Source organism: Tachypleus tridentatus, chromosome 1 (assembly GCF_004210375.1).
Source record: "Tachypleus tridentatus isolate NWPU-2018 chromosome 1, ASM421037v1, whole genome shotgun sequence".
Classification (NCBI taxonomy): Eukaryota; Metazoa; Arthropoda; class Merostomata; order Xiphosura; family Limulidae; genus Tachypleus; species Tachypleus tridentatus.
This window is the reverse complement of record NC_134825.1, coordinates 47,088,527-47,212,486: the sequence shown is the minus strand read 5'-3', so window position 1 is coordinate 47,212,486 and position 123,960 is coordinate 47,088,527. Positions and strand designations below refer to the sequence as shown.

The following is a 123,960-nucleotide window of genomic DNA, read 5'->3' as shown; positions in this document are numbered from 1 at the left end:
AAAATAAGCAGATTCAACTGTTTAAATGACAGTAAAAATAATCTTTATTTAAACACAACATTAAAATAGTGTGACAGCTGTGTAGACGATCGCCTTTACTAGATCATTACATAGTTTTTGGTCTCTTAACTTGAATTTCTATGGAACTAATAACAATGAAAGAAAAAACAGAATTAAACACAGAAAATATGCCTGTATTTCGAATATAACCTTGCTTTCTTCGTCTAGTAGATGGCGTCACTTCGTAACCTGTATTTCCTGGCAGCAGTGGTTAAATACCAATTGTAGTTGACATCAGAGTTCGGCCATAAAATATGTTCCAGTTTTAACCAGTTAAACCCGAGCTCAAAATACAGCATTGAAATAACCTTGCAGACAGAGGGCACTACCTCACAAGAGAATAAAGGGCCGAAGTGACTAGAACAAGGTAATATTGGGCATCCTTAACCACGTGTTTCCACCATGATAGTGTAGAAATCAAATATTCAATGATTTAGAACAGGGGTGTGCAACAGGCGGCCCGCGGGCCACAACCCGGCCCGCCAAGCCATTTAATGTGGCCCTAGTTGTTTTATCTAACCATGTGGCCTGATCTGTAATCCAACGCAAATGGAATATTTTTAAAAGCATCGATCCTACGGGATTCCCAGGCTTCGACTCGACAAACTTCTAAAATTATCTTTGCTCGAGAGGAGCAGGCCGAATTCGATTGGTCGGCCTCCTTAGGGCATGAATAGGCGACGTGCACTAGCACTATTGTCTACGACTCAACGTCATGTCCTGAACCTCGCCTTCGCCCGCTGGCGACAATTTTCCCTAACCTCTGCTGTCCGTCATTCATTATTGGTGAAAATTTTATTACCTTTTACAGTTATTACAAGAGATTGAAGGTAACTTGATTATTATTTAGCATATTGTTGTGACTTTACTGAATTTATTAAAATTTTTGCTTTCAGATGCATCTGATTCTATGTACAGTGTGACCTCGTTATTCGCGGGGTTACGTTCTTTACCCTCCGCGAATAGCGAAAACCGCGAATATTGGACGCAGTTTTAAAACGTATATGTATGCTATTATATACTATATGAAATGCTTCCCAAACACTAATGATACTTATACTCATTGATGCAGTAATAATGTAGCAATATTGCATACTGTTATGTATTTCACTAAATTGTACCGTGCGTTACCGGGCTGTGCTTTGCCGTTTGCGTTGTTGGGGAAGCTGAGGCAGTCAGCCAATAGCAGTTCAATCTTGTTTGGTGAAGACGACAATTGATAAAACGGCTTGATTGAGTAAATACAACAGAAATCTCCTCGAAAAGCCCTTTCAGTCTCTGTGACCTACAAAAACGCAGTTCGCGCATAACCCGCGAATATGCGGGGCCGCGAATAGGCGAGGTCACACTGTATTTTGCTATTCTCAATTAATTTAAGTACCGGAAGGCTATGATCGGGATGCCAATTTAGAAACATGTGTTTCTGTCCATAAGAGGTTCCATGTGTAAATAAATTCTATGTTTTTTCTACTTTGCTATTTTCGTGAGAATAATTTTTGTTTTGATTTCAGGGCTAGTAAAATGTCAGCAGTTAAGAAACGAAAAATTGATGATGAGGGAAGGTTATTCAACAGTGAATGGTGCACAAAATATCTTGTTGTCCCACATAATCAAGGTGTTGTCTGCCTCGTCTGTCAAACTACAATTGCAGTCATGAAAGAGTACAATATTAAGCGACATTACGCAACTAAGCACTCCTCCCAGTTTGATGAAATTGTTGGTCAGGCACGAAAGGACAAAATTGAACATTTAAAAACATCCATTGAAAAGCAACAAGGTGTTTTACCACTTTCAAGAAAAATTCAGAACTGGTGACAAAACTGAGTTTTAAGCTTTGTGAATGTATGGCAGAAAAGGGAAAGCCTTTCAGTGATGGAGAATTTATTAAAATTGTTTAACAATATTCACAGAATATGCATGTCCAGAGAAAAATATTTGGTGGAGCAAACTAGCCTTTCCGCTTTACTGTCTCACGCAGGACAAAAGATCTTTCAGAGGACATCAAAGAAACTTTGAAGAGAGATTGAATTCGTGTGAAGCTTTCAGTCTGGCTTTGGATGAAAGCACTGATATCAATGACACATCCCAACTTGTCATTTTCATCAGAGCTATTACTGCAGGCTTTGATGTTTTCGAAGAGTTTTTAGATATGGCAAGCCTTTCCTCCACAACCACAGGACAGGATATTTGTGAACAAGTGCTTAAGGTTGTAGAAAAGTTTGAACTGAATCCTTATAAATTATGTGATGTTACAACAGATGGTGCTCCTTCCATGACAGGTAGGACAAATGGATTCACCAAGAAATTTCTAACTGCAATTGGAGCACAAGACGTAGTTGTAAGCCATTGCATTATTCACCAAGAGAGCTTGTGCACCAAAGTTCTGGATTTTGCAGAAGTCATGAAAAATGTCGTCCAATGCGTAAATTATATTCGAACACGAGGATATTTTTTTTTATATATTGAATTTTTGTTCCAAGAAAGTACCAGAGGTACGAGAATTACAGTACTTACGAAATTAATTAGCATACAAGTGAAATTCTTGTGTTATAAGCATTTATTGTGAATTTAGGCCTATTAATGAGTGTTAGTTAAGAAATTTGTGGAATTGTTAATCAAAGAAATATAACGCTTTTGTTATCATTAAATGGATTAAAGTTTGCATGACTTTTACAGAACGACCCAAAATTACCAGTCGAATAATAAAAACCATTAAAAAAATACAATGTTAAACAAAGATAGGTTCCACTATAACAAAGCATATTTCGGAACTCAAAAGTATTATTTTTTTCCTTATTCTTTTTTATTTTTTGAAAGGGGAAACTTTTCAAATTTTGTAAGAGTATTAATATTGTATATTTTAATTGACATTTCCAGATAAGATAATATTTGTAACTTACTAAGTTACCATTTTCCTTGCGATTCATGTGAACTTCAGCCTCGTAATTGTAATGGTAATTTTACGTTTTTAGGTTACCTTGACAAATCCGCGAATATAAATAAAGATTTGGAAATTATAGAAACGTGTAAAGATAAAATTATCCTTATCATAGCAGGAACGTGTTTTAACTATAACTTATGTGTATTATTGTTGTAGATACACCGCATAGCGATATCTGTTTCTTCAGTGCTTCTTACAATAGAATAAAACAAAATAAATTACCTATTATTGTTTTGAATTTCGCGCAAAGCTAATTTAGCAGTGTAAGACTAGAGGGAAGGCAACTAGTCATCACCACCCACCGCCAACTCTTGGGGTACTTCTTTACCAACGAAAAGTGGGATTGACTGTCACATTATAACACCCCCACGGCTAAAAGGGGGCGAGCATGTTTGGTGCGACGGAGATTTAAACCCACCACCCTCAGATTAGGAGTCGAACGCCTTAATCCACCTGACCATACCGGGCTATCTATCATTACTTGGGAAAGTACATGAATTAGTAATTGCCTGTGTCGTGTCTTTTCGAAATTGTGCTCATATGAAAACTTCTTTACTGGCTTTGATTGCTTAAAACCTAAAGATGAATAAGTACTATAAATGTTCATTTTATGAAAGTATGCTTCATAAGAGTTGTTAATAATGTATTTAGAAGTCTGCTTGACCTTCAACCTCAAATATTATTCACGTGATCATGTTTTATTCTACGTAATTTTAAGTTAAAAAGTATTTAAGTGCATGTTACAGATTCCAATTTTAGTTTCAGCCATTCAAACGTGAAAATTATTTGAGGTTCCAGGCCGACAGTTCCATACTGCGAAAGTGGATTTACTACCATTATTATTCAAAACTGTATATTCTTTACAAAGACTGTACAGATGTTAGGAAACTAAGAAGCACTATATAAAATTATATAAAATCGCAAAATAGAAAAAATGGTTAAAAGGATTCTGAACTTTAAAAGTTAATTACTGCAGCTGGAGAGTGAATAAAACAAAATCTATCTTCAAAAGTCTGTGTGCTATCCTGCAATCTGTAATAGTCAACACATTTAACGTGGGTACTTTTAACCACAATATGCCATTAAACAGATCTCCCATTAGGCCAGCTGTAAGTCTACTGTAAAATGTGGGTCTCGATTCCTCGTGGTAAGCACAGCGCAGAGAGTCTATTGTGTAACTTTGTGCTAGATACCACAAAGCAACAACTAATAAAAGGACTCTGACTTTAACAAGCTAATTGAAATAGCTCAGGACTTCTGAAAGTCCTGATACAGACTGCTCTTAATAGCAAATGATATGAAATCCAAGACTTGCTCTAGGCTCAATGTAGAAATTTGATACTTTAATACAGAGGTTTGGAAGATGTGGATGTACTTTTATATCCTTCCCCACCTATAAAAACAACTTCTAAAGACAAAAAAGCACCACGTTTAGGACTAAAATTTCATACGTATGAGCGCCATTGCTGAAAACTTGAAGAAAAAAAAGATCAACTCAAACAGCCTAATCACTCTACAGTTAACAAACTTGGTGTGTGAAAATAATTTGTTTATATGATTATCGCGATACAACCTGCACGTGTAAGAAATGTGGTCTCATATTTACACAGTTTTAATATGACTTTTCAACAAATAATTCTAGGAAAAATGTTATTTTTATTTTGCATAAAAATCATACAAGCCATTCTAAGAAAAGGTAATGTAAGATATGTTGTCGTCTAGTACACATGTGCTAACCTACGTTTGCTACACATTGTGACATTGAATAGCAGAAATAAATAATAATTTTCTATTTATGATTGTATTTTTCAAAATGTTTTAACTAACGTATTCACCAATAGTTCGTACACAGTGCAAGCGTGTTAAGGCGTGCGACCCGTAACCTGAGGGTCGCGGGTTCGAATCCCGGTCGCACCAAACATGCTCGCCCTTTCAGCCGTGTGGGCGTTATAATGTGACGGTCAATCCCACTATTCGTTGGTAAAGGAGTAGCCCAAGAGTTGGCGGTGGGTGGTGATGATTAGCTGCCTTCCCTCTAGTCTTACACTGCTAAATTAGGGACGGCTAGCACAGATATCCCTCGAGTAGCTTTGTGCGAAATTTAAAAACAAACAAACAATCGTACACAGTGTTTTGTATAAGTAATTTGCGCCTATTTCAGATATGTATATATAACTGTTTAGTGCATAGCGTGGAAGATAGAGAAGTGTGATCTTGAACAGGGTATAAGTTATCAAAAAAAAGTACCTACGTGGGTGAAGAGGACCTGCTTTTCAAAAATAAAACATATACTTATGAACATCAGAAAAAAGCTGCAAAGCATCTAAAATATGTTACGGTACTAGTACCGCCTTAAAATTAAGTCCGATACTTTAATACCGGTGAGTGCCAGCAAAATTTCACCCCTGATTTTCATTCATAGTAAAATATAGTATGGAACTACACAAGAGTTACCAGGAAGAAAAGTGCAATACAATAGCATATAATAATGGTTACCAATTCCGTTAAATAAGATAACGTTACTACCGATATTCTGCTTGTAGCCACTGTAGTGATATGTATGTGTGTGTTTTCTTATAACAAAGCCACAAGAGGCTATCTGCTATGTCCCCCGAGGAGAATCGAACTCCTGATGTTAGCGTTGTAAGTCTGAAGACTTACAGCGGGGTATCTGTCGTAATAAAGCTGACATAAAAAAAACGCCTCGTTTTCTTTTCTAACACATATTAAAACTAGCACTAACGGCAGCTCGCATATTTTAGTTTTTACAATAATACCGTTAGGATGATACAATTGTGACTGAAATAGGATAATTATGCAAATTGCGTGATGAGCGTTTAAAACGGTTTAGTTATAAAACACCTGTTGCTATGAAGACTTAAGACTAATGTAATGCAAAGCCAGGAAAAAAATATCATTTGGAAAAATATTTCATACCGAGATCCAAAGACTTTGGAATTCACTGGTTTGTAAAGAATCAGCTTTGTCCATAGAATTCTTTATCAAAGATCATAAAAAGTTCACTATTAACTATTCATAACTATATACTAAATTCTATGGTCTTAAGAACATAAACCTACTGTCCCATTTGGAATTTCCAACTACAATGGCATCTGGTTTCTTAACAAAAACAGCTTACTTATAGATTCCAACCTGTTTACTGGATTCCGAACATTTTTTACAATGTCTAGTTGACGAGAAGCTATTAACTGAATACAAAACGCAATTTCAATATTAGAAAGAACTATATATTTTTAAAATTCATATGTTTTTTTTTATCTGTTGTACATAGAAAAATTTTGTTTATTTTGTTCACAATGTTCCACCAAGTTTTTCTGGCATCATTAGTTGAAATACAAGAATTGTTAGTCTCAAACAGTTTCACACTTCTCAGAATATTCCACAAAGAATAAGCCTATGGATTTCCTTAACTTATTACTATGGACTTCTGGAACAGAACTGAATATTAACAACATGTAACCAAAAAAAAAAAAACACCTTTATTTCATTTATGAATCACGTTACCCACAACAAATGAAAATACTGAAATGAGAACATTTGTAGTACCACTTTCTCCTGTCGCAAAGAACAGGATCAGAACATTTCAGAACAAGAATGATTATTCTTGCATCTGTATTGTTTATTATTGTTAAATAAAACTTTTAAATTAATTGAAAATATAAAATTTGTAACGGAGGCATTTTGATTTCACAGCTCTGTTGTAATATACAAAAGAACAGATAGCTATCAACCCCTTCGCCCTAAATTTAGTGTGTGACTCATGCATCTGAGTTTATTTCTACGCTCATACCAAACCAGAATATTTGGTCAAATTAACAACTTTCTATCATGTGGTTTGTTGGCCGGCTAGATCAAAGTCAAACTCACCATTACATTGATTAATGAAAGCGGATTATACCATTCTGCTTCACTGAATAAATATTTCCTGGAAGAATATGCCCCATGACTACCAAGAAAGCGAAGGCCTACGGCGTTCCCAGAACATCTGCAGGCAGAAATTTTACTTTTCACAAAAGTCTCATTCAAACAGTTTACTGTCCTGAAGTAATAATATTCTATATTGTAGTGAGCTGTTGAAATTTAAGTCGCTTTCTGTAACTGTAACTGTTTATTTTATTTGATAATAAGAACCATAACACATTTTTATTGTACATCACCCGCATGCAGCAACGTGTGAGCATCATATTTTGGTACTGATGATTTATTTGTATAAATTTAATCATTAGTAATGCTCCGAAATGGGTCAGCATAGCTAAAGTTATTGGTTACAGTTGAAACTGTGTTATTCACTATTAGGAACAGTAATTAAAGTTTATTTGAAAATTGTTTTGGTTATTGTTTACTTAGAGATACATTTTATATTTAATTAAAAAGCCAAAATTTATTATTATTATTATTTTGTGACTTTGCATAAGGGAGTAAATCCATTTGAATGAAAATTACAGACATCTGACTAGTGCATCTTACTTGCTCCTGTATTATTTTGCGTCCTATGACAACAGCAAGGAGGTTAAATCCACTGGGTTTCTATTAATGGCTATCAAAGGAAGAACCTCTTAGCATGAATTTCTTACAGAACGCAGATAAAAGTGATAAACATTAATGAGAAATTTTACAGTGAGATTAAGATTTCAGTTCTTTATGAAGTCATAATTATGAGTGATTTTAATTTGAGATATAATGTTGAGGAAGTATTAGGGTTAATCCATGAGGGAGAACGATTTCTGGAGTTCTTCGAAATAGATGTTTTCGCCAATTGGTCAACGAACCTACTAGAAATAATGATCTTTTAGGTTTATTGTTAACTTTAAATATAGAATTGATTCAAAAGGTGAAACTGGGGAAGGCCTAGGTAGAAGTTGTCATTGTTGTATTTGGTTTGATGTTTTGCTGTATATGAAAATCAGGAATAATGATCTCATGATTCAAAATTTCAAAAAAGGAAATTTTGAAGAGGTGCAACAAGAATTATCTGTTGTGAACTGGGCAGCTGAGTTATTTGGAGATATTGAACAAATGTGGAAAAATTTTAAATACAAAATTTCAATGTCCAAAACAAATATATTCCTTACAGGAAGAAAAGTGTAGCTACAAGTATAAAACAAGATTGGCTGATAAAGGGTATGAGGGATAAACTTAAAGAAAAGCATCACAAATTTAATAAATTTAAATTAACAGATATTACAAAAAATGTAGAAGATTATAGAAGATTAAAAAGTTGGTCAAACAGGAAATTCAGTTATCCAAAGCGATATATATAAAAAATTGACTTAAAACATAAAAATTAACAATGAGGATTTTTTAAGTATATTAGAGGTAAACAAAATGATAGGATGAGGATAAGACCCTTGTGGGATAATAAAGGAAAGCTTATATTGGATGGTTAGGAAATGTCTAGGTTATTAAATTCTGCGTTTTCTTCAGTTCTTATCAATAAAGACTTAAGTAGTATTCCTCATCATTGGGAAGTTGTCCCAATAATTATAGGTCTATTTGCCTTACAATACTCTGTGTAAAAAGTTTTGGAACGTCTGATAAAAGATACTTTGCAAAGTCATTTAAAAAGAGTTTAAATTTTATCAGATAGTCAACATGGTTTCACTAAAGGAAAACCTTGCCCTACAAATCTTTTGTCACGCTTTGAAAATGTTAGTGCATATGTAGACGCGGGTATGATGTAGGTTTGATATGTCTGAATTTTCAGAAGGCATTTGACAAAATGTCACATACAAAAACTTCTAAAGACATTTATCTCTCTAGGTGTGAGGGATAAGTTAACTAATTGGACAGAAGAGAGACTTGATGGGAGAAAGCAAAAGGTTGTTATAAATGGAGTTCAGTCAAACTGGATTAATGTTACAAGTGGTGTACTACATACATGAATAAATAATCAATAAATTACTTATACTTGCTGTTAATGTCTTGGGTATTGCTGGCTGTGAAAAGAATAATGCTGGTTTACAAAATTTAGTGAAATGAGCAAATAGATAGCAGATGAGTTATCATTATGATAAATGCAAGATACTGCATGCGGGTTATCATAATTTCAATTATAAGTATACTTTAGAGTGGCCTTGATAGTGTTGGGAAAGAAAAGGATCTTGGTATAATTGTTGAATAGTCTCTTGAGCCATCCAAGCAGTGTGCTGTTGCTAGTGGTAGAGCAAATACGATTTTAGATTGTATCTACATAAATAATGAATAAAAGTATAAAGTGGTCTTAATTTCATTGTATAGATCATTGGTTAGGCCACATTTGGAATATTGTGTTTAGTATTGGGCTCCTTATCTCAAGAAAGACATTGAAGTGTTGGAAAGGATTCAGATGTGGATTACTAAAACGGTACTTAGGATGGATTGGTTGTTATACGAGGAGAGATTAATATCCTTAAATTGTTTTCTGTTAAGAAAAAAAAGTTAGAGGAGGAGATCTGATTAAGTGTTTACAATTATAAAAGGAATCGATAATGATGATGCATGAATATATTTTCCACTTAACAGCAAGAATAAAAGAACGAGGAAATACAAATATAGATTTAAACAAGGTAGCAGCCGTATTCAGCTAAGACTGTTTTACTTTCAAATGGTATGTTAGCGTATGGAATTGGTTGCCTTCGGATGTTGTGGAGGCAGTAAATTTGAGTGACTTTAAAACAAAATGTAATAGATATATGAATGATAAGTGCTGACCTTACTTTTCTTCAAATTTATTTGTTTGACAGTTTTAGTTTGGCTTAGAGATATAGACCAACAGGTCCCTCAACATTATATTATATCAAATGTATTTTAGAGAGATAATTTTATGGAAATGTGTACGTATTTTTTATAGCAAAGTCATATTGTGCTAGTTACTGTGTTCACCAATGTGAATCAAACCCCCGAATTTAACATTGTAAGTCCATAGACTTACCATTGTCCCACTTTTGAAAAGAACATTTTTAGTGATTTTTTGTAAGGAATAATGAAAGAATAAGAAATGCAAATTATTGATAAATAGCAATACCCTGTTTCTACAACAACATAATTCACACTTCTCAGAACAGCCTATCCATATTTGTAAATGAATAGATGAAACTAACTATAAACCATACAGCCTACGAGATGTTCAGTGATAGTATTTAAAGAACACAACGTCAATAACTAAATGAACAAAATAACAGTAATAATAATAAATGCGCTAATAAACTAATATGAAATGATATATCTGTAAAAATAGAAGATATTGCGTCTCTAATTATTTCTTCAGTATTACAATTGTTTAATTTCGTATTTAATTTCAGTTGCGTAAGCTTCTCGAAATTTTTATTATCCATCAATTCAGATCTTTTTTATTTCAATATATCTTTCACTGTTGAGAAAATGTGCTCTATAGCTGCTCTCGATAGAATGGCCTTATCGAAGTAAATGAAGTGCATTTCCTTATCTCAAAGCCACATTGAGATATCTGCTGTGTCGACCGAGCGGCTGAGTAAATGAAGACGGATTTAAAACCAAGGGAACAGAACTTGCTTTATTCTATATCTTTTGAAATGGATGATTCTTTGCTCAGGAAGAGTGCTATTTGATCGTTGCTAGTTTAAGACAAATTATTGTAGATTTTGTTATTTAAACACATAAAGAAATGTTCATCTCCTTCAATGATCGAACATGAGTAAAAATAATTTAAATCAATATTTACTAAACTTTTATCATTACTGCCCTCTATCTTCTTTGAAAGTTGATAAGTCATATTTTGTTTTATATTGAGAGTTTTAACTAATCCAAATCAGTTTAAACTGTAAGTGAAAAGAAGCTGTTGACAAAGGCAGCTTCAAAGCACTTCTCAGTTCCTGAAAAAAAATTAACAAGTGGCTTACATGTTTGTAGGGTTTGTACTACAAATATCTTTCAGTTTTGTCAAACATGTGATAAGTGATGGTAGAAACAGTCCTGTATAGATCTTAGTCTCACACTGAAATAAATCCAGTGTGTGTGAGCTACAGGTCTCAAGACGATTACGTATTCTTTGATGAAGTTTATATCGGACGTGTTAAAATCAGTGATGTCCAGCTCATCATGTTTATTGACTGTATCTTCCCTCTTCCTTATTATACTCTTCATACAAAAGAACAGGGATGGCTGATTTCACGATTAGATTCACTGTTAAAAAACATCGTCTTTTTTTACCGGATTCTATTTCATGACATTAGCTAGTGTACATGGTGAAGCAACATCGATATAAATGCTGCCTTGACAGAATGGTGAACGGAAATGACATCTGGTTGCTATAGGAAAGAAGTTCAATCATGACTCAACAAATTCACGACAGCAACTGCATCACCTAACACGTTTGATTGTTTTTCGTAAACAAAATGCAATGTAAATGTTATTATACACAATAAATTTATACGAAATACGATATTCAAAAAATTATATAATATTATTATGTATCATTTTATTAATACGAACAAATTAACACGCATGATAAATCACGATTTATACTAATCAATGTCTCGATTTGAATTTTGCGCAAATAACTGCACTAGCCGTCCTTCACTTAGCAGTGTAAAATGTTACTCTTCTATAAACGAATAGTAGGATTGACTGTAACATTATAATACCACGAATAAAAGGACGAGGATTCAAACCCGTGATCCTCAGATTGCGAATTGAGCGCCCTAACTACCTGGTCATGCAAGATTGTATGTTTGAGATTTTCTTAACTAATTATCCGACATGAAATATAATCTAGCTGGTTTACATCAGTATCTTGTATTATTATTTGAAACGTATTAACCAAGAAAATTTCCTACTGAAATTGTTGAGCTCAGGAATCTAAACTACATTTTCAATGCAATTAAATTACTAAGGATTTTAAATTTAGTATTAAATTAAACTGAATGTATAAATAATAAATATCGCATATAACAGTATTATACACAAATACAAAAAACGTTTTATATATGTTACGTAATACCATGTCTCAAATAACTAGCTAGTCATCGTTGTAGATCTAATGAACAGAATATGTCAACTAGTCTGAGGAAGCCTAATAAAGTCCGTAACACACACACACACACACACACACACACACACACACACACACACACATAATAACTCTATATATACAAACTATACAATTTACGAAGTGTAGCGAGTAGTGATATGCAAAGACGGAAAATGGAGCAACGCCACCCACAATTTCTATGAATTTTCAAATGACTGTCCATCAGTCGCCCGTAGAAGCATTGCTGCGCTAACCACAGTTCTGAATACAAACTGTGTACTGATATCGGTGATATTTAGCAGAACATAAATAATGTTCTACAACACATGATTATTTGAAGTTAAGCACAAACTGAAGAATAGACTGTCTGTGTTCTTTCCACTACAGGCATCGAAACCTAATTTCTAGCATTGTAAGTCCACAGACATATCGCTATGCTATTGGGAGGAAGGAAGGGTAAAGAGCATGTAAGAGAAACATGTTTTACCTCAACTTTGTGTTTTCATTCCTCTTATTAAATAAATACTTGCTGAAGACTAGCTAACACGGAGACGAATCACCAGTTTGCCTTAAAGTAATGGCCTTGTGAACCAATGTAAGTTTTAAAGCAAGAATTACCTACAATAAATCTAAAGTGTGAGTGTTTCTTTATGTTAACTGTATACTATACCCAAGCGTATATATTTTCACAAGTCTTACGTAATTGATTACTTGTATCTAGTTAAGAAATGCTAGCGTGATATATAAAGTATTTCACATGAGAATGAAATCAAATATTACAATCAGGACGGGAAACTTTGTAGGAAAAGAGGCGAGAATTCTGCTAAATTTTCTAGTACAACGTGGAGACAGATGTTAACGATGTCCTTGGAGCTTCTGAAGATAATATTGAAGTGTCTCGATAGTAAAATGTTCGTTATTGAACATTTAGAGCCATTTTAAATTTTACCGTATGTTGTGTTTGTTAACAGTCTAACTCTGCAAAACCCACCGTTGTAATTTGGAAGAAAGGTTAGCAGAGCAAACTTGGAAATCCTCCTGATAACTTCCCCCAGTGCTGCTACCATGCTCAGTTTATTACATTTATATTGTAATATATCATGCAACAGGAATAAGACCGACTTGTCGTTTGTTTTTAGCCAAGTATTTTATCCAAGAAGTATAGATGTAATGTGAGTCTGCTAGAAACCAACACAACATGGTCATGGTATGGGACGTGAGGAACATTAGAAGCATCTTCCCCTGCCATTATAGTAACCTACATCACTACATGTAATTTTTTTTTTTTTTTATATCAAATAAGTGTGTCAGAGACATTGTTTATTTTCTTTACTTGGATGCCTAAACAAATAAGTTGTTTTCTTTCACTCGCATGTAAAGTTTATACATGGATGTTGTGAGTTTAAATATTCTAAAAACTTCTTGGAATAATCAGTGTTCTTGCTAAAGTTCCAAATGATTACAAAAGCCATGTTTTTAATATTTATTATAAAACATTGTTTTTGACTTGATGAATAAATAATTGTCATTTTCCTTTACATCATAAATACCTTAATCAGATCCCCTTAACTTTTATTTTTTCAAGAAAAAACAATTTCAGATATCTTAATCTCTCCTCATATGATAACCCCTCCATCCAAGTCACCATTTTAGTAACCCTCCTCTGAATCATTTCCAATTACTCAACGTCCTCTGTTATGCAAGGAACCTAAGACTGAACACAATACTCCAATTGTGGCTTAACCAGTGACCTTATACCATGAAATCATACACTGTTTAAACTTGTATTCAATATTCCTGTTGCTTGGATGACTTAAGACACTGATCAACTATTACACCAAGATTCCTTTCTTTCATGACATCATTTAGGTCATGCTCACCAAAATTATACTTATATTTTAAATTGTGATAACCCACATTCATTATCTTGGATTTATTATAATTAAAACCTATCTGCTATTTATTTACTAACTCAATAAGTTATCTAAATCCTTTTATAAAGCAGCAGCATCTTCTTTAAAGCTAGCAATATCCAAAAGTTATATCATCAGCAAATGTGACTTACTGACTAATTGTTCATCTATGTCATTGATGCAAATAAAAAAAAACAAACAAAGGTTCTAAGACTAAGCCTTGAGGTACCTCAACACTTTGGTTCAAGGTAATTTTAGGGATTTACAAAATTTGATGTTCTGTGCCTGCATACTTCTGTCTAAAGAAATGTTTCATGAGAAACAACTGACACACTAACCAAACATCTTAATGGAATGAAACACAGTCTCTCATAGCCATAGTTCCTGCTTGTCTATTGCCATGCCAACTATGACATAAGCTAGCCTAACCACTAACTGAATATACATGGAGCCTCTAAGTTTTGTCAGTGTTTGTGTGAAACTGCTAGTCTGATTGCTACATCTGTCACTGAACCTTTCAGCAGCTGTAGAAGCCTAGGTAAGTTCTGACTTGGTGGGGATTGAATTCCAACTGAAAGTAATGACTGTTAGAATGAATTTTAAACAGAACAAGACAATGCAATATTTGAGTGACTGTTAAATTCAAATTAATTGTACAGTCATACTAAACTTGCACATAATAAACATGGATATATATATATACATATTCTGTAAATCAAACTTCTAAATCAGAAGTATTGTAAACTTTTGTGTACAGTATACTTTATTTTTGTTTCTGAAAAACAGAAGTCAATTATACTAACTCAGAAATTGTCACAAAATGTTTGAAAATTGTAAATATTCCCAACTGAACAACCAACAAAATTACCAACAAAACACAGATGTACCAATTTTCTTACTTGGTGTGGTGTAAACCAAACTTTTATTTCATTCATTGAAAACAATTACACAATCATAAGATGTTTACTTCAAAATAAACCAAACTTTTTTCTTCAATTAAACCAAGAACCCATTGTGTTTTACTTTCAATGCTGTCTAAACTAGTTACTGTATTCTTTACTATACACAAAAATTACAATATTCAAATAAATTATTCATTTGACTGAAAGCTGATGTTCTCTCTTTATATTGGAATTAAGGTATTTCACAGGATACTTAGATGATGTATAATACTTGTTCTGCCATATATCTATACAGAAAAACATCATAAATTGAGAAATCCTGTCTAAACATTATATGATTGGCCAGCAATGTGGCATGCAGTAGTCAATAGTAAACAACATTTCCTCTTATGGGTAACTACTAATACCTGTAATCACCTTCTGCCATTGTGCAGCTTTCTCCGAATCAGAAAACCCCAACTTATTTTGTACTTTGGGCCTAGTACAGCCTAATGGCCAAGGTGTTTGACTTACAATCTGAGGGGCACAGGCTCAAAACACTGTCACCAAACATGCTTACCCTTTCAACATGGAGGTATTATAAAGTAATAGTCAATTCCCTATTCATTATGTTAGCAGAAATTCATGCAACCTGGATCATAATTTATGCTTCAATTACAGTTTACATTCGTAGAAATGTAGGGCAAACATATTAAGCAATAGAAAAAAAAATTCAGAGTCAGGCTATATGTTAGAGTATATTGCCAACAAAAACGTACCCAGAAAATTCACTCAGACCAAATCTAACAGAACTTTTCCATCACGGCGTATCACGTCACTGTTCTAGCCATTTTTTGTGCTGTGTTAAAGTTTAATTCTCATATTGTATATCAGGAAAATTGGTACAGATCTGAAGTTGTGATTGGTTAGATGTTTGGAGCTTATTGGCGCAAAACAACTAGGTTATATGCGCCAAAAAACAGGTAAAAATTTAAAAATAGAAATGAAATGATTAAAATATGTAAAATTAAATCCTGTTAAAACAAAACAAAGGCTAATTTTCGAATTAAAAAGGCCAATGGCCCTTAAAAATGTTAAAACATAACTGAGGTGGATAGTTTAGCCATCGGCAATGGCACTGTCCAACGTCAAGGGTGAACACACAGCTAAAACATATCTAACATGCTTCCGTCGCCCACGGTTGTAACGATTGCAAGACAATATAGTGTGAGCTATTGTAACTTGAGTATCACACATACCACAAATTGATGCATCAGTACAGATAAAAGAAAACAATGAGTTAAAATCTGTGACCAACGCGTGATCTAATTAAGACAACTTCCTTCTTCCGATCTTTATGGAAGCAAGATGGTTAAAGACTAACAGAAGGTTTGATCTGGAAAAGCTTGTTATCACTTTGCTCACTTAAAATCGACTATCAACTGGCACGGAGCCAAACCTTGAATACAGGACCGTAGTCCATGTATAGGACAGGCAAGGGCATGATACCACCAGAGCAGACAGACTTAACTCCAGTGTCAACGAATTCGTTGCCGCAAATACCGACGTAGCCCGGTATCCAAAAACCTGGATAGAAGTGAATGATAAAAGAGAGATGGTCCAGTTGGTTTCGAATATTAATGAGAACAGGGTGAGAACTAACGTGAAGCGATTTCAAGTTCAGTAGAGAGCTAAGCGAGTCAGTATAATTAGTACAATTGGTGTACTGCATTGTTTCTACATGATGCAGGGCAAGAAAAATGGCGCACAATTCGGCAGTGAACACAGAAACTGTAGAGAAGATCTTGTATGTAACCATCAAACCAAACATACCTTGGCAGATCCCACAGAGTCACCTGATTTCGAACCATTTGTACAAATGGAAATGGAAAGATGATTTGAAAGATGTTCGGCAAACAGAATATGGTATTTACAATCGGAAGTATCAGCCTTCCTGTAATGACTCAAAAAAAGATCACAGGTGGTGATGGTAATAAGCTATAGTGAGATGGGTTCACAAGAGAGAACAGCAACGGTTGGATGCTGTTGTAAGGATCAAAGTTTTGAAGTATACAATAAAAATAGTAACAAATGACAGAGGTGTAGAGGACGTTCATGAGACTCAGTGTACAAACCATGTACTGGAGAAGTGTGGAAAGCCCCTGTGCAGAGTCAAAGCCCAGTTGATGAATGGGGTCTAACATCTTCAAGGCCGTGGTCCTGGCAGAGTCATAGATAAGAGACCCATAATCCAGTTTTGATTGAATGAGGACGCGATAGATCTTTAGCATAGAACATCGAAAGGATATGGAGGATGTTAAGAGCTCTTGTACATTTGACGGGTAGTTGTTTGAAGTATGGAATGAAAGGCAGCTTACGGTCAAATATCAGCTCCGAGAACTTTGCCTTAGAGACCACAGGATTCACAACTTCATCGAGACAAAGCTCAGGATTAGGGTGAATATTCCGTTAGCGGAAAAAGTGTATGCAAATAGTTTTAAAGAGAGAAAAGGTAAAGTTATTTGCTGTGGTCCATTTCAGTAAACGATTGAGGACAGATCGTAGCTGCCGTTCAATAAACCCCATGCCCACAACTGACACAAGATGTGGAAGTAGTTGACATAGAGTCTGTTTGCAATTGTAGGAAGAAGTTGTCTAGTGATGGCACTAATCTTTAAAATGAATAGTGTGACACTCAAGACACAGCTCTGAGGGACTCCAAGAGTCTATGGCGAAAATGTCAAACCCATAGAGACTTCAAATCGCTGGTCCATTAAAAATGTTTAATAAAAATGTGCAAATGGCAGCAAAAGTGAGATACTCCATAGGAGTGGAAGTATCACAAAATGTAGTATAATAAGTTATTGCTCAAAAAAGGCCTCCCTGATTGACGTTTAAAGTCGCGTCAGGTGGTCTATGGTCAAAAACTGCCATCGGATCCTACACTGGGTGGACGAGAAAAAGTTGTTTGATTCAAGGAACCAAACAAGACGAGTTTTGGCAATCTTCTCTAAGATTTTACAGAGACAGCTCGTCAAAGAAATTTAACGGTAGTTTGAAGGAATCTCCAGGTTATTTACAGGCTAAGAAAACGGGAGACCACTAGCCCGGCGCCAAGCATCGGGAAAAACATTCTCTTATCAAAACCAGTTAAAACAACCAAAAGAACAGCAAGAAAGGAAGAAAAGAGATGACACAGCTTCTCATAGTGAATATCATTTAATTCGACCGATGTATTTCCAAACCAATAAAGAGCCAGCTTGAGTTCTACAAGTGTAAGCGGGAGAATATAGTCATAGAGACAATCAGCCTGAAAGGAAAGAGGTGATTGCTCTGCCCGAATCTTGATGGGTAAGGAGGTAGAGGATAAAGCAGAAGTGTTAGGTGTATAAGAAAACCGGTGATGCTCTTAGCATCAGCAATTTCCTGGCCATCAGAGACCAAAATCAAGAAGGGGACAAAAATATACTGTCTACTGACCTTCCGAATCTTGGAACTGGTGGTAGAAGAGATGCCAGATGTGTACTTAATCCAATATTTCTTCTGGATTTGACGAGAATACCATGTAAAACACTTTGAGATGTTAGGAATACATTAAGCAGCAGCCTGAAAAATGTAGTCAGTCGTCAACCAATGGATTGCAGAAGAAGGCAGAATCTAGTTCTGAAAGAGAGCGAAAGAATGCCAGATGGTCTGGTTCAGATTCCATCGAGGCACGCGAGTCGAGTGGCATCGACTACAGCCAGTCTCTCTCAAAATAATAAGAAAATCACCACTGCCCCATGGATCACCGTCAATCATTCTAGAAAAGTAAGAGCAAAATGAAGGATAACAGATAGAAAGATCAATAGCAATAAAAAACTGACTAGGTGCATGAAAATAAGTATAAACACCAGTATTGAATGGAGAAAGGTTGTGATTGGAGAGCATGTGCTCCATGAAACAACCCCCCATCAATATCAGTACCATCTTAGAGGGAATTAAGTCCATTAAAATCCTCCAGAATTAAAACGGGAAACAGCAACTGTTCAATGAGAACATCAAAGTCTGATTGATTATACATCTCTCAGGAGACAGATAGAGAGAACAAACAGTGATGGTATGACCCAAGGAAACACGAATGACTACGGCCTCCAAGGGTATATCAAATGACAAAGATAGGGCAGGCACGTGATGATCGACCAGCAGTGCCACTATTCCATGCACTCGTTAATCATAAAACCTGTCATTTCTGCATAAAGAAAACTGTCAAAAGAGAATGCATTGGCAGGTTTCAGAAATATTTCCTGTACGGAAAGACGCACAGGATGAGAATAATCAATTCAGTCCTTAATTTCATCTATATTCGAAGGAAAACCTCGACAGTTCCACTGTATCAAAGTGGCCATTTTTAATTAGGTGGAGGAGAAATGGATGGAGAGCCCTTCTTTTTTAACAATATTTTACTTCTTTATTGCAAGGAGGTTTATTGATTTCTATGGATCCTGCCCTGGGACGTATGGATCTGTGGATGAAGATTCCAGCGGCTGAGGGCATGAACAAATAACCATTCTGTATCTCTGGTCCAGAGGAGAAGATGGATTCGAGAAAATGTTAAAGCCCGGAGCCAAAGAAAGTGAATCCATAGAGCCACAAAGATGGGAATAGACGTCGACTCTTTTAACCAAGAATTGCAAAAGACTCTTCAGATGCTTTGCAAATAACTGTGTTGGAGGCACGAAGAGATCTGTCTGCACTCCAACTGTAACAGTGGAATGGAGTGCAGCAGCATATGTCCAAGATAGAGTGAGAGACAACAACTTCCGAGTCTCTGGGTGAGAGGTATTGTTAACAGTTTTCCAACTTTGTACCTTTCTTCTTCACCCCTTAGGGCAAAAACAAAAGTAAGAGGAGTGTGAACTAATACAGCTAACCCAGCGTGGTTCGAGTTCACATTCGTAGGCGTTCTGATCTTTGCCATTACAAAAAGCACATGTTAAAGAACCATGACATGATGTCTTCGAGTGACCGAACCATTGACACTGGAAACATTTGAGAAGGTTGAGATTTTATGGTCATGCATTATAGTTAAGATTACCTGCGTTGATTGTAGGAGGACGTGGTGATGTAAAAGTCAAAATTAGAACATTAATAAGCAGCATAGTTCCGTCTTTGCAAGTGAAGATTCAGTGTACCATAGAAGTGCCTTGGCTGGAAAAACCAGAAAGGATTTCCAAATAGAAAATATTCTTCAAATCCATCTCAACAAAATTCCTCTAGAAACATTCAGAGTAGCATGGGGAGTAACCTCGAATTAAGAAGTTTAGTGTGTTGTGGTGAAGATGTTTACACCAAAATGTTCACAGAACATAACTTCCTTACTGATTTGAGGGAGCCAGAAAGCTCCTCTAATACCTTTCGAATAAAAATTGGAGACATCTATACTAAAGACTTCTCAGATAATGAATACAAAATAGGAAATCTAAGTAGAGAAACCGACTGTGATGGTGACTGTTGAAGAGAATCATTCATTCGTAGCCGTTTACCAATTATTGTTTTTCTCTATTTTATTTATTTATTTTTCTTCATGAGTAGGGGTATCCCAAATAAGATAAGAGTATTTCAGTGTCCACTGTTGCCACCCACCATGGAGCCCTAAGAGGGAACGCACTTTATTCCCAAACAGGGGCACTGCAGTAACACCATGGTTTCATTGAGCAATATATCCAAACACAATGACCACAAAACCTGTTAAGAAGGTTCAACACTGGTACTCGGTTGACTTTAGCCCAAGTAAAGCAGATGATTGATCCTGGAGAGGCCATCCTAAGACCACCAGTCTACAGGAATGCAAGGCCAAAGTAGTATGTTAGGATTGTACCCCTCAATCAACAGGATCATCTTCCCTCTTTCACAGTTTGCCATGCACGACAAACACTTGGATGGATAATCAGATCCCAGAGTAGAAAAACTGAAAGTACAAAACCTTATCTGAAAGATCTCCTCACCATGTACATGAATCCACCTCGAGAAGCTGAAGTTGTGATCTTGCATATTCAGGCAACATAAGGTTATACCTAAATCATGCAAGTTTTGGTTGTCTCTTAAAATAATTGTCAGTACTAATTGCAATCTGCACCTGAGTACTTAAAATAAGAACTGCAAAGTATTTTATATTCCTTTTTTAGCAAATTAATGACAGTCATGAAAAGTTTCAGTATTCTTAGGGTTAATCTAAAAATTATTGGGCTGCTAATTCTGAACGTCACACCAAATGTTGTTATTGAGTAGCTAATGTGAAGCATTTTGTATTTTTTAAAACTGCAAAGCTGATTCAAAAGTATGTGTCACAACTCCCTTTTAGCATTCAGATCTCGCATTTAATAGAACATCTGATTGATTTTACTCTCAACCTTAACAATTTTGAGTTTTTATTTGAATTTGCGTGTTGAAATTAAGTGTTCCCCTATTAGATCTTTTCCCCATGACTTGTCACAAACAGCAAAATAGATGTCCATATCATCTTCCTCTTTATCAGCTACATAGAAATAGGACTATTCCCTCAATATTCCCTGACCTACCAACTACCCCAACTTCTAATTTTTATTCCAACCTGTATGGCTTAGTGTGGTTTACTTGGTAGCGTGCTGGATTGTGGATCTGAGGTATATTGTTTATGTTTCTTTGCCATAAACACGCATTCTGCAGTTTCGGTTTATGAGTATATTATAAGAGAGATAATGAAGTCTACAGGCCCAGCCATTAAGGAGGTGCAGAGCACCTGTGCCACACATCCAAATCAAATGAGACCATGTTTACCTCCTTTCAATTGTCATTAACTCTCTCAACATGGGCTCAGCCAATTTGACCGACCATGTAACCTCTTTGTACTCATTTAATCTTTATAGTTTTGATATTGCTAATTTTTAAGAAAGTATGTATATCTTAAAATTTGGCAAACTTTCAGTAAACACTAAGTCTTTTACTTGCAAAATATCATATTTTAGTGAAGTATTTTAAAACTGAAAAACGATTTGTGTACAAATATATTGAGTATTTGTTTTTACTAGTCCACATTGCAAAGTGATTTTTATGCTAAGATTAAATATACGTTTTTCATCTCAAAAACTTTCAAATTTCAGTTTTATAATCTCAAAAACATCATTTTTATTTTCAGTGAATTTTTACTAGTTAAGAGTTCATTTTCCTGCAGAACAGTTTTTACACATCAATGTCCTTTAGATGTAGAAAATTCAACAGACCTACTGCCATATTTTGTTTCCAGTATTTGGACACCATTATTTGATTCACTTCAACAACTTCACTGCAATCTCTTATATAAACTGAAAGGTATTTACTCTTGAAACCTTTGCTTCTTGTTCTCTATCTCTATGTTGAGGTTCATGACAATATCATCCGGTTGTTGGTTTTCCATGTTCTGGAAGCTTTAAATCTGATGGTACATCAGTTGTCATGCCCAAACCAAATACTTCTGGTAAAGTGATCTTTAGATTTAATGGTGTCTCTGTGGACATATTTCTACTTTATTTCTACATCAAGCTTCCAGTTTTTTAGGTACAAGTCCCAAACTCCATTATCCTGGTGGTATACTCCTCTGAGTCAGGATTGGCCCATTCTTTCTTTGTATGCTTGTTCTCTAAAACACCTAATAAGAGTATTGTGTTTAATTCACATATTTATTGCCAGGTTTTCTTTACTTCTCTTTGATCAGCTCAGTTATAATTTTCATACTCACCTCTTCGTGATGTGCCTTTCTCTCTTCCATTTCAGACGTCTCTTTTGACATCAGTCTTGGAAGTCCATCTTTCATCTCAATGTCCCCAACTTTCATTTTTATGTGTTCCTTTAGCCAAATTTCTTATAAGCTGGGCAGGTATTTTCATACACAATGTTGACTTATTCCTTATCTTATTGGTCATCCACCTTTGTATTAATCTATGGAAGTGAATAATTCATTGACGAGGTCCATGTGTCACTCCCATCATTTAGAGTAACCACCTTTCCCCAATTTCACTTCCTTTCTCCTTGGCTTTTGAAAACAGTCTTTAACTTTATTTGACTGCCAATTACACCGTGGCTTTGTTAGGGGATTTTAACTTTTTATTCCTGCCACTTTCCTTTTCTCTGATATTTATGGATCTTTCCCATGCTTTTCTATTTAATCATCTTCCTCTTCCACTTTCTCTTTTGGACTGGAACATTTATTTCATTCTAAAGATTGTTACATATTTCCCATATGAAATTTGGGGACATTGCTTTACAATGTATTTTTTCTACCTTTCTTGCTTGAAGGAAATGTCATTCAGATATTTTTACACTGGATGACTTCTGCATTTTCTACATTGGGATTATTGATTTTTTTTCAGACTGCTTCAACCTTTCCAAGACTTAGGATGTACATTAATCACCCTCTCTTAAATTCTTTTATATTTTGTTCATCAAGATACTGATAACCTCCTTCGCACCAAACATGCTTGCCTTTTCAGCCGTGGAGGCGTTATAATGTGACGTTAAATCCCACTATTCGTTAGTAAAAGAGTTGACGGTGGGTGGTGATGACTAGCTGCCTTTCCTCTAGTCTTACACTGCTAAATTAGGGACTGCTAGGACAGATAGCTCTCGAGTAGCTTTGCACAAAATTCAAAAACAAACAAACCTTTCCCTCTAGTGGTACAGCACCATGTCTGTGAAGTTACAATGCTAAAAACCTGGGTTTAGATACCTATGATGGACAGAGCACAGATACACCTTGTAAACAGACAAACTTTCTTCTGAAATCTACACTGATTGAGGAATATCGATGTACTCTCACTACTCTCAAGTTTGAAATAACCTCAGAATGAGATTTTCTATTATAACGGTTTTCACAAAACTAATCCTTGATTGGTTTATTATTTTGTCTGTAGTATTTACAGGTGAAACTGTAATTACTTAGCAACTACATTAAAATTACCATTATTATGTATTACAATTTTAAACAGCCTAAAACTGAGTTAAATTGTAATTTAGATTCAGAAGATTAATAAAAGTTGATATATACCTAATTTATAACACTAGCCAACAAGTTTGGTACTCACTGTTCCTTTTTAATGCTAGTAATTTTAATAAATAAACAATAATACAATTTACAATAATAGTTATTACAAACTTACAAACAATATTGAGTCTTGTTTCTGATCTGGAACTTCCTTAGTGTCTCATCAAGTGTCCACGGTGGGCATGTTAATTTCAATTTGATGTATGTGCAGTTCATTTAACAGGGAGCTAGCCATCTCTATATTGTTCTTATTTCACCAGCTATGTGTCAACTTATTCTACCTCTGAAGTTATGTAATGTTTTTGTAAAAGTAGTAATGTCTGAGGGAATCCGCTAAAGTTAAATAGTTTGTATTGTTCGAAATTTATAAATATTCCTAGTCAAATACCTAAAATTCAAATTAGGTTTATAATATACCAGCTACATCAAACCAATAATATGTATATACTCTCTCTTAGTACGTCGCGTTGGTTACATTTATGAGCACAAGGACAGTTTCTAGAAATTTCAGCCTGCACAACAATATTGGTAAGACACTGGTGTTTACATACATACATATATTCTTATTCTTACATTCTATAATCTTCTACAAACAATTTAGTGAATTAGTAGGAATTTCGCAATACAAATTTTAACAGTATAAGTTATGTACATACCTAAAAAGAAAATTTAATTTAAACCTTAATATTAAATTAGATGTATAATAGTAAATTCGACACACTACAATAAAGATGGAATGATAGTATAAATTATTTAGACAAAATAAGTCAAACTTTACCACTGAAACACATTAGATATAGTTGTTGAAAAAGAAAGAATTAATTCAATTAATTACACAGTTATGTGGGGAAAATGTGTTGGAGGTTAGATGTCTTTATTCCATAAGCAAATTCAGTAATGTTGTTTGCCCATCCAACATTCCTAGCATCACACATCATGAATAAACTACATTGTTAATTAAAAACGTATTCTTACTTGCTTCCTTAATCCGGGAAAAAAACCCTTTGATAAATGTATGCATACACATTATCCCGACCATTTGAAACTACCTAAAGTGAGTACAAAAGCATACTTCCATAAAGAGTTTACACACTGGACTCTTTAGGTTTAACTATCATAGGAGTATAATACCCACCTCTAACCTTGAATTACTAAAAAATGACCAAATATGAAGCATGAGACACTTCAAAACACAAGAATAGCATGGTTCCTTTTATAATACAAAATTACAATGCGATTTTCTAGTGAATTTATTATTCAGAACGTACAAACCACTACATACGTAGTTATTTTAATTATAATATCTCCTATAACAAGTCCACAGGACAAACTTCCCAACTGGGGGGTCAGTACCCTGACATCTCCGAAAAAGTAATATCATATTATTGTTACACAAACAGGAGACGTTGTGCACAAATTTTCAGTACCTTGATTACTCAAAAAGGAAACAACATAAATTTGCTTTTAAGAATCAAAAACCGTAAACATGAATTTTTCATTGCAGCTAGCGTTTTACTTTTTTAACGCATATAACATAAAATAAATAATCAATAAGTTTTCACGATTCTTCTGATGAGCAAAAGCATTGATCATCTCTTCCATTTTGTTCTCCTTCACAAAATTTGTTATTTTTTGTTTAATATTCCAAATGGCGACATTAGACAGTCTTTCTTCTCCAATGGCAGAACGTAACTTTTGACTCGACGTAAAGCAGAGAATAATCTTCTAGCGTGGCTGGAACAGTACTGAATATTTGCGCTAACTGAGAATAAGTGAAAGGGGTTGAGAGATGTCATTCTTATAAATCCATTTTGACACTTTATTTCCCGAAGACAAATGGGGATTTTGTTTTTGTTGCTGGAGAAGATCAACCACAATCCTTCTTTCTAAAGATAACTGATTCTCATTCAGTCCATAAAGTCAAAAAGTAATGAGGCATCATCTGTAGCATTTTCTTTTCCTAGTTGCATTATGACGTAAGAAGAATATTTAGATCATTTTCATCGAAACGAGATTGAATTTGCTCTTTGAAAGCCTGAACCGTGGGAAAGAAAATGACGTCTCTTGCATAAGATTGTTTGTTTGTTTTTGAATGTTGCACAAAGCTACTCGAGGGCTATCTGTCTTAGCCGTCCATAATTTAGCAGTGTAAGACTAGAGGGAAGGCAGATAGTCATCACCACCCACCGCCAACTCTTGAGATACTCTTTTACCAATGAATAGTGGGATTAACCTCACTTTATAACCCCCCCACGGCTGAAAGGGCGAGCATGTTTGGCGCGAAGGGGATGCGAACCCGCGACCCTCAGATTACGATTCGCACGCCTTAACACGCTTGGCCATGCCGGGCCAGGTTGCATAAGAAGTTGGACTATTAAAATCTGCAGTAGCAGATGCAAATCCAACTTCTAAGGCACATTCTGTTGGTATTCGGCGACGACGAATGGTCAGTTCTTTGAAACTGATGTATTGTTCTTCTTTAATTATTTCTTTTATATCTTTCATCAAAATTCATGTCTTTGTCACATAGCTTCGAAAAATTTTCGTTTGTCTCTAGTGATTTAAGGTTGTTGAGTGTCGCACCATCAAATTTTCTCGCCAAGAAGACATCAATTTTTTTCTGATCGATAGTAAGTTGACAAAGATGAAGTTTCAGTTAAAGTTTTATTTTTCCAAGACTAAGGGAGTGAAGATGAATTCTAATTCACAGATAGAAACTAAAAGGTATTTACCCGTAGCCGAAGTGCTGGGATCATTTGAAATAATTTTAAGAAGGGTGAGAATTGTAGTTTCAATGCGTTTCTTCAAGGTTGCCGCTGCGGCATGTCTTAAGTACCAGAGACTATGAGACTAAAGTACAATGACTTTCTCTACGCGACTTTTTTGAATTTTCTGAAAAATTTGGTGTCATTTGGAACTTCCCTCGACAAAAGAATAAATTGATTGTATTGTTCCAAGAGTATTTCTCAGTGATTGAGGTTTTAGTTGGATTTTTTTTTGAACGGCAAGATTAAGTAAGTGACCAAAACATGGATATAACTTGATTTTGAAGCTATAATTTTGATTAAACTTTAAAGCCCGGCATATTCACATTTCATGTCAGTGGCGCTGACGTATCTTTGGCCAACTATCAAAGAAAGATTGAGACACTGTTGCACTAAACTTTCTGTAATCAATTCAAAAAGAGCTTGGGCTTTCGATGATTTCGCTAAGAAAACCCCTAAAAACTTTTCTTTAATGACACCCTCTGAAACCTAGCGAAAACAGAGAAAAAGTTGGTCGTCGCGACTGACATCCATGGTTCATCTGTGATGACGGAATAAAAACCACTGGATTTTACTTCATCGGTTATTAATTTTCTTACAGTCATTGCGACCAGATTCAAAATTTTATTTTGAATATTCCAACTCAACTACTGTTTATGTCGGCCAACAAACTCTGTGAACATTTCCTTAAACGATGGAAGATCCCTACTCCGCAGGTTTAAAAGTTCAAAAAAATTTCCTCGATTTACATCAGAAGAATCAAATACATTAAGATGATATTCAAGGTCACCCATAATGGCAATGTTTTGCTTAGCAAGAGAAACGAGTGTTTCTATCACTTTTGAATGATAAAGTCTGTTCAGTTGTACTTAATTTTTCATTTGTCTTTTGACTTGAACTAGTACAGAGTTCTGACTAATTTCTGTTGTTTTTCGACGGATCCATGCTATCATTGAATTTTAGTGGCTTACACTTTTAGCGTGTTTTTGCAATCTTTCTAGTTTTGAGCAGTTAACAAATGTGAATGTCTTTTATAGGATTTTGGAGCAAATTTCTCACAAGGGTAGCAAGTTACAGAACCAGAATCTTGATTGTAAGACACCCAACGGTATACCACTTAGCTTGAAATGATCGGCGAATCCCGTAGATAATCCGAGATGGGAATTCAAAAAGTTGTGGTTGTTACAGACCAGAAAATTCAAAACCACTAACTTTTTTTGCCGACTGCTTTTTCCTAATAGTTTCATTTTGATCATCTTCTAAATCGTCACTGGACGAATCAAAATTTACTGTGAGAGGTTCCACCTCTCATAATAGAGTTTCTTCCTGAAAATTGTGTGCCTCTTTCAAAACAGTACTTTCGACTTTTGTCAAAACTGGGTTACTTAAACTGATTTCTTGAGAGTTTGAATCAGTCTCTACTTCTACTGACTGTTCATTAGTTTTGATTTCCATCACGAGTAATGATGTAGATGGAGCGGAACATAAAGCATTTGATATCTTCTTTTGCGATTCTGATACGATTTCAGGTAACTTTGGACTTCTACTGGTCTTCAACATATCACTGTGGCAGCTTTTAATGTCTGTTTCTATAGTCATCGTTCATGACTTTTTCACATTCTAAACATTTGACTTTGTGACGATCACTTGCATGTCTTTTTTCCCAGCATCTATGTACTTATTAAGAAAAATAGCCCCCGCTTGTACAGCGGTTTGTCTACGGATTTACAACGCTAAAATCATGGGTTCGATACCCCTCGGTAGGCTCAGTTGATAGCCTGCTATAAGAAAACACAAAAACACACGCACATTAAGAAAAAGATCAAGAACAGAAAAACTGATTATTCCAAAAATAAGGGGACAAATCAATGAAATGATTTGTTTTTTATTTAATTTCGCGCACAGCTACTCGAGGGCTATCTGTGCTAGCTGTCCCTAATTTAGTAGTGTAAGGCTAGAGGGAAGTCAGGTAGTTATCACCACCCACCGCCAACTCTTGGGCTACTCTTTTACCAACGAATAGTAGGATTGATCGTAACATTATAACGCCCCACGAATGTTTAGGATGTTTAGTGCGAAGGGGATGCGAACCCACGACCCTCAAATTACAAGTCGCACGCTTTAACCCACCTAGCCATGCCGGGTCTCAATGAAATGAAAATGACTAGTGTAATCTTAAAAAATATTATTCTACATATTCATTATTCAAATTACCTCTCTCTAGCCACCCATTAGCCGAAAATTAATGTATTATATTATATTAAATAACTCCCAAAATTTAAATGCATTTTAGATCAAAATAAAAATTTAATAATACAATTAAGAACAAATATTTTTATCTAATTAAAATAGGAAAGTTAAAAATTATTTTTCTTCTAAAAAACTATCACAAAATAAATATTAATTATAAAAACAGAAAATTTTATCCTGTTTATATATTTTTATATATTTATCTTATGAATGTCAATGAGAAAAAACCAAAAAAATCAATTATTCTATGTATTCATTATTCAACCGTAACGAGAAAAAAATTGATACAAAATTACATTGGTCATTGCATCATCTCGTTTGTTCCACTGTTCAATTATTTACCGACATGCGTACGCTTGCGCTCCGACGGTAAGGAAATGGGTGAAGAAAAAAACAAAAGTCAAATCTAAATTTTTATATTCTTACGGTGATTCTTCTGTCACTCTATCCGGTCCATATTTCTTTCCTATTCCTTTTTTTCTTTTTCCGTTTGTAATTTTCTTTCCTTCTCTCCTTCCCCCTTTTCTTTTCCTTTTTTTCTTCAATCTCCCTCCGAGAGTGTATGGTTTTTTTCCGAAGTGAACTCCTCCTGGCGTCATGCCCTTTAACCTTCTGCCTAAAAACTAAAACCCAGTTTTTATATATCAAATATCACTACACTAAATTGCAATTTGTAGTACTACAAGTAAGTCTAATAGTAATAGCACCAATGGTGCAATTAAAATCGTCTAAATTATTCAAATTAATGTAAATAGAAAACATTCACCCTAGTGAATTTCACACAAAAATCAATGGTGTCCTCGTGTTTTTGAATGTACGTACATATACTTAAAAACGACAACATTTTGTCACGTCTCTGACTTCGCCAGAACGGGTGAAATACAAAATTACGTTCAGAACAAGAACAGCCTCAAGTTACAAAGTCTTGTAGGTTATTGTAAACGAAATATTAGCTGATAATATAATTACTTCAATGAATTAAATAAACACAGAAGGTTTCCGTAATTAACAGCAAATAAATAAAATCGTCAATAACTTACAAAACTGAAGCCCTGCACATCCCTAGGTACTTCGAAACCAAATAAGAGAGTTACAACTTTACATGATTAGCATTGCAGTCTAGTAAATAAAACTTGGTCCACTCGTTATTTGTGGGTCGCGGGTTCGAATCCTGGTCGTACCAAACATGCACGTTCTTTCAGCATTGGGGGCGTTATAATGCGACAATCAATCCCAAAAAATAGCCCAAGAGTTGGCGGTGGGTGGTGATGACTAACTGCCTTCACTCTAGTCTTACACTGCTAAATTAGGGACGGCTAGCGCAGATAGCCCTCGTGTAGTTTTGCGCGAAATTCAAAAACAAACAAACAAAACTTGGTTCGTTCTAGCTGTAGTAAAAAGTACTAAAATAATTTAAACTAAGGCTTGTTTTCATTAAAGTTTTACATTATATTACGTGATTGTCTGACTTGAAAAGTACATGAAACTACCTGAAATCTTATTTATTAACGGGACATATTAATGACATATAATGATTAGACTTTGATATTTCATTCTACTTCCAGGTATTCTCGTTCTTCAACTTTAATGTGCACTCTGAAAACTTGTGAGAAAATCGTAACAAGTTTGAAAAAACTTTGGACTTTATTTTTTCTTATCCATAATGATGAACATAGGCATATATTATTAAGATGTTATAAAGCAATTCCAAACGAAATTTAGCGTTTCACAGAAACTTATTGGGAATCCTAAACAAATACATTATTATTCGCCTTCTAACTCACTAATCTAATTTCAATTATTGCTCATTTTGAGTGTTTTCATAACTTCCTTTTTTTAATGATTGTTTTGACTCAAATATTTAAAACCAATCAACATTGATGGCTTCCCAAGTTCGAAGGCTTATTAAAAGCGAAAATACAGATTTCGATACCCGCTGATAACCACTATGTAGCTTTCCGCTTAGAAACAAACAAACCAATAACATTCTGATATACAGATAGTTTAACGTCTGTCGTGAACTAACACCTTGATTTTAGTGTCTGAATTCGGCGATGTGATTCTTTAGTGCATAAAATAAAAATATATATTAAATACTTGAGTGTTGTGTATGCAAAACATGAAATGTAAATACGCTGTGTGAAATGTTTATAGTTTATCCTATTTATAGACCCTTCGTAAGTACCAGAACTCGTCAGCTAAAGTAATTTCTGATGCTTCACACATTTTCGGTGTCACATTTAAGTATTATTTGTTTGACTGATGCACCATTAGATGGCAGTAGCACTTTCAACAAGCATGCTTTTATATTAGAAGGTTCCTGATTTGCTCCTGAAGAAGAAAGATCCAACCTTTGGAAAGCGCTTGAGTTATAGGATTTTTATTTATTTCTACATTAAAAGGCAACATAGTCTTAAGCTGGGAGTGTTTGATTACATGTTTAAGGCCGAAACATTTGTATTTTCAAATTAAGAGTTTTTGCTGAAAATCCATTTCTTAGTTGAGGCGGTTTGAGAAAAATGCCAAATATTGTTTATTACGTATCATACTTTCAACAAAAGTGTAAAAACTAATTTTTATATCATAGTTTCATTACACATGCATCTACCCACAAATATCGTACACTAAAATAACTAAGTATATTAACCTGATGAAACCACATACATAAAATACAATGTGGTTACAATGATTACAGGAGCACTTATACAAAAATTGGAAAGGGTAGGATATATATCCTACCCTTTCCAATATATATATATATACGCACACACATAGTGAATTATCTTCAACGTGTGGAATAAACAAAAACACAATTTTTTACTATAAACGCAGATTTTTCATCAATTATAACATATTCTTTTGAATCGGAAAACAGCTTTCAGACATGAAATTAAAAGAGCTCTAACTTCTAGATTAAGCCTTACTTATGGCAACTTCATTCATTATTTTCTACATGGAATTGTACGTAAACCTTGGAATACTGTAATTTCGAAGACAATAATAAAAATATGATTATTAAAATCACTTTGGAGGTTTTGAAGTATTAATTCGCAAATATTTCATGAGAATAATAATTAATATTAAAATAATTAGTTATAAATGGGATTAGTATTTAAGTTTTGGTGACATTTGATCCAGGTTTCCACAGTAATATAGGAGATATGTTACCAGTTGGTAAAGATTTTTTTATTCTCTAATTTGTAAGTCAGGAAATTTATAAGATCAAGGATAATTTATGTTAGCAATTAATATTAATTTACAAAAAAACAACATGATTTTGAAGATTAAACAAACTGCAAATAAAATATTTTATCCATTTTATAAATTTGGATTTTGCTGGTTAATATACCAGTCTGCACATCTAAGGGACAAAGTTTTTAACTGTAATGTTGCGGATAACACTTTGTAATTTCGACGAGAACCAATTATAAGAGTGACAATGAATCCCATTATTCAGCTCAGTTAATCGTACAAAGCAGTATATACTACAAAATTAGAAACGGTTTACACGAAAACTTTGCATTTCTGATTTAGCTAATTAAGTTGGAGACTCCAATTTTTCATTTTGTTTGTTTTTTTCTATATTTTAGTATTCGCAAGACATTAAGGAAGTTATTATCCCATTAAGTAATCAAATACTCGAAGTCTGACATTTTCAAGCACAAACATAACCTGAAAGAGCTTTTGTGAATTTTTTAATTGCTGCATCATAACATTAGATGAATTAATTAAAAGTATCTTATTTTCCTTGGGGTTATTAATTGTTTTGAGTAGGCGAATAATTTTTTTTACAATTAAAAACTGAGCCTATTTTCCTCAAAAACAAAATATTGTTCATCTATATAAATGTTTGTTTGTTTTTTTAATTTCGCACAAAGCTACTCAAGGGCTATCTGTACTAGCCGTTCCTAATTTAGCAGTGTAAGACTAGAGGGAAGGCAGCTGGTCATCACCACCCACCGCCAACTCTTGGGCTACTCTTTTACCAACGAATAGTGGGATTGACCGTCACATTATAACACCCCCACGGCTGAAAGGGCGAGCATGTTTGGCGCGAAGGGGATGCAAACCCACGACCCTCAGATTACGAGTCGCACGCCGTAACACGCTTGGCCATGCCGGGTCTATATAAATGTAATAGTACTGTCTGTTGTACGTCCATCTAACTACTTCACAGTGTGTGGATAGAAGCTCATTAAGTCTATGCAAGGGTACATATATATTTTCAGTTTTGTGATTTATGTGGGTGTTTTTTGTTTTCCAATTTTTACCACTATTTCGCCTTCTGTATTTGGATCTTGATCAAATTTAACATGATGGTTCATTGGGTCCTTGGGGAATTACATACAAATGTTTAGTTTTGCGATCTTTACGGGCGTTTTCTTTTACAATTGCATATAAGGGAAACAACTTTTATTGTTCTAAGATAGTCTTTCATTAATCATGAATTTGAATAATTTCCGTCCAGGGGATGGGTAGTAGAGCTAGTAACGAATGCAAACGTTAGCACCCAGAGCTATAGCCCACATCTTTCGTCATCCACGATACAAAAAAAAAAAGAAGAGTAGAATGTCACATTAACCATTAAAGATTAATGGATTAAGATTAAGATTAAATAAATGGATTAATGGATAATGATTAAAACTTCTTTGATTTAAAGACAACATTGAATCTAAAAAGAATGAACTGTATATTTTAAATTATTTAAGTTGTGTTTTTTCCTAATTATTTGTTTTTGAATTTCGCGCAAAGCTATCTGCTCTAGCCATCCCTAATTTAGCTGTATGAGACTAGAGAGAAGGCAATTGGTCACCACCACCCACCACACCAACTCTTGGGCTACTCTTTTACCAACGAGTAGTGGGATTGACACTATAACGCCCCCACGGCTGAAAGGGCAAGCATGTGTGGCGCGAAGGGGATGCGAACTCGCGACCCTCGGATTACGAGTCGAACGCCTTAACCCACCTGACCATGCCGGGCCCCTTTACTAATGGACACAGTCTTTCTATTATTAACATTTATCCTACTCCAAACACAATGAGTAGTTAACTTCAAGGTGATTGAACATAAATATTTAACTGAAATAAATAAAAGTATTATTATCAAAGGTAACTCTGAATATATATCATTATTTCAGAATTTTTATTTTTAAAACTCGACCCCATGAAAATGTGACCATTAACATCATAACATTATGTATATATATATAAATGTTAATCATCTTGATGAATATCACTATTTATATTTTTAATAACAGAATTTTTCATTATGAGACACAAGCAAACGTGCATTTACCTAGCGACGACAGAAAGTTTACGTTAATCTGTCAAGTTAAATTATTTCATGACCATTAAAAATTTTAATTGGTTTTACTCAGAGCCAAAGCTCTGAGCTACTTATACTGCCTACTGCGAAAAAAATGGGTTAGAATTTCAGTCACTTCTGAGAGCCAGTGGTAAATCTACATTTCTATTATTTTAACTTTAATCACATTTTGAAATATGGACGTTAGTCTAATTAATTTCTAACAATTTAGTGTAGAATATCCTGCTTGCTAAATAAAATTTGGATATTATTCATGTCTCTTTTCTTCGTGATTTCAAAAGTGAATACTGAGATTTGCCTGCGTGCGCAGCTTTTCAAACGAAAGACAGACGATCCCTCAGACAGACACCACGGTTCGTAATACATATAGAATTTACTGCTAATGTACAGCTCTTTCTGTAATGGAAAAAAAATGAATAGAAAAACGTGTTTTCTTTAGAGAATATTCCATCCTTTCAATGTTTTACAAAACTAGAATCCTTAATCAAACAAATGTATCAAAGACAAAGCATTAAAGACACGCAATGAAGCAACATAAGTGCTCTCCACAGGAAAACTGATTTTTTTTTTTTTAGATTTAATATTCAGTTAGATTAAAAGTTAGAATTCTACCTGTAGACTAACAAAAAATATTCATGAAAATGCTAGAAATCGTGTAATTCATAAGACATGTATGGATGTTGAAATTCAAAATAACTGTTTATTTACAGGTATGTTGTCTATCTTATTATTGAAAAATAGTTATTTTGATTGATTCCATTCTCTGGATGAGTTACTTCTATAATCACAAATTGTGATAACTTAGTCGGGTTGAGCAGGATGCAGTCAAAATTCCGTTAAAGTTCATTACTGCTGCAATGAGTAAAAGTCAGATATCGACATTCTGCTGCCATGGCAACAACCTGGAGCATGCTCACATGCAATTTTGGAGCAATTGCGCGTTGTGCGTGGGTGGCTTCCCTTGTAAGATCTGATGGCACTGCAGTGACACAGCAGACCTGAGGACCTAGGCTAGAAGAAAAGGTCGTGATTTCTTTCAGGTAAGATAAAACCATTAGAATTTTATTCTCACAAGTAACAAATATCTTTCTGCTTAAAGTTAGACAAGCTTTTATTACGTTAAGAATTAGATACTTTGAAATTAAATATGTTTCATATGACAAATGTACCAAAAGGATGCCGAAGCTGAACAGAAAAAGAAATTATTTTATATATACTTTACTTCAGTTAAAATAGAAAACTGTTTGAAACATATTAAAAAGAGGTTAGAAATGTTATAAGTGTAACGTCTAACATTGTTATTTACCTTAGGAATCAAAGTATTTCTGTTTATTGTCACTTTAACAGTGCATTATTTATCCATATGTTAGCTACACAACCCCGATTCATTTCCCCAATTTTATCGGTAACGTACAGCAGCTTTAAAAGAATATTATCATATAATGCTAAATATTTTTAACGTTAGTAGTAAATTAAAGGATTACTATTTGGGTATAAGGTTTACTCCATGAAATAAAATCTAAAAAGAATAATAAGTTGATAGTTTATTGCGCAACGATATTCTATATAACGGTTAATCTTATGCATGTGACGAAGGGGTAAATCCGAAATGTAATGTGCTGAAAAACTCAAGTTAAAGATATAAATCAATTATTTTGTGATTTTTTTTTCATATCAAAGACGTTAAATATAAACCAAGATAAGAATTGTGTTCCAGATATGTGATTAACATTACGAATTGGCGTATAACTTACAAATAGACATTTGGAGATAACAGAAGTAGAAAGTTACGACTTAAAAAGTAACTCCTACATATAGAATTGTAAGTTTTACATTGTTATAATGCAACATATACAAATGGTAGAGTGCATGTAAATGTAATAAGTTAAGACATAAGAAAATAATAGTGTTCTTATTCTTGGTACTAACAGGCTTTTTTAAGTAAAAACGGCCGGTACCTTACATTCTCTAAATAGAAAAGCTGTTTGTAAATAATATTAAGTAGCTTTCTTTTTAGAATAGTCAGTCATTCTTTACAAAAGGACAACAAGTGGTCAACGCTTTGACAGTACCAAGTTACAAAGCTTGTAGGGACTTAAATATCATTGTAGTCTATTTCAATCTACGACAGCTGGTGACTTAATTCTAACAACAAATGACCTGCATTTAAATAAGGACAGCTGGTGACTTAATTCTAACTACAAATGACCTGCATGTAAATAACGACAGCTGGTGACTTGACACTTACTATTGGTAGTGTATGTTTACAGAAAGAAGTATCATGGTTTAACTCTTCCTATGTAGTCTTACTTAGTAGTTTATGCTTATATAAGGACAACTGACGATTTATCTAATAATATAGGTAGTATATACATAAATAATGACAGCTGATGACTTAATGTTTACTATAGATAGTCTACGCTTATATAAGGACAACTGGTAACTTACCTCTCACAACTGGTATTCTATGTTTAAATAAGGCTAGATGGTGATTTTACTTCTAATATACGTGTTCTACGTTTAAATAAAGACTGCTGGTGACTTAAATCGTACTAGTAGTAAGTTTATGTTTATATAAACACAACTGACGATTTAACTTGTACTATAGGTAATCTATGTCTATATAAATACAACTGATCATTTAACTCTCACTAGTTATAATCTTTGTTTATATAAATATGGACGGATGGTGACTTAACTCTTATTATGGATAATCTGTGTTTAAATAATGACGTGTGATGACTCTTGCTATAGGTAGCTTATATTTAAATAAAAACAGCTCACTACTTAATTAACTCTTGCTATAGATAGCCTACACTTAAAAAGAACTGACAATTTAACTCTTACTGTAAGTAAGATTTTTTTATATAAGGTCAGATAATGACTTAACTCTTATTGTAAATTGTTAGCTTTTAAATAAGGACAGTTGATTATTCAAGCGTATAATACCTATAGCAATAGTTAAATAAGAAGCAGTGATTTGCCCTTTACAATACTATGTTTGTCGCTCAAATAAATGTGGAAAATGTCATCGCCCCTTTCAAATAGTTTCATTTACCTTAATTTGCAGTTGTCAAAGTGAAAACGGTCATTTAGTTAACGACAAGAAATCAGACTATGAAATACCGTTTTTCATTAATAATTGGGCTGTAAAGCTCATTGTCGCCTTATAATCGCGGCTGACCACAGGCCCTTTCCTTCTAACCTAGCCTGACGCATTTCTATGTGTCCAGATAGTATCCACCTACGCATGCGCGCCAAATGTTCACTCAAGATCATTGCCAATTCTCGCAACTCATCCACTTGCAGTCTGTTTAGTTATAGTAATGATTTTGCGGATCTAAAAAAAAGGACGTTATAACACGTGTTCTTTCTTTCCCATGATTTTTGAAACTGGGGGTTGCCTTATATATGAAATCGACTTATAATGGGGCCAATATGGTAATAGATACATAATCTAATAAAATTAAATCAATAACACGAATCTCATTTCTGACTCGTACAATGTCGATTTATTACTACGTTTCTGCAAGCTAGCTCTCAAACTTTGGGATGTAAGTAAGGTTTAGTTCTTCTGTATTCCATGAAGAGTTTTTCTAAGCTAGCTCGTAAAACAAAATTACTGACGTCAGAACTATACCGGTTAAATTTATATGGCTTCATAGCAGGAGATAATATACCAAGTTCCCATATCAGCGATTGTTTAATTACATTTGAGCAAGCATAATCGTAGACGGACGTCGCTTAGCAAAAGACATCGTACACCTGCACGCACAGCCTGAATTGCTACGAAAAGTGATATACGTCAACTTTAATTGAACATGTTTGATGAGATCGAAATATCAACCCATTGAAAGTGAGTTTCTAGCCTTCGACTAGAAAATGTTTTTATGCATTTGTCAAAGATCCGTACTGTAATGTGATCAAACACTCTTGTGAATGTAATCAAAATATATCTATGCCTGTACATTCAACTAAGTAACGTGCGATATTTCAAATTAATTAGCCTGACATGACCAGGTGGTTAAGGCACTCGACTCGTAATCCGAGGGTCGGGGATTCGAATTCCGGCCACACCAAACAGCCGTGGGGGTGTTATATTATGACGGTCAAACCCACTCTTCATTGGTAAAAAAGTAGCCCAAGAGTTGACAGTGGATGGTGATGACTAGCTGCCTTCCCTCTAGTCGTACACTGCTAAATTAGGGACGGCTAGCGCAGATAGCCCTCGTGTATTTTTGCGCAAAATTCAAAGCAAACCAAACTGAATTAATTTGAAAGCTTACATTTTTCGAAAGAAAGAAAAAAGTGCTTATTACGTTCATGGTATTTAAATGACAAAGTAAGAAAAGAGAGACATTAGATTATTTTTGTTAATTTTATTTTTATTAATATAAATATGTGCATGTATTTCCAAATTTAATAATTTACTTTTCTGAGAAATCTTTTTCTTAATTTTGTACGAATATATAATTACACATGTATATACATTTATTTAAAAATTCAGAATTCATTTTCTGTTGATATTACAAAATAAGTTTATGTTTTTCCATCAAATACTTTGTTTTATTCTCTCTTTCAACAATTTTGTAGGTTTCACTGCTTTTAAGCTTAAAAAAAACAAACTTCAAATACATATTGATAAATAGAATAATAAAATGGACTTAAATGACATTTTATTATCGAAATTGTTACAGAAATATTACAAATATATACGTGATATGACGGACTTTAAAACAGGCACACAAGTAAAAGAGGCTTTGAAATGAATGAAAGGCATTACCTTGTTTACATATATAGAAAACCATTCCTGTTTTGAGAGTTGACCGGTGACAACTCTTTATTGACATGAATGATAACTTATTTATCTGTAGTTTATTATATTCAGCCAATATGAAGTTAGGACTTGCTGGCAGCACACTTTTGGTCTTTTGGCTTGTTTTCGTTGCAACAGCAGCCCCAAATATCCAGGAAAACAAAACAGCAGCAGAAAGATCTAACAGCTCAGAGACCAAAGGTAATTTTTCTTTCTTATTTTTTTAATACTATAATATGTTGAGCGGTACCTTTTTTTCTTATTAAAAATTACACGGTTTTGAATATGTCTGGTTACAAATGTTCATTTTATTGAATAACTGTGAAAGACAAAATTAGAAATTCAGACTAAATAGCAGAATATTTGTCTATATAAACTAGTACAACCAATTAGCATCAACAACTAGCTACGAAATCCATGATGCTAGAAAACTAAATTCAAGATAAAAATGTCTTGTTTTACATTTGGTGTCACATACAGGGATAACCTGAAACGATGATGCATCAAATTTTGTAATTATGCTTTCTTCAAATATCACAGAGTAGCGCGAATTACATATGATAATATTTGATTTAATGCACTTTTAAATTTTAGAACAATCATACTTCAAAGTATTGATTAATTTTAATACGTATATTTGAAAAGGGTGCGCCTGCAAGTATGCTTTTTAAATTTATTTGGTTAAAACAAACAGTTTAAGAACATGATAATATATGTTGCAGAAAAACGTTCAGAAGAGAACATCATGTTTGGTAACCAACAAAACAAGCCTTCAGCAACAACTGATGACTTTATGAAAAATTCAAATAAAGATTCAGAATCAATTGGTAACGAAGAAACTTCCACCTCAAATACAGAAGGAGAAACTGACAAACGTTCCAGTGAGTGTTGACAAATCAACGACTTTGTAAATTTCAAAACTGAATGATATATATTGACATAATTATATTTACAAGTTATACCTGTTTGATTTTATAAATAATACAATACAATTTATCCTTATAATGATGACGAGGTATCACATATTTTCCCATGAGTTTGGACGTCTGAGTTAAATTAGTTTATCAAGTTTTAAGGACATCAATGCCTAAATTGTTACAGAATTTTTACGATAGAGCCTGTGTAACCTTGTATTAGACATCTGTTACTTATGAAAACTCAAGTAAATGAAAAACACGAAGAGAATATTTTAGCACAGAAGGTTAGACTACTGTATGTTGAAAACACACACGTATTTTTGCATCAGTGTATAGTTTCTATTGGTACTCTCTCCACAGTCATAGTAAGTTCACCTTTTCATGTAACTGAAGCACTTTCAATAGTATACTTTCTGATTCATAAGTTTCATTAGAATAAAACATATGTATCGTTCACTTTAATTAGTTAAATGGGAAACGGAAAATATTTGGTATTGGTATCTTCTGAAATTCCCTTTCTATAAATTTAGCCTATCGAAATAAATATGTTTTCTCTCCTGACAAACAATGTGTTAAATACTATACAAACTATTTTATAATTCTTGCTACCGTTGTTTTAAATTCTTGGATAATGAGCAGACACCAGTAAATTGGAAGTTGGCTAATCTATTCCACTTTTCAAGGAAGGTGATGAAATTGACTCGGTAATTATAAGCTATTAGTCTTACGTCAGTAATGAGAAAAGTCTTTGAAAATATATTACGTCAGTAGTGAGAAAAGTCTTTGAAAATATGATAATAGGTGTCATGCAAAGTTATTTAGCAAAGCTGAAATTTTATTGGTTAGTCAGAGAGGTATCCCTTGGGTAAAATCTTGACTTACTTTGTTGTTGTTGTTGTTTCAACATTCTTTGAAGAGATAACTGCTGATGTAGATGAGAGTTTGAATATAGATTTGTGTGTCTGACTTTTCAGAATGTATTTGACAAGGTGCGACATAAAAGGTTTGCTTTAAAAAATATTTCTGTGATTATGGAGATAGGTTGGATCGTTGGATAGAAAACTGACTAGATGGAAGAAAGCAAAGGGATATATTATAAGTGGAGCTCAGTCAAACTAAATTAATGTCCAAAATGGGGTACCTCAGAGCTCAGTGTTAGAGCCTTTGCTCTTTTAGATGTACATTAAAGACACAGATTAAAGAATGACACAATCATTAAATTACTTACATTTGCTGAAAATATTAAGGTTTGGGTGTTGCTGGCTGTGAGGGAGATGCTACTGCCTTATAGTAAGGTTTGTATTATTTGGTGAATTAGGAAAGTAAACAGTAGATAATTTTTAATTATCATAAATGCAAGGTAATACACGTGCAATGGCACAATTTGAATTATGAGTGTGTTTACAATAAGAAAAACCTTAAAATATTTATGGAATAAAATGATCTTGATGTTCTCATTCATCAGTCTCCTGATCCATTCAAGCAATGTGCTGTTGCTAATAGCAGGGCGTATAGGATTTTAGACTGTATTTATATAAGTATTGGGTGTAAGTCTAAAGAGGTTATAATGTCGTTGTATATGTCATTTTTAGGCTATATTTGGAGTGCCATGTACAGTATTGGGCAATTTACCTCAAAAAGAATATTGAATTGTTGTAAAGAGTTCGGAGGAGGGCTACTCAGACGAGATCAGGTATAGAAAGATTGTCACTTGGGGATAAGTTAAGGTCTCTGAACTTTTTTTTTTCTTGAAAAACGAAGAATTAGAAGAAGAAAATCTGATTCAGGTGTTTAAGATTCTTAAGAGAATTTATAATGTTGATTCCTAATTCTTCTTCTATGTAATTGCGGGAATGTTTTACATCTTTCAGGAGTTTTCAGTAATGTTAGCAGAACATGTTTGATATTATCATGACCGACATCATTATATTATTATTTTGTTTCTTCAATAATTTTCTATTCCATGTTGAATATTTTGTGTTTATTTGTAATTAAGCACAAAGCTACAGAATGGGCTACCTGTGCTCTGCCCACCATGGGTATCGAAACCCGGTTTCTTGCGGTGTGAATCTGCAGACATGCCACTGGAGGGTATTATTTTTTGTGTGTGTATTCGTGAATAATAATGTGTTTCAAATGCAGTTATAAATTCTTGTTAACATATATTTCAAACATTTAAAGGATAAACAATTAAGCATAGTTATTAAATTTAAATAGGTGGGGAAAAACTGTTGAACGATGGTGAACAAAACCAAAAATACAACTCGAACAAACATCTCGACGTCTTTGGTTATCTGGACACCCCTTCTGTATTAAGTGTTACAAACCCATATGGCGGAGAACCTTACGGCCCCGAACCTGACAGAACTGCTGGATCTCTTTTAGGTACAGATGTATACGGTGAGTTTAACAATTTTACTAGAAAGTAGTAGAACTTGAATACATTGGTTAACGTTAAGATTCCATGAATCTGATAATGCATACAATAAGATTGTGTATGTGTTTCAACTGTGCGTTCTGTTACTAGTGTTTTTCATATAGCTTAAAAGTGTTAGCCAGTGATAAAGTGCTTTAGAGAGACATAATGACTAAATATTACTATTAGCCTGAATTGCTTACTTGGTGTTTACCATTAAACACAGCATGTTGGTTTCTAAACCCATCTGTAGACCTATATATGTTAGTTTCTACACCAACCAGGAGTTGTTATTTGTTTTGTTTTTTATTTTGTAATTTCATTATCTTGTAAGAAAGTTTCTTTAACCATACTCCCCCAAAATTTTTTCATTAGACCGTTAAAATGATTTGGCGATTGCGAAGTCCTATTCATAAAGAGCATAATTAACGCTTGGTTGTACGATGCTTAACTTTTCCTCCAATCAGATAAGAAATAATTGTTTATTCTAACCACATTTAAAATTGGGTAAAGAAAATAATTTAGCTTTAATAAGTACAATCCACATAATACGCTATGGTTTACCGGTGAACATTAACTTATAAAGTTTAACATTATTTGTCTCATTTCTCCTTTACTGTAGATGAATACTCACAATACAGGCCGTATGACTATAGGGACGCTATCTATCGTCGAAAGAGGAGCTATATGAGAAAACGGAGTTTGAGAGACAACATGGAAGAGATGTTAGACGTTTCTCGACGTTTTCCCAGGCGAGCCATGCGTTTGAAACGCCACACAGATGTGGCACAAATACTTAAGTGGCTGGACGCTTTGGACCAGGAAAAACAGTATGAGGTTTGTAGTTTTATTCTGATATTTAATTTAACTAAATGATTATGGTCTACATATCTTAGTAACCAATGTGTAGACTCGTGATTGTAGTTGACTTTTTTATATTAGCCGCATAGCCAACACAAAAAGTCCCCTGGTGTGACAGTGGTAATAATAATTAGGGCAGGAGGTACTCAGACACAAGCACTGATTAATGCCTCAGGGTAGAGGGATAGAGATGATGACGCCATAGTTTCACAAAGTGGCACAAGATGACCCTGCTCTCTAAGAATGAATAATATCACAGTTCGATACCAGACGGCATTTTACTATAGGGATGCTGTCACCAAGGTTCTATAGGCAGATGCTGTTACTAATGTTCTGTAGACGGATGATGTTACTAAGATTCTGTGAATGGATTGTGTTACTAAAGGTAGTGTTGCTATGGACGGAAGATCTGACATATTGTGTGTGTTTTACAAAGGCGGATGATGTATCTCTAGGTAAATAATATTACTATACTTCCATAGGACTTTATTCAAGTTTTAACTTGTCTCCAACTTATTTTTTATAGTTTTCATTTATGTATTTAATTGTATTGCTTGACAGATAATGTTACTAGATGGACTGTGTTGCTTAGGTTCTATCGGTGGACGGTGTTACTTAGCAAATTGTGTTACTAAAGTTAGCGTTGCTTGGGCGAATAGTGTTTCCATAAACGGATAGTTCAATAAACTGATGAACTCATGGTTGGATACCTCAAAGTTCCTGAACATGTGATTACATCATCAACATTATATTTACACTTTTAGATCTAATTATATGTCTTAAAAAGTTACAAGTAAAACCAGTATTTTAACGAGAAAACTATTATTGTATAGTGTATTACGTCGGTTTTTATCTGTCTCATTTCTTAACTTATCCATTATTTAAATGAAGCAAATACTACAGCATAGTCAATAATTTATTTTACATGCTTTTAAAATTATCTCTCCAGAAAGGATTTTATCATACTTAATGCTTCGTTTGTATAAATATAGAACGAGACAGTAATATTATTATTCTACAGCCCATAATAATTTAAGTTTCAATTCAGTAAACATTTACTACACTATAGTATAATTTTTGCTTCTGTTATTAATTTGCATTATATGTTTATAATTATCGTCCTGAGAAGGACATATGTTTCATAATAGTATGATTATTTAAATATCTAAATAATATATAATAATTTGATATACAAGCTTACTGTTTCATTTTATAAGCAGATCTATGTGTATATAACACGCGTTTTACTAGTAATAATGTTTCGTTTGAACGTATATTTATACTAACCTCTATGCATGTAACTATGTTTCATTTCACCTATAATTTTAACAAATAGTTAACAAACTCAGTAGTAAATTATTTTGCACTAACTAAATATGATAAATGAAAGATTTACTGTTTAACCAATCACCTTAATATTATAGAGATTATTTTAAATAGTCACCTACTATTTTATTATTTGCTACAGAATATTCACTTGAAGTACAAAATATACTATGTAGTTAAACATTCATAAAACTTAGTGGTTTTAGGGTAAATCTTATAAACAAACATTTTTATTTATGCATAAATTAAAACGTCTATAATGATTATATTCCACAGATTTTTTACTCACACTAATACTGTCTAAGAGGTCCAATTCAAATGGCTTTGATAAACTTTGATTTTAGGAAATACAAAAAGACATTGACAGGAGAGATCGTCACGTGGCCACAAAAACAAACCTTTACCCTTTTAAAACTAGCAGAATGAAAGGTCAATAGTTTTGAAATGTCTGGAATTATAAACTTTTGTAAAACACAGAGAGAAACCATTTCGGTAAAATATGTTATTAATTTTAGTATGTAATAATTTGTACCAGACTAAAATCACATAATTTTATAATTATTCAAATGTATATATTAAAAATTTCTTCACAAATTAGAAATTCCATTACACTATATCATTTAATCTCATTAGTTCACCAAAGTATCATTTGTGTAACAATATGTTAAAACAAACACTACATTTTTCAGGAGAAAATTTAATACATCGTACTAAAAACATGTCATTACATAAATAACCGAAAAATGATTCAATGCAAATCAAACATACAATATTTCAGTCATTAGGCTCAGAAAAATTAGTTTTTTGACCATTTCAAAACAGTTGTATCCTCACATAAATTTTGAAGCAATGTTACGTTAACATGTGATTATTATATTTCACTTATACTTTATATAAACAGGAACATCTGAATGCATAGCAATGTTTAATAATATTTATTTACAAAGCTTTCTTTACTGACCATTTGGTATGGTTCTCCTACTAGAAGAAACATAACAGTATCTGGATTGTAAGCATCTTGCAACCATGTAGTTGCCGACGAGACTTCTCGCCTGATGTCAAAACTCATTGGTTCGGCTGGAAATTCAACAAAGTCTTGGACAAAACATCCAGTGTTACATGATTTATCGAATAATTTAACTTTAGGTGTTGTTTGTAGTTAAGCACAAAACTACACTGTGAACTAACTATCCTTTGGCCACCATAGGTATCAAAACCTTTAGGTGTTGCATTTCCAGAATGTTGTAATTATATAGTTTCTGATCATTTTAATTAGTATTTAGATCTTTGTGAACATTGTGCACCTTTTTTACAAATAGAACTTGTAAATATACACTATGATTGTTGGGCCCGGGATGGCCAAGCGTGTTAAGGTGTGCGACTCGTAATCTGAGGGTCGCGGGTTCGCATCCCTGTCGCGCCAAACATACTCGCCCTTTCAACCGTAGGGGCGTTATAATGTGTCGATCAATCCCACTATTCGTTGGTAAAAGAGTAGCCCAAGAATTGGCTGTGGGTGGTGATGACTAGCAGCCTTCCCTCTAGTCTTACATTGCTAAATAAGGGACGGCTAGCGCAGATAGCCTTCGAGTAGCTGTGTGCGAAATTCAAAACAAACAAACTATTATTGTTAAAAACTCGATTGCTGAACTTCCTGCTTTTCAAAAAAAAAAGATACAAGGATTGAAATGTATTATATGCTAATGACTGTATCAATCATTAAATATTGACCGAAGCGCTGAAAGCTTGTGGACGAGATAAAAAAAAACAACGTCGAACAAAAATTTCCTCTCATGTTTTAATTACGTAGCTCCTGTTCTTACAAGATTTAAAACAAGTGTGAATTCGCTCTAATTAAATGAGATCCTCTTTAAGTGTTGCAATATTGTTGATAAGAACTCGTTAAAATGTTAATATTATACAGCAGGTACCTTATCAAGAGCAGCATCCATTAAGTGCTAATGAAGTGGACAACTCAGAGATGGCGTACTCACCAGATGGTGGACATTTATCGCCCTTCTACTCAGGAAACTACGCTTATAACACTCCTGATACAGATGAAGAGGTTATCGAGCCCGAGATTATGTGGAACAGCCCATACAGAGAAATAAGTATGGCGCGACGTTCCTACCCTTACCCCACTGACTACCGATATTTTATGTTGCCAAGCCAGAAGAGATCCTCTCCAACATCGAGTTTTGATGATGATGGCCAGTGGGGGCAGATCATTAAACATCACCAATTATATGACAACAGTAACAGTGATGACCTGGAGCGGCTTTACGTACTGGCCAATCTTCTCTCGGATGAGGATTCTGAAAGAGAATTCCGCTACCGAAGGTCTGCTTATGTTTAAAATAAGAAACATCAGAAGCTGTTAAACAAGATGTCATCTGGCTTGGATGTACTTGTGTTTCCGAATGCCAAGTGGTTGAAATATGAAAATAAGGTTATGGCAATTATTCAAATTAACTGTTTGTGCTGTTAGGTGTTTACTAAAGATCGTAGCTTTACTACATACAGTTAAACCGTGAATATATATATGTTATGAAAGTTGTATAAATATAATTATATTTTATAAGCTATTGTGCATTATATTGTGTCCTTCTAAACTTAAAATCTGCTTTAACAGTCAGTTTTTGACACTGTGATCTCAGTAAAACATATATTAGTGTTATTCTAGCTTAGTGTTTAATTTGAAATTTTGACAAAAGGGCATTCAAGATTTTGAAACATAAAATAAATAAAAGAAAACTCATAGCCAGTATTTAATTATAGGTGAGAAATGGACTATTTCATTTTAAAAAGATATGAAGCCATACAATGAAAATAATAAAGAATAAGCTGTTTAGGACTTTTTTATTCAAAATATTTCTTGAAAATTTGATTTAACTTAACCCATCAGTTTAACACCATAGACGATAGAGTACGGTTTGTTTGATTTAACACGCCTCTATATACAGATATTTTTATTGAATTAATAATGTGTGGAACGTTCCAAAATTAGGATATATTCACGTGTTAACTAAACAGTTATTCATAGTAAATTATTATATTTTGCAGTAGGTCTGATATCGTAGTTAAATTATCCTCTTTCCATCATTACTTCTTTACTTAACCTCTTTACTTTTAAATTAAATTTCCCTCTGGATCTCGTTCTAGTGCAAAACCTTTTGAGATAATTTTTGTCACGTCAGATTATTTACTGTGTCCTGAAACAATTATCTTGTTGAACGATATAGTGTGTTCTATAACCTAGAAAAGCTATGATTATTTTCTAGATTGCATTCTCTGGTGTAACAAAGTTATTTTTGTTTGCGAAATCGTTTCGTATGAACTGAAAGTTATCATTCTTTAGTGTGTTGTATCTGGTATTGTGATAAACACTAATGTGATGTACTTCCACAATATGTACATTGTGATTCTTATATTTAAATACAAGATATTATAACTGATAAAATCAGATAGGTCATATCAAAAAGGTAAATATTAGAACATTTATTGGAATGTGCAGAGTATTTTGTCCTTTTCTTACGCAGCGCATAAAATGTGTTACGTAATAATACTTTCTCTTATTCCCATTTCAACCATTAATGACGAGACATTCATCAACAGTTCCACTCAATTTTTAGTTGATACAACTATAGCTGCAAGTAAAATAAATATTACTTTACATAAGTACTAATATCATGCACGAACACGATGTTTGTGCAAGAGATTATTTTCTGCTCCTAAACATTGACAATTACTTGAAATGTTCATAGCTGTGATGGCAAGATAAAGCGCTCTCGCAATGTGTAATACACAATGAATATTCAATGCGATTCGACTGAATATTATAATTTGAAATTTGTTGTTACAATCCACGTTGATCCAATATTTATTTAGGTATTAATTTATTTTATTCTAGTTACAGATATATCAGAATTCATCGTTTCTTAATTCTTAGGCTTATTGATGCTTCTAAAGTATTCATACTATACTTATTTTCACCCCTTAACAGGAAACCCCTCGTTAGTACAGCGGTAAGTCTACGTATAACACGCTAATATCAGGGAATCAATTCCCCTCAGTGGGCTTCGGAGAGAGCCCTATGTGGCTTTGCTATAAGAAAACACTCGCTTCCCCTTAACGGGATAATGTTTCGTGAAATAGAACTAGCTAGCAGTAAGCCTAATGATGGTTAACAGCAAATATATTTTTTAGTTAAGATAGATTTGCACCGAACATTCCAGTTTCTCTGTTTGTACACTTTTGTTACTTTTTAGTTATTAACTTAAACTGCTCATTCTGTTAAATCATTTCGATTCTTCGTGTTTGCTAAGTTTCGTTGATATGCGTTCAAAACCCATTCTAACCTTACGAAGGTGCGGGAAAATGGCAACACACTTACTTAATCTAGAACAAATAACGTAATATATATTTCAATGTTACTACCACCACACCAAAGCTTTACGTCCAAAATTCATTGAGAAATGTAATTTCTTAAATGTCTAGGCCTGGATGCTAAAAATCTATCATTAGCCTCGGAGGCAACATAAATAGGCTTTTATCTGAAAAAAAAAGAATAAATTGTGCGATTTTAAATTTTGTCCATTAAATGTGATTATAGATGTAAATGTGTGTCAGAAATATATAAAAATCTATCAAGTTCAGCACTACCCAGTGAACAGATTTTAAAATACTTAAATTATTATGTTGTCTTTTTCATAGTACCGTAAATTCCGGCGTATAAGTCGACGTGGCGTATAAGTCGAGGTCTATAAGTTTGGCCTAAAAATCATGATTTTGACATGTACCTGCCGTATAAGTCGACCCCCTTCTCTGGCTCAAATCGCTTGGTCGGAATATTTCAGTCGGCATCAGCGGCGAGGTGAAGCTAAGGAAGTGATATTCAATAATCAACTGCGTCATCAGCAGACTTTGTCAGACGGCGCCATTTTCAAGAATTCTTATTATCTGCTGTGACTAGCTACGCCTCGCCTCTGGTCGGCATAAAAAATGACAGATTTGCACTTTACAATAGAGAGCAAAAGTTCTGTCACTACATGTTCTGAGAATTCATTTTTGCTGACTCATTCGTGCGCTTCGCCGCGCTTTCACTCACGTGACGTTTCGTTTGCCAAAGTAAAGTGAGAAATCTGCGTTGATTGGCTAACATGACATGCTTGCTCGACAAATAAGGCTTTCACTAAAAGAAGAAGTGTCACGTTTTATGCACCTTACGGTATTCCTGTCTAGACAAATTTATTGATTTTCTTTTATCTGGTGTGTCTAACCTTGCTACGCTTAGCTAGGAAATTAGCTGACCAATCGGCTCTGAATGAATTTTTAACTGTCTATCCAGTTTCAATTTCCAGTTTCAAAATGTCAGTTACAAATTTCAGTGACAAATTTTTTAAATAATTATAAATCGTTAAACAAGCAAGATGTCCAGTCAACCACGAAGAAGGATGAAATATGATGCAGCATTCAAGATAAAAGTCGTTCAAGCAGCCAAAGACAGTAGCAACAGCGCAGCAGCTCGGCAGTATTGCATAAGTGAAAAATTGGTCAGAGATTGGAGGAAGGCAGAAAACACTATCAAAGAATTGCCCTTAACCAAATGTGCGAATCGTGGTCAAAATCAAGAAAAATGGCCAAGATTAGAGAAGGAAATAGCGACATGGGTGTTATCTGAACGTCAATGTGGCAGAATCGTAACAAGAGCCCTTATCCGACTGAAAGCTTTACAATGGGCAGCTAAGAATAAAGAAGACAGCATGGATTTTAAGGCAACAGTCAGTTGGTGTTCTCGTTTTATGCATCGTCATGATCTGGTCATTCGTCAAAAGACAAAAATTGTTCAACAGCTACCGAAAGATTTGGACTACAAGATCACGCAATTCCAGACCTTCGTCATCAATCAAAGAAAACGAAATGAATACGATATGGCTCACATTGGAAATATGGACGAAACGCCCATGTTTTTTGATGTCGTCGGCAACACTACAATTAACAAAAAAGGAGAAAAGACAGTTCTGGTGAAGACCACAGGGCACGAAAAACAACACTTCACCGTCGTATTGGCCTGCCTCGCCGATGGAACGAAACTGCCCCCTATGATAATATTTAAAAGAAAAACGATGCCAAAAGACAAGTTTCCGCCAGGAGTCGTGGTTCATTTACAAGAAAAAGGATGGATGGACGATAGTGGATGTGTCAAATGGATTAACGAAGTGTGGGCCCGTCGGCCAGGCGCCATGCTTAAACCCAAATCGTTGTTAGCGTGGGACATGTTCAAGTCACATTTAACGGATACTACGAAAAAAGCATTAAAATCGAAAAAAATAGATATGGCGGTGATTCCAGGTGGATTAATATCTGTACTGCAACCTCTGGATGTATCGTTAAATAAAACATTTAAGGATTCTATGCGCACCAAGTGGAATGAGTGGATGGCATTGGGTCAAAAAACTTACACTGCCGCCGGAAATATGCGTGCTGCATCTTTGCCTACAGTGTGTCAGTGGGTAAAAGATTCCTGGGACTCTATTGATCTAAAAATCGTTGTCAACTCATTCAAAAAATGCTCAATTACCAATACGATGGACGGTACGGAGGATGATATGTTATGGGAAGAGGATGACGATATCCCCTCATCATCAGTGGAGCATGACATTATTCCAGAAGAGGATCCTTACGATGACCATTTGAATGGTGAGGAATGGGACTTTGTGTTTGATCGATCTCATGTTGAGTAGGATTACTAGTATTTTACTATTTTATAAATAAATACCTATATGTCATATCATATAATTTTGATTTGCGATGGTTTTCTCGAATCTGAATTTACTAGAATTCATGTCATGAAAAACGTCACCGCCGTATAAGTCGAGGATGGATTTTTAAACTTGAAATTTGGTGTTAAATTTTCGGCTTATATGCCGGAATTTACGGTATATGAATATTCCACCAAACATATGCAGGTTCATATTGCAAGGAAAGTCGTACAGTTAGAATTTGACGAAACCGTGGATATAAAATAAAATTTAAAAACCAAAATTGTTCCTTAGAATGTGTCAAATATAAGTTACTAATACGTAATTTGATAGCAGTTAGCAAAACTGGGCCTATTGTATATAAAATTATTTCAATTGCATCAATGAATGTCATTTAGCTATAAATTTAAATCAGTCTTTTACAGGTGAAGTTCTTTACCCCGAAACCTGTACATTTAAATTTTATAGTTAACGATTTTCTGGAAATTAAGTTAAGGCTCGACTTGTAACCTGAGGGTCGCGAGTTTGAATCCCCCTTACACCAAACATGCTCGACTTTCATCTGTGGGGAACGTTGTAATATGTGGTTAATTCCACTACTAAGAGTAGCCCAAGAGTTGACGATGGGTGGTAATGGCAAGTTGGTTTCCCTCTAGTCTTACACTGCTAAATTAAGAGAAAAATAGCGCAGATAGCCCTCGTGTAAATTTACTTAAAATTCAAAAACAAACAAATAGTATTTAAAGGATTAGTTTCTCTAACCATGAAATGATAAATTTACAATATTGTTTTTGTTCTATATGTCAGTGATTGGTTTATTAGCTAAATAATTTCTGGTTTAATAAAGTTATTTATTGACAGCAGGATTGCTAGTTTCAAAATTACGAAATTATGTTTACAAAGGTTATGATTCATGAATTGCTCTGTGGAGAACAGAAATACTGGAACTGTCATACTGAGCTGATGAATTGTTAACGAGATTTTGAGTTACATAATCACGAACAAATATATTAAGAAGATTTAGAATTCTGTAATAATGAAATAATGTAATGTCTACAAGATTTCTAGTTCTTTGTAACCATGAATTATTTTTTTGGCATCAGGTCTTATGTCTCTATAACTATGAATTGAAGTATTAACAGCAGGATTTGCGATTTATTGATCACAGGTCAATATATTGGCAGCAAAATTTATGGCTTTTGATATAAAGAATTGATGTATTCTCTAATATATTTTTAATTTTAAGGAATGAACTGATGCATTGAAAACATAATTTTGATTATATAATCATGCTGATAAGATATAAGTTTTGGAATTCATTAAATAATAAATTTATAGTATGACCTTTGATTTGAAAAATATTGACTAATTCATAAATACAAATCTTGTGAATTTGCAGTAGTAATTAAAGATATCCTGAAATAACCAATTGAAGAGGATACAATAAGTCTATGTTAATGATTTGATCCTTTAATAAAAACTACAATTACAGACATAATAGCAATAGATGGAAAGCAAGAACTGTAGATAACTTGTTCTATCCATGAAAAATCTTGGAAAGCTGTAATGACAGCATGTTCTACAAATCTAATGGTGATATGCTGTATTTTAAGAAAGTATTTTAGTTCTACTGATAGAAGGTATTCTTCTTTGAATGGTATGCTCTATCATAGTTTAGTGATTATAATAACTATGGATAAAAAATAAGTTTAATCTGATTATAGTATCTTCTACTGACAAACACAATCCTTCTTATGGTGTTCATAAGTTATACAAAGAAAAGGTATTTATATCTAATGATGCCATGCTGTATTAATAAGCAGTTATATTAGATATTGTTAAAATATATTCTAAATATACCACAGTTTTGGATGATATATTCTGTTAACTGAATGTATTCTAGATATAATGATGTACTTTATCAATAGAAAATATTCTAGCCCTAATAACATTATACATTTAACTTTACCTTACCTCTTGCAGTGAATATTTTGAAATTTTTATTCGTTAGTATATATACACACACACACACACACACACACAATGTCTCAGTCACTGATGTGATAATTTTAAAGTACACTGTAAGTTGTAAATAAATTTAAATATTACTATTTGGTGAAGAAGCTAATCTTTTTTAATAGTATTCATTGCTGGGTATTCTAGTTGCAAACAAATTTTTTTTCATTAAAGGTCTTGGAAAGGCATAACGCATTTTACTGACACAAGGTATTTTACATTGAATCATTAAATGACAATTGACATAAGGAATTTCGATTTTAATGATAACTTGCTATATCGAGAAAAGTATTCTAGATTTGATAACATTTTATACTGAATAAAGATATTCTATAACTAATGTTTTGGTCTATTTACGAAAGTCCTTGGAAGCTGGAGGTAGTATACACTGCAATAAAATAAGGTAATACACATTTTTAATAAAATTTATATTGACATTATGTATATAGTTCTAATGATAATATATCATATTAAAAAAGGTATTCTAGCTTCAACAGTCATTTATAACAGATGCTTGCTTTATTGACAGCAAGTATTCTAGATTTAGTGATGATATGCTCAGTTGATATTCTTTAGTGGAAGAAAGTATTCCTGTTCCAAGTCATACACTACTGATTAAACGAATTTTAGTTATTGTGGAGATATGCTTTAATGATACAAGGTAATTTAATGATGTTATGTTTTGCTGACAGAAGATATTCTCATGATTTTAAGATACATTGCAAGATGATACTCTAAATATAAGCATTGCAGATTTCTATTTATATCACAGGTATCATAATTATATGCTCCAAAAATTTGAATTTATTCTAGGGTTTAAGTGTTATGCTTTATTAAAGAAAGCCATTTCAGACCTGTAATTGCAATGTTTTATTTTAAGACCTTAGATGGGTGTGGTAGATTCTATTGACAGTTGGAGGTACTGAAGATCTAATCACTGGATAATTTATTAATGGACTGTAACGATGATTTTTGTGTCAAAAGGCTTTTTAGTTCTGATGATGATACAGTTTAACAATGAAAGGCATTATTTCTCATCGTACGCTCTAATAAGAAAAAAGTACTTAGTTCTAACCATTTGCTCTTTTGCAAAAAGTACTCTATTTCTAATCATGATGTGCTTAATCACAAAATGTGCTAGTTCTCATTACATGTTGTGATAACAAGAAGACTTGTTCTAATAATTTGTTAGAACGATAAAAGGCACTCTAGTCCCAGTGATGTTTATGTTCTACTTATATAAGTAACTTTTGAATTGTGTTGAGGATATGCTTTACTAATTGATGGTACTCAAGAATTGTTATGACACTATGTTTTAGTTGCAGCATATTCATAATTAATGTAAATTAGCAAATGGTTTATATTGCAGTCGTGAGATCTTTTGAAATAACTCTGTAATTATTACATGATATGTTGACAGAATATCTTTCAGATATTTTAAGTATAAACTACTTTGACAATTTACTCTGTAATCAAGAATTCATATACTGAAACTGGACCTAGTTCATTACAAAATTAACTTTTTAAGGCATTAGTGCTGCTATAAATGAAAACACTTGTAATTATGAAGTAACACTGTTGTTTGGTTACACTGAATTTGATCTACTGACAACAGGAATTCAGAGTGTTCTGTAATGTTAAATGAATTATTTTTTTCAAGTCTTCATACGCTGTTATATTGGCTTATATCTTTGGCATATTTCCTCTAAAAATTAAATATTTTGACAGCAGAACTTTGAGTTTTGCAACCATATTTCACTCACTATAAAGAGAACTTGTTCTATAACAATGAACTCGCATAATGACGGAAGGCTTATTTAACTAAGAAAGCATACTGTGCTAATATAATAACAGATAAGCAAACAGTAATATATAAGCATAAGGAAGAATTTTATTGGAGGAATACACAAATGTTTTGATGGAATATCGGGCCATCTTCTTCATGTGTGATCAGTTCAAAGCAATTAAAGTTTTATATATTGTTACAAAGACAAAAAGACACCATTTTCATTACATTTAATCCCCTGTATTGTTTAGCACTGATCATACCTGAAGACAGATCAATGTTTTTCAAAACATGTAGTGTATTCCACCATCAATAAAATTCTTCCTTGTGCTTATAAACTGTTTGCCTACCTATTATAACAAAATGCTTGTGTTTAGAAAACATTGTTATGTGACAGCAAATTTTCTTGTTCTATGTATAAGAATAATCTAACAACAGTAAGATTTTTTTACATTCAGTAAAATATCACCTCCAAATTTTCTTTAGTAAGCATGAACTGATGTAATGCTAGTATACTTTGATTTGTGAACATGAAATATTCTATAGTTATTAAATCTTCATGTATTGTAACCATGAATGACTTAATAACAGCAGCAAGCTTAATGGTTCAATAAATATAAATCCTTTCATCAAAGAAAATTCTCTTATTTTTCACTCTTAAAATAATTTAACAGCAAGTCTTTTAGTGAAATACAAGGTTTATCTATTAACAGCAAATTTTCATTACAGTGGCTCTTCAGTTCAGTAAATACTGATGGAAAAATTTCTCCCACGAAATAAGTAATGGTAATGACATTAAGGTTTAGTAAAATATGTTCTCCCAATTAAAAGCAAGAGTTCTTCCGAGATCATGAAATGATATAACGTCAAAAGAATTCTGGTTTTTGTAACCTGCTGTTGACAGTTGGTTCTGTATTTAGATTTAACCAAATGATAGTGGCCCTTGGTTCAGTACACATGGTGTCTTTCAGTAAACAAACTCATCTACTGACATCAAGTGTTTGCATTTGGTATCAGTTATTTGATCTAGTGACAGTAGGACCTTATAGTTAGTAATCATAAATTATTCAAGTAAGAACAACTTTCCTCATTTTATCCTTGTTTTATACCTATATATATATATATATATATACGCACTAATTTTAAAGATAGAAAAATTTTTTCACATGCAAAAAGTTATCCTGTTTATAATTTCATCAATTAGCAGAAGGCTAAACTGTTAAATGATCTAATTACAACACAACCTCTTTACTAATACATGTGTTAATTTTACACTCAGGTTACTTCTGCTTTGAAATAAAGAAAAATGACCATTTTGGTAAAATGGTCATTCAGTTAATACATTTTATAGTCCTATAACCTATAAAATGCACTAATGTATAAAATTCTAATATTTATAAACTAACTAATGTTGTATTTTGTTGGACCAGTGGATATTAATTTCCATTTACTTATATAATCAAATAGTTAGGTATGTCTCATAACTTTATTAGAATAGAATGTGTTATTGAATGTATCATTCATTTATGAATTAGGATATATAAAACTGTTTAACTGAATTTCACTGCTTCTAGTTTATTTCAGATTTTTTTACAAAAACCTGATTATCTTGACCTCAATTTGACTGTTTATGTTATTATGATGTTATACTACGATATACTTGGTATGATTTACATGATCAACAAATTCAAATTTTTAAAAAAGTTCCAAATTAAATTTCTGAGGCTTTTTTAATGACAAATGAACAATTCCACAGTTCTCATGCGACATTACCCGACTCTACAGCATTTTTACATAAGTTCTTTTTCATTCTTTCTTGAATTTGTAAACACTCTAGAATATAATTTTTTTCTTCACATACAGTTGCAGGCTCATAAGCAGAATATTTGAAAGGGTCTAATTGGTGAAATCAAATGTTGATATATGTTATGCAAAGCACAATCAGCATACAAAACATACCATATGGGGGTCTAGGGGCCTTCCCAAATTTTTTTTTTTAACCATACTTCCACAGGCCAGACACCCAAAATTTTACAGAACCTAATTTTTCAAGTCATTCTAGATTGTTTATCGGCTAACACATTTACCAAAACCTGATTGGACAAAAAGCAAGAGATTGCCACACCCTTTGCAAAAACTTAATTTATGGCTGGTAAAAAACAGGTATTTACATACTATCAGTATTTAGTAAGTGTTTTGATCTTGTAATGATAAAGCAACATTAATAAAGGAAAAAGAAGAAAATGGTTTCTAAATGCATATGTGCAGTACTTATGGAAAATACCCTTAATGTTAGTGTGGATGCAACAATTTAGACCCAGGTCAAAATGGCACAAAATGCAGGTAGGAAACAGCCATAGAGCAAATTAAAGGCATGAAGAAGGAAAAAAGGAAGTATTAATTATGCTATTCCTTTGGAGAGTGATGAAGATAAAATGTCTAGAGATAATTCTGAGGAACCCTTGTCATCCAAGAACTTAAGTGACAAAGCAAGGTACTGTTCTAGTACCATTGATCAAGGTGATGAGAATAATTCAACTGATGACAAGGTCTTTGTATCTATTCTGAAAACAAAGAACATGAATGCAATCAAATAGCCAGAACACAACAAACTATGCTTTATCTTAGCCAAGAGGGAGAAACAACACCACATGTACGTCTTCATAAGTTTACTACTGTGTACTATGAGAGTCAAAAACTCGTGATAGCATCACTAAATCTGCAAATTATTTCATAAAACGTTGTGTAGAATTTTAGTTCAACCTAAAAAATATTAAAAATAGGATTTTAGCTCATTCTGAAATAATGTTATACATTTAAGTCTACCATAGAGCTCAAATTTTGAGTACCTGGTTTGTGGAAGTACTGTTAAAATATTGGTGCTATGAGATTAAATCTGGAATTAACTTCGCATGATATATAGCTTAAACAATTGCATGGTTGTTCACATAAAGTACACAAACATCCAATGAAAAGTCAACAAATCATCATGTTGTAATTTCGAATAGGGTGCTAGACTTAAATTAGCATTATTGAGTACATTTTATTAAAATACTGTACTATCTACATGCAGAATATTTATTAATTGTTAAATTATAGTACTGATTTAAACAACTATCATATATGTACATGTATGCATTACTGAAATAACATGTTAGCATGCTCCATTCTACTGGGTTGCTTTTCCACAAATAACATAGATAAAGTTTCAATGTTGATAGCAGTATCATAATGATTTATTAAAGCTAGGGCACTCAGTCTTTCTTCAGTATGTGTACATCTCAAGTAATTATTCAACCAGTGGAGAACAGATGTTCACATGAACATTAGTCCCAGTATGTTTTTACATCACAATAAATAGTGTTTCATAAATTACCCCGAAGTACATGCATAAATTGTCTTATCACATTACTAAGGAAAAACCAATTGCTACTTATACTTCTATCTTTGATTCAAATATGGAAGGGAATTTGAAAATTCACATTTCTCACTTCATTTTTTGTAACACAATTATCACCACAATTAAAAAAAAAGTCAAGTATTTTAAAACAATTGATAAAACACAATATAAATATGTTGTTTTAGCTTATTATGAATATAGCATTCTTACTTTGGGATGATACTTACCCATACAAACAATATCACATTTTTTAGACACATCCACCAGTCTTTTTAAATGGTTCCTGTTCATAAGAACTTATCTTACATGTTCTAAAAGAGATGGTATGAAATGACTCTTTTCAATTTACTTCATGGACAACATTTTCTGCCTTATAACTTTATCTATTCCCATAAATTTTTTATCTTCTACATTATTGTATTAACCACATATACTCTACAAACCTCCTATACTATTGTTATATAAATTTACAACTTATTTTCAAGAACATAGAGAAACTAGTCTGATATAAAAAATTCATATCTTCTTTGTCTTTAGACATTTACTTGCTTGATGCTGTCTTAGGTTGCAAGCAATCTATTTCTCTACCAGTCACAAAGTTGATATTTCTTGATCAAACAAAACTTGATATGAAAGTATTCTATGCTCCAGTACATACATAAACACATAACAGTACAAACATAAATATTGAAATAACTGGCCTCACTACTTTCAGTGATAAGGACTTATTTGTTACTAAATGTGATCACACAATGTTATTTTGGTTGAATGTTGACAAATCCAGAAGGAAAATTTTGTTTTGTTCCAACTCACAACACTATTTTTCTCTATTCTACTGAATACTATTTGTTTAATCTACAAAGTGACATCAGTTGGATGTGATGTAGATACTCTAGTTACACAGAGGATGATGTTTGATGGCTGTGATAAAACATTCTTGATTTTCAAAATTCCAAGAAGAAAAAATCTAAATCATTTAATAAAGTAAATATTTGTGCTATATTGATTTCATTCTTCATTCAATACACAACCACAGATAAAAAAATTAATCAAAACAACACGTGTTTTTCTCTATTTAGATTTCTCATACGCTACAATATACTGGGCAGAAACAAAAAAACATTATCACATTAATTAGAAAACTTTTAAGATATAAAACGGTATTTATATAAAACACAAGGTTCATTTAACTATACACATTACAAAATATATTTCTTCTGTTAGGTGCACATATGTAACAATACTTTTAAATTTAAAAACTGCTTATTATTCAGGAAATTTTCTACCTATGATACTGGATTAATCTGGTGAAATTTTGCACTTTAACAAAATTGAAAATTTTTGATTTCTTTTAGGGCTTTTACTGAGGATTATGTTAAAAGTACTTCAGTAAAAGTTGTTATCAAATTATTTGTAAAGATACAACCACAAAGACCATGTTACTCACACTAACACAAACTTTAAACAATATTTTTTTACACTACCATTACCCTGCAATCAAATATTTCTAGAATGTACAATTTGTAGAAATTCTATAAAAGTGTATTTCCCAAACTTAACACTAAACAGACAAGTTTGTGTGACAAATGTTGTTGTAAAACATAACAGGTATTGTCTTAGGACTTTTTAAGTTGACTTCATGTTTTACTTACAACCATATTTTTTATTCACAACTATTTCACGTAGTTCTATCCATTACAATAAGTAATAATGTAAAGCTTCCATTTTAGTATTTAAGATACCTTATTTATTTCTTTATTATTATTATTATTATTAGAGTCTAACATGTCAGGCTGAAAGACAGGTGATTCATGTTGTTTAAACCAAAGATGTGTATATAAACTGTCAGGATTTGAAAGAAGTGAGTGATGAGTTCCACGTTCAACTACCCGGCCTCCTTCAAGAACAACAATATCATCAGCATCAACCACCGTTGATAAGCGATGTGCAATAAAAATGGAAGTTCTTCCTTTGGAAGCTCTCCTCAAGGCATTCATGATTTTCTGTAAAATATACATATGGTTGTTTATAAGATTAATTTATTTCCAATTTTAAATCAAGAAGCCACATACAAAAACAACAAAAATGCCTCATATCAATACATATGTATGACACGTTAAAACTGCAGTGTTATTACTCTTGTTATTTCTTTTTAAATTAACAAGCATTTATTTCAAATCTGTTTGTGACTACTATACCCAAAGACAGGTTAATTGTTAAGCACTACACATACAAACCTAACAGAGTAACAAAATAGTTATTACTACACCTAAACCTTGCTTTGCTTCTACATGTATAACACACTGTAAATTATGTTTCTGACACTAAAATATTGTTCACTTGCATCCTTACAATACAAACTAATGGCAATTTTTATAATGAAAAGTTGCTTTATTTTTTTACCCTTATATACTACTATAATTCAGATTTATACTGTATGATTTACTGGGGCCATTTTAAATATAATTATGTTGTACAACAACATATTTTCCCAAAAGTGCTCAAGTACAAACTGTAAGCAAATGAAGTCATGAAAAAGTTCTATCATACATTTTTGATTTATTACAACATATGGTGAGAACAACAAATCTATAATATACTTTTCATTTAAAAACATCAAATATGTTTATGTTTTGTATGACAATGTATCAATACATCCTGTTCAAGTGTGAACAGCTGAACAATATACTGAAAAATCAAACAATACTAACTGGCCATGATGTTGCTAGCAGGATATTCTTCAGATGAAAATATGTCATTGATTTGTATGAGCTGTAATTAAATATCTTGTGTGCAAGAGTGATGTGTTCTTTTCTTTAAAAAAGTATTCATTTCACATTCTAATAAAGCTTTGTAAATACGAAAGGAGCCTATGATGTATCACAAATGTCCATAACTACATGTATTTAACTAACAATAACAGTACATAATATGATGTGTGTATGTCTCATGCCTTAAGCAGCATTTATACTTTTATAACAGAAAGTAGGTGACTACATTTCTTTCCGTTAAAATAGCAGTTCAACTATGAGTTCTGTGAACAATCAAATTATTCCTATCCAAGTATATGGTTACATTTGATAGAAAAGCACAAGTATCACTTACCACTAACACTGTTTTACCACACTGCAGAGCTATTTTTGTTCAATTATACATAATAATCTGTACACAAACCCACATACACAAATATGTAAAATAATAATGTACCAGCTTCATTTTGGAAACCTGGGCTGGGTTTTATCCAAATAAGATTTCTATTAAATCTTGGCCTTGTTGAAGACTTTTTTTTTTTATATACACCACTTTTCTTTAAATGATAAAAAATGAGCATGAATTTAATCAAATAATATAATTAACTTAAATCACTTTCATGGTTTTCTAAAATTTACTATGTTACTTGGAACTTTTGTTTAAGATTACAAAATCATTAACTTGTAATAAGAAGTTTTATAAATAGGACAAACAGGTTGAAATTGGTGCAGAAAGTGTCCATGGAACATTTATTCTGCTATATTTTTTAACATTTTCACCATTATTACTGTAGAAGACAAGATCTAAAATGAGCAAATCTGATTCCTAATTCTCCCTGGGTTTCATATGTGTCAGAAAAAATCATTATGGTTAAGGTGTTACCCTGGCTTTAACAGATTGTAACAGATTTACTATTGTGCATTTATTTTAATACTTATGTTCATTTAAGTTTGATGCATGTAACATATATTATTGGATATGTATTGCATATCCTACTTGTTTTATAAATTTGTAAAGTTCCTCAATTGTAAGAATCAACAACATACGATGTATGTAAAATACTATGATTGCCAGTATTCTTGCCAAGTGAAATTTCTAGAACCTCTTCTAAAGGCTTACAAATCAATACACTAAGAGACAGAATATTTTCCGGTCACTACAATCAATATACTTCAAGCCTCAGAAGCTATAACTGGGATTAACACTTATTAAGCAGAAAACTGTTTGTTTTTGTTTGTTTGTTCTGGATTTTGCACAAAGCTACTCGAGGGCTATCTGTGCTAGCCGTCCCTAATTTAGCAGTGTAAGACTAGAGGGAGCTAGTCATTACCACCCACTGCCAACTCTTGGGCTACTCTTTTTACCAACGAATAGTGGGATTGACCGTCACTTTATAACGCCCCCCACGGCTGAAAGGGCGAGCATGTTTGATGCAACCGGGATGCGAACCCGCGACCCTCAGATTACAAGTCGCAAGCCCTTAACACGCTTGGCCATGCCGGGGCAAGCAGAAAACTACAGAATTTGACCAGGAACATTTATAGATTTCGAACACTATTACAAACTGCTCAACTTCAAAAATTTAACCTAGGATGTTAGTATTTCTACAAGTAGATTAGATATTTTCCTCAATGAAAAGTAAGCTTGAAAACCATGTTAGACCAAACAAGAATAGGGCTAACTAGCATTCCTATCAAGTAAAATATATCTGTGTAATTTGCACCTCACAGACCTGGACCTTTGATATAATACTAAGTTTTAGACCAGATAAAAGATTACCTATAGTTTGTAACTTTGTAAAATTTTGTATATGAATAATTATTTGTAATGACAGTTATTATCAATTGTATTTTCTTGAATATTAAAATATATTTTTGATAAGAAAGAAAACTGTGTGCATCAATCTTGTTTGTAAATACCATAAATTTGATACATATCAAAATTCAATTAACTTTTAAACTAAAATTAAAATTAACAGCTCTTTGAAGTCATCAAAGAATAAACCAGAAGATCATTCGGGATAAAGTATAATATGTAACAAGATTTAGTGGGAAAATATTTTAACTAGGCAACTGTAAGAAATATGTAAAAGCAAGAATTTCTGAAAATAATTTACAAAACTTTCTATGATTACTCCACAATTTCTTTCAATTAAAATCGACTTTACTCTTATAGTATAATTCTAGGCCTAGAGGAAACTATAGGGGTAAAGCTTCAGCAGCTTTGGTTATTAAGCCTTCCACGAATTCTTAAGTTAAAGCTTTTCGTGTTTAAGAAATATAATTCAATCATCAAAAAGTATAATTTTTCTATGCAAAATTTCTGTTCATAACTTTATAATAATATTATAAGCATTCTCTCTCAAACATCACTAAACATGCTGATTAAGTGATACGATAGGTTAAAATCCCAATAATCAAAATGCTGATATTCACCCCCACCATCACTACCACATCATCCAAAGACTTAAAATTATTTAGACACTGTAAACAATTCCACATATTTACCAGTTAATATATTGTCTTAGAGCCACTTCTTTTGTTGAGGTTTGTAATATATAGCCTCTCATACATTATTTTTGTCTTTCTCTTATACTGTAATTCCTTGATTATTACTTCTAGTGCCTCTTTTTTCTTGTTTTTAACTGTTTTTATGCAACACTTTATTTGTTAATACATGTAACTTTGTGATGCAAAGTGTCCATTTCATTTAATTGAACATCACCATAATGATGATAATAATTTTTGAATTTTTCTCTGGCAGTCTTTTTTTATGTTCTTAATTAATTTTTCCAAAATAAATGGCACTTAGAGATAACTTAGTTTCATCTAACAGGTTGTCCTAACCTTCATTTCAAAGATGCCTATAAGAGAGACATGAAGTCTATGAACAACAATTCAGACATGTGGAAACTGCTAAGAACAGCAGTTAAGCTTGGTCTCAGATGTGAAGAGAACACAAATGAAAAGTTCAAAAGTTCCACAATTAACTTCATTAAACACAAGTTATTCATGTAACAGATGTCAGCAAACATGTTCTTCAACAAACAGATCATTCAGTCACACCCAAAAGTGTCAAAGAATTGAAACTCTTACAGGTGCAAATATCTACTGTCTTATGAGACAGAAACCTATCAACAAGTTCTGTTGCTTGATAAAACTGAATGCTGCTCTTCATCTTCATGCCACAGGGCTGTGTTTTTATTTTTACATGGATGAACAGATACTTCTGAGTCAGCCAGTCATACTCATCAGCTCCTTTTTGAAGTTGCTCAGGTAGGCTGGTTGATTAACTTGGAGAAGTCCTTCTCACATCATACCAAATATCTTGTACATATCAGTATACTGAAACGTCTCCTTTTTAATGTAATTCAATGGAATTGTGAGTTTGCCACACCATGTCTGTTCTCTCACTTTCTACACACAAGGTTCTGTCATTGTTGGGGACATAATATTCTATGACAGTGCTGACACCTATCAGACATACAGACATGCATTCCCTTCAGTGGGCTCTGCACAATAAATGGAACCTTCCTTAGAATCCCTGAATTCTTCCATTATACTTCCTCTTTCTTTGCACACAATCTCCTTTAATGATTGAAAGAGACTCACACATTGACAAGTGTCACTCTTTCTCCTTTTCTTCTAGATCTACAACCATTTATGGATGTCACATTTCAGGGCTGTGGCATATGAGTTAATAACCAAGAGGCTTTGGTTATTGATCTACAGATGAACTATCTTTACATATTAATGTCCTTGAGTTCCTGGCTGTTTCTTGGATTTTGGACCACTTTCTTCCCATTGCTATACATTGCCTGGTATGGATCTATTCCAACAATTCCATGATGGTGGCTTACAACAATCACCAAGGTAGCATCCAGTTGAGATCCCTGGATCTCCAAAATTGGGTCCATACACAACACATTTGTTTACACATGTGCAATGTCCAGTGTTTTCAATATTGTGGCAGATAGTCTTTCTCACCATGACAATATTTACCTAAAAATGCCTTTCTTCCTCTTTTCTGGTGGCTTTGCAATCTGTGGGGTTTTCCTCACATCAATGTATTTGTTGCCATCTTCAATCACCTGTTACTGGACCCTGGTACCTCATTCTCAGGCTTTGGTTATAGTTACCTCCAGCCAGAAATAGCTTTTGTCCAGTCCTTGGTGGGAAAACCTGCTTTCTCCCATTGCATAGCTTTTCATTTGACTCAAGTCATCCATCCTTCTTCCATGGAAGCATATTAACAGAAGTGGAAGGTTTTTTTGCACACAGGCTCAGGTTCAGAGATTTCCTGCTGTTCGTTATACTGTTGCTGATGCCTCTGACTTTTAATGTGGTTTTCTTGTCCAGGAGTCTTTTGATCTCCTCATTTTCAAGTTATCATGCAGCATTATCCCATACTTTTCATCTTTGCTGTTACCAAAGGGTTTTTCTTTCACCCATCCTTACCATGTTAATCTGTTCTTTCCACATTTGTCAACTTCCTAAGTGAACATCTCTTCCAGTGTTATATTAATGTGGCCCTTCATTCCCTTAAACTACCTATGTTGAGCTTTTGTTTCACCTGTCTATCAGGGCACATACCCTTCTCCTTTGGCCTACTGGTGTTGATGTTCTGACTTGCTTGACACTGACATTACACTCACACTTTACCATAATGTTTATCTTCTCTTTTATCCAGATCTTTACTTCCTCTCCAAAACCTTGTCAGCTTGTGAGGGTAACTCCTACTCATATTCAGGAATTGAAATCTGACAACTCTCCTTTTCCTCTTTAGCTGTCATCATCAACCTTTGGAAGTAATCCTACAATCAGGCTCTTGGGTCAACCCTCACATATTAAGCTCCCACTACTTACATCATATCGTGGTTTCGATTTCCTCAGGTTTTTTCCTTCACCTGTGGTTATACTTTTGATTTTGGTGCAATTCTGACAATGGGTTAGTCTTAATTAATACTTTAATTTCTTTCAGAGGCCCTTTATTTATACCTTCATTACCTGGATCCCACTCTATGGTGAGTGGTGCTTGACCAGGTATTTTTAAACTCTAAATTCACACAACATGCTATGTTGACTAGGATGTTCTTTTCCACAGCTCCTCATTATCACCTTTGAGACTGGGTGTTTCATAAGACTGCTTGTAGATGAATAACCTCATGGTACTTACTTCACAAATTAGTCCATTCCTGACCATACCACCCATGGACTTTATGGGTAAAGCAGAAAGGAATAGCTGCCCTTCCTTACCATGTCCTGACTGAATAAACTGAAATAGCTGCTTTCCAAACTAGGGCTTTGTGAACACCCATTGCACTGTCTTTAATGTTGACATTCCTCTGGGCTCTCAAATACATTCTTAGTACCCCCACCCTTTTTCTAGTAAAAAATGGGGGCCCTTTCCACTTACCAACTCCAAGCCACTGGAAGGGTTCTGCATAAGATGGCTGTAACCATTCGGCTCAGAGTAGGGTGGTGGTGTTTCACTGGTGTAGATGACAAAATATCCTCCATCTTGTGATTAAATATACAACAAAGTGAGATGTCAAAATGCAGTTCACTCTTTCGATTGGGAACCCCCATTCTACTCTTGTGTGGATGTCAGTACCACTCGAGCTAGTTTTATATTTTGAATAATAAATCAACATAAGTCCTAATGGAAGTTTCAGATCATCTATCCTCCTCCCTCAGTTCTTCCTTCTCTGTTGTGGGTCTCAGCAGAGATACTTGAGACTGTTCTAGTTCTATCCTTGATTCTACCTTGTTTTCTCTTGTTACATGGATGCTATTGCCATTTGAATGTTCTTACCTGTTTAACATTCACAGGAACTGACTGCATGTGACAGACTTCCTTTTGATACTGGGAGTTTATTCCCAGATCAATAGCTCAGAGCCAATCTTGTGTAATACTGAGAAATCAATGTGGTTCTCAGTTACCCAATTCTTGAGTTTGAGGTGAAGATCCTCATCCTACCCTTGAATGAATATCAATACTCTTTCAGGTCTTGGGTGTAGTTGACTTACTGAGTATGGCCTGTAGCATCCTAGCCACTCTACACCATGGGATTCATCCTTGTTTACCCACTTTCTTAATGTGTGATTGAGCTAATATATCTTTGTCTGGTTAGGATCACTTTCCTACTGTATCCCCTCCCCCTATGATGTGTTCCTCTAATTTCTGCTCTGATTTCTTATACATTCTGCACCTGAGTGAAAACTATGCCTGTTTCACAAATGGTCCAATTCCCCTCTCCAGGTCTTCATATCTGACTTTCTCATCCATAGTTATCCTTTGAATGCTATCAGGAAATACATCTGTTCTTTCCTAGCATAGATTCCTCCTCCTAGTCAACATGGGATTCTAGCTAATCTTGTGAGAAGAGGGAAGCACCATATTAGAAGTTATAATTTCCTTATACTGAATATGTATTTCCAATAGGTACTTCCTTCTATTCACACTTCCCACCATTCCTCCTTACTCACTTCCAATACCTCTGTCATCTGCCAAACTCCAAAGTAACAGTTAGGTAGACACATACAGAGAGAGTAACTTGCATCACATGAGCATATTATACTCCTATTGGTGAAGAGGTGATACATAAAGATTTGCATGAGACACACTGGAATCATTTGATTACAACAGGGAGTAAGAAAGGCTCATGGCATGCATAATAAAAAGTTCACATATAGAGGGCAGCAATGAAGGAGCTAATCCTATGAGGAAGCACCTATTGGAAATATATTTTCAGTACAGAAAAATTATAACTTACATTGAAGACTATAATTCTTAAAAGAAAAGACCTCATTTAAACTGCTGCAATATACAAATAACATAACAGTGCAACTTGATACACCGTAAATCATACTTTACACAAACATTTAAGCTAATTTCTCGTACTGTACTATAAACAACTTTTACAATGAAACACAGTACGATTGATAGCACATACTTTTTACACTATTTAACTTATTCTGACAAAAATATATAACTAGAGTAACTTCATAGTTTGAGATGTTTTTTTGTATTTCATTTAATAAACTTACATATTCTGTAATGGCATCTAAATTAGAAGTTGCTTCATCAAACACTAAAATAGGACTGTTCTTCAATGCAGCTCTGGCTATGGCAACTCTCTGTTTTTCTCCACCTGCAACAAATAACACATTAAATTTCTTTATCTCAGTGTTAAGATTAATATCAAAACTCTTGGGGTACAGTGGGTTCAAGACCTTTGTTTAGAAGAAGATACTACATACTAAGGTTACATAAGATTACTATTTTTCATTTCTAAGTGAATTCCTATTTCATCAGAACAAAAATAATATTTTTTAAATATTGCTTTTCAATAAAACAAATGTTAAAATCACAAAACTACTAAGAGATATAAAAATACAATGATAATGAAGTTTTTCTAAATAATACAATGTTTTTTGAATATTAGTAATTTCAAATGTAATTTAAGACAACAATTTATTAAAACTCCACTAGCTAATAAAGCCAGTTCTAGAATATGTCCACTTACAAGTTTTTCCATGCCTTTGACATGAAAGCCTGTTTAAAAGCCAGTGTTGAAAATATTGAGTAATAAAGCTATGTTGTTCCAGTGAAAACCTTTAAACTGAAATAACAGCCAAGAGTTGATAAGTTAGAAACTTCTGTCTTACTCTACAAATGCTAAAAACCTGGGATAAAGTCTATTATTACAATTCTGTTGGAATCTATTAAACCTTTTAGAAATACTTAATTAATGTTATGAATAATTTTTTTATTTAAATATATTAAAACTAAAATGTCTATACCACTCATATTACCTTTAACTAAAATTAAGTTGTTAAATTATCTAATCAAAAACACCTTAGTTGTGAAAAACAGTTGTAGCCAGAGAAAGAAAAAATTGAGTGTACAACTTAAAGGAATGAAGTCAAAATTGATAGCCAAACTAGTGTAATATCATATAATACTAAACACACTTTAATTTGGAGAATTTCATGAAATTTAGAAAATTTGTGCTTAACAGTTGGCAATAAATATTAAATAACGACCATCCACTGGTATAATTCTTTTTAAAACTTGAGGAAGAAGCTGCTAATCAAGTTTTGTTGGTCTAACCAATACTTATGTATCTGCTCAATAGTTCACTTTACAGTTATGTTATTCTAAATCACCTATGTCTAATATAAATGACAAAAAATTGTAAAAACGGTCCACCTTTACTCTTAGGTGAAGCTATCATAAAGCTATCATATTAGACTGATAGATTATGTGACTTTTGCTGTAGGTATACATGAAAATATTTGTCAAATCTGAGTAGGTTTTGTTGAATAACTCTGCCTCATGGGGCTTATTTTTTACACTAAGCAAAACTTCTAATTGTAGGTTGCAAAGATCTATTAGTGTACCTAATTAAAAATAATCTATGAAAGTTAAGTATGTTTTTTATTAAATAAAATTTCTGTACTTTTAGTATAAATAATAAAAAGGAGGAAGAAACTCAATCAAAATTGGAGATGTTATATCTCAGACATTTCTTAATGGATTGTCTTGATATTTGGTATGAGAAGTGACAGTCCAGCACAGCATGTCCACTAAAAATATGTGGTATTTTGGTTTAACACAGTCTAAGATACAAAAGGTGGAAAACAGGTTAATTATCACTCCTGTTATTAATATAGTGTGTGTTCTACAGAAGTTCGTCTTGGTCACATGACACTCTACTGTGCGTCTTGATCTAATAGTACCTACCAGATAACATCAACCCTCGTTCTCCAACTTGTGTTTCATACTTGTCAGGCCACTTCATGATGGTATCATGAAGTTCTGCAAGACTTGCTGCCTGGTATACTTCATCTAGGCTCTTGGTCAGATCTCCATAGTGGAGATTATGTAGTATGGTATTATGAAAGAGTACTGTGTCCTGTAAAGTAAAACATTTAAAAATTAACTAGTAATAACAAGTAATGAAATGTCAGAGTGTAATATTTCTAACAAAAAATCTACTACAATAATGAGCCACAAGTAAAATCAACTTGGTGTTTTGGAGTTGTCAAACATTTCCATTGGTGTGACGGGGATTAAAACCCATGACCCTTGGATTACAAGTCAAGAGCCTTAACCACCTGGCCATACTTGGCTGATTACTAAGGAGAACAACTTATTGTTAACTTTAGTAACATTACACTGTTGTTAAGTAATTAGCCCCAACTGCAATAAGATCCTGAAGTCACCACTGTTCGGTCAAATTACTTTTACTAACTGAACACAAGCAAAACAAAAGCTATAAACACAATCAAAGAATACTTTATAAAACTTTGATATACTGTTTACCTGTGGAACAATAGCTATGGCTTTTCTCAGACTGACAAGATCAACATCCTTGATATCTTTACCTGCTACTGTAATCCTCCCTTTATCAGGACTAAAGAAACGATACAGCAATCGAATAATAGTTGACTTCCTAGAAGATTTAAAATTAAAAAGCTGTTAGCTATGGCAATTAAAATTTTATATAAAAAATCAAAACATTTGCAACATTAGTTGGATTTCATTAAAGATGTGATAGCCTAATGCAGTTTTTTAAGTAAAATTCATAAAAACAAATTAAATTAGAAAAAACAGCAGGTTTAGCAATCAATTTGTAAATATTCTGACAAGTAAGTGGTATATCTAAAATTAATTAATATATTGTTTTTCTTTACTGTTATAAGGTAATTCATTTTAAATGTTATTTTTGTAAATATCACTATAAAATTGAATGATTTCTCATGATTAACTTATCTGTTGAACTTCCAAGATAAATACTAAACTTCATACAGAAATAAGATATACACTTCTTTCCAGTACAGTTCAATATTTTAATTCTTTTGACATGGGTACTGCTTTCAAACACATTTTTATGCAATGTATAATACAATGCAAAGGTTTGATATCTAAGTTTCAGTCCTTTGGGAGGGGTACACTTTAAAAATTAATTATATATGAAAAGGGGAAAGAACTGGAGTTAAAAATATAACCCAAAGAAAATCTTTGAAGATATCCTACATAAAATGAAAAGGTATATATATTTTTTACTATTTCCTAATTTTAATTATTTCATTGTGCATTGATGAATGTAGAGAGTTAGTGATATCATTGAGAAAATGGAAAGCAAAATATAAACATTTACCTTATATATATTTTTTACTATTTCCTAATTTTAATTATTTCATTGTGCATTGATGAATGTAGTTAGAGAGTTAGTGATATCGTTGAGAAAATGGAAAGCAAAATATAAACATTTACCTTATATATATTTTTTACTATTTCCTAATTTTAATTATTTCATTGTGCATTGATGAATGTAGTTAGAGAGTTAGTGATATCGTTGAGAAAATGGAAAGCAAAATATAAACATTTACCTTACAGAAAAACTCTTGATATTTATTTACAAATTTCTGGAGGTTATGTTAATGAAATATAAAAATTATAAAATGAAGAAAAGTATTTTTATACTTAAAATAAAAATCACCTTGTACTCAAACTATTCAGAGTTTGAGTGCAAATAACTATTGCAGGTGAATAACATATCTTTATTTGAATTTGTTACTAAAATAATTTTGTTCCTTCTGTACAAGTTTCTTATAGTCTTTAATAAAATATTACCGGATTTTGTGAGTACATCTCTGAGTACTCTATGTAGTGTTGTATAAATGTCCTTCCCCAGTCGAGCAGATGTGAAATACATCCACCCATTGCAAAAGGGTTAATAGAAGTTTTAATTGACATAAGTAAGTATTTTAATTATATTCATAGTTAAAACATTGAACAGCCATTCTCTGAACAAAGAACCTTACAATAAGATACATTCAAGTAAATATTCTACCTCAAGTTTCACATTTGCAAAGCACTTTTTGTCTGGGTGTTCATTTATACTGGCAACACAAAAAATCTCTACACTGCACTGAAAACAAACTTAGATAAGATCATGGCAGAACAAAAGAAAGCTGTTCACAAAATATTTTTAAAACAAATACAGAAGAAGCTAAGCATACTAAGATTTGGTGACAGTTAAGGCTGTATAATACGACCACAGCTACAAAATAGCTTTTATTACAGTTACTTAAAACTGAATGACATAATCATAAACTGGAGCCTCTAGCAATCACACTGAAAAATTTAGACAAAGCCATTGCCAAAATTTGGATTATTTTTCACTGTTGTTTAAAACTGTGACTCATCCAAGACTATGACTTCTCAGAGCTGCTACAACTACATTTTTCAAAATTTATAATAAAAAATACAAAGTATCATCAGTCTACTGCAAAGTTTTATTTGCATCCTTTTTCAAAAAGAGAAAATAATACAATTTATATCATAGTAAAAAATAACAAACTGAGAATTATAATTTAAAGAACTTGTAAGTATGCCTAAATTGCTTGTTTCTCATTTTTTGTCAAGAAAAAGTAAAACAAAAAAGTGCAAATTACACTCTAGCTCTAAAACCTTGATACATCTGGTTTATTACTTCTAACTTATTTACCTTCTAAACAGGTTAAGAAGGTTGTGTCATAGACAAAACTTTCTAAAAAAATGTTTTTCTTTTTTTTACAAATTTTTCAAACTGTAAAAAATACAATCTTTTAGTAACTCTAAACTATGACTATGGCATGTAAATCATCTAAATACAGTTTATGTTTATATTATTCTATTTTTTACTTAGCAAAAACAGTTAATAAAATTCTAAAGTCATCCCATCTTCATGTTATTCTTAATTAGTTTGATTTCTTGAAAACATTTTGTTATTTATCTAATATTTTTTAGTGGTAAGTTTGCATGTTTCAGTTCCATTTCTTATTTTACAGGTTTTTTTGTTTTTGTTTTTTTTCTTTTCTTCCAGATAAGTACAGTAAAGTGCCTTTACTTTCTGGGCACTCTCCATACCCCTTCAGTTACAAGTATATTCAGTAAAACCCATATATATTGATATCTTTTGTAAGATATAGCATTCTTACAGTGTCTTTGGGATATTTCTTTGATATAATGGAGTCACTGGCTGAAAAAACATACTGGTAACTAAAGCACTACTACTATCCAAAAAAGTAAGAAATGTTTAATCTGCTGATACAGATTCTTGCACTTGAAGTAATCTAACCTGCTGCATCATTTTTTACCTTTTGATTTTCTACATGTTACTGAGTTATGCAGGTTTCAAGGAATTCCATCCTTCATTTCTAGCCCTAGGCTTCAAATCTGTTTTTAAGTATTTTAAATAACTGATGTCAACCGAATAATTCAGAAGAATTATTTAGTATAATCAAAACTACACATTTTTTAAATTCTTACATCTATGTAGTATTACTGTTATTGAAAAACATTTCAAAACAACACAAATACATTTTAATACTCTCCAACACTCTAACTGCAGAACCTTCTGAAGCTGAAAATCACAAAATGGAGAAGAAAATATTAAATATCTACAACACTATACGAGCCACAAAATTAAACCAGTGCCCTTTACAACTTGATGGCAATATAACAATCACAGTAGAAACCTATAAAATTTCTATAACTGTTGTGACTTGTAAAAACCAAGTTATAATATGTAAATTAATACAATGAAAGTTACACTTGGCTAAATACACTGGTACTTAATGCAAGTTGATAATATTCAGACACAAAATGGAGGTTAAATTTATCTGAATATTTTGTCCCTTGAAATACTTTCAAATTATAGTAACAATAAAATGAAATATAGCCTTACCCAGATCCGCTACCTCCAACCAGAGCTACCTTTTTTCCTGTAGGAACTGTAAAGCTAAGATTATTCAAGATGGTTTGACCTTTCACATATTCAAAACATATATCTTCAAAAGTAACTGTAGCCTGTGTTGGAGTCACCTGAAGAATTGGAGCCTGAAGTTTTGTCTGGAGAATGTAAAATGTTTTTTTTCCTTTAGTTAAACTAAAAGCAGGCAAAAGGTAAAAAACACAACAGAATTGAATATATGATACCCAATCCTCAAGTTATCTTTACCATTTGGCTTTATATGTGTACCTGTATATATTAGATGTACTTCCACAGGGTTCCAGAAATTGTTCTTTTTCAAAAGTAACTAAAGTTAAGTTAAAAAGTAACAAATAATTTTATTTTTTGAAGTTCATATATCATGCTATGTTGTAATCTACAGATTACATAATTCTTCTTTTAATTCATGGCATGCATGTTTAAATGCCACCTCAACAGTACAAATTACAATGTAAAGCATCCCTCATGTGACTTTTATTTTAGTGTCTACTGACTAGCAGACAAATAACACACTACTGTATAGTGGTAAGAGTGCTTAAAACAGGTGACCCCCTAAAAGTTACCTTTGGCCTCCCTTCAGAAAAATAAATCATCATCATCACCACTGCCTTAAAATGTTTGTTCGATTTGTATCAAACCAATGCAATGATTGTAACTGTTATACATTTACTGCATTGAAGCCTGATGAAAGTCCTTGTTAAAATATTTATTTTGCAAAATTTGTTTTCAAAAATGTAAAATTAAATTTTTTGCATATAGTAATTTTCATCAATATATATAAGACTACATATTTAGGTTTAAACACAAGTGAAGCAACTACTCAAGTAAGATACAGTTAGATAAATGTTATCTATTTATTTTACTTTTAATTATATATATATAGCTTTCACAATTTCTACAAAGTGTATGACATCATTAGACCAGTAAAAATATTTTTTGTTATTCAAAAATGTGACTGTTTGAATGAAATAAATAAAGAACAAGCCATATAGCTGTACAACTACAAAAACTGGTTTAACTATTTAATACAAATTTCTATCTATGGGATGATTACTTATTTTGTGAATTGAGATAACATAAGACAAGATATTAAACACCCATAAATACTGAGTCACAGAATCTGTGTAGCCTGTAATATGTGAAACTTGTCTTTCAAGTCAATAGTGCACTTTCATTTCCTTACAAATTGTAAATTTTCTAAAAATAAAGCATACATTTCAGGTGTAGAAACATAAATTATTTTCTAGGAATGCAAATTCAGAAATGACAATATACTTTCTGTAAGGTGAAAAATTAAAGAATTTGTTTTGAAACTTGTCAGTTTTTAAGTAACTGAATATCCATAAACTTAAAACTTGCATATTTTCACTATTTCAAGCAAAATTACAGTTTTTAAATACGTTTCTAAACAGCATATTGAATTTTTTATAATAATTATAAACCAGCAGCTGTTCTGAAAACATCAACTAAAGCTTATGAGTTTATCAACATAAAGCTGCAGTAGCTGTAAATGGCTTTTCTAACCTCAATGTTTGGCTTGAGAGCCATCAGTTCAAACATTGTTTGCATATCTAAGAGAGACTGTCGAACTTCTCTGTAGACAGATCCCAGAAAGTTAAGTGGCAATGACAATTGAAATATCAAGCCATTAACCATCACTAGGTCTCCAACAGTCATAGTACCTGAATGACAAACAATATTAAAACAACAAGTAAGTAAAATACTGAAAGAAGTGGAAGCTAGTTTTAATTTATATTTTTAAGTCATGAACAAATCTTTATAAATTTGTAGTCAGATTTATTGTATATAGAAGAATTATTTTATGTGATTAGTTCTACAATGCTTGTTTAGTAATGCTAGAAGGTACACTAATGTCAGGCATACTGAAAGAAGTGGAAGCTAGTTTTAATTTATATTTTTAAGTCATGAACAAATCTTTATAAATTTGTACAAGTTTTTTAAAGTTCTAAGTTTGTGGAAATTGAGCTACAGCTTCTCTCAATTTCAGTAATTTAAACATCTGTCAGATACAACATTTCTTTGCTTTTGAGTATTTATAATTTAGTGTTAAGCATATGCCTGACATTAGTGTACTTTCTAGCATTACTAAACAAGCATTGTAAATTCATTTCATACTACCAGAATTTGTTACTACTAATCACATACATACATAATTCTGAATCTATATACAATAAATCTGACTGATGCTACTGTACTTTCTACTATTATCGATCAACATAAAAACGCTACTACAAAAGGCTCAGTAAAAATGCCATAAAGAAAAAAGAAACAAGTAAAAATATGGTTATAATTCCTATACAACTAGAAATCTTAATATGTAACTGATATCTTAATATGGCCTATACAATAATTAATTGTTCAATTATATGGGTCTTATTCCAGTATTTTTGGGACCAACAAATTAATTATTTGTTCATTACTGGTATTTAATAAGGTAATGACTGTTACTGTTATTTTCTACTTACCTTAGCTTCTAATTCCCATGAACAGTCAACTAGTCAAATCTACTTATATCTCACCTAAAGATAGGAGTTACACAAAAGAGCAATCATACACCACATATACAAACTATAATTTCACTGATCCTCAAAATGCCAGAGGGAGGGTTATGAAAGTTTTGGAAACAAGGAAATTTTATCTGAAAGACAAAATACTAGCAAAATCTACTGGTCCAATTTAAAAATTTGCCTCTCACTGTAACACTAGTTAATATTTTCCTAAACTGAAAATGTATTTTCAATAATACTTACCTTTGCTGACACTATAGCTGCTTCTTGATCTCCAGAGTTTACACTCTTTACCCATCTATGCATTGAGAATGCTTGTGTTGGTCGAGCACAACATGCGTATTGAAAAACAAACCAAAATGGACAAGTTATTATGTCAGTGACAAAATAATTTTTTTTTCTGTCTAATAAGGAAGTCTGATTTTATTTTGTGGCTTCTGAAAGGAGAATATGAGTATGTTGTTCTGTTAACTGATGGGATGGAGCCATAATGAGCCAGTTTTCCATATAATGATGAGTGTACAGGCCTAAGGAATGCTGTTGATGAGAAGATTCTCAAACATCTCTGCAAAAGCACTAAGGTGCTAAAGCAACAGTAAAAGGAAGAGCCAAGAGCTGTTGTACCTGGCCCTTGAGCATGAACCTGAGAAATATCTAAGAAGATCTTGCTATGGTAACATCAAACTTGGTCATTCATAGCCCTGATGCAAAGTGCCACAGTAGGGTGAGAAAAAAGTTCACAGTGAACCAATGAAGCTCTAAGAAGTGGTTGAGTCAAGATAGATTGATGATTGGATACCAATTTCCTGTCATTTTGGTTGCCATGAATAAATGACAATAAAATTCTAGAAGAACAGAACTGACCCTCTACTACCTTTTTGACTGACAACTCTTTTATGGTCTGGGAATACAACTCCACAATGAGTTGAGGTGAATAGGTAACAGGTTGAGAAGACGATGGTGAAGGTGATGTAAATTTAATGATCAACCCTGAAGCAAGAACCTGGAGTATCTCCAAGGGTCCATAGTGTAAGAACTATAAACTTTCAGAAAGTGATGTAACTGAGCACACATTGCTTCCCTGCCTCCAGGATAGTCACCAATGACAATGGCATTGGCCCACCCATGCAAAAGATCCTCAAAAATATGGATAGATGCTATTAGAACTGAGAGACCTGGGAACCAAAGTAGGAGGTTTGGAAACACTGCAGGCCAATATTCCTAAATTAGACTCAGAAAGACAAGTCAAGGACAAGAAAGACAAATGCAAATGTGCAGTATCAATTTGGAACTTTAATATTTCTAAACTGTCAGCAAATAACAATGGAACTAAGAAAAGGAGCTTTCCATAATTCTCCGAGGGCAGAAGATGGTAAACAACTCTTTCTAACAAAGCTTCTAAACTGAATAAATCCAAAAACAGATAACCAGGAGTCCAAAGGAAGAATGAAGGACAATCTGACTAAGGCAGAAATCAGTAAAACCCTCAACTCATCCTCAAATTGATAAGAGGAATGTTGATAAGCTTCAACAAAAGTTGAAATGAAGATAAATACCTCAAGACAGTTGTGAGTGTGAGATGAATATGAGAAAACTGTCACCTATGTAAAGTAATCATAGGTTCCAATCTAGACTCCCACAGATCCAAAAGGGATGTAAATCCACTGAGAATCTAAACAGGCCTCTTCTTGACAGTGAGAAGCCAAGTTACACTCATACAATGTGGGGGACAATGCATAGCTATCCCATTGTGTAACTGAGTGACAAATCTCTGAGAATGAACAGCAATATCAGGAGGAGAAAAAACCAAGCAATTACATGCCATCCTTTCTGCTAACAGAGAAGGAGTAGTGTCAAATGCAATAGAAGAAATCCCCTAAACCTCACAAACTCTATTAACCAACTGAAGTAAAAGAGTTGGAGGTGGCTGCTCAAAATGCTCCTCTGTTGAAGCTGCCCTAGTAAAAGAAGGAGCTAGAAAATGTGAAGCTAAATTCTTGTCAATCATTCCCAGGTCATTTGCAAATGCTGCTTCACAACTCTCTGTAGAGACACCCTCGGTCCTCACACATGCCTCCATCTCACTGCGAATCATATCCTAGAGAGCCTCAACTAAGAGAGAACACTCCCTTGGTTCTTGAAAAACACCTGATAGTTGAGGTGGAAGAAGAGGTCTGGTTGGCTCCTGTAGTAGAAACATCAACTCTGGAATACATACTTGTGCATAATTATTTTTTAAAAAATTATATAATGTACAATTATAAATGAAAAATAATGATAGAAATACTAACTGTGTTCTAATTCACAATGTAAATAAAGATAAACCAAATGTTGATAGAAATCCTTGCTGAATGCTTTGTTGAGAAAGAGAGATTAAATTATCAGGATGAGGTGCTTATATACAATGCCTAGATACAGGGTACATTGAAGTTGAGAGAGAAATTTGCCTAAGGCATTTGTGTGTGGTACAAAAGACTGAAGCAAACATTCTCAATGCACAGATGAGCAAAAAATGGAAAACCTGGAGATTGAGAAATAGCTAGTGTCAGTAGATGGTAAGTATGTTTTGGAAAATGTGCACACAAATCAAACTTTCAGTATTTTGTTTTTATTAAACAACAAATGGTAGTTGAAACTGTTGTGCTCAATCAGTTTGTATTAAAGAGGTGAAACTTAAAAGTACATATTTCAACCAAACAATATTCAACAGTAGGCAACAAACACAGTCAACTGCAACTGATGATTAATAATAATTTTTGCAACATAAAAACAAATACAAAAAACATAATTTTGTGCAAACATACTTTCCAAAACTAAAAATTATCAAATTTTGACACACAGGAAAAAATTATTCTTTCTTTCTTTTTTGTTCACATTTAACTTACATTTATATATACAATGTTATCATACTTTCTATTTTCATGTAAGTTGCACATTAGACTAATTATTTACATTTTAAATCAATTTGCCAGAATGCTGTATATGTATATTCATTCAAATTTGATTTTCAAAAGTCCCTGTTGCTTTTAAATCTATTCTTGCTCCCAATTCAATTATGCAAATTTACTTGCTGAAATATATTTAGGTATTGCATTATCCCTGTTTAGCTGTTTTGTTACTTGTTAATTTATTCTATAAACAGTATAGACAGACTATAAGGCTACTAGTGTAGAAGATTCACTTCAAAAAGTGACGTGATGAAGTGTTTTCAGTGTTCATATTTATAGAAAGGTCAGATATCACATTAATGAAGAATTCAGGATTTTATATACATAGGAAGTTTTGATTAAACAAACAAAAAACAACAACAGAGCACTGAGACTCTATAATGCAGATACAACAAGACCCACCAGTTCAAATTACCAAATGTTTGTATTATATTATGTAATATGAAAATATTCCACTGCTCCAAGCACACTCTTAAACAAAGAGTGCAAAGATTCAAATCCATATATCCAAAAACCATAGAACTTTTATTATAAACAGTTAATTGGCTTTTGTTAAATCAAGTCCCTCAGTTGAGAATCCAAAAGTTTTCATCAGAAAAAACTGACATTATCTAATCAGACTCTAAACTATCTCATTATTAGTTCCTTAACCGGTTTTAAACTTTGTAAGTTAAAGTTATAATAATTAAAACTTTTATACCAAAGAGTATATAGTAAAGTTATCTCAACCATGTTTGACCTACTTCAGTATTTTGGATCCACATGGTCAACAACGATTAATCTAAAGTACTATATTATTGTATGAAAAGATTATTTTTTGATGCAAAATGATACTTCAAATTTGGTGATAGTGTCACACAGCTAACTGTTAAAAAGTTAACACACTATCATTGTAAAATTAAAGCATTACAGCAACCAGCATGTAAAAGTTAAACAGTTGTACTCACAATGGTACAATATTTGTGAACAGACTTTCTTCTTTTATTCATATTCATTCCTCAATAATTTCAAATTTTGTAAAATGAAAATTAACTATCAAAATTTGTATTTTTAGAAAACTAATTGATGTTATTCTAATATTTATGTTGTTTAAATTTGGGTTACTTGTAAAATAATTAAAACATCAGGTTTCTACTATGGATAAGTACTCATATGCCCAATAAACATTATTATGAGTTACGACTATTCATTTCCCTTGGTTGGTTACAAAGTATTAAAGTATGTAGTGACAGATACAACACTTATGAGCCTAATGTTACCACAAACACATAAAAAAAATATTAGGTTATCTAGACTAAAACATCTGGAAAAATGCACACAGTATCACTGCAACAGAAGAGTGATAAATGAGTATTTACTGTTTCTAAACATCTGATAAAGCATGAGCTTAACATATAGCTTTAAAATACCCAATAACCCATATAAAATGTGTATGTTTGTGGTGTCCATATCTATCACTGTAGGTGGTGTGCTACAGTTTACATATGAACTTAGTAAATTGAAAAGGAACTATTTTAATATAATATGTGAAAACAAAAATATGCACTATGATTGAAAATCCAGATTTTAAAAAAAATGTGACAATTTTTAAGGGCTAAAGCAACCACTGACAATATATTCACATTCCAGATACAAGGTATATATATTCATTTATTCTGCAAACTTATAGTTGCTTGTTTGTTAGAAGTACAAAGCTATGCAATGGACTGTGCTCTGCCCAACACAAGTATCAAAACCAGTTTCTAGCATTATAAGCCCACAGATATATAGCTATGCAACTGGGTGTGAAACAAAAAAAGGGGAACAATTTTATATTTTTTACCTGTTTGAGTTGTTGCACAAATCTATGGAATCATCCTATAGTAGCACCTAATTATGAAGGCAGCTAATCAACAAAACACTCAATGCCAACTGTTGGGCTACTCTCATCTGATTGACTCTGACTCTTATAACTATTTGTCAAAATTGTTTTCAGTGTCAAATAATTCCAAACATTGCTTTTAGCTCTTTTGTTCACAAAAATCTTAGCCTTTCTTTTGCAAATCTGTCTTTTTTTAAGAGACATAACTCTGAAAAAATAATGTTGTATAGTCTCAAAGCCATAACTAGTATAAGCTATCTAACAGGAATTTAGCCTTTATAACAAACTAGCTTAAAACCAATTTTTGAAACAAATTTGTAACTTAATTTTTAAAACTCAAGATACTAATCTCTAACTATGAGTACAGACCGTTTGCTCTTACTAAAGGTACATTTCTCTTACTGATCCTGGTCCTATTACTCATAGTTTACTAATTTATGTTCAGCTCTTGCTTAAAGAAATTAACTACTTTCCTGGTTATTCCAAGTACATTCATGCCAAGTGGTCTTGTAAGTAATTAACTATTAGGTTGTCCAGAAATAAATGTCAGAATTCTCATGGTAACACATTTAAAAGCTGAATACTGAGCAACTTATCCTTGGTTTAATCCAATGTTTGTCACTTACAAGATATCTTAGTTGTCTGCTGTTTCAACTCTACTTGGAGTAAGTTTCACAACCCCCAAAGCAGCATAGACAAGAAGGACTTTCATCTGCTTTTCCTCTATGGCTTCAAACTTGGATGAGAGCTACCAAATCTACATGAAACATCAAGCAGGCATTTGGCCATGGATTTGTTACTGAACGTACAGCTTTCGACATGGAGATGAAAATCTTGAAGACCATGAACGTCATGAAAGGAAGCCATCCTTAGGTCAAAACACATTAAGGGAAGCAGTTGGAACAGACCCTCACATAACATTAAGTGAGCTTGCAGAAAAGCTAGGTACAAGAAAATCAAGCATTACCAACCACCTGAGTGCAATTAGAAAGACAAAAAAGTTAGGTAAGTGGGTCCTGTATGAGATGACTGAAGATCAACAAAATCAGCATTATGAGACCTGTCAAGAATGACACTCCAAAAATTGAACAAATTGGAAATCTAGGTTCTGCTTCATCCACCTTATTCCTCAGACCTTTCCACTACAGATTTTCATTTCTCCAAGCATTTTGACACCTTTTTGAACAATAAACACTTTCAAAACTAAATAGCTGCAGAAGAAGCTTTCAATGACAATTGTGTTTTTCTTATAGCAAAGCCACATCAGGCTATCTGCTGTGCCCCCTGAGGGGAATCAAACCCCTGCTTTTAGTGTTGTAATTCCATAGACTTACTGCTGTATTAGTGGGGGACCCAATGACAATTCAAACTCTGATTTCTACAGCAGGGACATAACCAGCATCATTACACATCAGCAAAAGTGTGTTGAAGCAAACAATTCTTATTTTGATTAAAGCATGCTTTACATCACTGGTTTATACTTTTCCAAACTTCACAGTTCAAAAATGGTATTTATTTCTGAACAACCTAAAACTAAGTCAGGAGGCTTGTACCCTGACAAAATTTCACCCAAGTACACTTATTGTTATAACTGAAATTTCACTTTATACTAATTTCATGTTTCTCGAACAGATGACAACACAAGCAGAAGTTTTGTAGAAAAAAGAGAAAGAGAAAGGATAAAAGACATTTTGTTCATTTATAAAATATCAGAAAAATCAATACATCACAATGCATTAAACTGGCAAAAAAAATATTACCAATGCATCAGTTTATTTGTCTCTAGTTTTATCCAAGGATGTTATATAATAATACACTCTCAGTTATGATATCTTACTGTTCTCAATCAAGTGCTGTAACATATTTGACAACATTTTACTTTCTACTATTATTAACTACATCTAGTAAATCTGTCTGAAATTGTTGTACTTTCTAGTATTTCCAATCACATGTTAAAAACTTATTTGACCCTAGTGTATTTTCAACTATCATCAACAAGTGTAATAAACATGTCTTTTTTTGATACTACCATATTTTTTAATTCTAATTTAGTGTTAGATGTATATTCTAGTATAATACTGCTGGACTTTTGTGTGTAAACAATGTAGTTTTAAATCTGTAAACTACTATGTTATTACTATCTATATAGTGTTACAAGCCTATCTGATGCTAAGGTAATTAAAAACTTTCAAACAGAAAATACTGTTAAAATTCTGGGTAATTCTAAAACTAAATCTTTTTCTGTACTATTACTGGTGGGATCCATAAATTACACCATGTTGAGCACTTATGTTTTGTCTGTTACAAAATCCACTGTAAATAACTGAGTAAAACTATTAATTTCTTGCATAAAATATTTTATAAGACTCCTGTAGTAACTAGTAGGATTATTTGTAATATTGATAGTACTTTTGTTTATATTTCTTGCATGATTCTTATGCTTCGTGGGACCATTTAACCACTGAAATAAAGGACTCACAAAAATATTTTACAAAATGTGTCTAAAAAGTTGAAATTTTAACCCCAGTAGTAGTTCTATTGTTAAAAGAAAATATAGTTATTACAAAACCTTGATCAACTTTTTTCTTCTTATAGTCACACTATTTTTGTAATTTCTGGTAAAATAAACCCATACAACATGTATATTTTTTAGAATACAAAACACCAAATTTTCAGTACATACCTGCTAGAATGCCTTTACTGGCCAGGATCATGACAGCAGCTAAAGAGCCACTGAATATAGCATTCTGTCCAAAGTTAAGTAGTGCAAGACTTGTTGTTGTTTTCAGAGATGCACGTTCATACTTAGTAAGGTAATAGTCGTATTGATTTGCTTCATACTCTTCATTGTTGAAATACTTGGTAGACAAAAAAGATATTCTATCTTTAAGAATAATACTTTTAAAAAAATTCTAAAATTCACAGTGTAATAGCATGTAAATATTTCAATAAAGATGCATGGCGTAACATTTCATACCATATAAACTGTTTACTGATAACGTTAAATACTCTTCTGTAAATTTTTAATCATAAAATATAGCTGTTTCACTGATCACAGAAACAAATCTACTGTCTTTTTCATGCACTTCCAGTTTAAAATTGTTTAAATGAAACATATCAGTACAAGATTCAAACTTTGTGATGAGTAGAAGTGAATTTAATCAAAATTGTTGTGCAATAAAACCAGAGTTACAACTAAAATTAATTTTACTTTATTTGCCAAACCATTGTGCCACAAAAACCATAGGACTATGAGTAATACGTAACCTAATTTGTTAATTAAATTTGATGAAATATAGTAATGTTTAACAAGTGGCTACAGGTCCAATTCCAAATTCTACTTATATAAACTTCACTGTTTTTACTTTCACCGAATTGAAACTACACACTATTTGTTTCAAATCCAATATCTAGACAATCATTGCTCATAATGCTTGTTAAACTCATGTAAGATTTAATCAATGTATACTTGGGAAAGCTACTTTCTTCATTAGCAAAATTTATGTGCAAAGTGAGCAGAATTCTCAAAGAGATAGATACTTTCAGAAACAATGATACTAATTCAATCATCCAAACGTATCACAACACATTTTTAGAGTTGTGTTTGTCACACTCTGTGTACTGGTTTGTAATTCATCACACACATATTTATCGCAATAACATAAATACCTTATCATTTGATAAGCTAATTTTGAAATAAGTGTTTCAACATATTCCTTGGGAAATCAGCAATGGTCAAGAAAACTGAAATAATTACATATGTTTCTGTAGCTGCTAAAACATCTCTTTTTCTGATGCAATTATTATATTAAGAATTTTTTTTCTGTTGAACAATGATAGGCTCAATACACCCTTTGTATCAAAAATGTCTTTTTTTGGAGAAAATCTGCTGTTCCTTTTTTGAGGAAATTTTACATTGACTATCATATATTCTGCAAACTCTCTTCCATTCACCATAGCTTTTAAAGGTTTTTCATCATTCATGTTCTGATGAAATAAATCTTTTGTTCTATGAAATGGTAGAATAGTTCAAGGTATGCCAGAATCCCTATTCTACAACTATCTGCTGGTGAGGTTGGTCTCTTACAGCAAATCATGTAATGTCACAACAATAGCCACAGATATGAAATTAAATGCATATTTTAGCAAAAACTGCCTTTTCTTTGGAATAAATAGAACAATATTTTATGCACTGGCTCTGTGAGAGTCTTGTAATCTACAACAGACAATGAAGGCCTCTCCTTATAGGTAGGAGTATATGAATAATATTAATTCTATTCAGTGGCTTCATATTTAACTGAAAATTATGTTGTGGCAATACTACCTAATGATAAGTTGAAAAGAATAAGAAAAACGAAACATATGTATGGCCACTGTTATCTGTTTAATGCAGCTTACACTTAAAGTAGTCAAGTTACTAATATTTGCCATTTCTAAAACTAAGCAACAAGTAACTGAATCCTCTTGGAGAGCAATTGAACCAGCTTGTGCCAAATGTCCTTTTCCAAAATAGTGCTTACTAATTGTCTTGATGGTAATATTTCATGACAGGATCAAATGTTGCCACATATTCAATAAATACCAGGAAACCTTCATTTCAAAACGTGAACAGCTTATTATGACTTCTATGAACTCTCACCATCATTCAAGTACAGCCAGACAATGTTATTTTAATAACAAGGTGCAAAATTTATGTCTTGTTTAATTTTCAAATATGCAGAATTAAAAGTACTGATAAAATTTTCCAGTCTTCTGTTTGTTTGATACTGCCAAATAGTTAGCAATCCCAAACATTTTCAGTAAAAGCAAAACACTAAACTGTGTATGACTTAGCATTGAACAATTTATACCATTACTCCTTCTCCAATGAAAAGTCATCATGCATCATCTTGGTTATCTTACGAAAAGTCTATTTTTGCAGTTGTAGTCAATCCATTTCAACCTACAGCTGTAACATTTTTGAGTGGGATCTTTAAAACAACACCTATATTTTCTTTTTTGTCTGTTTCTTCTGTTTAGAATTGTTTGTCACAAGAAGTTGTGGTGTAGGAAGTTAATAATAAACTTTCCACTATATTGTTGTCTTATTATAATAAGTCTCCTCTCTTAATCTGTCAAACTGTAAACCCATAGGCAGTGTTGTTTTGTTTTCAAAATCTTTCTCTTGTATGACTTCCCTATTATGATATAAACACCAGAAAAATTGTGCCTCACAACAGCCATATTCTTCTTTATTTTATATGCAAGCACACATACACACACATATACTACTCTGGATACATCTGCATTCAACAACAAAGTAACTCCCTTATTATTCTAGTTTTGTACAACCATAAATGTATAATTTCAACCAAAAAAATTTTGATTCCTGTTTGTACTTACAAATACATCCCAACTTGCTTTAAATCTGTAACATAATACTTTCTATGAAATATAAGTTATACAGCTCCATTTTCAAAACATTTTGAAAATTTTGAGTACATTCTAGAAACAGTTTGAGCTATTATATAAGCCAGGCCTCAACAAATATTTTCAGATCTTAGAGCTAGCCCAAAAACTTGGGAGCCAGGCATTCTTAGCCTAAGTTCTCTACCATTTGTACTGTGAAATGGAGGCTACACAAGTTCCTCGGTTATCTGTGCCTCTGTTATGCTCGATCATCTGCAGTTTTCTTTTCCTCCAGATTTTCTCAAAATAATTATGCCAGCACAATTCTTCACAACAATTTACATCTTTCAGAAAAACTTTCATTCATAAATTAATTTTGGTTCTAAAAATTCAGGTATTGTATGATATCCAGAGTTTCATGTGCATTCAAATTGTAAGTCGGCTGATTCAAGCCTAGCCTTGCCTCTTTTATGTTTAGCTGTTAAGGCAGAAACACAAAATATTTGTACCTTCATTAACTTTATTTGATTAAAGATTAAAAACATAGTATACGAGAACATACAAAATACACATTAAGATTTCACTCAACCTCAATTGTCATCCACTGTTCTATGGTGAACAGCAGGTGTCCTTCAACCACAGATGCATTTTCAGGTTGTGTTGGGGTGTTGCCCAGTTACACACTGTCCTTTTCCATACAAATAATTTAGATCTTCCATCTGTTTTAAAAAAGACTTTTTCATAATAATTCCCAAGCACAGATTTGTGCCAATGTTTGACTTATTTTTCACAGCTGTTGATAGGGTGTGAATGCATTTGTATCTATAGCAGAAAAAATGCCAAAATTTAGGAGTTATTTAAACCAATGCTAGTGAATAAATTCGATTAAAATGAAAATGGACAATTAAAAGGAACTATTATAAGAGAAAAAATGGAATTGGACTCGTGTAACTCAGGAATTTCTGAGAAATTGAGTGTGATCGAGTGACTGACCAACCAACCATTGGCTTTTTATGATTATGACTGAAATGACTTTGATAATTTTTCATGGTGATGTGATTAAGAGACAGCAAAAAAATTATAATCTAAAACAAAGAACTTAAATAGTAAAATAAAAATCTCTGCCTATACGGGCTCAGTCAATTTGACCAACCATGTGGCCTTTTGTACTCATTTAAAAGTCTTTATAGATTTAATACTTCTGATTTCAAATATAGCTTCACAATATTTAGCACTCTTTCACATACAAAAAATTCAATTTTTTTATTTGGTGAAATACTTTTAACAAACTAAGATAAAGATCTGTCCAAGAATATACAGAGTATTTGTTTTAAATAGTTCACATGCAAAATAATTTTCACGTTAAGATTAAAAATACTTTTCACCATCTTAAAACCCTCAAATTTCCTTTAGATAACCTGTAAAACCTCCTAAATACATTTCAAACATTTTTCCCCAATAAAACTTTATATTTCATCTGTTATTTTCTCTACCCTAACTCAAAACAGGTTCAGTCAATTTGACTAACCATACAACAACCAAAAACAAATTCAAAATAGATATAAATGACCATCTTTCTTCCTTTTAACCCCATATACCCTGGTATTTTTATTACACATAACACAAAGTTTTAGTGTCTTATATTCAAAATTTTATTAAACTACTTTTTGTTTATGTTATTCCAATTAGAATAGCATAAAACCTTAGCTAATAATACATATTTTAATAGTATTTAAGTATTATGTTCTTAATTCTACACGATAATATTTTTAAAAAATCCTGAATTTCCCCTAGTGTGACACATTTTATCTTGGAATGTCATAATCCCGATTTTATCAATCACCCCTTGAAAAAGTACAAAATCAAAAGTAAATTACTCTCTATTAAACCCTCATTGCTCAGATAAACCACATTTGTTATATTCTTCAACTCTGTTTGGTTACAAAGCTGTTGAATAGAAAATCAGACCTATGCTGCTACACTCACTCGTCACATCCTCTCTTTTATAATTCATTAAAAGTTCACTCTTATGTTTAATTATACATCGCTTGTAAACAATAGACACTTGATGTTTTCATCTATCAAATGACTTATTGTATAACACTGTGTTCTGAATTGATAAGAATCAATTGCCCGTATAATACAACTTTGGTTCCTGCAGGAACCACAATGGCAAGCTTGAATGAATTTTTAATGGCTCTTGCCATGTAGTTAGAAAACCAGGGAAATTTTAAGAGTTAGGAGAAATTGTCTGCTTTTTGTTTGTTATTAGTCTATGGTTTTTGGTGCATTATTTAATGCACTAATTCCATTAGTATACAATTCGTAGACTTAAGTGTCTTAACAATCAACAACAAGAAAAAAGAAGATTAAGTAATTTATTTCTTGTTTTCCATGTTTGTTATTTATTTATTGTTATAAAAGTAACTAAAATGTAAAAATAGAAATCATTTTAGGTTAGTTAAGATTAGATTAAATAAAATAAACAACAATAAAAATTGTTTTGCAAGGCAAGCATGTGAGCACCAAGTAAGTATAATGTAGTTCAACAGCACAATTTGAGCTGAACCAGCTTCAAGTGATTTAAAATTTATTACAGTGCACGTAGTAGTTAAACATGGTTTAAAGGAGCAATAAAACAGTAAAATTCAATTATAAATACATGTATAATATTATGAGCTTAATGTAACTTAATACCTCAGTTACTTCTGTTTATGTTATCCAAAATTTTTGCTTTCTAGTGTCTATTTATTTACTTTCACTGCAATGAGTGTATGTTAATGACCAAGATATTAATAACCACTTGACAGTATTGTCTGAACTAACTGCGTCAAGTCCATCTGAGTATAAACACAATCATTGATTTATTGAAAGGAGAGAACAAAAAAAAAAAAAAAATTAGTAATGTGTTTTACAACTGGAGCACTTAATTCCCAAAGAAATATGAAGAACAGCTGAATCCAATCATTAAAATCATAGAAACAATTTAGGACTCAATTCATGTGAAAATAGTTTTGAGCTTCCAAGAATCTAAACAAAACTAGACTTGTGTCTATTTAATATAACCCTGTGGATGAATAAAATGGGAGAAAATACTAGGTGCCACAATGAAATTTTTAGTCATTATGAGAACCTTGCACCCAGGATTTGTTGAGGCCTGATATAAGCCAAAAAACAACTTCACTTGTCATTGTTTATTGTGTGGTTAAGTAGAAACTCCATTAATGCTGACTGTATTACCCATCTCATAATAAACCAAACATTTTGTGAATGAAGTTGAAAAAATAATTGAAGTTAAGTAAGTGATGCTTTGTTTGAGCCAGAATCTAAATCTGAAGTACCAATGTAAGAGATGGCAGCAAAATGATGGTCAAGATGATGGTGATACAATTTCAATAATAGTTGGTTTTTACTGTGACTACCAACTGTAGATATGTTCAACTTGACAACAGAAGAAATATTATAAACCATGGCAGTTAATTAATCTGCAAGGCATTATTATTTTCAGTATTACAAAAGCATTATTATATAGCAAATCACGAAAAAAATGGTTTTATTTCACCACATTTCATACTGTGAAAGTAAAGTACAACATTTTCAACATGTTTTATCATGAAAACACAGGTCTTTAAAGAATAACATGTAGCCTTTTTAATCAAGGTAGATTATAAAATACAATATACAATTTCACTCTTCTTAATTATACAAACACTCAACCTATGTGCAATGATAATTACTCTCACAGTTGAAATAAGCCAGACAAAGAGAATGTATAATTACTGTTCCAGAAGTAAAATTAAGAATAAAGGCAAGTAATTACTTTCAGTACTTTATATTTTATCTCAGAACTAAACATTAATCAAAGAAATAGAATAATTACTTTAACTGTTTCATAGTTGATGAGAGAATCTACAGCTTTAGCTCCTGCCTGAGTTTCAGCTTTATTCATCTCTAATCTAAATCTTGTTCTGCAAAGACAGTAACACAGTTACAAATTACTATAGCAATAACATAACAATTCAAGAAATGTTTTTTTAATGTAAACTATTTTAAGGTGAAATCACAAATTAATGGTAAACTGATTTACTATCTTAAATCACACATTATTCAATTAAGGTTGAGAGATGGAAAATTTTCCTGTAAAGAAGTTAATATATTGCAGTTAAAAATTTTTTTTGACAACCATGGAAACAGCAGTAATAGGGTAACTTTTAGGAACAACATTCTCCTTTTTTCTGTATCATAATTTGGAGCACTGGTTTTGCAGTCCAAACTGCTCATGCATAACTGTAATTGCTATTTATTGGCAGGAGGTAATCATAAGTAAACAATATAATAGAATGCAAATAACAGATAATCCAATTTTGGTAAAGGCTCGTTTCCTTTCTAAAACTCCTTAGATGAGTAGTTTATTGCAACACATAGAAAAACTTTGAAATTCTTTTTCAAAATTACTGTTCAGTTACACCAAATTTGTATTTGAATAATAATTAGTTTCTTAGCATTTTAAATTGTATACAGCCTATAATGCTACAGTTTTCATATTTCAGTTGAAAAATAATAAGCAACCATCTCTAAAAAAACTTCATCAAAGCTTTTTAAAAAAAAATTAAAATATTTTCAAGGAAATTGATTTACTTACCTCCAACTTGTAACAGCAAAAGTGTATGTAGCATAAGTTCCAATACATCCTAGTGTGACCAATGCAAATTTCCCACCAAATTTATAATACTAACAAAAACAACAAATTATTAGGTTAAAAAGAAAACAAATGAAAACACACACACAGAACTGTACAAAACAGCATATAATGAAAATACTATGTATAATAATTTCTAATATGTGTAGATATATACACAATACATATATATAGTGGAAATCAGAATACGAATTCAACATTGTAAATATACTGCATCTAAACAGTTTTATGTTTTCCAACTTAATATGGAGAAAATGGTTAAATTATAAATCTAACAATCTAGAAATCTTCAATTAGTTCATAGTTTTTCATAGTGTCATAAAAGTTATCAAATTAAAGAAGTTATATATTTCCTGAACACATAAAAAGCATAATAATTTTTGGGTCATAATGCAAAGTGTTTAATCTTAACATCCAAAAGAAATATCTTAATAAAATTGAGTACCTTTCAAAATCTAATCTGCATTTCAAAAATAAGTAATGAATTAATTTACTTGATTTAAAAACCATTGAAATATTAATAATTTTAATGTATATTTTTCTTTATTTTGAATAATACCCTTCACTAGAATTTAACATAATTAGTCAATATATAATCACACAATTAAAATCCAAAGGCAAGTTTTTTTTACACTTGCCATTTTTAATTATTCATTGTTTCTAGACTGTATATTTATTCAATTTTCACAGATATGTTCAACATATTTGTTCTGTTTACTTAACCAATATAGTGCTGACTAAAGTCACTTCAAAAATTGTTGGGACCACATTGAAGACCAGAGCTGAGAGAACAAAGTTGATTCCCCTGTTTTAAAGATTAATTGGAATGAATACTTATGTACAATGACAAGCAAAATATTATGTTTTGCAAAAGTTAAACAGTAAATTCATGGCAGACATCATTCAAGCCAGCCTTTCCCAAAGTGTGAGACAAGCCCTCCCCCCACAGAGTGCTATTGATCCATTGGGGGGGAGGAATGATTACAGTTAATACTTCAAATAATGTAAAATTAAGTTTTTTAATACATATTTTTTTTATAAATGAACTCAATAAGTAAGAAAAACAAACTACAAAACATACAACATTTTAAAGTGTATTCATGGATGGCAAAAGTTTGGAAAATGCTGATCTGGGCTAAGACTTTCTAATCCTTTATTTCATCAGACTGCTTAAATAAACTTAGTGCAAAAAGAAAATTAATGACATTTTAATTCAAAAGTACAGTTCAAACAATACTGTATTTTGTCTTTCTGCAATGCATTCCCTCATACAGTAAAACATAAAATATTAATACTTACATTGTGTTACTTGCCCTAACACAAGTACCTTGAAGAAAAACATTTATAACAGATATATAAAAAAAACCTTTGTCAATTGTCCCAGTTGCATGTACCATTAATATTATATTTATAAACAGCATGATATCTCTTAATTAAACTTTAAATGTTTAATATGATTATAATTTGTTTCTTTGAAATTAGCAATCTGAGCATACAGTTTGTAACAAAGCACAAAGCTATATAACAGACAGTATGTATTGTGCCAACTATGGGTATTGAAGCCAGGTTTCTAGAGTTATAAATCAGTAGACTTAATAAGAGCAACATTTGTCTATTGTTTAAACTTCTATAATACAAACTATTTATCTTAATATTTACATATGATCTTACTAAATGGATTTAACAGTTGTTGAACTTGTAGCAAAGCCACATCGAGCTATTTGCTGAGTTCACCGAGAGGAATCAAACCCTTGATTTTAGCATTGTAAATCCATAGACTTATCACTGTACCAGCAGGGGACACTGAACTTTAGTATACAATGTTTTAAGAATTTGATGCCAGACACACTGATATTAGTGCAACTGTTTTCAAGGATGGCACATAATGCTGCTAAATTAGAACTTGTATGAAGAAATAATAACTTTCTAAGCTTAAAAAAATTAAATATTCCCATGCTGACTTCCTAAGTTATGTTAATTTTATGAGCTGTTTGATCAATGATTGAAAAGAAATACCAAGTGCTAAAACAAATCTAATTAACAGCTGTGTAATTAAAAATAAAATGTTTATTAGATGCCTGTGATTACCTATAATGTCAAAATTTAGAGAATTTTAAATATCAACAAATCTTTAATGCATACTTACATCAGCATTCAAAATATAAATAAAAGTGATGAGACTTTTAATAACAAAATAATTTGACAAATAAGCTGTACAATAAATCAGAAATGATTAGCAAATTGGTCAATTCTTCAATTGAGATTTTTTTAACCTTAAAATAACAGCATGTGATAGGTTACATAACATGACCTCTATGTTTGATATTAACAATATATACTGGTTAAATATGGAAATTATATCAGTATAACAAAAAAATCTGATACACACATACCTAGTTCCTCTATCTATTACTTTTGATAAGGCCCCTGTTTGACGTGAAAGGTGAAAACTGAGATCTAAGTCATGAAGATGAAGAAAAACATTCCTGGCTACATGACGAATAGAACTGTGAGCTACTTTAGCAAATACTGCATTCCGTAACTCATTAAATAATGCAGCTCCAGCTCGGGCAGCACCATCTACAACATTAGAGAGTTTAGAGTTACTTAAGTCTTAAGTACAGCTTTAGTTTGATTTACTTCAAGAGGAAGTGTTCCTCAATACTTTATTTGACTTTCTTATGAAAAATAAATTTGCAGTCAAACAGTGTAAGGATAGATTTGAAATAAGTTTTTCTTTCCTCACAAAAGCTAAAATATTTTGCAAGAATTCTTCAAAGTTATATTGTTGGTTTTACTGCCAATAATCATTATAACTATTATTGATTAAAAGTATACTTAAATACACTTTACTGGAGTAGTTTTGATAATTAACAAAATAAAATAGACAGCTGCTATGTGTTCATGGTATCTTACTTTTGTAACAATGAACTAGTAACTTGTGTGTTTCATGTTGTGGTTAGCTGAAAGAAGAACAGAACAAAATAAAACTATTAATAATTCACAAAAGCAGATTTAAGTAACAAATGATATTACTCAATCTAACAACTGACAAACAGAAATACTAAGTTTATAAAAGGCAGACCAAACTAAAAAGTGATCTGTTCATAAATGTAAAAGAAAAATAGAAACTACAATACAAAACAACACTTGTAAAACTGAAATACAATGTAAACAAACAGAAAATTAAATAGCTCCATCTGAACTCTTCTTTAACTGGAAAAGGTTCATGAGAAAAATTAAAACACAAAAAATTCAAATAAACCATGATGATTTAAATAAAACTGGTAAAAGTATTAACACTTCACCAACTTACTCTAGTTCACATCAAAACATTTGTTGTTCAAGTAATCTGATAATATAAATAGCATCTCAATCACTACTGTATCTGTCACATCCCAGCCAGCCTGATAACCCCTGCTATTGGGTGAAAGGTCTTGTCAGTACAGGATACAGCAGATATAGTGTGGTTGCTGTATTTCATATACTCTACTTTACTTTCATTTATAACTTCTTATAATGGCTGATATATACTGCTACAATCTACCATTCACCCTATAATATACTGTACTGACAAATTAAAAGAATAATAAGTTTAACCTGTGTATACATACTAATTTTGGAGACAATTTAACTTGACCTTTATATAAATGTGGGCATATATAAAAATATACAGGTATGATAAATTTCCCTCAGATTTGTTTTATAAGCATGACTTAAGAGTATGATAATAAATAAAAACAAAAATAAAATATTGTCTAATTGAAGAAATATATACAGTCAAGTTTTAATTTTAAAATAAAACAATTTTAAAAATAGCATTTTAATTTTCAATTCTCACAATATCTTACAAATGTTACAAAGGCAGTGGTTAAGCATCAGTTCATTCATTTTACAATTTAATGATTATTAAATCTGCATTACAGCATTGAAACATGTTGCAGCAACTGATGTAAATATAAAGATTCAATTAATTATTTTTGTTGAAATTCTTTGTTTGTTTATTGATTGAGCTATATGCTATGTTCACCACAGGAAATTAAATCCCAAATGTTAATGTTGTTAATCATCATGTTAAAAAAATCTTTGGAAATTTTTTAAATGCAAAATGAATTTGTAAGTTGATTTGTGATTTGACAGCTACTAACATAAAACTTTGTAATGTGTTGATAAGTTAGGGTAAAAAATGTTGCAAAAAAATGCATGCAAAAATCTTAAATGCATGTTCATTTTTTGTTCCATTTTGGAAATAATGTGCCAGGATTATGCTACACTGTATTAAGTGTGATACCCAAAACCTTATACATGTACCTTAATTTTAAACCCCAACTTTATTCTCTTTTAACAATACTATGAACTTACATTTTGCTAGAAAAACTCTTAAGCAATTTGTGTTGTCTATCACTACAACTTTTACTCAAAGTAAATTCATACTTAGTTGTTTTTAATGTACATGGGAATAAAAGCATCTTTTGATGAAAGTAGTAGTAAACATATGGAAATGTTACTTAACCCTACTATTACCACTATATCAAACAGCTGTATACATTCTTATAATCAACATAACTTAAGAATTGTTTTGACTAGTTTAAGTAATATACCTCTGCTGTATTGCAAATAATAACCTTATGATTAACATTTAATTAAATATTATAAGGCAGAAAATCAAAATGAGTCTGTAAAAAACTGTAAATAAAAAATTAATATGATACTGTTCTTCTCTCTGTCAGATAAAATGTTATTGATTGTTGCCAAATAATCCAAACTTGGATGCAACAATAAAAAGCAAATTCTCTTGCTCATTCAATTCTTTGTGGTACAATGACCACATTTGTTTTTTTTATTTTATTACCTGATATCTACAGCAGGTGCCAAGCATTTACAGATCCACTGAGATAACTTATGTACATCTTAATATTCTCATGGTGGCATTTATATCTGTATTTACAGTAAGTTTATTGACAAGATCTACATTAATAATTTTTTCTTTGTTGTTGTTAAATACTTACCCAGAGATATTTAGCATAATCTTTGAAAATTTTAGTTTTCTATCTCAACCATGTATATCAGTAGTGCCAGTTTCAAGTATCCTCTTCACAGTTTCGCATAATTCTTCTACTAAAACATGGAATTTTACTTCAACTTTTCACATGCAGTATCCTTACCCAACCAAAACTTTAGATTATGACATGCTTGACATGTAGTATTTCAGTCCTGGAAGTCACAGACAGATCATTATACTACTACAGGATATAGTATGACTGCCTGTATTTTTATAGGCTGTATATTGATGGGTCTCATTTCCTGATTGACTGGATGACAACCATTTACAGTGTAATCTCTTAACACAAGACTGAACTCCAGCACAATTCATTTTCTCACAATAGAGGGGTTTTATTTCCTGCAGTATTTACCTCTTGCATCCTTTTTTTCACTGTTTATATAATAACTCACAATAAATATACATATATATGTGTGTGTGTGAAAAAGTGTGTATTTGCATGTAACTATATGGTCCACCTTGACTAGTTTTCACTACTACACTCTGTTACTTAGTTAACCATTTTGGAAAAGTTTTGTACAAAAACCATGAACTTCTCTGTGAAAGGATACACGTTCAATAACACATACTGTATCTTTGAGATTTCTTAATATATCTTCATATAAACTGGCAAGGTTTTGTTAAAAATCTCAAGTATTTGTTAAACAAAGAATGATATTATATTTTTTAAGTCTTTCTACTAAAACTATGTTCCTTATCTATTGTAGTCATTTGCCATCATGTACTATAAGCAATTATATGTACCTGAGAGCAAAATTATGCACCAATTTTAAAATATCTGTTACAAGATTATGGCATAAAATGAACTCTTTCTATTGGTTAAAAACATTTGTTAAATAAGTACATGTGGCTTGTAATTCTCAACTCTAAGCACAGGTGGTCAAGGCACTAAATGTACTTTTTTACTTAAAAATACACGTACAATCATTGTGTAATTGTCTGATTTAAGTTTAAAAATACAAAAGTTCAGATCTGTGAACGACTGTGTATCATGTGAGAGAAAAAAAAAGTTTAAGCATTTTTTAATGTTACTTTTGAAACAAATGAATTAAAGCTTATAATATGTTTTAATTAGAAGTTGTATATTATATAATGTTAATGTAACTGATATATGTTAATAATAAAGCTGTTAATATTTTGAATTTAACTTGGTGGTTTTTACAGAAAGAAGTTTAAAGTAGTACTCAGTGTAAAAGGGTTAAAAGTTAATAACTACAGTCAACACTGGCCTGCTGGATTTGAACGTCTACACAATAACTTAATAACGGCTTTGCATTATATAAAGGATCTTAAACATTATAAAGTGACAAGGACTAAAAAAAAAAACCTTTATAGGAAAGTGTTCATTAATACAGATTTGAGAATATCAGTGTAATACACACACACACATTTATACATGTTATTCAATTAACTGCAAATACTGTCCAATAGATAAAAAGACTTGAGTTTCAAAAAAACAAATAACCATGAAAAATGTCTAACTGAATCACCCAACTGACATCTTATGTCACATTTATTGCAATTAAACATTTCTCCTTTCTTTAGAAATGAAGAGGACATTAAAACCTAGCAGGGCTCTTTATAGATATACACATATATAAAACAAACATAGTTCAATATTTTAAAATTTGAATAGAAAGTTGACTTTAAGTTGACTATTTTATTCATCTTAAAAAGTAGAAATAATAAAAGAAACAACTTACACCCTAACATAAGTGTTATGGACATGGTAATAACTGTATCAGTTGGATCAGAAAGAGATAGGGTCTGGCCAGCATGACTGTTCAGAAAATCTACAGCATACTTGAATATAAAAGGTACTTCCACATTCAGCAACTGTTTCAAGTAAAATATTATATTTTTTTATTTATACATCAAATAATAATTGAACATCAAAAAAATAATTCTTAATACAAATATAACAGTCATTTTTGCCTTTCCTCATATTAAGTGTCCTACTAACTGTTCAGCAATAACAGAAAAAGGAAATGTATACAGAGTTGTATCTGAGGAAAACTCTGGTTTATTTTCACTCTTTTTAAACAAGGTTCATTCAAAGTTTAAGGAATCGAAAGATTGAATACTTAAGTTATTAATTTTTTCTTGTAATATATAAAGGAAAAATTAGTGAAGTGTTCAGAGGGTATCTATCTATATAATGTTGGCAGGGCCTTGAAATAAACAAATTGAAACAAGTTTTAAGTTTTTTTTAAATTACAGCCCAATTTTCTAAAGAATGAAACTGCAAACTTGAAAATTACCTGACTTTGGAAAGACCTAGGATTTTGATGTTATTTATTAAAGTAATAGTAAGATATTATGTAAAAACCTAGTAAATTTACATGAAAACAAGGTGCTTGTATACTTTAATGTTAAAATCTTCCTCATATGAAAAACATATATCTGATAGATACTTGTCTCCATTTATAGAAAACATATCTTCTACAAGCATCTGCCTAAGTGGCTTGCATGCCACCAGACTTGAGGCATCTTCTACCTAATTGTACATTTTAATATGAACTGTAGTAAACACACAATGATTTCATAATTCAACAAACATTCTTCGCCAATATGAGGAGAAACAATCTCCACACACAGAACACCCCTCGTGCACTTGCACTTGTGATTAACTTTTTGACAACACAAGACAAAAATTAGCACTGGAAAGGATGAGTAGGAATGTGTGAGAGGTGAATATCTATCACAAATACATTTTCATATTAGGAAACTGTTAACTTTGAGACAATAACTCACTTCTGTACACGGAAAAGCTAGAATCCAACACCAAATTGGTAAAGGGACTAGTACAATATTTTACCAGGATGAGCTTTCTAAAGGCAGGAATTTCATAGAGGCACACACATAGAAAATGAAGTCTTGTCTCAACCAGGTATACTCTTTGTACAAAACATAAATGGTAAAAAAGCAAATGAGTCCCATGTATTGCAGGAACAAGCACAATAAGAACAAGGTAATCCAAGCAACTGCACATAAGTGACTGGCAAGCAAGTATGTGTAATGTAGTTGAAGAGTGTTCAGACTGTGCTTAGTGTGCTCACCTCAACTTTATAGACAATAGCTGCAGGAGGGCACATCATTACATATCTGTATAGTGTATGTTCAGCTCAACTCTACTGAACACACCCTGAATGCAAAAATAAGACAGGTTAGGTGTGGATCATGTTTTCTGTACACTGTATGCTCTATTCAACTAAATAGACTCTTGCTGCAGGGAGGACACAAGTAACATGAGTTATGGTTTAGAGAGAAACCCTCCTATACAATGAGTGTCACCACTACTCCAACTCTTACCATATTGTAGTAAACCCAAAAATTGAGGATTTTCCATAGTTTTTTTTACCATCCTAGAGACAAGAGTATTAAATACTCCATTTAATGAAGAGGAGGGAAAGAATTCATTTTTTAGAGGCCCAGAGAAGTTCCAGGTCCCTGTTGGACCTCAAACTAGAAAGATCTTGTACTGGAGCAATGAAATGGGTGACTACAAGACTATCTAAAAGCTATCTGACTGAGACATATAAAATATTTTCTCGTAGGTATAAATAAATTTCATTTTTAGTATTGTGAGAATACTCATAATTAACACATATTTACCAGTCTCCAAATTTCATGGGATGGGATGTCTTTTCAGTCATATGTTTATGAAAAACCTCTAAATAAACTTATTTATACATTAATTATTTATACATTAATAAATATTACACAGGATGAAAAACAAGAAAATTGTGTCAACTACCACCTACTTATAAATCACTACTTGAAATACATTGTAATTAATAGTTTACCGTAAATAATAATGAAACTTCAAAATGTATCAATCACATTTACCATTGGTACCAATATCTTGTAGCCCAACTCAAACAGTTTTTATTGTCATGTTCTTTTTTTTCACTTAAAAGTGACAATATGCAAGAAAAGAGTTAAATGTATTTATTGGTTTGCAAAGATCAAGTCAGTGACTATTGTGCAGTGTAATTACAGATGCCAGTGCCAGAATAAAGTCTTGGGTTATGTTAAGGATATTGTGCATCACAAACATCTACAGCAAACCTTACAGAACTAAAAAGCAGGATCACAGATGCCAGTGTTATTGTAACTGTGAACATGTTGTGGGCAAATGTAAAATGAAACTGATTTTCAGCTAGGCATGCTGAATGCTATTAGTGGTGCAACTGTGATATGTCAATAAAAAATAAATAAAAAACTATCTGAACTTAGCTACAAGATGTTGAAAACTGCATGGTTGTATTTCTTTGTTAATTTTTGAATTTTTAAATAGGAAAGATAATTTTGGGCCACCCTGTATTTTAAATTAGCACAGTAATTAACACCAGTATCTAAAAAATACAACAACTTTAAAACAATTTAACAAATACACTTGTAAGGTGGAAGAGGTAATGAGTCTCAAGCATTGTAGTGATGCACTTGTACACAAGTAGTCAGTGAACCTGTATGTGTAGTATGGTTACAGCATAGTCAGATCATACAAAGTGTGTACAACTGGACAGACTGCATTAGAAGGATACACTAGAATGACTAGATGGTTGAGGGGTAACCCATACTACACTAACAATGTAATCAAAACCTTATTTCTTAGTGTCATGCTAAAGTCCAATAAATGAGTAACTTGACAAGGTACTTTAGAGAACAGGAACTGGTCAGTAGCAAGGATATCCCATAGTCCACTTGATGAGGGAGGGAGAATTCATACACAAGAAAGTATCTGAATCCCCAATGAATACCTGCCAAAGAGGTATTTTACCAGAGACAATGTAATTGGTGACTGCAAAGCCCAGTATTTAAAAGTCAGCAAGAGTGAGCCAAAGAAGTAGACAGTCATTTACCTGATATCTCTTTCCAAGATAGTTCATAATACAGGACAGTCTAGACTAGAAAATTACAGTAATATTTTATACCACAAGAATATCTCCAGTGGTCTTGAGGAATACACTCTCTCAACAGTTAGCACTGACAGAGCCAGAGTGTATGGGTTGAACACTTTCCATTACCCCTGGCTCGATATGGATTTTTGGAAATACACATTCCTTGAGAAGTAATACCAGCCACTTGGTAGGATCCTAGTAGACAGAAAGGAATAGAAAAAGAAAATGCATGTACATATCTCAAAGATGGTGGGTTGATTAAAGAAAGGCAACTGGGAAATCTCCTGTGGGAGAGAAAACAGCAAAATGAGAAAGATAATGTGTGACAAATATGCAAGGAATTGACCATGTGCTCACCTGGAGGAACTTATCTAAAGGCTAGCATTAACACCCAGGGTATTGATGAGTGGCAGTGCAATGTGCACTACTCATTAAGAAGTGAGGGAAAAGAGGAATGTGAGTATAGATACCAAATTGTTCTAGAAAGGAATCAGCATTAATTCTAATATCAGACAAACAAGGAAAGCAAAAGTAATCCAAAGTATTGGTTTCATGGAGTAAAAAAAAAAAAAAAAGAATCAAGGTACACAGGTGAAAGAGAAAGTAAGTGTTATACCTGAGGATTCTTATCCAAAAAAGAGTTTGGAAGGTTGAGCATTCTCTTTGACCTGTAAGTAAAGGTAACAGACAATCAAATTTATCATCCTCCTGGTCACTTTAAAGCTAAGTAAAAGAGAAACTGGTCAAGACAATGTAAATTATTCATTTGTTGTATTTTGGCATAAAAGAAAGTAAGCCAATGGTTCAAAAATATTTCAAAACATGATGAAGTTTAACAATGTCACTATTGCTAGTGATATTTTCCAGCATCAGGGGTAAGTTCACAGAAAATACATGTCTAAAATGGTGCCACAGCTCACAGTTGTAACAACAGCATAACAGTGAAAGGTGAGCTATTGTGACTTGAGTATCACAAAAACCATATAATGGTGAGACAGTCCCACACACAAAAAAAAATTAAAAAATTATGGCCAATGCATAGCCTAGCCAGGACAACCTTCTCCTTCTGATCTTTATAGAAGTATGACAGCCAAAGAACAATAGAAAGTTTGATTAGAAACAGTTGCTATCATGTTGCTCACTCAAAGTTGACTTCCAACTGGAATGAAGCAGAACATGAATACAGGATTGTAATCCATATATGTGACAGGCACAGCTGTGACAGCATCAGGACAGACAGACTTAGCTGGGGTGTCAGTGGACAGGTGTTCAGAAAAACAGGATGGAAACAGAGGAGAATGGGCCAGTCATCATTGAATATTGACAAGAACAACTTCCAACACTTAAGAAAAAATTGAAGGAGAACCAGACAGACAATCAATAGCAGTAAAAACTGACTAAGTGCATAAAAATATTTAAAAGAACCAGCACTGAAGAAAGGTTGTGATTCAAGAGCATACACTCCATGGCATGACCCTTCCCATCAATTTTAGCACCACCTTAAAGGGAATTTTTTGCTACTAAAGTCTCCCAAGATGAAAAAGGAAGATGGCAACTGATTTACAAAGCATCAATGTCTGAATGATCATAAGTCTCTCCAGGAGGCAGGTAAAGAGAACTAATGGTGATGGTATGACCCAAGGAGATATGGACAGCTACAGCCTTCAAGTAAGTGGCACAACCAAGGCAGTAAAAGCAGTACCATCCCTTCATGGATTCATCTATCACACAACCTGTCATTTCTGTATCAGGAAACCTGATGAATGATAAATGTATTGGCAGGTTTCAGGACTGTTTCCATTAAGGAGAGATACACAGTATGATATGAATCAATCAAATCCTTAACATCATCCAAATTAGAACTAAATCCTGAATATTTCCTACAATATCAAAGTGGCCAATTTTGTTTAGGTGGTAGAGAAAGAGGTGGTAAATCCTTCTGTTTATGACTGCTTTTTTTGCTGCAAGAAGGTCTGTCAACCTGCATGGATCTTGTCCTGGGTCAAATGGGGAGGTCTTTATCATTATAGGTAGATTACAATGACTGAGAGCTAAATGAATAATCATTCTGCATCTCAGGGCTGAAGATAGACCAAAGCAGATAATGGAAATCAGGCCAAAAGGAGATGGACCTGGACAGACCCAGGAGACAAAAAAGACACAAGTAGACAAGGACTTGTCAACTTGTTTATCAACAGAGAACAAAAGACTCTTCATATCGTTTAAGAACAATTCTGTTGGAGGCAAAGTAGAATCTAGTACAGCAGTATATGTCCAAGAAGGAATAAAGGATACTAACTTCTGAGAAATGTTATGTAGAGGATGTAAACATTGTACCTCTTTCTTCTTCACAAATTTAAGGCAACATGAAAATAAAAAAAAGATGGGAACAATCACAATTGACACAGTGAGGGTCCAGTTGACACTCATAAGAATCATTGTCTTTTTCACCACATGGAGCACACATCAAGGAACCATGCCTTTGAATGTCTAAACTATCAATACTGGAAACATTTAAGAGGGTCAGGAATAATGGTTGTACCTTACAGTTAGGATAGCTTGCCTTGACAAAGGCAGATGACTGTAGCAATGCAAACACCAAAATTAAAACACTGGTCAGTAACACAATTCCATCCTTCTGAGTGGAGATACAACACACAGAAGAAACTCCTTTGCTGAAGAAACTACAAAGGACCTCTGGCTCATGGATGTTCTTCAAATCCCTGTCAATGGGAGGAATTTAAAGTAGCATGAAGAGTGACCTCAATGGGTATATCCCCAAAGGCCTTTGACCTAAAGAAGAGTTTGCTATGTGTAGGTGTAGATGATTCTAACAAGATGTCTCCAAAACACAACTTCCTGCCTGTCTTAGGAGAGCTAGCAAACCCCTCTTTTCAATTCTGAATGACAAAGAGACATTTGTTCTAACAATTTATCAGGCAAAAAACGAAGAATCAAAAATTGAGATATAGGAGCAGTCTGTGGTGATGACTGTGTAACAGAGCCATCTGGTAATTTACCTACATAAAATCCAGTAACCCTAATTATCACAAATGCCAACCTTAAATAAAGCTTGCCAATTAATGGAATTTACTAATTTTTTAACTGCCAAAAACATCAATTACATTCAAATGATCAATAATAAAACGAGAATGATTTAATGCCCATTGACCCCACCTACAATGAAATCCTATTACAACATGCACTACAATACCAAAGCATCTTGAGCACTCTACCCAAACACGAGCATCAGAAACAATGTCCACAACACCCACTGAGAACACCTAACACTAGTACCCAGTGGCTAGATCTAGCCAAACAGGGCCAGCTGATTGACCCTGGGGAACCCCAAGACCACCTCTCTACAGGAATTCAATGCCAAAGTGGTATGTTTCAATATTCCAGACACCACTCAACCTTCCCTTTATGGGTCACCTCACACAACAAACTCATGGGTGGATGTTCAGATTCCAGATGAGGCAAACTGAAAATACAGAACCTTCTATGAGAGGTTCCCTCACCATTGGAATCTACTTTGAGGGAGGAACATAAGGTTTGATTTGTTTTATATTTTGCTCAAAGCTACACAATGGCTATCTGTACTAACCTCCCTAATTTAGTAGTGTAAGACTAGAGGGAAGGCAACCAGTCACCATCACCCACCAACAACTCTTGGGCTACTCTTTTACCAAAATAGTGGGATTGACAGTCACAGTATAATGCCCCCACAGCTGAAAGGGCAAGCATGTTTAGTGTGATGGGGATTTAAACCTGTTACCCTCGGATTAAAAGATAAGTGCCTTAACCACCTGGCCAGGAACATAAGGAGGTCCATTATGCATTAAGGAACCCAGAACATGCTGCACAGTAGCTGTAATACCCTCAACAGTGAATAAAAACCCAGAAGCCACAGAAAAAATAAATAGTGTCTTTTGTAATGATGAGAAAACCCACTTGAGAGAAAATTATGTATGTAAAAACAGCTGGTATGAGTAGAGAAAGCACAAACAAAAACTCAACATACTAAGAAACCAAATAAAAACAGCCATAAAACTATGTTCACCAGATAAAATTAATGATGAATTAAACAAAATAAAACAATACTTCATCAACATCAACACATTTCCTCTACAAACCATAGAAAACATTATATGCACACATCTAGACAAAAAGCAAAATCAACTAACAAAAGTAAACAAACCCCATGATTTAAAAAATCATGAAACCATATACTGCTGCATACCATTTATTTCTGACATCAGCAGAAAAATAACCAACATTTGGCAAAAACTAGTAGCAAAATATGACATTCCAGTTAATACCAAATTTATTCAAAAACTAGGCACAAAACTATTCTCTATACCATGTAGAAACTACAATGACAAACACAACACTTAACATTATTTATAAAATACAATGTGAGAACTGCCACAACTTCTATATTGGAGAGACAAGTTGAAAAATGGAAACCAGATTCAAAGAACACAAAAAGTCACCTTCATACGTTTTCAAACACTGCAAATCAAATAAACACAACATAACCATAGAAAATACCTAAATACTAAATAAAGAAACAAAGATAAACAAATGCAAAATTAAAGAAGCCTTACTTGTGCAACAACTCAAGTCCAAAATAAAGGAACTCAAAGGAATACCTTTAAACCTATATTAAGAAATATATCCAACATCTAAGCATGCCCTCTACATTCCTACACTCAATTACACAACTGCCTTCAAACATGTGATCAGCTATTGGTCAATTACTTTTTTTTTCTTTATGAACCTGACGATGACCGAAAAAGGTCAAAACGTTGTTCGCTCCTCTACACAGTACTTTCTCTACTCATACCAGCCATTTTTACATGTATAAATACTGTGTTTGTAAATTCTAAACTTACACAGAACAAAGTAGAAAAATAAATGTTATTGAAGTTTTTTGAAACCAAAGTTAAATTAGAATGAAAACATGTTTCATTAATGATTGCAAATTTTAGGAAATTATACACAGAGTATTAAATTTAACACATCCATTCAAACTGATACTGAAGTACGGAAGTTATTTTAAGTGAAAGTGGTTAAGTGGAAATTGTGTCATCCTCCTATTGGTGGAGGGCTATTGTTCATAATATGTCATCATGCACCAGCAAAATTCAAGTTAAACCTATGAAGTTTAAGAGGGAGTTATCTCAAGGCTACAGGCATGCAAATCTCATACACACATAAGGGATAAAACAGCTGAGATACTGTCTCAAAAAAAAAAAAAAAAAAGCAAACCATGAATGTAAAGTAACCCTACCACTGATGCTAACAATAAAAATCTTATCTATAAATATCTTGATGATATCACACAAAAACTCAACTATTAATATTTACCATTACATTAATAATGCTAACTATGAGAGTTATAATGAATATTTGGTTACTATCTGGTATTCAACCTACAACACAATAATCTGAAGTATTCAATCTTGTTTGGCATTTTGTTGCATTTTTGACAATGTTTTATATTATTTAGCACAAAAAAGTATAACCTAAAACTTACTATATATATTAGATACAATATATATCAAATAAGCTACAATAAAAAAGGTCAATTAATTAACATTAGTAACATACAATGATATTAATAAAATTAGATATTTTCTTGCATAAATTACACATTTATTAAATAAAGTTATTAGTAACCTCTGCAAATCCATTTAGAGACTTGAAATAATTTTAGTATAGTAAATGAATACTAAGTTTTCTACAAAGTCATCTTTATTGATAGTTAAATCTATTTCAATCAGTGTTTTACTAAATAATAAGCAACTAGTTCTTTAGAGGAACTTAATACTTTGAGGTGTTTTTACACACAGCACTGTCTTATTAAACTTCCAATCAGTTATAATAAAAAATATTAAGTAAGCCTAAGTATTTTTCTTTAACATTCTTATTAAATTACATTCATATCAATACAACAAATTAAGTTTACTATTCATTTATTGAAGGAATACTGTCAGGATTTCATGTATCAGCTGGATTCTTTACATTAGGTGTCTGTGACTTGTTAGCAATAAATTTCAGCAATAAACATACAGCATACAGACTACTTGTTTTAACAAACATGTATACAAATATTCATTACACTGCTGATTATCATAGTTATATCCAGAGCTTTAAATAATTCTTTTTTTTTTTTCCCATCAAAATCCACACAGGCTGGTTCAATTAATTTAGAACACAATTAGAAAAAGACAAATTATTCTTGTCTACTTTATTATTATAATTCAATCTATGATATTTTAACTTTCAAAATCATCGCTATAAGCTCTTTATGGAAAACTCACAATCATCATAGTCTAGATCTAGCTCTATTTATCTAAATCAAACTACATTTTAGATGTGTGTTTATAATCCAACAGTAATCTAGAATATTTGAAACACTACAATATTTTTATGGCATGATAATAATCAAAACAACAAAATCACTTAAACGGTTATAGTAGCACAATGCAATAATACAACAATCACAAATTCGCAAAAACTGGACTACACAGCTATGATTACTTCACAGTTACAAACACAAACCTATGATAAATTAGTTTCAGAAAAATTTCACACTCTTGCTGTACTTAACTGAAAACAGTCATATATACACTGCTGGCCAAACTCTTAAGGCCAATAAACATAAAGAAAAAATATGCATTTCGTATTGTTAGACTCAACCACTTATTTGAGTAGAGCTTTGAAAGATGAAAATAAGGAAATGGAAGATATGAATAAAAAACGATTTTAGCATTTAATAGGGAAAATGTGAACACTATGAAATTAGCCTAAATACTAGCTGGTCAAAAGTTTAAGACCATACTGAAATGAAGCGTTAATCAGTAAACACGTAACGAAATTTAGTCATTTGTGTTCAATATCCAACATTCTTTTTACATTGGGTAAAAACATGGCAAAGGCTATAAAGTTGATAGAGTTTGAACATTGCAGAACTGTTGAGCTGCAAAAGGAAGGTCTCTCTCAGAGTGCCATTGCTGGTGAGATTGGGCATAGTAAAACTGCTGTTGCAAATTTCTTAAAAGACCCTGAGGAATATGGAATGAGAATTTCAAGTGGTCGGCCCAAGAAAATTTCGCCGGCATTAAGCAGGAGGATTCGACAGGTTGTCCAGCAAGACACCAGCCAATCGTCAAACCAGATTAAGGTCCTTATGGACACACAATGCAGCTCAAGAACAATAAGACAGCATCTACAAGAGAAAGGCTTTAAAAACCGTAAACGTCTAAAAAGGCCACGCCTCCTTCCACACCACAAAACAGCTCAGTTAAACTTTACTGAGAAGCACCAAAAATGGTACATAGAAAAGTGGAAGGTTTTGTTCTCTGATAAGAAAACATTTAACCTGGATGGTCCAGATAGCTTCCAACATTACTGGCACGATAAGGATATCACACCAGAGACATTTTCTACACGACACAGTGGAGGAGGTTCCATCATGATCTCAGGTGCTTTCTCCTTCCATGGAACAATGGAGCTTCAGGTTATACAGGGGCATCAAACAGCAACTGGCTGCAGTGGCATGTTGGAGAAAGCATCCTTATTGACTAAAGGCCCTCGCTTGTGTGGAAATAACTGGATCTTTCAGCAGAACAACGCTGCAATCCACAATGCCTGCAGGACAAAGGACATTTTCATGGCAAATAATGTGATTCTTTTGGACCATTCAGCATTTTCGCCTGAACTGAACCCCATTAAAAATGTTTAGGGATGGATGGCAAGGGAAGTCTACAGAAATGGACATCAATTTCAAACAGTGCATGACCTTCGTGAAGCCATCTTCACCACATGGAATACCATTCCAGCCAGCCTTCTGCAAATGGTTATATCAACCATGCCAAAGAGAATGTTTGAAGTTATTCGCAATGACAGCCATGCAACTCCCTACTGAGACCTCTTGTTGGGCATTTCCTACCCTGTTTAGGACTTCTTTTTGGTATGGTCTTAAACTTTTGACCAGCTAGTATTTTGGCTAATTTCATAGTGTTCACATTTTCCCTATTAAATGATAAAGTTTTTTATTTTTATTTTCCCTTTTCTTATTTTCATCTTTCGAAGCTCTACTCAAATAAGTGGTTGAGTTTAACAATGAAAAATGCATATTTTTTCTTTATGTTCATTGGCCTTAAGATTGTGGCCAGCAGTGTATATATCTAACATATACAGTAACACTAAAATATCCTTAAACTTCAAGAGTTTAAGCTTATATGCAAGAGTTGTAATTTCTGAAAAAACTTTCTCACAAATGTTTTCAGATTCTTAGAGAATTTCTGACCCTCAGATTATGAGTCGAACACCTTAATCCACCTGGCCATGCTGGGCCCCAGCTTTCCTGGCCAAACTAGAAAAAAATTGCTTGTATACATTTTAGTAGAAAGATTTAGTGATTCTTATTGTCAAACATAAATACATCTGTGATACATTATTTTCAGTCACATTCCAAGATTATGAATACAGAAGGTTACTAAACTGCGAATAGTAAAAATGTTTCATTTGACAGTACAATGACAGTTCTGCAATCCTCATTTCAGAAGCATGCAATATCCATTTTAAGTAACAGGAAATGGAGGTGGCAAGACTGCAGCTTTATTTGCTGGTTGCCAAGGCAATTAGCTCATGAATCAGTTATCTAGACTTGCACCATTCAGCCTCTTCAGTACAGTTTTGCAAACAGAATGGTTATAAACAATGTCTCTAAATGATTGCTTATTATACATAATAATAAAATAGAAATATACTACTACTGTATATTTCTCCCCTTTCTTCTTTATTTGTCTATGATTAACATAAATGTTTGATCTATCAGTTTCTAATACCTTTCTAACATTTGATATTTAAATTTCAAGCTATTATTATAATTTTTTTTAGTATAGAATGGCTGCCATGCAGTGAACTAATGCAAATTTTTGTTGATCCAGGTGCTCTTGGCCTGGATACATAAGTTCCCATTCTGTTTTTTGTGAAATTATTTTTAAAATGTTACATGTAAATAAAATGAGTTTTGATATTAAAAAAATATTGGAAACTAAAATAAATAGGGTATATACATATTTATTACCATTTAATACATGAATTAATTAATTATTAAATAATTAAATTACAATTACTTTTAGGAAAGAATAATGTTGTTGCTTGTAGAAGTTCCAACTGTTTGGGGTGAAAAAATAATAATAATGAGCAAACTTTTCCCATACCTTCTAAAGATATCAGGTCAATGCCTACAGTATCAAATAATGTCTTACTACTAATCAATAATTAATAAATCTCAACCACTTTCATTGTGATGACAAACCAGTTTCATAGCTTAAACTATTTAATGTAATTTCCCTAACATCCTAAAAACTTAAGCCATGGATTTAATCCATGTTTACATTATTTCCAAATTTAACAAGATTGAACTCATGTTCTAATGTAATATGGGTAATATGTAAATAATTACAAAATGAAACTTTTACAGACTTTATTATAATATGTCAAGTTCTTGTATTTAAAATTTGACAAAGAACTACAATATGGAATAGTATTTGATCTTCACAATATCTCATTTCACACTGGCATACAAAATGCAGAATGGAATTTTTTTCTTGAAAAGTAAAAATGTGCTTAAATTTGGATTTTTCCAAAATTTTAAACTAGCATGTAGTAACCATGTCTCTCTTAATAAAAATGCACTGTGCACTAAATTATGCATAAATGAATTAACTGCTTTCTGACATTTAGAAGTAATAAATAAACTTATTTTTAAAATATTCAAATATTTAAAAAATTATCTGTTGTGATACATATACAAAGCAATTAAAAAGCATGGTCAAATCAAGTATTTTCCCTTTTATCTGCAAAAATACAGAAAAGATTACACTTCATACAAACATTGAAACTATACTTCACTTATTTCTACAGCTAACCATTATCAAATACAGCAATAAAGAAAAGACATGGTGGCAGCATTGTATGGTTAAAGATCAATATCATTAAAACTTGTGTACAAACCTTGGCTCCTACTAGTAGTCCCAGAGCCACAACAACTCTTCCCTTGATTCCAGGTTTATCTTTAGGCCATAAGTAGCAAAACATTTCTTTGAGAATTGACCATGCCCCTATTTCTTTGGAAGGAGTTCCTAGTTTTAAGGGAATTTTTCCAGATGCTCCAGGGTGAAAACATTCTCGAACAATTATATGTTTCTGTTCTTGCTATGTAAGTAGATCATTAAACTTTTCATCACTCATTCTGCAAGTAACAATAAGTCAAGTTTAGAAAATTTAGGAAATTTTAAATAAATCTATCCTGTTAATAGCCAACAAATTCTGTTTTTAACATTATAATATCATATTTCATGTTATAATAGCAATGTGCACATATATGTACACACTAAAAACAAAAATTAAAACACGCACTATTTATAAAACCCATTAGTAAATTTGATTTTAAATTTTAAAAACTATAATTCAGCATTTACAAGACTGGTTGAGAGTAAACAGACAAAATTGACCACATATGTTGGCTGTTAAAAATGCATACTAAAATTTAAAACATTCAATAACTTCATTCTGTGACTGATAAATATTTATACAAAATTAGAATTTTTTGTTGATTAGGAACAACCATGTTTACTTGAAAATAATTCTTCCAATTATTTATGCTACCATACATGAATGCTAATTTATAAACTATTACTGACTTGTTCATATACAGTTCATTACTTATTGCATCATGTTGAATAAGTTCATGTAATGAACCCATCCAAAACATTAATTGAAATCATTCATTTTCTATGTAAAGTATGAAAGGAACTTAAGCAGTAATTAGTGGGATTAAATGTAATATTTATACCTTTGTTTAAAATTTTCTGAATGATTCATTTGTTAACAGCCCTGTAATCTTAAAAGACATAGGCTCCACAAGCAACTGGGTGAATACTTTAGAGTAGCCTTTCTACTAATTTGAAAAATAGGAAGTCTAAGACTTCTGTAGCATCTATTTTAGAATTCACATCAAAAAACATGGAGGTCTGTCAATGAAGTTGTGCAACTAGGATGATAAAAAACACCATAATGTATGTTCCAAACCAGGTCATTTAAATTGGTCATCTGTTTACTGTTTGTCTTGTTTATCTGTGTATGCAGCATTGTATGGGACACATGTTAAAGTACTAGAATAATGCTGATGTGTTCTATTTTAAGCAATTATACAAACAGCCAAATGAACACACATCTAACAATACTAATGATAAAATTGACTTATAAAAGTTTTGATTTAGTTAATTAAACTAAGTAATTCACAATACAATTTAAAGTTTTAAGTCTTGGTCACAATATAATAAAAAATACAGTATTTTTTAAAGTCACAGCAATAAAATAGGATTGGTTTAGTAACAAGAAACAAAATTTCTTGGTCTACTGATACATGGGAGTAAAGCATTGATGTCAAGGAATTCTTACACACTCAGGTTTTCTATCCATAGGTAAATTTCAGCATATAGTATACTAGGATATTAAATAACAGGTGGATTGTAAAGAAAACCTCACTTTCTTATTTTTTTTTTTTTTTAAAGGGAGGGATATATACAGACAAAATTCCATATGTATGTCTTATTGTTTTATAAATGTATGTATATGCTAACCTTCTGTCCCTTGTGATATGTGACTGTAATGACTATACTTGTACAGAACTCAAAACATTTAGTTAATGAAACTTTCCCTACTAATACATTTGATCTACCTAACATTAATTCATACTACAGACTATAAATGTAGTGTAAGCCTGAACCAATTATTTTTAATCTTTAAATTCAAAGAAAGCCTGTTTTGTCACAACATTAATTCATTTATATTTCAGTAAAAATGAGTAATGACTTAAGATATTTTTGTGATAAATTTTATATTTCACACAATAAAAGGAAAAAATGTTAATTTTTCAACACATGGTAAACTTAAGTCTTATAAAAAATTAACCTGTTAAGCAAAGCATATAATGAATACAGTTTAAAAACAAAATTTGTAGCTTAAAATCATACTTAAGACAAATCATAAAAACTAAACACCTATTACCACAAATGCCAATCTCAAAGAAATCTTAGTAATTAGTGGAATTTACTAATTGATTAACTGTTAGCATCATTTATCAATTATATTCAACTAACAATTATTCTCACACAAGACTTGGACAGTTGCAATAACAGGAAATAATAATAAGTGTATATTTCAAATCAATAATTTTCCTTAGTTTATTAAGACACTTACCAATTAAGCTACTTAGATATCATAATGGCTACAATCCAATTAAATGGATAACTGGAATGATAAAAAATAGTATTAACTGAACATATTAATTTCAATTTGTTGATTAATCTTCATGGCATTAATCATTTTAATATTAATTTTGATTAATTATTTTATGCAATACTAACTGGCATAAATGATGCTCATATATATTAAAACTATAATCACTGAATTAATAGTTGAACTAAGCCAGCTCTAACCTCAATCTCAAAGTTGTTCTTTGCAAGAGAAAACACTCTGATTCATGTAAACCCAGTGTTAAATATCTGAAGTTAGGAATTACTTACTTTTTGAAACAAATGAGTTCTAAAACTTAGATTCCCTACTGCTATCCTTCTAGCACAGAAACTTCTGACCTGCAATACCATACAATATTCACTCAATCATTGCAAAAACACACACATAACACACAAAATCAGAAAAATACAAATACATCTACCAGTAATAAAAACACAGTGAAAGGTACCTGAAAGCACACAAACAATCCATATCATTATTATAAAATATGTAAAACAGCATTCCAGGCCCTAAACTGATCTAGGACTGTACTCAGTCTCACTACTGCTGTCATAAGAAATTCTGTTAATCAAGTAAAAATCTTCTGTAAAGGATGGCAAGTAGAGCTGAGCAGTTAACAATCTATCTACATTTATTTTATATAATAAAATACATAAATAGTATCAAAATATAATCTCTTGGAAAACCTTGTTTCAATGTCTTAATATAAATATGATTCATCTAATATTTAATTTAAACTATGAGGTATACGAGATAGCATAACATACATAACAATAAAAATCATAACTATAAATAAACCAGAAATTGGTACCTTAGAAAGGATTAATCTAGAAATGCTAATACTATCCACACAGACCTTGTATCTTGCTTAAAGACAGTGTCAAGTCTCTTTCAGGTACACAACTTTGTGGAAAGTTACGAAAAAATAAGAAAAATACTGCAGTGCATTTATCAAATATTGATTGGAACTCTCTTATGTACCTATTTCAACCAATTTTTCAAGCTAATCGTCATAACACTAAATAGATAACATAAAATTATTTAATATGTGGATCCAAATAGTACTGAATGGTACACACAGGATCAGTATTTTCAGGGTTAGACAAAAAAAAACAACTTATTTTTATAGTGTTTACTATGTTTTACACAAATATTATCGATTATGAAAAATTACCAATGATCGATATTTCTTTATAATCTAGTGTCACTCCATTATTCATTTGAACTTTATGAATTATGTAAGAAAGTTGAAATTTAAAATGCTTTGGTTCAGTTCACATTTAAATCACATTAAATACCGATACTGATATTTATATTTAAATGTTGGAAGAGGTTCAGAATTTTAAGGATTCTGATTTTTACTTTTACGTGAAATGCCTCAACAATTTACATGCATAATTTAACAGGTTTGCTGACTGGGTTAGGCTAGACTTTGAATTTGATAATATAAAATACGTGTATCAAAATACGTCAGCATTGCTTTGTAGGTACATCTGTCCACACCAGGTGAAACAATGAAACATAAAGCGACTCTCTGCTGTATTTATTTCTACTTTTAACATATTCAAAGTTTCAGTAGCCTACTTAGTTATTCCTCTGTCAGTAAATATTTTTCACCTGCTAAATGAAGCAAAAACATATTACGTACAGGCGTAAGAAACTATGTTGGCTAAGTTTAATTTAGAACGCAGTTTAAATTCTAAACATTACCCATGACAGTAAGTAATAACACAAAGTACAGCTTATTAAACCGTTTATTTATTAACATTATTTCTTGCTGTTGTTCTATGCCTAATACAACGTAAGTTGGAAGTTAGTTTGAGGTTGAGACCACCTAGATCACCTGAACTTAGAAATCAAAATACTGATCACATTAGTAATACCGGTGAAACTGGAATTAGGCTAAACAAAAAGTGGATACTGAAGTTGAATTTTAGTTTGTTTTTTTACCTGACGACATAGATTACTCTTCCCTGTTTTGTTGAACAGATATAATCTACGAAATGTACAAAAACATTTATATCTGAAAACTAAACTATTTGATTTCCAGCACAAAATTCCTTTTCCTAAAGTAATCCCAGCCATATCACACCATATACCCTCGTAAGAACGAAGATACGCGAGACTTTGCAACGTTGAAATTAAGACTGATTTTGTGTCGTAGCCTACACCACTAACCAGCTTTAGCACGTAACAAAGTCACAGACATCTTACTACATCCGTAAAAATCTTATTCCGTCAAACTATTAATTATTTTGCAATAATTTGATCAAGATGTCTTTGATTTCTGCCCGCCGCTAGTAGAACGGTAAGTCTACGGATTTACAACGCTAAAATCAGGGATTCGATTCTCATCAGTGGGCTCAGCAGATAGCCTGATGTGACTTTGCAATAAGGAAAACACAAACACGTACAGTTCTGACGCTCCTTTTATAAAGGCCAAATCAAAAAAAAAAAAAAAGAAGCGACTTTGTTATGGCAACCACACACACACACAATTAACAACGACGATAAAAGAGACGAAAGCTTCGCAAACAATTCTTACAAATCAAAGATCCCACAACTGAAACACAAATAAATACACTCAAAAACAAAATCAGAAAAGAAGTCCAAGAACTATAACAAAATATTCTGGGATCATTTTTGCTCAAAAGTAAACGAAGAAACTGGCCACAAACACTTCTGGACACACTTAAAAAGATTCATAATCAAAGAAACACAAATATTAATTGTCAACCTCTGGAAGAAAACAACAACATTAGCTCATACAAATCGTGAAAAGGCTGAAACGTAAAGAACACGCATACATTCCGAACATTAAAAGAGCCAGATATGAATACACATTTCTTCATTAAGGTGAACACATATATGAAAGAAAACATAAGATTATTCACATCATTAATTGATAAAAAAACACAAATGATAATTATAAAATAGTTCAAATTACCAAACAAATTAACAAATATAGAAGCACAACAAACAATCAAAGCAACTAAATACAAAGCCCTAGGAGAAGACTGCATACAAAACATCTTAAAAAACAAAAACAAAAAACACTCTCTTTGTTCAAACGCCTCACAGCCCTTTTCAACCGATCAGTAAATTTTGGTATGTCCCGGTTTCTTATAATAAAGTGATAATACTTATATTCCACAAAGAAGAAAAGCCGACAAATAAAAGAAATAGCTACAACAATATCAGCCTGACCAATTGTATAGGCAAAAATCTTAGAAAGAATAATTAACAATAGATCCTCCACATTTCTTGAGATCAATTCAAAATTATTGGATTGCCAAAACAATTTTAGAAAATTCGTACGTATTACTGATCTTCTAGTTTGCCTAAAAGGAACAATTATAGTCTTAATAAGAAAAAATGTACTGTCGTATGTTTTCTTGACATCAAAAGAACAATCGACACTGTACGGCACAATTGTCTAAGGTTTTGTCTGTCGCAAATGGAACTACAGCACGGTATTAATTTCTGACTTTCAAAGTTTCTATACAAAAGAAAATGCAAAAATAAATGTTGGAGGAACCCCCTTGAAGATATATATTCTAGAAGTGGGTGTCCTTCAAAGAGGGGTACTTAGCCCTACCTCATTCATCATGTATATAAGCAATGTACCTCTAAAAGACCCAAATCTAGGCCTCTCTAAACAGTTTGCAAACGGTGTTGTGGTCTGGAAAAGTGCATCCACACTCTCAATAGCCGCAACAAGTTTACATTCACAAGTAAATAATATAGTAGAATACTGCTGAAAATACCATACAACAATTAACATCCCCAAAAATCAAATAGTAATCTTCAGAAAAGTAACAAAACCAAAAAAAAAGACACAGCCAAGTTATACATGAAAGGAACACTTACCCAAATTGCAACCTTTGCCAAACTTCTAGGACTAATCAACTATTCCAAATTGGCGTAAATTAAACATATAACCAATGTTCTAAAAAATGTTTGGAAGCGCTCATATTATGTCAGGAGTCTAACCAGGAAAAAGTAATGGAACTTCGGCAGACAACATAACTAAAATATATAAAATAAGCATATTCCAAAGTATGGAATGTACCTGCCCAGTTATGGTAAACTGTTTGTTTTGTTTGTTTGTTTTGGAATTTCGCACAAAGCTACTCGAGGGCTATCTGTGCTAGCCGTCCCTAATTTAGTAGTGTAAGACTAGAGGGAAGGCAGCTAGTCATCACCACCCACCGCCAACTCTTGGGCTACTCTTTTACCAACGAATAGTGGGATTGACCGTCACATTATAACGCCCCCCACGGCTGGGAGGGCCAGTATGTTTGGCGCGACCGGGATGCGAACTCGCGACCCTCAGATTACGAGTCGCACGCCTTAACACGCTTGGCCATGCCGGGCCCGTTATGGTAAACACAGCACCGAAAATAATAAATAAACTACAGAGCACACAAAATACATTGCTCACTAGGTGTTTAGGGAGCTCGAATCGTAATCTGAGGGTCACAGGTTTTAATCCTCGTCACACCAAATATGCTTGTCCTTTTAGCCGTGGGGTCGTTGTAAAGTTATGGTCAATTTCACTATTCGTTGGTAAAAGAGTAACCCAAGAGTTGGTAGTGGGTAGCCATGTTTAGCTTCCTCCTTTCTAGTCTTACACTGCTAAATTAGGGACAGTTTATGTAGCCTTGCACACATTAAAAAAAAAAAACTATCACAGTTGTATCCAGAGTTGTTAACCTGAAAAAGACCTGGGAAGGTTGAAACGTTGTTCTCCGCTTATCGATAAAAGTGTTAATACCCATACCAGCCGTTCTGAGATACATTTTTATTTCAAGTAGGTTACTTGTCATAAAACAAATTAACACCTACCTCGATGGCCTTTGCATTCCCGAAGAAAACTACTCTCTGAAAGATCTACGAAAATCATTTCTACCTTATCTGTAATAGAAAGAGACTACCTTAATGTTTTAGCATTTTTTACCTTTGTTGAGTGTTTGTTTAGCATCACAGGCAAAAACCATGGATCTGATCACTGCCACTTTACTGGCCCGGCATGGCCAAGCGTGTTGAGGCGTGCGACTCGTAATCTGAGGGTCGCGAGTTCGCATCCCGGTCGCGCCAAACATGCTCGCCCTTTCAGCCGTGGGGGCGTTATAATGTGACGGTCAATCCCACTATTCGTTGGTAAAAGAGTAGCCCAAGAGTTGGCGGTGGGTGGTGATGACTAGCTGCATTCCCTCTAGTCTTACACTACTAAATTAGGGACGGCTAGCACAGATAGCCCTCGAGTAGCTTTGTGCGAAATTCAAAAAAAGCAAAAGCAAAGCCACTTTACTGACAAGACATTTAAGACACTGATGTTAATAAAGAACAGTGGACAATTATCATATCCATAAGTCTTTTTTTTTTAAATATATTTTGTTCTAAGACTTCGTTATCGCGTTTTGAAAAAAAAAGTATTGAAATGTTATTATTTATTCAAATTGTGTTTATTTCATAAAATAGAAGCATTGACATCTTATCGTCTACTACTTTATCATTATTGCATATTACCTGACAAAATATACAAGAATAAATTCCTATGTATTCGTATACAACAATAATTAGCATATTTTTCTGTATTCATTTTTGTATTTGTATTTAATTACTGGTCTCTAGTATTTTCCCCATTCCTAAACAGAGCCTCAACCAATTCCACATAATTTTCGGCTTTGTGATTGCCCAAGAAGCCCCGAACCACTGCGACAAAGCTGCCCCAAGCTTTTTTTCCCTTTCTACTGAGCTTCTTTGGGAATTCTGTGCACTCCAGGATCTTCTTTATTTGTGCTCCAACGAAGACACCAGCTTTGACCTTCGCTTCAGACAGCATAGGGAAGAAGTCTCGAAGGTACTTGAAGGCTGCAGACTCCTCTTCAAGAGGTGTGATAAATTGTTTCGTGAGACCCAATTTTATGGGCAATGGTGGGAACAACACCTTCTGGAGGTCCACTAGTGGCTCACACTTGACATTGTGTCTCCCCACAGAGAACTCAGTCCATTGTGGCCAGTGATTCCAATTGTAGTGCATTGCGGTGTCCCTGCTGTCCCAAAGGCAAAGATAACATGGAAACTTAGTAAAGCATCCTTGGAGACCCATCAAGAATGCCATCATTTTGAAGTCTCCGATAACCTGCCAGCCATACTCATCATGCTTGAAAGCTTCTAGCATGGTCTTGACGCTGTTGGATTCCTCTTTGAGGTGCACAGAATGAGCCAGGAGAAGATACAGATACTTATTCCCGTTATGGAACAGCACAGCTTTGAGGCTTCTACAACATTCTAGAAAATTCTTGAAAATTCTTGTAAGTTCTAGAAAATTCTCTATCAGCTACTCAGCACTGAATTTATCTGGAATGTTCTGAAAAATGGGTAAATTTGAAAATTTCATTACCCAGGCCACAAAAGCAAAGTTTGAAGAGGAAAATATATTTTTTCCATTTACTTTAGGCATAAGCAATTGTGAAATAACACTTTCTGTCCAGAAACAAGAAAAAGTAAACATTTTGTTACATAGTGTCATTGTTAGTTATCGCGCATATTCAGCTACTCGATCGATTGGCTATGAAATTGAAACAATGAGTAAGGTTTTTGTATAATAGTGTAGTACTGTCATTGAGTATGTCTCCGTTAAAACTAAGAATGTTAATTACAGACTTAAGCTTACAAGTACTACTATTTACAAGTGATGACAGCTTGTAGGTTTAAAAGGAAATAATTTATTTGCAATTGTTATGTAACATTGACATAGACCTTATTTTCATCAACTAATTTAAAAACTTTTCCAACAAAAAAAAAAGTAGTGTTACAACGGTATTAATACTGGTAAACTTCTAGACATGAATAAGGTTTACTTGAACATCATAAGTAAGAGTAAATTACCTTTCTAGAAAACACATGATACATGCTTGGAAGTTTAATGACTGTTATGCATAAATCATGGAAAATAGACCTTGAGGTAATACAACAATACATTTAAAGTTGCACTCTAACCGAAGCCTGATTGGTATGTATTAATCATTAATTTATAGATTTGTTTACTTATTAATTGTTTGAAGTGCCATTGTAATCCATTATTCATGTTTTTGCATGGTAAATAGAGACCTGTAAGTTGCTTAACAAACTGAAGATAACAAATGTGATGGAACTGGTAGATGTATGCGTTTATCATTTCGTAACTATATCATCAATATATTGGTGTGTAGAAGAATTTCCGTAACGATTTAAATCCACGCCTCAACCATCCTTTATTGTACGTCTTCTTCTAGAAACAGTAACTTACAATGTGGTGGTTGAAAGAGATGTTTTACATTAATATGTTATTAGAAATAATATTAACTTTCCACGTCTCTTCAGTTCTTAATGACTGTGTGAAATGGCTCTAGAACAGTATGTTATGATCCTAGTCCTGATGTAGTTATCTTTACAATAAACGAAAGAAAGTTAATGTAAGAACTCGTCAACTTCAATGTATACGAAAGAATCTTCACTCGGTTTTATCTACACAAATGATTTTTAATGGACATCTAAGCATTATTATCTGACATAATCATTCGTCTTTAAATTATACAGTATTACAGAGTTAATCCCAAATAATATGACAATGTATTTTACGTCTACTGTGAAGTTTTGTTGAACTAATAAAACATATAATAGACAAAAGAGATAATTTTCCACCTGCCCTTTTTCTTTAAAATTAGATTTTCTTCTTTGTTTGTTTTTAAACTTAATGCAAAGCTACTGAAGATATTTATGCATTTATAGTCCCTAATTTAGAAGTGGGAAACTAAATGGAAGGCAGTTAGTTAACACCATCTATAGCCAACTTTTAAGTTATTCTGCTTGAATATTTGAATTGATTGTCACATTTTAACACCCGCATAGTTGGAAAGGAGAACATATTTCGCGATAGAATTTAAATTCCTTACTCACAAACTGTGAGTTGAGTTCCTTAACTCCTAGGCCACGCCTGGCCTAAAAGTATCATAAAAGAAGAAACTTTTGAACGTATGTTATATAAATATCTGTTTTCTGCGAGAAAATATTTTTTAAAATAATTTCATGATTACCTCAAAAACTTCAAATATTTGCAACGTTTTCAATAAATTAAAGAAAGATGAGATCAAATAAGAAAGAAACTTTTTTTCACAAAACTCGCACATCACGAACAAGAAATATCTGTTTGGCATCAACAAATTTGTATAACTATCATTATGTGAAAACAAAATGTAAAAGCATGTAGCATATCTAGTATTGTGCATAAAAGTGTCGCTGGTGATAGTAGTAATGGATTAGACAAGAGTACAGTTTTCAAAGTGGTCTCAAAACAGTTTTAACATTCCATTGAAAAAATAAGTGTTTTATTTGTGAATAAGTGTCATTCCAATGTGCAGTATTTGAGCAACAAAAGCTTGTTTGAGATTGAAACAATCATATAGATAAATAAGAGTGGAAGCACATACTAAGCAGACCTTAGGGAAGCTGAAGAGCAGAGAGATAATGAGATGATAGCAAGTTTACGTGGATTGGTGAAGGTTAATCTGATGGCTTGAGGTGCCAGTTTCCACTGGAGGAAATACTGTTTGCCCAATTACATTAACATCTTTCATTACTAAAGTTGAAGAACAGTTGAAGAACACTTTTATCTTCAAAGAAACTTTAAAAATAACTTATGAATAAATTTATAGAATCAGTTATGGCATAAAAAGATGTATTCCTTTTTGCTATTATGAAGTGAGCAGGTGGATAAGGAGCTCGACTCGTAATTTAAGGGTCGCGGGTTCGAATCCCCGTCACATCAAACATATAGTGGGGGCATTATAATAAGACGGTTAATCTATTCGTTGATAAAGGAGTAGCCCAAGAGTGGGCGGTGAAGAATAGTTGCCTTTTCTCTAGTCTTACACTGCTAAATTAGAGACGGCTAGCGCAGATAGCCTGTGTGTAGCTTAAAAAAAAAACAAACGAGAAACAAACAATCTGTTATGAAAAGAATATCTGTTTTCATGTATTTGTATTCTATGTATATAAGTAAATTATTTAATCAAATAAAAACGTCTTTAGTGTAATAATACCATTAGTATAAAAAGTAGAGGTAAATTTTATCGACAGTCAATAGCAAAAACAAAAACACCCAGTTAAGTACTATATTTCTTGTTTTGAACATCTATTCTTTACTTACTATCATAAAAATAGCTCATTGTAACACTTAGAAACTTATTAAGCTAGAATAGGTTAGATCAAGTAAGATAAAGAAAAATAATGATAATTCTCCACGCGGTATACTCGCGAGGAGCTCGTACGTTACGTAATTCGATAGAGTGACATGAGTGGTCGAGTGATTTACAACTTATGTAGAAGCGCTGTTAGTTAAACAGCAAAATTTAAGCAGAAACAAGTGTACACTGTAAGGAGCTGCAGACTATTTTAAACAATGTTGTAATTTTCTGTTGCAATTTGTGATAATTTTAGAAAGAAAAAAGTACTTTAGCTTTGTTTTGTATTTTTTACGGTGGTTACGAGGCTGTATAAATTTTTTTATTATGAATTGTTGTGCGGGGTGTTACTTATTCATGTGCTTCTTTATTTATTAAATCTTGTCAGAACTGTGTAACCATATTACTAATGCATCATCCACATAGCTGAGTCAAATCTTGTGACATATGACTAGAATTAGGTAGATATCTAAAAAAAAAAAGGTTGTAGGTGCTGTTATTTTGGACATCGTCTGTTGTTTAAGCTCTTTAATAGTTTTATTGTTTCCCACTGATACATTAATGAAGAGGTTCGAAACTTCAAAGCCGATTGTTGAACCTTCCGTGATTATCTTGGTTGGTTTTATATTCTCTACGAAGTGGTCTCAGTTGTAAACTTGCAAGGAAATGTGTCTACTAATGATAATATCATAACTACCAAATATCTATCTAGTGGATGCATGGGGAACCTTTGAAGTTAACTAGAGAGGGTAGTTTTGTTTGTAAATTTTAGGTATACCATAGATGTATGGGGTGGAGCAAAAAAGATACATTTGGATCAATAAGCAAGTTTCAACAAGTAGATGTTTGTAAAATTATGGAGAGTGTTATGCATGGTGGAAGCATTCACACAATCATATCATTTAATCTGATGGCTTGGAAGGATAGACTATTAAAGCTGTCGTGCATATTTTTACAAATTTGAAAAGCCCTGATTGGA

At 32.7% G+C, this 123,960-nt stretch overlaps 2 protein-coding genes across 7 annotated transcripts; one reads left to right on the top strand and one right to left on the bottom strand.

Moving 5' to 3' along the window:
- Window positions 1-35,087: 35,087 nt before the first annotated feature.
- On the top strand, window positions 35,088-47,923 carry LOC143247621 (uncharacterized). 3 transcript variants are annotated; one of them, XM_076495971.1, is made up of 6 exons: window positions 35,088-35,222; window positions 39,057-39,199; window positions 39,721-39,879; window positions 42,133-42,315; window positions 42,954-43,168; window positions 46,443-47,923. In XM_076495971.1, the coding sequence occupies exons 2-6, from the start codon at window positions 39,076-39,078 to the stop codon at window positions 46,872-46,874; spliced, it is 1,113 nt and encodes a 370-aa protein (XP_076352086.1). In that variant the 5' UTR covers window positions 35,088-35,222; window positions 39,057-39,075; the 3' UTR covers window positions 46,875-47,923. The 3 variants fall into 3 exon arrangements, with proteins under 3 accessions (XP_076352086.1, XP_076352094.1, XP_076352077.1); XM_076495979.1 differs by having other exon boundaries at window positions 35,117-35,222; window positions 39,071-39,199; window positions 46,446-47,923; XM_076495962.1 differs by having other exon boundaries at window positions 35,117-35,222; window positions 39,071-39,199.
- Window positions 47,924-58,295: 10,372 nt separating this feature from the next.
- On the bottom strand, window positions 58,296-116,152 carry ABCB7 (ATP binding cassette subfamily B member 7). Of its 4 annotated transcripts, XM_076495951.1 has the most exons (16): window positions 115,702-115,861; window positions 114,021-114,089; window positions 113,695-113,745; window positions 111,445-111,645; window positions 98,209-98,341; window positions 93,837-94,023; window positions 92,167-92,248; window positions 91,387-91,475; window positions 90,625-90,712; window positions 84,040-84,214; window positions 75,544-75,701; window positions 73,975-74,138; window positions 70,563-70,692; window positions 69,981-70,152; window positions 68,282-68,385; window positions 58,296-60,484 (listed from the first exon to the last, which is right to left on the bottom strand). In XM_076495951.1, the coding sequence occupies exons 4-16, from the start codon at window positions 111,526-111,528 to the stop codon at window positions 60,215-60,217; spliced, it is 1,836 nt and encodes a 611-aa protein (XP_076352066.1). In that variant the 5' UTR covers window positions 111,529-111,645; window positions 113,695-113,745; window positions 114,021-114,089; window positions 115,702-115,861; the 3' UTR covers window positions 58,296-60,214. The 4 variants fall into 4 exon arrangements, with proteins under 4 accessions (XP_076352066.1, XP_076352040.1, XP_076352058.1 ...); XM_076495925.1 differs by lacking the exon at window positions 113,695-113,745 and having other exon boundaries at window positions 115,702-116,152; XM_076495943.1 differs by lacking the exon at window positions 113,695-113,745 and having other exon boundaries at window positions 111,445-111,682; window positions 115,702-116,133.
- Between the last annotated feature and the right edge of the window lie 7,808 nt (window positions 116,153-123,960).

What these genes read in the sequence shown, in the direction of transcription:
- ABCB7 (XM_076495925.1), bottom strand. Translation starts at nt 115,836, where the DNA reads ATGGCTGGGATTACTTTAGGAAAAGGAATTTTGTGCTGGAAATCAAAT. An exon ending in TCAACTATGAAACAGTTAAA is followed by an intron (nt 84,215 to 90,624) that starts GTAATTATTCTA and finishes TTGTCTACCAAG; the next exon opens with TATTTCAACAATGAAGAGTA. An exon ending in ACGAGGGTTGATGTTATCTG is followed by an intron (nt 68,386 to 69,980) that starts GTAGGTACTATT and finishes TATTTGTTGCAG; the next exon opens with GTGGAGAAAAACAGAGAGTT.
- LOC143247621 (XM_076495971.1), top strand. Translation starts at nt 39,076, where the DNA reads ATGAAGTTAGGACTTGCTGGCAGCACACTTTTGGTCTTTTGGCTTGTT. An exon ending in AGAAACTGACAAACGTTCCA is followed by an intron (nt 39,880 to 42,132) that starts GTGAGTGTTGAC and finishes AAATTTAAATAG; the next exon opens with GTGGGGAAAAACTGTTGAAC. An exon ending in TTTAGGTACAGATGTATACG is followed by an intron (nt 42,316 to 42,953) that starts GTGAGTTTAACA and finishes CCTTTACTGTAG; the next exon opens with ATGAATACTCACAATACAGG.